The sequence below is a fragment of the Lygodium microphyllum genome, chromosome 5 (assembly GCF_053477565.2).
Source record: "Lygodium microphyllum isolate KBCC chromosome 5, Lygodium_microphyllum_v1.1.10, whole genome shotgun sequence".
Classification (NCBI taxonomy): Eukaryota; Viridiplantae; Streptophyta; class Polypodiopsida; order Schizaeales; family Lygodiaceae; genus Lygodium; species Lygodium microphyllum.
The window spans coordinates 101,901,653-102,045,831 of record NC_141139.1 but is presented as its reverse complement, the minus strand read 5'-3'; the positions used below and the strand labels follow the sequence as shown (position 1 = coordinate 102,045,831).

At 40.1% G+C, this 144,179-nt stretch overlaps 1 protein-coding gene across 1 annotated transcript; it reads right to left on the bottom strand.

Annotated features, from left to right (window-relative positions):
- Window positions 1–51,723: 51,723 nt before the first annotated feature.
- On the bottom strand, window positions 51,724–53,784 carry LOC148036211 (expansin-A10-like). Its single transcript, XM_087678209.1, has 3 exons — window positions 53,161–53,784; window positions 52,659–52,983; window positions 51,724–52,500 (listed from the first exon to the last, which is right to left on the bottom strand). Exons 1-3 carry the CDS (start codon window positions 53,333–53,335, stop codon window positions 52,197–52,199), a joined length of 804 nt encoding a protein of 267 aa, XP_087534335.1. The 5' UTR covers window positions 53,336–53,784; the 3' UTR covers window positions 51,724–52,196.
- Between the last annotated feature and the right edge of the window lie 90,395 nt (window positions 53,785–144,179).

The window sequence follows — 144,179 nt, the reverse complement described above, 5'->3', positions numbered from 1 at the left end:
TGCGAATTTGAACCCTCGGCTCGATTTGCCAATGCAGAGGTCCCGATTTCACGCATGTGGGTTACGGATTAAACTACCGGCAATTTCCATACGGAAGATAACCTTGCATAGGGTTTATGCAGTGTGTGGGAAGTCAAGTTCGCGAGCGGGAATATTATCCAACAAAAATGTGTGCATTACCTCCATCTTCTATTGATTCTTCAACCTACTCTTCTCTTTTACTAAAGCCACTTGTGCTTTCTTCTTGCATGTTCTTCTATCTAACATCTTCTTGCCACATCTAGCATAGCCACATCATGTTTTGACATGGAGAAAAGTAATAGTAAGAAATGATGAATTGTCAGTAAGGGAAGAAGATACTCGAGAAGGAGCTAACTACCAAAAGTAGAGTCAATGTAGGAGTATTAGCAAGCCATTTGATAGTAGTAGGTAAAAACTTGTTAACGGTTTATGCTTTGTTGTTAATTTGAACTATTGCAAGAGGGGATGGAGAGAGAGGATTGAATGGAAAGTGGGCAATCGACTCCTATTTGGAAGTGGTTTTTTTACTTCTTTTACATCTTTGATTGAATTGATTAAGGCTATTGGATAGTGTTGTGCATAAAATTATTTTGGCTATCTATGGGATTACTTCAATGTTTTGTACACACTACAACTGCATATGCACACTAATCTAGACACACACATGGGTCTACGTTACTTTGGCTGCACGTGGGTTCACTTCCTTGTATTTTACAGAGTTAACTACATGTTAACCGTCAGACGAACAAGGTGGAAAATCTAGAAAAGCTAAAGCAGAAGACAAAGGCCAAGGCAAAGTGAAACGGAAGATGAAGGCGCGCCAAGAAAAATAGAGAAACACAAGAAGCACAGAAAAGTCCTAAATAAGGGGAAAAGGTGCACAAGGAAAAGTGCAAGTCAATACTTTTGTAAAAGAGCGCAAGTGCATCATGATTTAATTTAAGGAGCACTAGGCTCTCACCCGTGCAATTTGTAAATGTAGACGGGCGGTGGAAAGGAAGCTAGGAAAATAGAAGGACAATGGAAAAAAGGGCCTAGGCCACGTCCGACCATGTAAAAAATGGGATAAGGGGATGACCGCCCAAAAGGGATTTAGGGTCTTGTATATAAAGTTGAAAAGTGAATGAGAAGCTCATTCTTGTGTGTGGCCAAAAGTGGCTCTCCTCTTCTTCTTCTTCTTCTTCTTCTTATTGCTTGCTTGAGCTTGTGCTTGAGAGAGGGAGTGTGAGAGTGTGAGGGAGTGAGTGTGTGAGGGTGAGGGACCAGGGAGGAGAAGCTCTCCATCTTCTCTTCTCTTCTCTTCTCTTCTCTTCTCTTCTCTTCTCTTCTCTTGCTCGCGGCTATGGAGCTTGGAGCGTGGAGCTTGAGGATAGAGCTTGCTTGAAGCTTGCACTTGGATCGTGGAGCTACCAGAGTGTGCAGGTCCTCCTCTCACCACACATTTAGAAGTCATGTGACCATTCCCGCCTCCAGGTGGAGGGCATGCAACCCTCATTACCGCCATAGAAAGCCCTGACCAACATCTCCGAAGGTGTAGACGGGGCACCATCCCTTTCTATGCACCTTTTCCCTTTCCGGTCTATCCTTTCGAGGATGAGCCCTACCCCACTCCATGACAACCAGTCCATGCAACTTACCATAAGCCAAGATCTGCTAATGGCTTGAGGCAAAATGAACATCATCATGGGGGCCATCCCTCTACAACAAACACTGCATGTCTCACCTCTCCCCTCCTCGTCATATGTGCTTGATAACCCACTGTATAATCCCTTCCATGTGAATAGTTTTATCCTACCTCAGGGCCTAATCCTTGGTTTCCATTTTCCAGGTCCCCCTATGGTAGCAACCATGGACCACATAGTGCAACTGGCATGCAAGGAAGCTCTCCGCCCTCCGAAAGAGCATAAGGCACTAGTGCCCCACCAAAACTCTATATGTCTACTCTAAAGAGGTATGCACCAAAAAGAGGCCCTAAACGATCGCCCAGGATATAGGTTGAAAACCCCCCAAGCCAAGAGGACGAGGGCTCGAGCACACGGGGTTTGGCAACACCAGCCATGCAGGCTCCCACCAAATGCTTGGGCACCAGGTGCTCGAAAGAGGAGAGGGCATCTCAAGACAAGCAAGAATTTGACACATTGTTTAAAAGCATTCTAGAAATAGTTGCGGCCAGGGACTACACCATCCGGGTCCATCTCAACAACTCCTTCTCTAACAACGAGGCTAGGACACAATCATCACTGTAATATCCATTTTCTGAGCCCTCAAAGCTTGAAAATTCCCAACCCATTGAAAGGTTGATAGCCTCAATATATTGCAATGGTTGTACTTAGGCAAGTCCCAAAAAAAAAAGAGGGAGAAAAGAGAAGAGAAAGAAAGAAAGAAAGAAAAAAGCACAAGAAAAAGAAATGAAAAAGGAAACGGAAGAGGGGAAAAAAAAAGAAAAGAATGAAAAGATACGAAGCACCCACGATCACAGCACAGCACCTAGGGGTTCTCAAATTAGGTATTGTTGGAAACCAGAGTTGCAGCATTGGAATGTGTGCACAAGAGGGAGAAGAGAGCTCAAAGTACAAGAATGAAATCTTGCTTACTAAGTTGCTTAGAGTACAACTTGGGTACACTCTCTCTCACTTGATAGTGACCCATAGGCTGTCTATATAGCCTTTGCCAAGCTAGGGTTAGGGTTTCCCCTGCCCCTAGGGCTATTCACACTCATCTTCCCTTATACTCCCTTGCTTACAGTGGGTTCCTATGCCTGCCTTCTAACACCCCCCCTCAATGCCAAGGTGGCATTGGATTACAAAGCATGTAAGAGGTTCCCCCTCCTTTTTGGGATGCCTTTATAAATCAGGCTTACAAGGTTGTTTTAGGTAGATGATTTAAATAGTCAAAATAGTCGATCTTCAGATGGATTGGAGGCATAGTTGGCCACCAATTCTTTGGGTATTTCAGGAGTGTTGGGGCATTTACTAGTGATATGCCCTGTCTTCTTGCACTCATTAGGGGAGTTTTGAGGTCTCAAAAATGCCCTGTAAGAGATCCTAGAGAGAGAAAACAATTTACGAAATAAAATCATTTTATAGAATTTTTAAAAGGTTTATATTTTGGTAAGTTAAAATATCAAAATTCGTTAATAAGTCATTGTCGTGATATTCTCGTGGTCACATTAAACCTAGAAATCTAGGTCGCCATAAAGTTGGCAAGGTTGTCATAATGAAGATCTTACCTCTCCTCATTAAAGTGAAAAGTAATATTCAATTTGAATTTTGGTGGATACTCGATTGCCTCCCTCCATCGTTTCTCCATCGTTTCTCTCTTCTTTTTTTCTCCTCCTTATTAGTCTCTTCTTTGTTTTCGTTCTTACTTCTAATCATATCCTTAGCTATGGATCAATCACCCAATGATCTCTGTAACTTAGCTATGGATCAATCATCTAATGATCTCTGTAGCTCTCATAAAAGACCTCTCTATCATCTTCATATTGAGTTGGACAGTGAGTATGAACTGATAAGAAAGAGAACAAAATCTATCACGGTTACAGAGTCTATGAAACATATACTGAGGTTTGAAGGAAAGAAGAATATTGATCTTTGGTTAGATGGAAAGCTATATCCCAAAGATCCTAGCAGAAATAGCACTCCTCCTTTCTATAATAGCTCGTCATTAATGAGGTTTATTGGTGATGGATACAATGGATTTTTAGGTTATACACTTAATCTTGTTGCAAAAAAGGATATCCTTGGACTAGAGAATCATCTTTTGATGAAACACAATATAGAGTTGTTGCAGAAGCTAGAGGATTGTCAACAAAAAATTCATTCATTGGAAAAGCGTATCAAAGCTTATCAACAAAAGCAAACTTTATTAGGCCTTCGAAATTGACAAAGAGCTCTTAAAAATATTGAGAATCTCAAAGGAGGAGGAGGAGGCTGTGGTAAAAGAATCCAAGCAGCAAGGTATATTTTTTTTCACTTGAAAAATCTTAAATATGGCTTTATTTAAACTACTTGCATTGATTTGTGATGTTAATTTTTCTTAGATCTCTTCTACAACCAAATGCAAGTGAAAGAGATTCTTTAAAAGCAGCTCAGTTTTATTATCATCTTCTTCCTTCAGTGGTTTCAAAGGATATTTTGGAGAAGAAGAAATTTAAAAAGGCAAAGAAACAATGCTTGGAGTCATTTGTGAAGGATCATTCTTTGGATTCTAAGTTGGTACAGAAGACACTGGATAGTATTGGTATCAGTCGAGATGCTTATATGCAACTTTTCCAACTTTTACAATCAAATATGAAGCAAGGACAGGTACACAATTGCATACTTCCGAAACCATTTGTGGTTAGGACTATCAGACAGGGAGTTAATAACAAAATGATGGAGATTCTAGGTGAGCCTTTTCATATCAAGGCTAGCTTCAAGGGCAAGAAAAATGAGGTTACATTCAATGAATTTAACAATATTTTCCTTGACTTGCCCACCCTACAATGCTTAATGATCAAATTGCACAGGGAGTGGCTAGATTTGTGATTAAACTTGATGAAAGTGAGATTCTGAAATGTAAAAAATTGGAGAGAATCTCTATCACCTTGATGAATAGAGCACTTTCGTCAAGTCATTGCAATCACTCAACATCATTTAGTGTTCAATCTGAATATAACATCTGGTGGCTAGGAGCATTTGAGGTAGATACTGAGAATTTTGATATACTATATTGGGTTTTTCATCAAACATCAATACCTAATGTTATTCAAAGGCAACAAGCAGGAGAAGAGCTATTTGTTGAAGGATTAGGGAACTGCAGGATTGAGTGGCGCATAGCTGGTGACCTAAAGACACTCAAATGTATGTATAATGTATCAAAGGGAGCTAACTCGAGATCTCCTTGCTTATACTGCATGTCACCAGCTGTAGAGTTAAACTCAAGAAATTGGAATAGAGCTCCCTCTAGGCACAATAAAGATCCACAGTTTAAACCAGTCTTGGACATTTCTTTAGCGAATGCCCATATTTTAACACTTCATGCACTTTGCAGGATAATCGAAAAGCTTGTTCATCTCTATATAGGATTTGCATGGAAGTTGAAGCCATTATCAACTAGAACAGATGCTATAACAAAGGTTGAAAAAGTTCTCTCTGCAATTGGTTTGCATGGTGGCAATGTTGTTATTGAACCAGATCTTCAAAAGTCTAAGGATGGTAATTGTGTCCCAAAAAAACCATCTATTGGTGGAGTGAAGGCTAGAAGGTTTTTAGGCTTTCATGGGAGACTTGGCAAGATAAACTCGAGAAATGGTGGCTCAACTATTAAATTTAATCAGTGGAAATCCCTACATAATGCAGTTAAGGATCACACTGATAATGGACAAGCTCGAAATAGAAAAGCTAAAGTTTGGGAAACACTAGACAAAGTGTTTTTTTATTGTGATAAGACTGAATGGAATGATGATGATCTCAAAGACTTTAAAAACCAATTGAACCTTTTCAAAAAGGCGATGACAGAAGCTTGGGGTGATCAACACTTTACTCACTATATAGTAAGAAGTTTGTATATGTTTGTTTCTTCATTGTCGAACTCATATAATGTTTTTTAATAACTTTCCTTATTTGTTGACTATGCAGCATATTCTATACAACCATGCTCCATACTTTATTAAACAATATGGATCTCTATCTATCTGGTCAACCCAAGGTATGGAAAAATCACATTATCAAGCAAGAACAAAATATTTCAGACATACAAGACATGGAGGTGGAAGACACAAAGCCAACAGTTTATTAGAGGTCTTGCAATGGTTCTATCGACAAATTTGGCATAAATTCAAGCTTAAAGATACAATCACATCAAGCAATACATCATCTTTAGCAAGGACTATACAAATTGTTACCCAAAGAAGAAAAGATAGATATTTAAATTCTTGCGCAAAGCAAAGATTTACAGAATGGTTACAAACCAAACAAGAGTTGGGAAAAGATGGGTTTCAAGAAACCCTTAATCTTTGGTATCTTCTAGTCTGATTGTGTTGCAGAAGAGTCCTTAGTTTCAGGCACCTCAACAGGGCCTTCAGAGGAGTCCTTGGTTTCAGGTAGCTCGACAGGGCCTCTAGAGGAATCTTTTGTTTCATCCCACTCAATAAGACCTCTGTATTTCAAAAACTCTTGTTTCCGATAGCCTGGAAGAAGCTTCAAATTCTTACTATCTCCTACATAAGAGAGCAAATAGGAGCCAAGAACTCCAAAATATCCAGCTCTAGATCCACTGTATCCAGGCATAAAGCCAAAAACTCTTATGGCTTCTTCCTTCTCCACCAAAATGATCTTGTCCAAACCTCTGCTGAAAACTTGAGATCCAATTACCTTTGAGATAGCTCTCAAAGCCATCATTGGTAGACTTGGAGAGCTTGACAATCTACTATGATATATTACAATTGTTTGATTGTTTAAGTTTCCAATATAATGGCCAAGGCTTTGATTTTTTCCAAGCTTCATTGGCCTAGAGTCCTTGGCCCTTCCAAGAAAGTTGTCCAGATCTTCAATCTCAATCTATAGAACAAACCACAACAGTACAAGATATAATATATTTATCTATAATGCATAATAAAGTCTAACATAAACTCAATGGGTAACTTCGAATTATATTTCATACCTTAGGGTGTTCATCTTCTTCAAGAAGACTATCATCATAAAGATTTATTGAACTCTTGGGCTTCTCATCTGATGGAGACTTCAATCTCTCTTCATATCCTACATCATCAATATGAAGTTTCTTCTGGACTTGCAAGAACTCTTCTTCTGTAGGTAGCCCCCCCTTTTCGTATTCTATGATCTGATTAATACATGTATAGAGCTATCTTGGAAATTCTCTCCCTCAACATCAAGACTTGCTAGTGGTTCTTGTTCATAACCTATAAAATTCATGTCATTTTTGCCCCAACCTGCAAGGATTGCTAAGCAATAATCTTCTCTAAGATCAAAAAGATGTTGAATATCATTTAGCAACACATATCTCTTCTTGTTGATAAGATAAGTGGGAAATGTTGGAACACAGGCAAGAGGACCTTCTTCATCAACCTGTGCACTTGGCTCAATCTCCTTTTCTTCCACCATTGTGATATTGTCACTCTTGAATAAACCTACATCAAAACCTTGGACAAGTTGATTCTCAACATCTTCTTGGAACATCTCCTCCTTCTCTTCGACCTCCTTATCCATACTTGCAATATCCTCTAGCTTTCTCTGTTGGTCTATATCTGGAGAAGAATTTTCCATGTACTGAAGATACACAATAAATCCAATGTCCTTGTGGATCAGAAGGCATTGGTGTTGGTACCTATGGAAAGGGCAACATGTTTCTTTCTTTTTGAATTCCTCATCAATGAGGTTGAACCTACCGAGCAAAGTTGACCTGGATGTATTGATGGCTCCAATGACATCACTATAATGAACAAATCCATTGACTTCCGAACCTTGCACATGTCTATCATAAAAACATCTGTACTCCTTAAGTTTATCATCAAGATCCTCCAATAACTCCTTTAAATCAAAAGGAACATTGAAAATTTCCCTGATATAGCAAAACTTGGAAGAATTTCCAGTGGTGTGTAAAAAATCAAAGAGCCTATCATCAGATGTCTCAATTATCTCCTCCTCATTCATTCCTTCCAGAGATAGCTTCCTCTTTGCCATATTGACCAGAAAAATATTTATTCCTGAAAAACAAAAGCACAATAGAACAATATCCAATAAAACAAGATGATATCATGGAAAGAGGCCCCAACATTGATTTTCCAAGACAAAAAAATCAAAACAGGAGAATTTTTTAGTTGACCGGTGAAACGCGAAAATTTAAGTGTGTAAGGCAAATGCCTATGAAGAAATCGCATTTCATCGGACACTAGCTTGAAGACAAAAATTATTCTAATATGTAGCGGTGAAACGCGATACTAAGCAAAATATCATCAACAGAGACATTGTCTCGCGTTTCGATGGTCAAAAATTGCAAATGAAGAAAAAAAACATGAACAATAAATAAATTCTATGGAAACACACAAATTGATGATATAATCATTTTTGGAAAATCTATGCTGCTTTTGAAAGATAGAAAGCACATAACATCTTTAATTGTTCAAGTGTTATAAAACATTCTTTCTATATTAATCAAATTTATTTTGTTAAAATGCTTGCAATAAAAAATTTTGTTACCTATCAAAGATTGTTGAACTGCTCTCCACACAGGATGCAGGGACCTTGAAGGGAAGTCGAGACGAAATTTTGGCAGAGAAGAAGACAATGTCGGAGAAATGGGTTTGAAATGCTTTTATATCAACCGTTAAGCATGTGGTGATAGTTCCAACGAAAAAGTTTGTGTAATAATGGAAAAATACGTGTATACGTGTCTGACTTAACACAACGTAATAAGCTCCTCAGAAGACGTGCGCATTCTCTTTTTCCAAAAATACGTCACACGTGTGTTAAATAACCCTTTTCCAAGTAAATAAAAAATTCCGGTAAGCGAGAGTACGTCACATGTGTGTTATTAACACTTTGCGAAGAACGTTGAGTCCATGTAAATTCACCGCCTTCACCTTTCATCGCATTTCATCGCTACTCCATCTTTGTTTTTGGTGTTCCTTCCAGTCTCCAAGCATTTCCTTCCAATCTCCAACCATTTCACTGCTTCCCCAACAAAGCAAACCTTCAAGCATATTGTCATCTTTAGGCTGAGATTGTGAAGAACAAGCTAAAAAGAAGGTATGATTTTTGCATCTTGCTTTTCAATAACAAGCTCTATTCAATGCATTGTTTTGATATTTTTCCTTAATCCTTTATGTTATTATTAGCTCTAGACCACTACAAAAGAATTTTTTCCACAGTGAAAGCATTCCTTAATATTATGGATATTTAAGGAAATCTTCAAATTTCCTCCCTAATTCTGTGGATATTTTAAGTAATCTTAAAAGCTTTCCTTGGATCAAAGCTCTTTTTTTTTTGTTTTTTCAATTTTTATGCTATTCATGAGCTATCCGGTGAAACGCGAAAATAAGGTACTTCAAGCAGGTTTTCTGGCTTAAATTCGTGTTTCACTGGACACAATGGACAACAAGTCCGGTGAAACACGAAAAGAAGCAGCTGCAAGGAGGCGCCTTGCTTGACACTCGCGTTTCACTAGACAGCTCAAGAAAAATTGAGCTGATACGAGAAAACGCCATGCAGCATAGATAACTCTTGTCTAGGACTCGCGTTTTGCTTTACATGCTGGAGAAGAAGGAACATATGTTTTTTTGGCAGATGGCTAGGACTAAGGCAACAGCAAGAAAAGAGAAGATTGATCCTAGGGATTTAGCATCAAAGATTCATCAGTCTTCAAAGCCTCAGAAGCTCTCTAGAAAATCAAAGCCAAGGAGAAGGTTTTCTCAAAATGTCAGGTGTCTAAGGGAGATTAGGAAGGCAGTAAATGCTCTTGACAATGCAATTCCAAAGTTATCTTTTCAGAGGCTTGTCAGGGAAATTTGTGACAGATATAGTTTGGATAGTTTCAGATGGACAAGAACAGCTCTTAATTGTATACAAGAAGCCACAGAGGATTTTCTAATTGAGTTTTTCCAAGATGCCTACATTTGTGCTGCTCATGCTCATAGGCTCACACTCATGGACAAGGACATGGTAATTCTTAGGAGGCTAAGATATAGATTTTCAAAGGTCCTTGAGCCAATTCCCCTCACTGATATGAAGACATTTAATATCCTTAATGTGCCCCCAGCTAGAAGAAAGAAAGATGATTCTGGTGTCAGGGTTGAGGATGTCACCCATGAGAAGGATACAAGGCAACATGAAAAAGAGGAGAAGGCTAAAGAGGAACAAGCAGATAAATGGAGAGAGTATAGGAGGCAAAGGGTTGAAGAAAGGGAAATAGAGCAACTAGAGTCCTTTGAAAATGAGCTAGCCACCCTTCTTGAAGCAGCTAATCCAAAAGGATTCAGTGTGTTTTGTTTCTTACCTGGTGACTTAGGCAAAAGAACTGAGGTTATCTCCTTTGATGATGCATGTGTTCAGATTCTTTAGGATAAAAGAAGAGAAGTAAATGACAGTCTTATTCTTGCTGGCCTAAGGTATGTCCATCCATAATTACTTATACTTTTTGATATTTTTTTAGCAATAAGATTTTTCTTGTTTATACTCACTATTTCTATGCCTTTTCTAGGTGTATAATGCATGAGTTTCCTTTGGATATACAACAAAAAATTGAGGTTTTTGATCCATCTATCTCATTCTTTATGAGGAATGAGCTTGATGCAAGTTTTATTGAGCACTAGCTCAATTTGATTGACTTCGATACTTTGGAGCTGCTTATAATTCCATATAATGAAAAGTAAGTGATTCAATATTCTATTAGAGTTTTTGAGATTTTATCCTACTAATTTGTTGATATATGATTGCTTTTAGTTCTCATTGGAGCTTGATTGCAATAGACCTTGTGGATAAGCAATGCTTTTTAATCAACTCTATGAAAGGAAGCCATGGAAATGCTAAATTGTAAGTTATATTATCCAAGGGCTCCTTGATATTTCAATTCTTTTTTTTGTAAGTACTCTAAATTTCAACATATTTTATATATAGAGGTGCCAAAAGATTAATTGAAGAGCTAGAGAAAAGACCCCCTATGCCATCTGATTTGCTTGCAACAATGCAATATAGACAAGTTGCGGTAAGTTATTCATTAAAATAATTGAAACATGAGTTTATTCTATGAACTACCATTCGTCCTCTTTATAGTTTTACTTTGTGTTGGTGGTTCCAGTGTCCCCATCAGGATGATAGCCATTCTTGTGGCTGGAGGGTGATTGCAAATGCTAGAAGAATGGTTAACTTTGTTTATCTTAATGATGATAAACATGTAAAGGTAATATGAAAGATGCTAAACTTTAAGATAGATATTAATTGCAAATAGTCCATTGATGATAAAAATATAGTCTATTGTAAGAACAATAATGAACTAAAACTCTTTTTTCTATAAATGTGTGACAGTTTTTGAAGGATTGCTATACATCTGAGCATATTTGGTACATCAGAGCAAAGCTCTTGAAGTATATGATGGTCAATTGTATACAACCAACAACAGAGATTGGTGGGGATTTGCACCATGAAGGAGATGCGGTGCCTATAACCATGGAAGGCAAATCCACACCTTCTATACCCAAGACATCAAAGAAAGGTAAAAGGACTCCTAGAAAGGATAGTTCTCCAAAAAAGAAATAGCTTTTCCATATCGCCTTGTAGGCCTTCATATATAGAAATTTGCCCTTCAGCCCTTGTATATCTCATAGAGATGGCAGATAGACATCTGCTACAAAATTTGTACATGTATTTTATATTGATAGTAAATATATCTTTTCTTGAATGTCATTGCAGTGTATTTTATTTTCTCTCCTTTTCGATATCTGCAAAAAATAAATTACAAATGTTTGTTAGTTAGAAAGTGAGATCTTGATATACATCTAAGTACATATAATATGATGTGAAAACTTACTCGTTTCTTGTCAAGTTGGAATACAAAGGAGCATGGTAGTTCAATGTCTTGATTTTGTAAATCCATCCTCACTTGATGTAGCGTATATGATTTTCTGATCTTTAAGATTGCAATAATATCCTCATTGAACCAAATATCAAGATCCACAATAGGATTCTTGCTGAAATCATTAAGATTCTGGTCTAAAGCAACTAGACTACTACCAACAAAATGCCATCGACTATAGTAAAAGCTAAGGATAAAATTTTGAGTAGCAATCATATATTTACAAGCTATAGAGTCTTGATCTATCTTACATATAATTTTTCCTTCTGTCCTTGTATCCCATCCTTCATCAACAAATTGTATGATATGATCATATGTTAGTCTCTTCACTGAAAGCATGGTTTTTGTTATTCTTATCTCCATATTAGAGAAGAAATTAATAAATATATTAATAGGCATAAATAAAGTAACTTTGCTTAGCCTACTTGAGATATTAGATTTTAGTGCTTTCTGGATCTCAGAAAATATCTTACATCTATAGCCCTCACTAGTAGCTGGACTTGGCAAAGGCCACTCAAAGCTTGAAAAATCTGGCAAAGGAAGGAGTTTTATTGATCCCCATTGGCAACGCCGCATAGGAATAACATAAGAATGGTCATAAAAGAATATTCCATTCTCTGCAAGCTCTGTCTTCTTTCTACCTCTATACATTTCTTCTCCAATTGAACCATGTATAACATCAATAACATCAATAATAGATTCCACTGGTTGCCATTCCTCAAGATTAGAGGGATAGACATCTACAAGACAAACAAATATTATAATGGAAAAACCTAAACCATGTTTAAGAAAGGAAAAACTTTAAGAATCAAATTCTTACAATTTGGTCTATGCATTGGAAGCTTTGAAGATCCAGGTTTCAAACACAGCTCTCTATGCATGAACACATGTTGCACTAGTACCTCTTTGATACTATTCTTATTTGCTCCAAGCTTAAAATCTCGGATTCTGCCCTTCCAAGCAGAGATAAACGAGCTCTCATGTCTTTGCCTTTTTCCACGTTTTGCTTGTTGCATGGTGATCCAACTACCTTCGCTAATGATAGTAGGAATCCATCTTCCATCAGTTTGGAATGAGTTAAACACTGATATGGATGTGATTTGGGAGCTTGGACGCCTTGTTGAGGGTCAAATTTCTGTATCCATGGTAGAAGAGAGAGATACATGCACAGAGAGAGAGAGAGAGAGAGAGAGAGAGAGAGAGAGGACTAGGCTATCATAACGGAGGGAAAAACAATAGAGGAATAAAAGAAAGGAGGGAAAAAACTGAGCGCCATGCTTTTCACCAATTTGAATTTCGATTACATCAGTCATTATCATTAATCTAGAAACATCATTAAATAAAAGTAGCCGAAACTCTATGCCATTAATGCAAAAGATGTCATAATCACGAATATAAGAGACTAAAAATACATAATAAAAATACAAATTCGTAATATTATCATATTTATATATTTTTGTAAAATGATTTTTTAATTTTTTTAAATAGAAGTTCCGTTACGGAGGCTTTGCTCTTATTGGTCTAGAGCACTCTCTCTCCACATCCTAAAAGGCATTTTCGAGACCTCAAAACTCCCCTAATGTGTTACATTTCATCTTCTCGGGGTACTTCTTCCAGCAGTTTTTTACAAGATGTCTTTTTTTCTTACAAAAAGAACATCTAGTGAGAACTGTATGAACCGATACTTGATCACGGGAATTTAAAGTTGCCTAACTGTTGCTGCTTTCTTTGTGGTTCCTCTTTTCTTCATCCAAACAGGATTGAATGGTACTTGCCAAAGTAGGATCTGGAATGTTGGTGAGAGTGGTTACAAGAGTAGGAAACAGCCAACTTCTGGGATGAAGCACTGTTACTACACATCTGTTTTACATCTTTTAGGAGAATAGCAGTGAAGTGCTTGAGTGGAACCCGATTGGAAGTCAGCTTCCCTATGCTTAGTGATGTCCATTAAGCATGCCCAAGAGCTTTAGAATCTAGAATAGGCTTCAGAGACTCTGGTTCAGTGATTAGAATCACTGTTAATGAAGCTCAGAGTGAAAAAATGACAAAATGTCAAGCTTGGAGCTTGTTGGCTATGGCTGCCCAAAAAAACACAGTTAGGGTTTGGCAGAGATCTCTCTTTGTGAGAGGAATTTCCAAGAACCCTTTTAGCTGAGGATAGCCCACTTGGGGGGCTATCAAAGCCCCAAGATAGCTGCAAGGATTGCGTCGCTTGCTGCGTGTACAGTAGCCTGAATTCTGCACTCTCGGAAACTACGCCTATTTTTGAGAATCACGCAATGCTGCCCATGCCGTAGACTAATCCTGAGGTCTATCATGCCAGGCTGATTCGCCCTGAGATAGGCAAGAAGTCCCTAGAAGAAATCAGAGGGAGATATGGCCTCCTTTGTCCTCCCCAAGTCCTCCAATGAAGGTAGGTTGTAGGCAGCTATGGAGGAAAGAAGGATAAGATGAAGGAGATAGAGGCTCATGTGCACTTAGTGATAGCTGAGGTTGAGAGAAGCTGAGGAGATCAGAGATGGCTCTGATACCATGTTGGAAACCAGAGTTGCAGCATTGGAATGTGTGCACAAGAGGGAGAAGAGAGCGCAAAGTACAAGAATGAAATCGTGCTTACTAAGTTGCTTAGAGTACAACTTGGGTACACTCTCTCTCACTTGATAGTGGCCCATAGGCTATTTATATAGCTTTTTCCAAGCTAGGGTTAGGGTTTCCCCTGCCCCTAGGGCTATTCACACTCATCTATCCTGTTAGAATATCAAGCTCATACATGTGTGTTTGACCGACATGAGCTAGACACAGCTAGTCTGGCTAGATCAGTTAGGTACATTAAATAAGTCGGTTCTACTTCTAGTGTGAATGGTCTTTATGACCTTAGGTTGTATATGCACTAAGAGTGTGCTAAATGAATAATGAGAAGAATAGAGAGAGGAAGCATGTTGCTTCACTCCGTGTTGCTCTCTTTCCTGGATCCATGAAATCTAACATGGTATCAGAGCCATGAATGGGCTCACTGGTGGAATGCACTCAAGAAGAAGACTTGAAGATTGACCTGAAGAGTTGGGAAAGGAAGAGGACTGACAGTCATTTTTCATCAATGGTCTCACAGAGGTATGTATTGTGGAGCATTGGAGTCTCATTGCTTGAAGCAGGAGCTGTGGCTTGCTGAGGAGTCTTCCAAGGACTGATTGAGCACCAGTGAGTGCATTATCATTATAATAATAAGCAAAATGTGCAGCAATAGAGATCACACCAGTCTGCGTGTTTACGCCTGGCTAAAGGCATATTCACCTGCAACACAAGGCATTTGCAACTCCTCAGGTAATCTACAGCTTGCCTATACACCTTGGAAGGTGGTTGAAGGTCTTGGCATGCTATCACTTGGATGTATGCTCAGTTATGAGCTACAGATCTGATCTACAGATCTGAAATAACAACAGTTCAGTTGTAAACAGTGATAGGGCAGCTTGTATTTGAACTTGATTGGAGCTTGAAGCTCTCTGATATGATTTATGGACCTCATTGGAGCCAAGGAGCACTCAGGAAGACATATGTATCAGTTCTCATGCCTTTGAGCTGAGATTTCTTGAAGAAAGTACTCAAATCTGGAAGTGTAAACAGGCTAGAAACCTGTCTCAAAACAGTGGGCAGCAAGCATTAGCTTCCATTGAAGCATTACATAACACTTGGCTGGGATTTATCATATGTATGACATGGGATATGTATGCTGGAGGTTTATGGATTGGGTTGAGCATCAAGGGATCATGGAAGTTGAAGTCTAAGGTTGGTGATTACTGCATTGACATTATCTCAGTGGTTGCAAGCAGTAAATGCAATCTATGAATTGGATTCATGAAGACAGGATGCCTATAGTTACCCAAATGCTCATGCATTGAACCTAACACTTCAAAGTGAATGTCTGACATGATTTGAGGCTGTTTTGGAGCTAGATTGACTTTGGTTTACTGAGAAGTTGCTAATTGCAATTTGTAAGCAGAAGGCTTGATACTTACACCTACTATCTATGCACTGATTTGTGCCCCATTGGTTATGCTCGGATTGCTACATGTACTAGCAGATGTCTATGAAGGTTCGGGACATGTATGACATGTATATCACTCAGTTTTGGGCTTGAAATCACTGCTGGTCACTCACAGAATTACAGTTTTCAGATTGCATATATGTACCCTGGCAGTGAGGTTGCAGGAGTTCAAACCGAAGTGAATACATAGTATTTGCACTGACTGCTTTACTCACAGGTTAAGCCACTTGGTATGAGCTGCTTTGGACTATCAGTGGGCTGAAACACCCTCGTTTTTTTACTGCAATTAATTGCACAAAACTGGCATAAACAGTTCCGGGCTGAAGTTGAACTGTTAAGAAGATCTTGGTTTGCACGTAGTCATGCAAGGTCTACAACATGGCAAATGCTGATAGAACTGATAATGTAACCTAGATTGTGGGAGAAAAGCTTGATAGCAACAATTATGCAATATGGAAGTTCCGCATGGAGAACTTTCTGATAGGCAAAGGATATTGGGACTTAGTGACAGGTGTTGAGGCTGAACCTGAAGTTCCAGAAAGGAATCCTACAGCTGATCAAAGACGAGCGCATCGAACTTGGATGGAAAGAGCTCGTAGGGTTTTACATTGGTTGTCATTATGTATCTCGGATGCTATGGTGATGAGATCATGAACTGTAAATCCCCAGCAGATGCATGGAATATATTGGTCAAATACTATGGCACAACTACAAGTGCAAGGAAGATACAACTGAAGCAGAAATTCAATAACATGGAGAGGAAGAACAGATCCATACAAGATTATGTCACAGAGGTTAAGACCATAGCAGATCAGCTAGCATCTGTTGGTTCACAGGTTGAAGATGAGGATATGGTTGCAGTGACCTTAAATGGCTTGGGTCCTGAGTACAAGTCTCTTGACACTTCAGTGTCTGTGCGGGCTGAGATGCCTGACTTTAATGAGCTGGTTGCATTATTGATTCATGAAGAAGTGAAGCTTGGCTTAGCTACAGGGTCAAGCAGTTCAACGAATAAGGATGCAATTTTTTACTCGAATCAGCGTGGTCATGGTAGCCGTGGTAGAGGCTATGGATCTGGCAGAGGAGGCCAGTAGAATGCATCCTACAATAATAGCAATCAGCAGTCACATCAAATGCAAGAGGTGGTGGAAACTTTCGAGGCAGGGGGAGATCTAACTCCCGTGGCAGAGGCTCATGGCAGCAGTAGCGTCAGTCAGACAATCCAAATAAAGATAAGGATTGTCACTACTGTGGAAAGTATGGGCATATTGTAAAGGACTGCTGGAAGAAGCAGGGAAACCAGAAGGGCAAGCAGCATGGACATATTTATGCTACATCCAATCAGGCAGATGACTCTGGTGATAGAATGTTTGCCATGCAGTATGTCAAAGATAAGGCTACTGAAAAATCATCTGATGATGCACTGTGGTACATTGACTCGGGGGCGTCGAATCACATGACCCCTCACGGTGATTGGTTCACGGATATGGTGGCTGAAAAGCATGGCTATGTATCCATAGGTGATGACACGCAGCATAGCATTGAGCATAAAGGCTAAGTGCCTCTTGTGGTCCATAATGGCAGAAAGAAAAATTTGCATGATGTATTGCATGTCCCTTCAATTACGAAGAACTTGTTATCTGTTGGTCAGATGACGGAGCAGAACTTGCAGGTTAGATTCAATAAGCATGGCTGCTTTATTGAAGAGTTTGGCAATGGCTACAAGTTGATAGCTCGTGGTCACAGGAATGGCAGAATGTTTACTCTTGATGCTTCTTTGCCAGAGCTGAATTCAGCTATGTTTGCCCATGGTTCTGGAACTGTTAGGGATTTGGAAATATGGCACAAGAGAGTGGGGCATGTCAATGTGCAAAGGCTGCAAATTATGCAAAAGAAACAGTTGGTTACAGGTTTACCAAAGTTCCAATATTCAGATATTGGTCATGTATGCGAGGCTTGCCAGTTCGGTAAGCAGTCACGATTGCCATTTGTCAGGCATGTACGACAGAGTACACATCCATTGCAGTTAGTGCACTCTGATGTTTGGGGGCCAGCTCATAATGTATCTATGGGAGGTTCCAGATATTATGTATCCTTCATTGACGACTACAGTCGCTATACCTGGCTTTACATATTGAAAACAAAAGATGAGGTCTTTGCTATTTTTCAGCAATTTAAAGCACAGGTTGAGAAGGAGTTTGAATGCTACATCTCTTGTTTGAGATTTGATAGTGGTGGGGAGTATGTATCAAATGAATTTGATGATTTCTTGGCTGAAAATGGCATTCATAGGCAGCTCACCTACAGCTACACTCCGCAGCAAAATGGAGTAGCTGAAAGGAAGAATAGGGTTCTGATGGAAGCTGCTAGGGCTATGATGAATGAAAAGCATATGCCGCTTTACTATTGGGCAGAGGCTATTATGACAGCCGTATACATTTTGAACAAGACTCCCACTGCATGTATTCATGAGATGACACCATTTGAGAAGTTGTATGGCTATAAGCCGGATGTAAGTCACATGAAAGTCTTTGGCTGTCTTGCTTATGTGCATATTCCAGATGAGAAAAGGAAGAAGTTGGATCCCAAAGCACATAAGTGTGTTTTCATTGGATATTCGCAGGAGAAGAAGGCATACAAATGCTATGATCCCTCTACCATGGAGACTTTGGTAAGTAGGGATGTTATCTTTGATGAGATGGGTTCTTGGTATGTATCACCAGTTGCAGTGCCAGTGGATATGCCTTCCACTCATGCCTCTACAATTGATTTACAGTAGAGCACTGCTATGACAGGACCTCGTAGTCAGACAGTATCCCCATGGACAGGGAGATTGAGGAGCTCGCCGTCCACTGACACGAGTATGTCAGTGAGGGGGAGACATGATGTCTTGGACAGCAAAGGAAAAGAGAAAGTTATTGAGGATGCATCTACTATGATGACACCTGGCAGAATGACTTCTGGCTATGAGTCTGGTGATACTTTAGACAGCGAACTTGGTATTCCGACTGTCTATACGCTTGGCACAAGGCAAAGCAGGTATATTCTACCTCATGAGAGAGGGGAATCGAGTAGTGCACCACAACTTAGATGCTCGCAGAGGGTCAGATTCCCTGTTGACAGGTTGACATACAGTGGCTACTCTACAAAGCATTATGCGTACATGACAAAAGTGATGGAGGTCAAAGAACCAAGTATATATGCTGAAGCAGTGAAAGATGAGAATTGGTGTGTAGCCATGGATGAAGAAATGAATGCCTTGGCTGAAAATAAAACATGGGATTTAGTACCACTGCCTGAAGGGAAAAAGACCATTGGCTGCAAATGGGTCTACAAAATCAAATGCAAGTCAGATGGTAGTGTGGAGAGATACAAAGCCAGGCTGGTCACAAACGGGTATGCCCAACAGTATGGACTTGATTATGAGGAAACATTCAGCCATGTTGCTAAGATGGCAACCATATGCACTGTGATTGCCTTGGCTACTGCCAAAGGCTGGAAATTGCAGCAGATGGACGTTAAGAATGCATTTCTTAACGGTGACCTAGCAAAGGATGTCTATATGGTTCAGCCGGAAGGATATGTTCACCCTGATTTTCAGCATTATGTATGCAGGCTAAAAAAGGCATTGTACAGGCTGAAGCAGGCTCCAAGAGCTTGGCATGCTAGGATCAGTAACTACTTGCAGAGATTGGGTTTTGCTGTTGGCAGGGCTGATCATAACCTATTTACAAAGAAGACTGACAGTGGTTTAGTAGTGCTGGTCATATATGTTGATGATTTGATAATCACAGGTGATGATGACTTGGGCATATAGCATGTAATGAAGATGCTGAAATTTGAATTTGACATGAAAGACCTGTGAGAACTGAAGTATTTCTTAGGCATTGAGGTAGTTCCATCTTACAATGGGTTATGGCTGATGCAGAAGCACTATGCCATAGAGATGCTAAAGAAGTATGGCATGGCTGAATGCAAACCACTGGATACACCTCTTGATCAAAATGTCAAGCTAGACATGAACACTGGGGCTGAAGTAGAGGATGTGACTATGTATAGGCAGATGGTTGGCAGCTTGATTTACTTGACCATCACTAGGCCTGACTTGAGCTATGCTGTAGGGCTTACAAGCCGGTTTATACAGAAGCCTAGAAAGCCGCACTTGGATGCAGTTAGATGCATTATGAGATATGTTAAGTCCATTGTAGAGTATGGGCTGTTCTATGTCAGAGATAAGCCCTTGATATTGACTGGATACACGGATGCAGATTGGGCAGGTTGCTCATATGATCGTAGATCTATGAGTGGATATGCATTTGGATTTGGTAGCAGCATGATTAGCTGGAGCAGCAAGAAGCAGCCTACGGTTGCTTTGTCGAGTACTGAGGTAGAGTACAGGGGTGTTGCATTGGCAGCATGCAAGATTCCATGGCTGCTCAAGCTTATGGTTGATTTGGACATACAAGTAGATGCTCCAGTGAAGTTACTATATGATAATCTGAGTAGTGCACTCCTGGCTATGAATCCAGTCTATCATGCCAGGACGAAACACATAGAGGTACACTACCATTTCATCAAAGAGATGGTTCTTGCAGGACGAGTTGATCTTATGCATGTGAAGACTGATGAACAGGTAGCGGATATCTTTACCAAGTCCTTGGGTAAAGATAAGTTCTGTGTTTTTAGACAGCTGCTTGGAGTACATATGCTATCTTGAGCTTGAGGGGGAGTGTTAGAATATCAATCTTGTACATGTGTGTTTAACTGGCATGAGCTGGACACAGCTAGTCTGGCTAGATCAGTTAGGTACATTAAATAAGTCGATTCTACTTCTAGTGTGAATGGTCTTTATGACCTTAGGTTGTATATCCACTAAGAGTGTGCTAAATGAATAATGAGAATAATAGAGAGAGGAAGCATGTTGCTTCACTCCGTGTTGCTCTCTTTCCTGCATCCATGAAATCTAACATATCCTTATACTCCCTTTCTTACAGTGGGTTCCTATGCCTACCTTCTAACAGGTACGTCCAGTGACCTTGGTCAGCTAGCTCTGTCCCTAGTCCCCTAGCCCTTTAGTATCCCCCACAATTGTTTAGGGCACATCAAGGGTAGGACATACCTAGGGAGCTTGTCTTGTCTATGGTTAGACCTGTCACCCTGACCCATTCGCACGATTCTCTCTTGCACTCTGCCTTAATACCATTGCAATCAATTGTAGTAAGCACTGCATGAATGGCCATGAAAAGTACACCGTCCTCACCAAACAAGTTAATAGCTCCCAGCTACCAAAAGTGTAGTGTCCCTGTATTCAATTATGCTACGTCGTGCAGTCACAATGCAAAGGATGTCTCATACACCTTCACGTGAACTTCTTCTCAACATGGACAACTTTGCTTCATCTACACATTGTTACGAGAAACCAGCCTGTGGCCTTCTAACTACATAATATTTGAGTATGTACAAGCACTGATATAATACCTGCACAGAAATATATACACAATTTGGGTCCTCAAGTGCAAACAATTTCGTTGGAGTTTGACTTGTCTCCCAAACTAATTGAACTATGTCTTGTGCACGATAGAGAAGACTAGCACTACCCCTAGGGAGAGACCACCTATGAGAGATTTTCAATTGCAGGTATTGAAGACTCCAACGAAAGTGTCGTTTGCTCTTCATCGACACCCAACTCTGAATTCTTATCCTTTATCATCCTGCAAGCCCACCAAGAATCGTCATGTGCAGAATCCCCAACAAACCAACACTTGTGCTGGCCATCAATGCAATCCCCAACAAAGAACAGCCCTACCACCAACTTCAACAACCCTACCACCAGTCACCTAGGCCACCAACATGCCCCCAATGACCTTCCTCAACACCACCACCAACACTCCTCCACGGCAACCATTGATGTCCCTTCCACCCACATCTTCAGTGCATGCCAAAGCCTACTACCTATGACGATGAGTGCCATGGAACCAGCACTCGTCTAGAAGGGGGGTAATGTTAATTGTCAGCCGAACAAGGTGAAAAATCTGGAAAAGCTAAAGTAGAAGACAAAGGTCAAGGCAAAGTAAAACGGAAGTTGAAGGCGTGCCAAGAAAAATCTAGAAACACAAGAAGCACAGAAAAGTCCTAAATAAGAGAAAAAGGCGCACAAGGAAAAGCGCAAGTTAATACTTTTGTAAAAGAGCGCAAGCTCATCATGATTTAATTTAAGGAGTGACGGGCTCTCACCCATGCAATTTGTAAATGTAGATGGGCAGTGGAAAGGAAGATAGAAAGATAGAAGGACAATGGGAAAAGGGCCTAGACCATGCCCGATCATGTAAAAAACGGGATAAGGGGATGACCACCCAAAAGGGATTTAGGGTTTTGTATATAAAGTTGAAAAGTGAATGAGAAGCTCATTCTTGTGTGTGGCCAAAAGTGGCTCTCTTCTTCTTCTTCTTCTTCTTCTTTTTCTTCTTCTTCTTGCTTGCTTGAGCTTGTGCTTGAGAGATAGAGTGTGAGGGAGTGAGTGTGTGAGGGTGAGGGACCAGGGAGGAGAAGCTCTCCATCTTCTCCTCTTCTCTTCTCTTCTCGTCTCTTCTCTTGCTCGTGGCTATGGAGCTTGGAGCGTGGAGCTTGAGGATGGAGCTTTCTTGAAGCTTGCACTTGGATTGTGGAGCTACCGGAGTGCGTGGGAGAGGAGATAACTCGATCGGCATGGAGGTAAGCTCACTACCTCGTAGATATGAATGGTGCGTTGGCTATGTGAGAGGTAGCCATTAGTGCTCGACTTGGAACGCTTGAAACAATAAGTAGTCCATGGGTCTTAGAGGTTGAGCAAGAGCTCCCACACTGCAGGTGCACACTAATGTAGACACACACATGTATAGTGCATGCCATCCATTGTATATGTAGGTATGCACACAAGATACATTTTTCCATCTTACTTCTTTTCTTGAGATATATCCTCCATTTACATGCTTAAACATCTTGGGTGATCTTGGTAAATATAAGGATATGTGTCTTCATTGTTCATAATTTTAGCAACAAAAAGTGATTGTCTCTCAAGGATGGATTGTTTCTCACCCTCTTCCTCATCCTAACATTCATAATAGGTATATGCCTATAATCCATCACAATAATAGGGTGATCCTATTTTTCATAGAAAACAAAGGAGTTGGTGTTCTCCTCAGTCTCTATCAATTCCTTGATATAATGGATGGATGCACCACTTGGATGGTGACTAATGTTGGCAATGGGGATCTAGGAATCCCCAATTGATTATACCTTGTTGTTTAGTTTGTTTTTGCTCTAGGAGAGCTTGAGCAATTAAATCCATGGTTCTATTGAGGATAGAAAAAGTGGTGTTGGGACTAGAGAGTCTCCATCAAGCTCCGCAATAGGCTACTTCATGCCCAAAGCATCCATAATAAGTGCATGTGCTTGTTGGCCATAAGCACTCCAAAGGTGGCGGTCTCCTCCACAATGGATGTACAATGCATTTTAACAGTAAGTTCGGAGGTTCTCTAACATTTTCAAGAGCTCTTATTGCTACTTCTTCATGTTAGCCATGAGGCCTTGTGGGTCATTTACTCTAGCCTTGCCATGTCTTAGTTGAGATTACTCATGGATTTTTTGTATTTACTTCTCTCTCATTATAGGTCATCAACATAGGATTCCCTCATCAAGCACATTGTTAATGCTAGAGAGATTCAAGCCCAAGTTTTGGTTTCATAAATCTTCTCATCATGGATTTCCATAGTAAAATCTTTGATGACAGCACTACAATAAAAAGGCCTCTTAGATGCGCTCTTAGATGCGATTTTTGAATTGAGAGAAAATCTTACGGGCGCGTCTATAAGCCCATCTAAGTGCATGCGTATAATTTCACGTCTATAGTCACGTGTATATGGAAATCTACATGCACTAATAGACATGCATATACACGCTTAAATAAATGCGCATATACGCCCGAATATAGATGCTCATATAGACGCACTTATAGATGCGCATATACATGCGCACATAGATGCGATTTCACCTGCAACTTAGACGCATATATAGACGCGTAAAACAATGTATGAAAAAAAAACCAGAGAGCATGTGGTTGCCATGCAACCACATGCTCTCTGGCTTTTTTCCCCCCCATCAAATTTTGTGTGTTTGGGGAAAACACAAGAACATTACTCAAGAATATTAGCCATACTTCTCATGCAATAACAAAACATACCTTATCTATGATGAGCCCCTTCTCATAAAAGTCCATTGCAAAGATTGTGTAGTATCAATGTGAGAGATAAGTAATTTTACAAGGTAGCTAATACAACAAAAAAAAAGTGATTTTATAAGCTAGGATCTGTTGCAAGGATAATGTAGTCCCAATGTAAGCATGCTATATAGCTTATGATAGCACACATGTAGGGATTCCTCAACAAAACTCAAAAAACCTTAGAGGAGGTGTGGTTGTTTAACGCGAGCGGGTCTACAAACACATCTACTTTGTGGATCAGACGCGTTCTTACATGCGCGAGCTCCACAAAACTAAAAAAAACCTAGGAGGTTGCATGGATCTTCCACACTTGCTCATCTACGAGCGCGTCTACTCTGTATATCAGATGCGCTTGTAGACGCGAATTAGCAGTGAAGCACAAAATAAAACTAGGAAAAGCAAGCAACAACTAACATACCCAAAGCTAAGAAGGAACCAAAATACAACTCAGAGTAAAGAGAGAGAGAGAGAGAGAGAGAGAGAGGGAGAGAGAGAGAGAGAGAGAGAGAAGAGAAGAAGGACTCACCTTGAATATTTGTTGTGATAGGGAGCGGCAGAACTACAAACTCCTTCTTCTCCTCCATCTCCTTGCTCTTTGGTTGTTCTCCTTGTTGCAACAAACATACCAAAAGTTAAGAAGGTAGCAAAATACAACTCAAAGCAAAGATAGAGAGAGAAAGAGAGAGAGAGAGAGGGAGGGAGGGAGGGAGGGAGGGAGGGAGGAAGAGGGGGAGAGAGAGAGAGAGAGAGAGACAGAGAGAGAGAGAGAGAGAGAGAAGAAGAAGAAGGACTCACCTTGAATGGGTGTTGTGATGGGTGGCGACAGGGCTACAAACTCCTTCTTCTCCTCCCTCTCCTTTCTCTTTGCCTCTTGCTTCCTCCTCTCTTTTACCTTTCTTCTTTGCCTCTTCCTTTCTCCTCTCTTTGTGTCATGCACCTGTCAGAAAAAACCCAAAAGAAACACAAGACGGGACTACTTTGAAAAGAATGACACAGCAACAATATTTTTAAATTTTTAAAAAAAAATTAGTGCGCTTCTGTGCGCGCATCTGAAAGCGCATCTATAAGCGCGTGTATAACGAATTGTGTATATATACACGCGCTTATAGACACGCTTATATATGCACAGTTAAACGCGCCTGACTATGCACGTGTACCAAGCACGTCTATAACTGCTGCTTGTTGTAGTGAGCCTTAGGAGTGGGTCTTTTAGCACTTGCTATATATGTAAAGAGGTTTCTTACATTGGAGATATAGTCTCGCATGCTCTTCTCTTCTTGATACTAAATGTTCATTAGGCGGACAATGAGCTTGTCACTGTAGATGAATCATTGTATTAGGTCTGATAATGAATTTGGTTTGAGCTGTATGATTTTTATGCCTTCATATGACCTTCTAAGTGTTCTATAGAGCTTCTATGTCTATTCTTTAAGCTTCTTTTTGTTTCTATATCTATTATGATGGATGGATGTTTGGCTTGGGTAATGTTTTGAAAACTTGGAAAAGGAAGAATACACACTTGAAATAGCTCTAAAAAGCAGAAGAAGTAGCTAAAAAAGACTTGAAGTGAGGACTGCAGTGATAGTGACAGTAGTGAGCCTCCAAGGGATACTGTAGTGGCTCTGGTGATGCTTCATATCAAGCATACCTCTCTTAGGAGGATTATTGACAACCTAGAGAAGATTATTGAGAGTAATTCATTGTAATTATAATGTACTATTGAGAGAGAGCACGAGAGAGAGAGAGAGAGAGAGAGAGAGTATGAGAGAGAGAGAGAGTATGAGAGTTTTCTATGAGAAACATTGTATCTACATGCGAAAGACTATAAATACTATGAAGATGATGGAATATGAATACTATGTGATGAGTTTCATTCAAAGTTCATATTCCTTTGTGTTACTGTGGTTCTTTGAAGGTTTATATGAGAAATATGAAGAATATGTTGAAGATTTGTTTTGATAAATCTGTGGGAGATTTACTATATGATGCTGTGTGAAGATTTGTTAAGATTGGTATTGTTTTTCTTATTATGGTTTATTTAAATATGAAAAAAATGCTTGTTGATGAGACAATATATATTTTTTTGTATTATATTTTTCATTTTTCTTGGTGTTCCTCTTGGGGGGGCTCCATGTTTTTTGTGCACAGCTGAGAAAGACTGCCATCAATAAGCACCAACAGAGGTTGAAAATAGAAGAAGTTGCACTGCTGAAGAGGAAGAAAAGCAATGGAAGATTGTAGAATTTCTACTAATCTTGAAGAATTGGAGATCTTCATTTCCAAAAAAACTTTCTACAAGAAGTGCATCCCTTAATGGCAAAAACATGTCACTATCTTGATGCGGGCTCTATGTGACAAACTGATCCCACTGCCTTTTGAAGCTACAGAAAGTTGTAACATTATAGCCAACTCTTTTCCACAAAACTAAAGAGAAAATAAAAATAGAGAGAAGGACCATCCATGGAGATTTGACCTTCATTGAATAATTTCTAGACATTATCAAGTGGGATATTGTGAAGAAGCTTCAGGAGTCGTGGTCAACTGAGGCTCATATAAGAATAAGAAGAAAACCGATTGGAATTTGTTCATGGAAAGCAAGATACATGGGATGCTTGGTACATTTATAACATTCTATTTGTTCAATTGGCAACCCACTAGAAGCTTGTAGATAGAGTGTTCTTCACAATCAATGCTATTGAAACCCTCTAAAGTTTGTATTATCAAGATAATGGCACTATGGAGATCCTCAAAAGAATGAATTTTGATACCTTCAAAACTAAATATCTTCCTCTCTACGATGGAATGAAAGCTAAATTCAGAGACATTGAAAGGAAGGAAGCAAAAAAATGTTAGCAAGAGAGTCCTCTAGAGACTGAAGCCCTTCTAATTCTGTTTTGTTGACTATAGACAAACTGGGTAGAGCTAACTCCCTCATAAATAATGCAATCAAGAGGCAAGCACTAGAATGAATCTAGAGGTACGTGAGAAAAGAAAATGCAAAAATCAAAACTGAGAGTAAGCTAGTAGCAGAAGCCTCATTTGATGCCCTTGTAGCACTCTTTAAAGAAGTCCCCATGGAAAATCAAGGTCCCCTTCCTAGCTAGATCCATCCTGAAAATATTGATGACAAGCCAACAAATGTAGTCCTATTACCAATATTTAAGAAGAGTACAATGAAAATCGTGATCTTCATGTAGCCGATATTATGGTAGCATATGTAGCCAACAATGCCAAAACCCTTGAGCATTGATTGCAAATATTCCTTGCTACTTTCAAAGGCACAATATTTCAATGTTATGAGAGACAAGTAGAATGAACTTTTGACACATGGGATGACTTGAAGGTGGCCTTTGCCACCAAATTTAGATGTGAAGGTTTTGAAGAGTGGATGCGAGAGGGATTCATGAACCTAAGCCAGTCCTTTAGAGAATGGGTGGAAGCATATATCTCTAGAATGGAATTAATAATAGAGAGATGGACCAACTATCACTTGGATGAAAGCATCCAAAATGGATTTTTTCTTACAAGTTTACAATTAGAAGTTTCTAAGCTTGTGGAGCTGAGAAGACCAATTTACCTACAAGTTGTAGTGGAAGGTGTGAGACTATGTGATGAAGTTGAAGCAAGGCTATCGATGACCTAAGGAAGAGGACTCTTATCTCCTTCCCTACCAAGAATGGCATACTCAAGAAATGCAATCCTAAGGACTATTTTCTACCTCTACCCTCCATATGCAAACAATATCGTAGTACAATGTACCAAATCCATAGTGGCCATATACCCTTTACTCTTGTGATCTTCTACATTTGAGATTCAAATTTTCTCTTTTACCTCAATACTTTTATTATCTCAACTTCAGCAATTGCCTCATCTTTATGATGTTGAGATGGCAAGCTCAACATGTGTGGACATTGATGATAGACCACGTAGTTAGATAAGTCTATACATCAACACCTAGCACATCAGTGATCATTATAATTCTAACATGGCCATTAACTTATCACTTATTTTATTTAGTTTGTTACACCTACCTACAATTGGCATAATTATAGTGCTAGTTAATTAGGATAGTTAGTTATGTACTCTTTGACTTAGTAGACCACTTTCCTTTATGTTGTATCTTATCTATACTTTGTGTATATTGTATTGTATGTGAAAGAAGAAGAAGAAACCAACAAGAAAAGTTTTTGGTCTCCATCTCTCTTCGTGTGTTCTTGAGTGAGCTTCCTCTTGTGACTATAATGTGTGACATGTTATCAAAGTGATGCCATTGAGAGAGATTGGTTTTGACAGCAAAATAGAAGGAAAAAAAGAAAGGATTTGAGTAAGAAAGCAACGGGTAAGAAGCTCTCCATTTTTCCACTCTTTCTCTTCGATAGTGCTTGTGGAGACATGAGAAACAGGGCGCATAGCAAAAATCTCAGATTGCTGTGATATTTGGTGTGCAAGCAAAGCAATGTATATTTTACAGATAAGTCATTTATGGCTTATCTACTACTTGTTTAGCCATCATAGGCTCTTTCGGGCCCTATTCTAGATTGGTAAGGTTGGAGACAGTACTTTCAAGATATACTAACATTTTGATTGTGTTGATTGAAAGTGGGTACATATATTACAAATTTCAAATTTGTAAGTTAATTAAAAGAATTTTCTAATAAATAAACATAATTTGTATATGTAAATAGATCGCACATTACATGTACTATTGAGTAGTCAATGAAAAATACTACTTATTATATTGCTTTTCACTTGTTATGAAAGGTTACAAGAGGCTTGTTTTTTATTTTGTATCAATTTTATGTTAATAACAAAGAAGAGTGAAAATCACATCATTAAGAAGCTAGATAAGAACAACTATCTATCATAGAGGTTTTGTGTGACGAACTTCCTTATTTGAAAATTCATGTTCAAGTTTATTTTAGGTGAAGAAAAGGAGCCATAATTCAGTGACCCTACGATGACTATAGATGAATTAAAGGTGTGGAAAGAATATAATACAAAAGATAAAAAGGTGATACATTGGCTATCTGTTTTCATTTACAACACTATGTTGGGGCATATTAGAAATGTAAAAACTTTAGATATATCTTGGAAACCTTTGAGAATAAGTTTTTAGTAAATACAAAGGCACAAAATGTTAAGATGGAAAGCTCAACACGTGCGAATATTGATGATGGTTTGCTTTGTTAGATGGGTTCGCATGTCTACATTAGCATATCATGGTCATTATGATCCTCACATTGCCATTGGCTTATTACTCATTATATTTACTTTTTTGCACCTACGTACAACTGGCATAGTTATAGTGTTAGTTGATATTAGTATAGTTAGTTATGTATTATTTGACTTAATAGGCCACTTTTCTTCATGTTGTACCTTATCCATACTTTTTGTACATTGTATTATGTGAGAAATAAGAAGAAGAAACTAGCAAGAAAATGTTTTGGCCTCCATCTCTCTTCTTATGTTCTTGAGTGAGCTTCCTCTTATGTGTATGGTATTGTTTGGTATAGTAGCTCAAACAAACCTCCCTACTACACGATTGATAATATGGTATCAAAGTGGCACCACTAAGAGGGGATGCTTTTGAAGGTTGAAGTAAAGGAGAAGAAGCAAGGATTTAAGAAAAGAAATGAGTGAGAAACTCTTTCATTCTTTCACTTTTTCTCTTGGGTAGAGCCTACATAGACACCGGAAGCAGGGCAAAGCAAAAATCTCAAATCTTTGTGAGTTTTGATGTGCAAGCAGAGCACTGTATATTCTACTAGATAACAGGGCAAGAAATGTGTATCATGGGAACACTAGAATAATTAGGAAGGGTATGACATATGTGGAGATGGAAAAATAGCTCATAGAGGGTCTCATTGACAATAATGCAAATCAAATGCCACACAAGTTAAGAATGTCTATGTATGGGAGTCATGAAATGCAACACGTGCTACCATGAATGTATAAAAATGTTGATATTTTTCATGAATTAAGTGACACTTTGGCCACAGTGAACTACAAGATGCTATCAGAGCCAACATTCTCAAAGTTGTAGAAAAGGGCCTCCAAGATAGTCTCTTTATCAAAAAAATAGTACATTTAGTAAATGTGACAATTGTATGGCAATAAAGGTCAAGGTGGAGTCACTAGGAATCAAGAGCTCAAGCTCCATCTTAAAGCACGTGAGCAGACTATGAATCTATCATATCAAGCTCCTCCCCAAGAAAGAGTGATGGACCTAAAAACGGGCCGGCACTGGCTCATGCACTAGCCGGGCCTCGTCACTACGCACAAGACAACCCCTCGGCCTCGCGGCCAGGAGCGTCTATCACAATCTCTGCCTTCCTAAACATTGCGTTTGTAATACGTTGTAGTCCAACTGATCCTAACCCAATATTCCTCCTCAGAGGAAGTCCCTTTCACATAGCCAAAAGGCTCGAATCACATACACATGGGGTTCCTCCTACGGCTGAATGCCGTCAACCCTCTGCGACTCTCCTACACCTTGGGGATTGGCCCCTCAGTGCGTCGCTCAACATTTAGACATTTCGCACAAACGTCGCTCAAGGTACCCAATAAGCGTGTCCAGGAATGTACCATTGTCCTTACTTAATTTCCCCTTTAGGATCCCACGACTAGCCTACAGCATGGGTATCTCACTGCCTCTCATCGTAGGTCGTGTTCCAAAAACAATTGCAATGCATGTCCAGGAGCTGATCACCGATACTCTTGAATTCTTTTCATGCTCTATGCATTTGGTGGATGCCTAGTGCTCAAACATTTAGCAAAACGGTATCGTGCACAAGTGCAAATCATTCTTTTAATGGTTTCCAACTACCGTTTGTGCTTCGTTGCATGGGCCTAGCACCGAGGTGATCCTCGTGCTACTAAGCTCTTAATTTTAATTATCATCCGTCCTAAATGCTATGAATAGAAATCAGCAACTTTCCCATCATTTCACACGGCATTCAGACATATTTCAACTTCTCTACCCTTCCCCGTTTAAATATTGCATCATTGGATAGATTTATAGGGTATTTCTCCATCATTTTATGTGGAAAAAAACAGAAAAAGACACACTAGAACAAGAACGTGGGGTTGAACTGAGGCAAAACCTCATGCTTCAGTCCCCACAAACATTCACAAACATTGCTCTTATTTATCCTTATTTTTTCGGAACCCAAAATGTATTTTTCCCCTATTTCTAGGGTTTTCCCACCATTTTCTTGTATTTTCCCTTATTTTTATGCATTATTTAATTGCTGGAAATTCAAAACAGGTTATGGGCTGTGGCCCTTAGTTCCTTCTTGCAGAAAAATGAAAGTTTAGTTGATGTTCCTATTTACCTCCCCCTTTTTATGCCAAAAACCCTCATTTTCCCTTGTTTTTTCATGTTTTACGTGTTTTAGCATATTATTTTGAACCACAAAATGCATATTTTTCTAATTTTTTGATTATGACCAGCAAGAACTCATAGAAAATAGCAACATGAACAATTATTATCCCACATGAACAACATTTCATCAAACAAAAGCCATAAAAGCTCAAATTTCCTTTGAAAATTTTAAATTACCGCTTATTTGCGTGTTTCGGGTTTTATGTCCATGGCTGTAGATTTGGAAAACAGCAGCACTTCATGTCTAGCAACATCACAAATCACCATTTCCAGCCCATGGAGCAATCCGATCCATGCCAGACAAGCTTCCACCATTCTTTCTTCTTCCTTCTTCTCCCCACATGAACTTGCCTTTAGAAGAGAGAGAGGGAGGAGAGATAAAGACTGAAATCAGAATTCTCCAAAGAGGGCATCATTCGACGGGCGAAGGGCGGCGATAGAGTCTGCATACAGAGGGGAATGAGGGCCAATGATGATTGGGGGGGTTGTTTGCAGGCTGGAGATGGCATGATCAACATTGGAGCGAAAAAAACGGCGCCTGCCTGCGTGCTCCTCTCCACGATTTCTTCATCTTCAAAAAAATGAAAAGTTTCATGCTACATTAAAATTTGGGCTCCCAAGGGTCACTTGCCCATTTTGGCCAAATTTTGTCCACCCCTTCGTATCTTGACCGGTTTCTTGGCCATTTCCCCGTCCGGACTCGGAATCGAGCTCTAAAAAATCCTGGGCGTCCGGCTTAGCATCCCGGATTGGCCAGTAGCTCGTGTCAACCCGCACGACTTTCTGAAAATTTATGAAAAATCAACAAGTGTCGCTCGGGCGCCTTTAAAGCACTTTGGCTCTTAAAATCGTCCTAGATCGAGCCGCCGCCTTTGACAGTGAATATTTTTCCCTTGATATTCATAATTTTTAGCTATTTTTAAGCACTTCCCGGCACCAAAATTCCGCTCTCATTGGCGACCACGGGATAGGGCGACACAGCCCGTCGAATCCACAAACATATCTGCACATAAACAACCAAAGAAGCATCAAACTGATACAAAACAATTATCATCATAAAACTCAGCACAATGCTCCCCCTACCCCTGGCAGAACCAAGGCATAACATCCACAAGGAGTAGGCCTAGCATCATTTAATAGAAGATCCGAAGCGAGTCACTAACCAGCTGCTCCAACACAGCCAAACTAAAAAACCTATCAAAGAGGTTGCCCTAAGTGGTAGTCTGAACTACTTACCAACTAAAGACAACACAACTAGGAGCTCCAACAAGGCGAGGACTCCTATAGCCTGATCAAGGAGTATTTTCTTTCAGTACAGTTCTTCTTTGAGGATTTTTATTGGATGAACATACTTGGGCATGTAAAAAGGAGGGAGCTGAGCGTAGTGACCCAAGGAGAACAGGGCATCGGTCTCAGGACCTGTCGCGGCACCCAAGAACCTACCAAGCCCTCGCAAGGCGACACTTAATCCTTTTCTAACGCTCACTTTTATTTTCACTCCAACCTTCCTTGTTTTGATATTATTTTTCCAGCAAGAAGCCACCCCTAGGAAGACAAGGTATCGGCCCCGGGTCTGATTCGTCCCTAGGAACCTACCAGGCCTTCGCAAGGCAATGAGCAACGACTTATATATTTTCATTTCTTTTCTTTTCATTGATAGGGGTTAGAACCCCTTTTTACACACCTTCGTATTGATATTCATCTTTTAGGATATTCAGGATTTCTTGGCATCATTATTATTATCTTTTGGCAGGCTTCTCTAACTGCCTCACTACTAACAAGAACTCCTAGAACGGCTGCCTAACAGGTTAGCAGAACAGGGCCACTAAGACTTCCTTCTAAAACAGGTCTTTTGATGCCTGACAATGTCTTTATAGGAGGCAATGACTACTTCGACCTCCCTCAAACATACTTAGCTTAAACCTGGGACTTCATGCCTTGGTTGCCGATCCCTAACAAAAATAGATCCCCTCGACAAGTACAAATACACATATAACAGGAAAGCAAGGTAGTCGTAAAGGAGAAATATCACCTGGATTGACCACAAGAAGCTTCCATCGCAGCAAAGGCTCCTCCAGGCTCCACCAAATTCCACTAACCATGAAATCTGTCCAGCACAACACTGAAAACAAAAACCCGATTAAACGCACCCGCACTAGACAGGGAAATGCACAACTGCATCGGCCCTCTTGGCCTAATGAAATAAAACAATACTATGTAGAACATCCACCTAGGAACAGCCATGATAGACATCAAAGCATACTATTCCCAGGGGAATAGAGGCTCGTAGCCCTATACTAAGTGCATTAAATTATGACCTATCCCTCCTGCATATATCGCAAGAGGTGTTCGCATCACATGCCGTCTAACCAGTCTGTGGGTCCAAGATAATAAAGGCAGATGAGTCTCGCTTACCCTCTGCATCACCCAAATCAACCATCGTCTGCCAAAGAGGGCATGTTCAGAAAGCATACCCCACAAACGACCAGGTCCTGTCTCACCATCAATAGATATATCAGGACAAGGCCCACAATTAAAGAAGAGGTCCTCTTCATACGCAAGATTAGCCAAAGAATCGGCAAACTGATTCCAATTCCGTGGAATCAGCTGAAAAGACACTCTATCGAATTCGTCTAGCAGGGCTATGGCAGTATGATGGTACATACAAAGGATGGGATTCCGTACCATGTATGTCCCATTGAGTTGATTTAAAACCAACTGAGAATCCCCTTTCACCAATAACTGGCGGATACCACCCTTCGTCGCAATATTCAAACCCATAATCAGGGCTTTGTATTCTGCCATATTATTGGTAAAATTCACCCCGAGGTAAGCAGCTAACTTCATGACAATGCGTCGTCGGGGGTCTCGGATGACAACTCCCACACTTCCTTTTTTGCATGCACCCCTGGACGCCCCATCAAAGTACAAGGTGTACGTCCATAAAGGGTTTACATATCCCGCCATCCCGGACTCTACTCGTAATTATGGTAATCAAAATTCAGCATATTCAACGGGTGGACTGTAGGCTCCATCCCTCCATCATCATTGAATTCAACAGGGATGCTCGTCAAAATTTGTAGGCAGTGATGGCAGAAGACCTTGATCTCCCAAATAAATGTCCCGCCTTCTTGCTCAATCACCTTGTATCCTTTGCTCCACCAAATGAGCTTTCCCTGATGATACCTCTGTTCTAAATATGGGTGTTCTAAATAAGGGATCAGACGACCCATCAACCTCTATCACGATTTCCTTGCAGATGTTTGATCGATCTCGCCTAGACCTGCAAGGCAGTCATAGCATTAGTACAATCAGAAGTAATAAGGTTTAATCTTATTAAGATTAACCTTATTTTTAAATTCTATCCCCTCAAGGTCAGCTAACAACACTGTAGATTTATTCTTTCCTATCCTAACGATCCTATAGGGCCCATCTCATTTGGGTTCTAGCTTGCCTGGGAATAATTCACGTCGTGCGTCATAATACAGAACGAGCTGTTCTTTCTTGAAGGTGTATTTCTTGGCTTTAAGGTCGTGTAGCTTCTTCATTCGGCGCTTCGCCACTTCTTGGTGCAATAAGCTCTGCAACTTAAGCTCATCTAAATGTGCCAGTGTCGTCAAGCGCTCAAAAAGTGCATCTTCATCGCTTAAAGAATGATTGATGGCAAACCGAATAGTCGGCAGCTCAATCTCTAAAGGCAAGACACACTCCTCCCCATATACTAACTTGAACGGGGTATGCCCAGTGGCTCGTTTGAAGGTCGTATTATAAGCCCACACTGCCACGGATAACTTTTTATCCCAATCTCGTTTCTTTTCCGACACGATTTTGGACAAGATGCCCACAAGCTGCTTGTTGGTGCTTTCGACTTGCCCATTGGCTTGCGGATTATACGGGGTTGTCTTGTTATGCTTGATGTTCCACAACTCTGTCAAACCTTTGATCACCTTATTCAGGAAATGGGTTCCCCGGTCCGACACCAATTCTTTCGGCGGACCAAACCGACATATTATCTGCTCTAGAAGGAAACTAGCAGTTTCTTTAGCATCATCTTTCCTTGTTGCACGTGCTTCTGACCACTTTGTGAAGTAGTCAGTTGCTACAATGATGTACCGCTTTTGCGTAGTCGATGATGGAGTAATAGGACCCACAAAGTCTATTCCCCACTTCTCAAATGGAAGTATCGCCATAATAGGGGTGAGTGGTCGTTTCCTATTCTCTCGACTATCATGTCGTTGGCAAATATCGCATCTCTTAACATACGCAAACGCATCCTGGAAGATGGCAGGCCACCAATAACCTGCTCTTAAAGCCTTTTGTGCTGTGAGTCGTCCAGCAAAATGGCCACCGCAAGCAGAATCATGGCACTCTTCCAAAATGAATGGCACCTCGTCAGGCATCACACATCGGCTATAGATGTCATCAACCCCTTGCCGATATAATGTACCTGCGATCAAGGCAAACTTTAACGCTTGCTGCTTAATTTTCCTTTTCTCAGCCTTAGATAGTTCGGATCCCGCCTCTCCCGTTGATAAATAATGCGTTATTGCAGCATACCAGGAGGGAATAGAGGCCGTATCTATCTTAAATAACAACTCCATGTCACTACCTTCAGCCACAGATTCTTTCGGCTCCCCAAAGTCCACAAGACATTCCACGATGCCTTGCAACCTTGGTGGCTTACTCTTGATTTCATAATCAAATTCCTGCAAAGTGATTAACCACTTCGCTAAACGATCAGGCGGCTGTAACTTATTCATCAATAGTCGAAGTCCCTCCGCCTTCGTATACAGCACGACTTTCTCATAGAGAATGTAATGCCTGAATTTCTTGGTCCCAAAGACCATCGCTAGACACAGCTTCTTCATGTAGGTGTAATTGATTTCGGATACCCCTAGCTTCCGACTAGCAAAAGCAATCGGGTGGTACCACTTCTCTTCCCAAATTTGGGCTAAACAGCAGCTGATACTATACATGGTGGCTGCTGAGAATATATAGAACACCTCACCTCTTTTAGGTGCTTTTAAAACGGGCGCTCTTGCTAGCTCTTGTTTCACATCCTCGAATGCTACCTTACAAGGGTCACCCCATACAAACGAACAACTAAAGGACAATAAATTTGTAAGCGGCAACGTTCTTTCTACTAAGGCGTTGATGAATCTACGATAGTAACCAACCGAAGACAGAAAGCTATGAACCTCTTTCGGAGTGCGTGGTGGACCCATGGCAACTATAACTTTGACCTTCTCGGGGTCTGTCGCAATTCCTACCGAACTGACCACATGACCCAACAATAGCCCATAAGGTACTCCAAAAACACACTTCCGTGGGTTTAGGGCGATGCAAAATTGTCTACAGCGCTCAAAGCATTTTCTTAGAATGCTCAACTGCCTTTCTCTCAAGGTGGCAGCCCCTAAGTCATCAATAAACACCTTCAACTCTTCAGGGGATATGTCACCGAATGTCTTATCTGCTGTTCGTTGCCACGAACCAGGCGCATTGCATAAACCAAAGGCCATCACATGGTACGCAAAAGTACCAAATACAGTAATGAAAGTTGTTTTCAACTTATCCTTTTCTGCAATTGCCATTTGGTTATATCCTGCAAAGCAATCCATAAACGAATATATCTCCCTACCCGCTAATTGATCCAAAATCTGGTCAATAAATGGCAACGGGTAATAGTCCTTAACTGTCTGCTTATTCAGCTCCCTAAAGTCTACACATAAACGGATCTGATTATTCTTCTTCTTTCTAATCACAACTGGCGAACACCATTCCGTGTGTTGCACAGGAAAAATCAAACCCGCTTTTTGAAGCTTCTGTAACTCTTCAAACAGGCCATCCCTCAATTCGAAAGGCATACGCCTTACTTTCTGCCGTACAGGACGACTGCCCTCTTTCAACGGAATTGTATGAACAGCAAGACTAGGAGGGATGCCTCTCAACTCATCATAACTCCAGGCAAAGATATCACAGAATTCCTGGATCAAGGCCACATAGTCCTCCCTTTCTGCTGAGCTGAGCATAGAACCTAACTTGATTGGCCGCGAATCATCAGGCGTACCAAGGTCTAGCTCGATAACATCTGCATCTCTTATACGATCTTGGCCCTCTATCAGCTCATTCAAAGTGATCTGATAGATGTCCTCCGTGGTGGATCCCTCTTTGGACTCATCGCTCGATGATGTCTCACTGGCAGATAAATCTTCTAATGTCTCCAATTCTGTAGAAGATAGAGGATCTCTCTCACTCTGCGGGGACTCAGGATAAGCATCAACCACCTCTCGCTGGGCACCTCTGCCGAATATCAGTCGACTGGTAGGTATATCTACTTGGCAGTCCGCTTGCAAGATCCAAGGTCGTCCAAGTAATACTTGGTAACTTGGCCGCCCTGCAAAACGAATCACCCTAAAGTCCAACATGCATTCTACATTTGCAACAGTGACATGGACCTTAGTAATGCAGCCTTCCGGCTGCCTCAAACTGTCATCTGCCATTCTGAGAATTGTGGAGGTGTCTTTCTAAATCGCAAGACCCAACCTTTCCATCAGTTCAGAACTCATAATGTTAACAGATGATCCCGTGTCGACAATGGCATAATCTACTAATATCCCATCGACATAGGCTGCAACCCTTGGGCAATGCTTCTCAGCATGCTCAAACCAGTCATCACCAACTCGCGCAATACCCAAAGGTTCTACAATATACCCGGTACGTAGGATCTTTCTAAATTCCTTACGTACTCCTGGGGAAAGCTTAATAAGCTGTAAGAGATTCACATCCGGCTTGACTTCGCAAAGAGAGCTCGCTAAATCGAATTCATGATAGTTCGATAGAGCTCGCTTTTCACGCCAAACCATCCGCTCTTTAGGTCGCTGAACCGGCTTTATTGCCTCTTTCATAACTTTCACCTTCTTCTTTGGTGGTTCCTTATCGGCTTTACTTTCCACGGGCTTCAAAGGTCCCCCTTCCATGGCAGGATCCAAAACTTGCGTTCCTTTGTCCCCTTGTTTAGGGTTTCCGTCGACAGGCTTATCCTTGTCGGCTCCTCTGCCCTTTTGACCTCTTGTAAGAACAGCTCGCAGATTAGAGGTTTCAGCATCATTAACGCGTACAGCCTCAATCAAACTAACCCACTACCACTAGGTAGCTCCTCCACTGTAGTCTTGGGTCGTTGTAGTATTTGTTTAGGCCCGTCCTCTCGCTGGGAATCATTTCCTTGGACACGATGATTAACAGGCCCTGGTTGCCGACTTCCTCACTGGAGGGAACTGATCTTACTCCAGCAAGTAGCTGCTAAATGGCCGGATTTTCCACAAATGTCGCACTTAACATTTGGGCAATTTCTTGGATAGTGCTGCCCGCCACACCATTTGCAACTAAACCTCGACGGTGCACCCTCCTCCGGGTATCTACTTCCTATCAAATTTTGTTGTTTTTTAAGGAAGTTGACATCAACAGCTATTTGTCGATACTGCTCCGTAATCATGTCGGTATAATGCTTCATCATGTCCTTAACCTCGCCAAGGACATTAGAAGAACTCGACTCATAGCCTTGGTCATTACCATGTCGTTCCATCGGCTTAACAATTCGATTAGGCACTGGTTGTTGAGCCACAGGCATGGTATTAGGATTGACCGCCTGGCCTCCACCACTTGAAGCCATTTGACTACCCGTAGGCATCGACATGCTAGGGGGAGCTGGTAATAAAGGGACATTCGGCATCATGTTCCCTCTCCCATTAGGGTTAGCCATCGCTATCCCTTGACCACTACTGCCATTGGCTATTGCCATATTGTTTCCCAATACTAAACCCATATTCGAATTGCCTCGAGAAGCATAGGCTGCTTGTAGTCGGGATTCCACCTCTTGTGCTCGTGTAATGGCAGTATCTATATCCCCCAAGGGGACACTACTCAACTGCAATTGGATATTAAAGTCCAAACCATGTAGGAAATATTGCAATTGGGCAGCTGCGGGGATAGGAATAGAGGTGTCCAACTTACGGAAGACCTCTTTTATCTTCTTCGCATAAGCACGAATATCCTCGTGTGGATCTTGGCGGGTCACGTTGAGTACACGCAACCAATATTGCCCACCCCTTTCAGGGGCAAACTCCCTTCAAAAAGCTCCGTAAAATGCATCAATGTTCAATATAGTTCCGGCTTCTAAACCATGATACCATATAGCGGCTCTTCCTTTGAGAGTCATATTGAAGAACATCATCAAATGTCCTTCCTCTTGAATGCGACAGTTAAACATCAGCTTTTGAAACTCCCTAATGTGGAGTTCTGCATCTTCCTCAACTAGCCCATTAAAAATGGGTAGCGGGTAACCTAGAGCCGGCAAATCCGTCGTTCTTGCTGGAATTGCAATAGGCTGCGCCATGACGAGGATTGGATTTGCACTAGGAATAGGGGACGGTGGGGTTACACCTCCCACAATTAATATGGATTGGCTTATGGCAGAAAGGGGAGCACTAGAGCTTCCACCTTCTCCTAACTTACTGCTTGTGGTCCTAAGACCACTAGATCCACTCCCTCGTAAGGGTTCAGCACCGCTACGCTTAGGGGAATATCTCCTAAAAATTTCAGCACGTCGCCTAGCTCTTTCGTCTCTTTCTTGCTTTTGGATTTCTGCTAGACGATGCTTATCAATAAATAACGGATCAATCTCAGTATCCTTTGGCATAAACTGCTAGTTGGTCCCTAAACAACCAGGATTCGAGGACTGCCACTTTCAAGCGGCTCCCGGAAGACGCACCACTGATGGACCTAAAAACGGGCCGGCACTGGCTCATGCACTAGCCGGGCCTCGTCACTACGCACAAGACAACCCCTCGGCCTCGCGGCCAGGAGCGTCTATCACAATCTCTGCCTTCCTAAACATTGCGTTTGTAATACGTTGTAGTCCAACTGATCCTAACCCAATATTACTCCTCAGAGGGAGTCCCTTTCACATAGCCAAAAGGCTCGAATCACATACACATGGGGTTCCTCCTACGGCTGAATGCCGTCAACCCTCTACGACTCTCCTACACCTTGGGGATTGGCCCCTCAGTGCGTCGCTCAACATTTAGACATTTCGCACAAACGTCGCTCAAGGTACCCAATAAGCGTGTCCAGGAATGTACCTTTGTCCTTACTTAATTTCCCCTTTAGGATCCCACGACTAGCCTACAGCATGGGTATCTCACTGCCTCTCATCGTAGGTCGTGTTCCAAAAACAATTGCAATGCATGTCCAGGAGCTGATCACCGATACTCTTAAATTCTTTTCATGCTCTATGCATTTGGTGGATGCCTAGTGCTCAAACATTTAGCAAAACGGTATCGTGCACAAGTGCAAATCATTCTTTTAATGGTTTCCAACTACCGTTCGTGCTTCGTTGCATGGGCCTAGCACCGAGGTGATCCTCGTGCTACTAAGCTCTTAATTTTAATTATCATCCGTCCTAAATGCTATGCATAGAAATCAGCAACTTTCCCATCATTTCACACGGCATTCAGACATATTTCAACTTCTCTACCCTTCCCCGTTTAAATATTGCATCATTGGATAGATTTATAGGGTATTTCTCCATCATTTTATGTGGAAAAAAACAGAAAAAGACACACTAGAACAAGAACGTGGGGTTGAACTGAGGCAAAACCTCATGCTTCAGTCCCCACAAACATTCACAAACATTGCTCTTATTTATCCTTATTTTTTCGGAACCCAAAATGTATTTTTCCCCTATTTCTAGGGTTTTCCCACCATTTTCTTGTATTTTCCCTTATTTTTATGCATTATTTAATTGCTGGAAATTCAAAACAGGTTATGGGCTGTGGCCCTTAGTTCCTTCTTGCAGAAAAATGAAAGTTTAGTTGATGTTCCTATTTACCTCCCCCTTTTTATGCCAAAAACCCTCATTTTCCCTTGTTTTTTCATGTTTTACGTGTTTTAGCATATTATTTTGAACCACAAAATGCATATTTTTCTGATTTTTTGATTATGACCAGCAAGAACTCATAGAAAATAGCAACATGAACAATTATTATCCCACATGAACAACATTTCATCAAACAAAAGCCATAAAAGCTCAAATTTCCTTTGAAAATTTTAAATTACCGCTTATTTGCGTGTTTCGGGTTTTATGTCCATGGCTGTAGATTTGGAAAACAGCAGCACTTCATGTCCAGCAACATCACAAATCACCATTTCCAGCCCATGGAGCAATCCGATCCATGCCGGACAAGCTTCCACCATTCTTTCTTCTTCCTTCTTCTCCCCACATGAACTTGCCTTTAGAAGAGAGAGAGGGAGGAGAGAGAAAGACTGAAATCAGAATTCTCCAAAGAGGGCATCATTCGACGGGCGAAGGGCGGCGATAGAGTCTGCATACAGAGGGGAATGAGGGCCAATGATGATTGGGGGGGGTTGTTTGCAGGCTGGAGATGGCATGATCAACATTGGAGCGAAAAAAACGGCGCTTGTCTGCGTGCTCCTCTCCACGATTTCTTCATCTTCAAAAAAATGAAAAGTTTCATGCTACATTAAAATTTGGGCTCCCAAGGGTCACTTGCCCATTTTGGCCAAATTTTGTCCACCCCTTCGTATCTTGACCGGTTTCTTGGCCATTTCCCCGTCCGGACTCGGAATCGAGCTCTGAAAAATCCTGGGCGTCCGGCTTAGCATCCCGCATTGGCCAGTAGCTCGTGTCAACCCGCACGACTGTCTGAAAAATTATGAAAAATCAACAAGTGTCGCTCGGGCGCCTTTAAAGCACTTTGGCGCTTAAAATCGTCCTAGATCGAGCCGCCGCCTTTGACAGTGAATATTTTTCCCTTGATATTCATAATTTTTAGCTATTTTTAAGCACTTCCCGGCACCAAAATTCCGCTCTCAAAGAGAAGGTTGATACAAGCTTGAGAATTCTCTCAAGCTATGTCAAAAAGATATTTCAAATAGCCATATCAAATAGAGATTGTTGATGTAAACTTGAGAATATGCTTAAGCTCTATCTCATAGAGATCTCAATGGGGAATGAGAAACTACCTTGTCATGGTCTCGATGAATGCAGAGGAAACAATCATACTGTTTTCCTCACCTAGAAAGAAAGGATTGAGACAAGCTTGATCAAGCACATGCTTAAGCTCTTTTCCAAAGCTACCTCAAAGTCTTTTCAAAGAGAGATAGTTGATACAAGCTTGAGCACACTCTGTTCTCTTAAGACACCTAAAACTCAAATCAAAATATAAGAGGGTTGTTACAAACCTGACCATGTGCTCAATAGAGAGTGTTGATACAAGCTTGATAATGTGCTTAAGCTCTATCTCATAGAAATCTCAGTGGGGGAGGAGAAACTACCTTGACAAGGTCTCACTGAAATTCCTCACCTCGAAAGAAAGGGTTGAGACAAGCTTGAGAACATGTTCAAGCTTTGTCCCAAGAGATCTCAAACTCATATAAAGAGAGAGAGATAGAAGGTTGATACAAGCTTGAAAGCATGTGCTCTATCCTATATCAATCCTCGAAAGACTTGGCTAAAAGTGAACTCAATGACACATAAAGGTGGAGAGGTTCTAGATAGGCTAGAGCACCTACTCACATTGTGTCCCTCTATCTTACTAAATGTTCTCCCCCTCCCCCTTTCCTAGAAAATAATGAGAGGGTTCATACAAAGTGGACCACATGCTCCAACTCTTTTCCAAATTCATCAAAAAGATCTTGCCAAAAAGAGATAGTTGATAAAAGTTGCTTATATGCTCAATCTCTATCTCAAGATAATCTCAAAGAAAATGGAGAAACCATGGATATTTATTGCCAAGGTCCTCCCCTATAAAGAGATATTTTGATACATTCTTGATACATTCTTGAGCATGTGCTTAAGCTCTAACTTAGAATTTTTGAAACCTGTTTGTTGCTTGCCGCTTAAAATCGACCCAATTGCCTCTATTGCCTTCGACTGAGTTTAATTTTCCCTTGAAATTTGGATTTTTTGGAGAATTTTGAGCACTTTTTTGGGGAAAAAATCCACTGCCCATTGGCGACCACAAGATAGGGCAACTTAGCCCGTCGAATCCTACGAGCAGATCCGCACATCAACGCAATCACAAAGAGCATCAAGTTGATAAATAAAATACACAACAAAACACATCACAGCTCTCACTCTACCCCCTGTCAAAACCAAGGCATGAAATCCATGAGGAGTAGGCCTAGCATAATTTGACAGAAAGCCCAAAGCTAGTCACTAACCGACTGCTCCAACATGGCCAAGCTAAAAAGAACTATCAAAGAGGTCGTCCTAAATGGTGGCCTGAACTACCTTCCTAACTGAGGACAACTCAACCAAGAGCTCCTGCTAGGTGAGGACTCCTATAGCCTGATCAAGAAATATTACCATTTAGCACATTTGTCCTTTTAAGCTTTTATTTCTGCCATACTCAGGTATGTAAAAAGGAGGGAGCTGAGTGTAATGAACCAAGGAGAATAGGCCATCAGCCTTAGGTCCTGTCTCGATACCCAAAAACCTACCAAGCCCTCGCAAGGTGACACTTAATTACTTTCTAACACTCAATTTTATTTTTGCTCCAACCTTCTCTTATTCTTGTTTTTTCAGCTAGATACCACCCCTAGGAAGACAAGGCATCGGCCCCGGGTCTTGCATCATCCCCAGGAACCTACCAAGCCCTTGCAAGGTGATGAACAACTGCTCACGGATTTTTCTTTCTTTCCTTTTCTATTTTTATAGGAGTTAGAACCCCTTTTTACACACCTTTGTATATTGTTATTCTTCAACTATTCAAGGCTTTACTTGTTTGCATATATTTATTCTAGCAAGCTTCTTTAACTTCCTCACAACTAATAGAAACTCCTAGAATGGCTGCCTAGAAGGTTAGCAGAATAAGATCACTAGAACTACCTTCTAAAACAGGTCTTTAGTGCCTGACAATGCATTTGCAGGAGGCAATAACTGCTCACACGTCCCGCAGACATACCTAACCTAAACCTCGGACTTCATGCATTGATTGCTGGTCCCCAACAAATGAAAAGAGAGTAACCCTGACATGCACATATATCATTATCTACTTAAGGGGAAAAGACTCAGAAAGGGGATGAAACCACCTGGAATGGCCACAAGAAGCTCCTCCGCAGCAAAGGCTCCCTCCAATGACTTCGTCGACCTCTATGATGCAATCACTAAAATAGAAAACCATTAAACGTACCTACACCAAATAGACATATGGCCCTCTTGGCCTAATGAAATAGCACATTTCACTGCAAACTAACTGGAACTCTTGGCCTAAACAAGGAAAACATTCAGACTTGGCAAAACCAACCCTCCTAGCCTAATGGAAATCAAGAAAACCAGCTCATATACATCCCGCCTTGGAAAATCTTATTAATAGACAACATGATGCTCCATCCTGAGGACATAGGGTTCCTGCCCTAAACTAAATGCATCAAATTATGACCCATACCTCTTGCATAAATAGCAAGACGTACGCATAACCTGTCAGCTAACCAACCTATGGTTCTATGATAACAAAGGAAAATGCGTATCGGCTACCCTTTGCATTACCTATACTAACCATTGCCTGCCATATAGGGCATGTTCTGATAGAAGGCCCCACAATCGACTGGGTCTTATCTCATCATCCATAGAGATATCCAAACTAGGACCACAGCTAAATAAAAGGTCTTCTTCATAAGAAAAGTTTTCTAATGAGTCTGCAAATTGATTCTAATGACATGGAACCACCTGAAGAGAACTCTCTCAAACTTGTTGAGGAAGGTCATAGCAGTGCGATAATACATAGAGAGAATAGGATTCCAAACTGTGTATGTCCCACTTAGTTGGTTCAATATCAACTGGGAATCCCCCTTGACTAACAACTAGCGGATACCACCTTTCTTAGCAATATTTAACCCCATGATTAAGGCTTTGTATTCCCCCATGTTATTGGTAAATCCAACCCCAAGATAAACTACTAACTTCATTACTACTCTACGTTGGGGGTCTTTAATAACTATCCCTATACTCCCTTTCTTGTTGGGACCCATGGACACTCCATCAAAGTACATTGTGTACGTTCACAATGGATTCACACAGCCAGTCATTGTCAATTCTACTCGTAATTATGATAATCAAAATTGATCATGTTCAGAGGCTGTACTGAAGGCTCCATCCCACCCTCTTCATTAAATGTAACAGGGATCCTTGTCAAGACTCGTAAGAAGTGATGATAGAAGACTTTGATTTCCCAAATGAATGATCTATCCTCTTGCTTAATCACCTTATATCCTTTACTCAACTAGATAAGCTTCCCTTGATGATATCTCTGCTCCAATTATGGGGTGTTCCAAATAAGGAATCAACTGCCCCATCAACCTCTTCTGTCTCTTGCATGTTCTTGATCAACCTAATATTGACTTGCAAGGCATTTATTTCATTAGTACATTTAGAAATAATAATGTTTAATCTTATTAAGATTAAACTTATTTTTGAATTCCACTCCCTCAAGATCAGCCAGTAATGTCATGGATTGATTCTTCCCTATTCTTACAATCTTGTAGGGACCGTCCCATTTGGGCTCAAGTTTTCCTGGAAATAGTTCTCTCTGTGCATCATAATAAAGAACTAGCTTCCCCTTCTTAAAGGTATATTTCTTCGCTTTTAGATCATATAGCTGCTTCATCCAATGCTTAGCCACTTTTTAATGCAAGAAACTCTGCAATTTGAGCTCATCTAAGTGGGCCAGAGTCGTAAAACGTTCGAAGAGGGCATCCTCATCACCCAAAGAATGATTGATTGCAAATCTTATGGTTGGCAACTCCATCTCTAAGGGCAAGACACACTTCTCCCCACAAACCAATTTGAACGGTGTCATGTTGCTGCGCATCTGAGCCGTAAACACCTCTATTTTTGTTGTGCATCTATGTTATCTTTTCACGTGTGTTTCATTGTGTTTGATTGCTGCATTATCTTTCCGTCCTTTTCAGTACCCGCATCCAATGTACATACTCCACTTGTGTGTTTCTGTTTGTGTGCCTGTTGTGTGTGTGTCAGAAAAATATGAAAAACTGATGCCAAAGAATATTATCAAGTTGTTCCAAGAAAAGTGCAGGATATCGTGGAATCAAAGGAAGCTTTGTAGAAGCCGATATTTAAGCTATGAAGACAAAGGTGTAAAGGGCGTCCGAACGCTATTCTCGTTTATTGCATATCGTGCCGTATCAGCACTTTCGTCTCACCAATACGGACCCTGCAGGCCAATACGAAGCAAGGGCGTCCATCCGCTGGGTTCGTTTGCTCCATATTGCGCCGTATCAGCATTTCCGTCTCACCCTTGTGGCATTGCCAATACGGAGCGAGGGCGTCCATACGCAGTCTTGGTTTCCTCCATATCGCGCCGTATTGGCATTCTGGTGTCCAATACGGAGCGAGGGCGCTGTTCCGTTGTGCTCGTTTTGTTCATATCGCGCCGTATCAAAATTGCTCATTTCGTCCCTTTTCGCGCCAATTAGCCTATTTGATTTACTATTTCTGGAATTGTCCTTCTGGTTGTTATTTTTGCATTTCTGGATGGCAAAGACAAAGCAAACTGCAAGAAGAGTGTATCTGGATGGGAAGGACAGTGGGGGAAAAAGAAAGTTAAAATTTGATGAATCTGACGAGGAGCCCTCTGCCAAGTTTACTGTAGCTGGTCCATCACAGGCCCCAGAGCATTTTACAACAGAAATCCCCCCTACACCTGGTGTTGGCCTTACATCTTCTATAAATGTTTCTTCTCCTAAAGTTGAGGAAGCAAAGGGTGATTCTTGCCCTGTGAAAGACTCATTCCCTACAATGGCACCTGAGGCTACATCTGCTGAAGCCACTGAACCTCCCAAGCCACAAAAGAGAAAGAGGAAGTCCAGGTTCTTCTATATGCAGAGATGTTTCAGTGAGATAAGGAAAGCCCAGAGGGCTACACAGCATGTCATTCCAAAAGCTGCTTTTATAAGGGTCGTTAAAGAGATCTCTGATAGATTGTCTCAAGTGGCAACTGTCTCTGGTCTAAATAAGAAGTGGCAACTCTCAGCCATTCTTGCCCTGCAAGAGGCCGCAGAAGATTTTGTTATTGATTTCATGAACGACGCTTACATTGGTGCCGCCCATGCTCATAGGATCACCCTTATGAATAAAGATTTCAGCATCATCAGCAGAGTTAGGTATAGGTTTGACAAAGTGCTGAGGCCCTTGCCTTCCAATGATCAAAAAGCCTTTGAAATCCTTAACATTCCCCCAAAATTGTCCAGGAAAGAGAAAAAGCTAAATGTTGAGGATGTTACTCACCTTTACCCTACAAGGGGTGTCACCCAGCAGGAGGCTTTCTTGAGTGAAAAAAATCAGGAGGTGCTTGAAACTGAAGACGATGTTTACAAGAGGAAAGCCGCATTACTTGCTCCTGTCAACAGCGAGAGGATGGGCAAAGTGTATGGGTAGATTCTTGTGAATGTCTCTGCGGAACCTGAGGAGGAATATCTTAGTATATCTCCCGAGGACAAGCCCATGTTGGAAAAAAGGGATGTCCAACTATCTGACTCCGTGGTTTTTTGTTGCATAAGGTAAGGTTTATATTTTTTTTTTTGCGTAAGTTAAGTCTTTTAGGTTCAAGTATATTTTGGATGAAATTTGTATTGAATAGCTTTTGCTATTGTCTACAGGCATTGGTCTCCTCGCTCACTCTCGATATCCGAAGAACCATATACATTGTTGATCCACTTCTCTCTGTGGAACTTTTTGCAAAATCTGGTTCTAATATTTCACCATTTTTTCGTAGCTTCGATAGTGTGACAAATTACCACATCTTTTTCCCTTATGTAGAAAGGTATTTTTCTTTTTCTATAGAGGATTCTATAGAGGAAAATTTATATTCATTTGCTTTCACCCTTCTACTCACCTCTTTTATGAATTTGCAGAGGGCATTGGAGTCTCATCTACATTAATTGTCTTTCAAGGGAAATTATCTTTATGAATTCTCTCAGCGGTGTTCATGGTCAAGCACGAATGTATGTTGAAAGAAAATTACTTACTTTGATTTTATTTATAAAGAATATTTTGAACTTACAAAGCTTCCTTTTGCAATGCTAAAACATACACATCTGCATACAAAACCATAGTGACTAATGTACTAAATAGTGACCCCACAGCAAAAATATTATCAATAAACAGCATTCCCACGATTTTACGTTTTGGACAGTAAGCTCAATCTTACTTAACCAAAACAACAAAGTTACCTAAGCTTCAGTAAGTCAGGTCACACAAACAGATTCAGCAAGTCTCTCAAGTCTAAATCCTGCAAGTCAGATAAATCGACTAAGTCCTGCAAGTCTGCAACTCTGCAAGTCACATTAATCTGCTACTCTGCAAGTCAGACAAGTCAGCTGGGGTCAAAACTGACTTGTGCTCAAAACTCCTAGAAGGGCTGTTCCTGCGCAGAAACTCCGAACTACAAAGTTGTTCATTGGAAGGTACTCTACCCATACGCAGGTTTGCTGAAGCATTTTCAGCATACGAAGAAGGATTAAACGTAGATTTTTCGAAGATTATGAAAGCCATACCCAAAAATACATAAGCCTTGTATTCCCGAACTTGAGCTATGCTCGTCCCGCTAACTAGATTTTGAGTGAGAAATGTCTTTTGAGTTTTGCAGGATGACGAAACCACATATGGATGATCTTATGGCTGAAGGCAACCTATCTGAACCTACGATGGAGCAAAAGCTGGATTTAATCATGATGCAATTGGAAGAAGAACGAAGGGCTAGGCAAGCATTGCAAGTTCAACTGGCAAATTTACAAAGAGCGTCTACTGACAAAGAAGAACCTCAATCTGAAGATCTTATCCGACGTACCATCGACGCAACTCTCGAAGCTCAAACCATCCGCAAGGAATCAAAGATAAGTAAAAGAAGTTTCAAATTCCGTACTTTCAATGGCATACGAGAAGGAAAAACTGTTCTAGCATTCATTAGTCAGTTTTTACAAGATGAGATGAGGGATGAGGAAAATGGTCTATGTGTTTATGACCTACACATAGCCTTAGAATGACAGTTAGGCACTTAATGAATATGCTTAAGATAGATAGAGACTAATCTACTCAAGATTGAGATCTAGGGTAAAACATCTTCCACATGCTGATGAGAAATAGGATCATGACTACGAGATGTAGCATTAGTTCTTACTAGCACTCATCTCATAGTATGTGTCTACAAGTTGGCTTTCTCACAAGCTTAATGATGTTCACCAAGTGTCTTTAAACTTGAGATAGAGCTTCTAGACCTGCAAGATACTCCACATGACTTGAATCAGTGATTAGAATCACTATTAGTGTCAAATAAGGTGATTAATGTTAAAGGGAGAAAGCTTGAAGCTTTCTGGCTATGGCTGCTAGACAACCCACAACTAGGGTTTTGCTATATGTGGGAGCAGTAGGGAGGAAGAAATTATGCCAAACCCTCTTAGGTGGAGATAGCCCACTTGGAGGGCTAACAAAGACCTATGGTAGTTCAAGGGATTGTGCCCTCTATTGCACGTGCTATAGCGTGATAGTTCACATTGTTAAAATTACACTAAATCTGCAAAAACACGTAATGTCACCTTCTTGGTTGCTCAATGTCAGTGTTCAATGCAACATGCTGAAGCAATCTGAGCTGGAGAAGAAGTTTCTAAAAGGAATCAAGAATTGATATGGCTTCCTTTGCTCACACTAGCTCCTCGAATGGAGGAAGGTCTGAATTGGCTATGGTGGAAAGAAGGATAAGTTGAAGAAATGGAAGTCTCTTATGAGCTTAAGCCAAGATGTGATTGTGGGAAGCTCAGTGGATTAGAGATTTCTCTAATACCATATTGAAAAATCAGAGTGAGAGTAAGAGAGTGTGCACAAGAGGGAGAGAGAGAGCTCAGGTACAAGAAGAAGATCTTGCTTAATGAGTTGTTCAGAAGTACAACTGGTACACTCTCCTCTACATTGAGAGCGACCTCTAGGCTGTTTAAATAGCCACTGGATGGCTAGGGTTAGGGTTTTCCCTTGCCCTCCAATTTATTCACACCCAGTTACCCTTATCCACCCTTGCATACATGGGGTTCACATGCCTATCTTTCAACAAATAAAACGATACAACTCCTAGAAATCACACCCTATTATGCACTAGTGATAGGTTGTAGCTTTGAATTTCATTGAGAATGTGTTTATGTTAACATACCATGATGATGTGGTGATGAGCTAGCAATTTCCCTTTCTTTGGGAGGGGGGACAATGGAATATGCTTTCAAGGTTTGACATTGTGAGTAAACTAACACTACAAAAAGAGGAGATATATATACCATTAGGAGAGCATGACATGAGTGCTCTACCTGATGGGAAACTAGTTTATATACCCCTTGAGGAGGAAGTGACAAGAGTGCTACAAGTGGTGGGAAACTAGTTTGAAGAAGATTGGTACCCGTGTACATAAACATCAACATGGAAAGCACATGGATTAGCAACCCTTTGGGTTGCGCTTTGACATGGGCTAGCCGTGGGAATGGTCACAATGTTTCCATCCATGTATGTATAGATCAAGCCCGAATAAGTGGCTAATGGATTGAAGGCCCAAGGTGTGGAGCAAATAGGTGGCTGATGGCCCAAGATATGGAACAAGAGTATGTAATTTTCCTATTGTAGACATGGAAAAATGTAGAGTAGAATGAGGGATATTATCCACCACATGCATGCGCAATCAAATGGCAACAATCACCGAGTACTAGTGAAAGTCAAGAGGGCCACCACTTGTGGGGTTACATGTGGAAGAATTAGATTAAACAAAAGTTTGTAGATGTACATCAAGGATCATGAACTGCTACTGGCAATCCAAATTGAGGTGGAGGTTCGGTGCTAGGGTTATGGTGCTCCCATTTTGGTATCTTTATGTGCAATCTGAAACAACAAACACAACAAAAAAATGGTATGTCTCTTGATGTACTGATTGTTGAGGGTGTTCAAAAACTCCTTGCAAGTCTTACTTCAAGTAAGGTTCTCTCTCTTTCCTCTTTCTCCCCATCTCTCTTTGATTAGTGCAAGAGTCGCTAAAATTTCAAGCTTGCTACCAGTAGGATTCAATTCTAATATTTGTGGGATGCATGTTAGTAAGGCAGCATTGCTAGGCTTGCTCAATCCATTTGAAGGGTTTGATACCGATTTGGGATTGGGGATTGGGGAATTTGTGTGTATGTGCATACGTGCGAGCGTTGGGCACGCAAGTGCTGCTTAGAAAATTAACTGCAATTGGTATCTCACTTTCACTAAGAAGCAACATAGCACAACAATGGGTCGGCCCGAAAAATTTGCGGTGCTTTTCAAATGAGGAAAGAACGTGGAAATTGTGAGACGTTTTTCAGATGAGGAAAGTGTTGTAGTTAAGTCGAAAAGTAAGTTTGAAGAAGAATGATAAACGTGTTTAACTGATGTAATTGGTGGAAAAGTAGTTTTGAAGCAGAAGGGCACTCGTGTATATTATTTACATCTACATGGAAAGCACATGGATGAACAACCCTTCGGGATGCGCATCATGAGGATCCAGCTTGCACATGAGGTAGCCGAGGGAACATTCATTGTGTAGAGAAGCCCAAAGAGCTGATGGGTTGAAAGCCCAAGGCATGGAACAAGAGCGTGCGGCTCTAGCACTGTAGACATGGGAGAATACAGAATAGGATGAGGAATCCTACCCACCACACGGCGTGCGTAAGCATCAGCGGGTGGCCTCGATTCACCGACTGGAGAGGGCCACCACTTCTGCAGGCTATAGGCCGGCGCGGGCGAAGACTAAATTATAGCTGTATGTAGATGTGCATAAAGGGAATCCGCTGATCCTGGCGACCCAACTTGAGGAGGCGCGTCGTATCAAGCGGCCTCAGAACTGCTCGCCGGCGAAGGTCTGGCCGAATTGCCAGATGGCGGGCGCTACGTCGTAGGAGGTGAGGGTGCGGCCGTCGCTGGTGGTGACCTGGAAGGACAGGCTCTGGCCGTCCAGGTTGGCGTTGCTTTGCCAGTTCTGGCCCCAGTTGCGGGTCATGGGCTGCCAGCCGGTGCGGGAGCCCTTGATGGACACGGCTCTCACGTCGCCGGCGCCTCCCACGTTGGTAACGAGGACGAGGTTGAAGTAGGAGTGGCCGTTAAGCGTGAAGTGGATGCCACCGGTCTTCGCGCAGGGCACCCTGAAGAATTGAAGACGGACATACATTATTATGACGTTTCAGGAGTAGCTTGACATGTATACTAGTAAGTAGCCAATGCTTGCCATGCTGCGCCGGTGCCCTGCAATTAAACATAGCTGACGCCGAGAGCAGCTGGCCTGATTAGTTGTAATAATTACCTCCTGTAGAGCACCGGCACGATGCCTCCCTTGTAGACCCCGATCTTCTCGAAGGCCGGCTGGGCCATGTCAAAGTGCTGGAGAGGGGGATTGCACCATCCGCCGTCGGTGTTAGACAGTGCTGGGTTGGGCGGGCAGAAATTGGTGGCCGTGACCACCACAGACGATGCTCCGCCAAGGCACCATTTGGGGTCCGCCTGGGCATCGCACCTGATCTCGAAGCAGGCACCGCAGCTCAGCCCGCCGTTGAAGAGCGCCGTGCTCAGGGCCGCCGTGTTGGTGCCATAGCCGGAGGAGTAGAGGTCGCCGTAGCCGCAAGCGCCGCCTGTCGTCAACATGTCATGTGTGTCCGATTATAATATAGCCTTTACTACGTCGCAATCCATGTCGATCGACATGGAGTAATCAAATAGATCACAGAATATTTATTCAATCAATCCACTGGCGTCTCAATTTATAAATTGTGCACAGGTATGTCGAGATTAATTTAGTAGCCACCTACCCATTGTGCCCGAGGCGTCGCTTCCGCCGTAGAACGTGGCGTGGGCGCTGCTCCAGCCGCTCTCTTGGGAGCTCCCTCCCCTGTAGTAGGACGCACGCACGGCCACCAAGAGATAGATGTAGTAACTAGACACTAGCCATATAACAGGCCGGACCGCATGCGCAGTGGCAGCCATGATCTGTTTAGAACAAGGATGTTCTTGCTACTCTCAGCAGCTATCGCAAGACACCCAGCTCCTATAGGCCTGCACTAGATTGGAGGATGCTGCGCCAGGTGCAGTGGCAAGTTCTGAACCTGAGCTGATGTTATATAGCTGTAGCGACGTCGTCACTGGCAGAGAGATAATGTAATCAGGGCCCCTCAACGTAGGTAGTAGCTCAGGGACCTTGATGATGAAATTGGGATGAGAAATGCAGGTGCTGCGAGGCTGCATGTGGCCGCAAGAGGTCGCTTTGTCGAGCTGATTAGATGACATAGTTACGCCTGCTACCCCATCGTGGTCGCGCGTTGGAGACACTGCATGTTCACAGTGCCAGTACTGTCGCTGCTCCCCGGGCCGCGCCCCTTTCTCTCTCCCTCCTCCCTACCACGTAAAAATCGTCCTTCCTGTTGTCTCTCTCCCCAAACCAACGACCGCCACAACTTCCCCACATCCAAACTCATGTTATAACTTATCCCTATTAGGCCTACGCCTCCGCTAGAGCCACAGCATACGGGTAGGCTGTTATAACTAGACCTTCTTTACATCGCCTCTCGCCAGTCACAATCGAGGGAGTTCATGACCGAATGTGTATTCGACGTCTTAACACGAGTTACCTACTCCATCCTTAAGGATCAAAGGGGTTTTCTATAATGCGATTTCATTAATAGCGGTAAAGAGTGCACACTAGATTTTGCCCATCTACTCTGGCCAAAGAGTGTCTAGCTGTTCTTAGAGTCCCCTCCCCCCCCCCAAACTCCCCAAGAAGACAAGACAGCTTCTCATTTTCCCTCCTAATTGTGTGTGATTGTTCTTTCATCCTCTTTTTACATCCATTGCCAACATTGACAGACATGAGATGGAAATGCTACTCAAAAGGGTTGCAAACAAGTGGTTAGCCTATAGTACACATCTCCCTACATAGCACACCTGAATTAAATACTATGAAACCTATTTCCTTTAGGCCTACCATCTATTGTACTCGTGCCAACCCACAATCATTGTGCACATGCATGAGAGAAACATTTTATTATCTTCAAGATTTCATAGAGGAACCCCTTAATAACAACCCCTCTAGTTCTCATGGAAATGAGTGCATAACACTAGAAATTGCAAACTCTCATATATCCATCATTTCTCTCACTCCAGAAAAGGGAAAAGTGCTTACTATCTTGTTGAATGTACAAAGCCTAATGTTGGTTGTACTTACTATCCTATTGGTTGTTAGTAAAATCCCATAAGAGTCTCCATTCTTACCTTAAAAGTACACACTTTATGGAACCAAAATCCTTATTTCCTTTATGTCCATGTACCATCCAACAAAACAACCAATCATTTCTAAGGGACAAGGGTAGCATCTATACGTCACCTAGCCTCTCCTACCCTTTGTCCCTCAAAATAGTGCATATTTTGGATGTTGTTGACCAAGAGCACCACACATTGCACCATTATCATGAATCATGATCCATCGCATTCCTTAGGGTGGAATTCAATAGAGAAAGCACTATTCATTTTCCACTAAGAGGCATAGTGTGAATATCACAAAAGTTGTTAGTTCTAATACCTTTGATAAATAAGCAAGGCCTAGTTTTCATGCCGAGTTCCTACTATCAAAGATGCTTTTGTCCACTATGAGCTTTCTAGATACTGCTATATTTGGATTTAGCAATCAAAATCTTGCTCCATGGTGTGTCACATAATTGCCCTCTCTACAAGTCATTACCAGTAAATCTTATTTTCTTAAGCAAATGTCTCCATGTCTTGGGGTACTTTTTATTTGAGCTTTCCTCTTGCAAACTAATTGACATACCTAAGTTAATAATACTTATGTTTGTAGTACTAACTAACATTGCTAGAAGCCCCACATATTCCTAAGCCTTGCACCCTAGAAGCCACTAATGTATATACTTATAGTTGCTAATACTCCTTTGGTATCACAAACATATAATCATATATGGGCAAGTTTGAATTAGTATTAAGAGGTTTGGTGGGATTTTTGGTACAATTGCAAAGTTGAGGAGAATGGTGTGGTAACTACATATTTCTTCTATTTGAAGAGACATATTGGCTCCTCTTTGATTTAGTGTGAGCTAAAATTCATTCTTGAGACTCTTTCCTTTTTCTCTATTTGTCTTTTGGAGCTTTTCCTTTTACCTTGGCATGGTAGTATTCCATAGATGTATATATGATATATGCTCCTCAGGTAAGTTACTCATGAATATATGTGTGCATCACGTGGGTTCAAAATAATACCATTTGTATATATCTTTTACATACACAAGGGTGTAATATAAAAGGATTATTTATAGATTGAATAGACAAGCGTTATGTTTTATTCAAAAAAATTCACAGATAAGGATATTTATAAATAGGCCTTGAACGCACATGATGTAGAGGATATATGTATAGTAACTTCCCTGAGATATGCTCACCTGACTTAACAAATGACCCATTGTTATGTTGGCATAGAGGTATACTTTGAAGAGATTTTACTATGTTTTGAAAGTATATTCCAATGAGGTCTATCTCACAATTGATCATATTAATACTAAGTCGTTTACTAACAAGTAGGGGGGAAATTAGACGAGCACCTTTATGAATTTTGACCTCTAGGCATTCAATTTTATATGATGCCTTGATGGTTTGAAACTCATGTAGTGTTAATGTCCCCTAAAGTATTGCAAAATATTCAATCATTTATGGCATTCTTGAATCCAATAATAAGCTCAACTTCTATAGAGATAACACATTGAGTATCTAACATCAAATATATGTAACTTTTATATGACAACAATTTTGCATTCGAATATAGAGGTTTGTCATGATTTTGACTAGATTTCAAGAGTCTAGTAGTGTGGCCTTGATTGCATGTTTCCATCTTGTAATAAGGCATGGCCTCATTAAACATGTTGAACCTTTTTTTTTTTGGTTTAATTGTGAGTTAAAACTCCTCGTCCTTGAAGTTCTTATCTTTCAACCACTTTCTATTCTTAGTTTTTCTTTTTAGCATGGGATGGAAAATTTTCATAAGTTTTTGCTAATGTATTCACTAACTTGAGTAAACCAACAAAATATTGTATTGAGTTGATCCTTTCAAATTTTAATATGAAACCAAGCTTGCTTTAGAGTTTAGAGCTTTTCCATTATATTGATTATATTTGGAAAGCCTATAAGTGGCATGCCCTCAATTGCACATTTCTATCTTGACTACTTTAGACATTGGGATAATCAAAGGTAGAACAAGCATTCAGTTTAACTAGGAGCTAAACATCCTTAGTTTGGAAGCTCTCACCATTAAACTACCTTTTCTTCTTAAGTTCCCTTGAATAACCCTTTATTTGGTCTAATTGAGAGCTAAGCATCCTTATTATTTGAAGCTCTTACCTTTAATTAAACTATATTTAATTCTCAAGTTCCCCTTTCTAGCTTTGGGTGATGCTACATGCCTAAATCCAATAATGAAATACTAAAGTTCATCATAGAAAAATAGTAAGAAAGTTGTTATGAGACTACATTAAACTCAAACAAATACTACACAAACAATAAAATAAGGCACATGGAGCAAGGGACATCAAAGAGTTTTTGTTCCATATTAATTTCCATATATCTTGATCAAGAATAACAATTGTGTGTTAGCCCACCTTGTTAATAGCCACCAACTTTCCAATCTGGCTCATGATATCTTAAGAACATTCACATATATTAAGAGACAATAATAAAATAATACCGTTATTTCAAGCACTAACAACAACACAACCCATTAGTACTCAAATCTCCAACCTTACTATTACAAGATGAAATGTCTTATCTAAAAACAAAATGATCTAAATAAACACCATATTGAGGAATATGGGAATTTCCCATAAGTTTGGGACACGTTGTCAAATCTTTGGATTTTTCATAACTGGAACATTATAACTCCAAATCAAGCACTCTATAGCTCAATAGATTCCATTTTTCAATTGCTTTCTAATGATAGGTCATATCATATGGTTTTGAGAAACTTATGGGCATGTTATCCAAGTGCCACCTTTTTAGTATTCAAAAAATGGGAATTGGGAGATTCCTAACTCACTAATATTGTGTTAATAACACTATTATACCCCATCAGAAGCCTTTTACCTATGATGAGCCATACTAGGCAATTGTGGTTAGAGTCCCTCGACTATATCCATAATCCTTGATGTAGTTTGCATAATAACTTCTAAACGCTAGTTATGGAAAGATAATACGCATATGCCAAATGATGAGGATTAGGAAAAGAAAAACATATATGATGTAAAAACAAATTCATGAGTTATTCAACTCATGAATCATAGTTAGCCTCTCCAAAAACTAGAAACCACACCCATAATGGGATTGCCTAGCTGGACAACATACTCCTCCTTGATAAACACATGTTTTCTAGAGATGAGACTACAGAATATCCACTATCAACCTGCTCCTCCCTCATAGAAACATGCTGTATACAAGTGAGACTACAAAACCTACATCCATCTTGAGGGTTTTTTTTCACTATCAACTCACAAGTCTTGGCCTGCTTGTCAATGTCAAATAAAATATCAAGGACTTTTTTCACTATCAACTCATAAATCTTAGTGTGCTTGTCAATATTAGATAAAATATCAACAATATTTGAATGATTAGCATCCATACACTTCTTCATTGTAGTCCCAATATCCATAGACTTCGGTATTAATATGGGCTCAACATTTCCCTTTGTCTCTTTCAAGGTAGACATCAATTGCACCAACCAATCATAATCAAACAGCATAATGTCAACTCTTTCCAATAACTTTGCCTTCCCTTCAATGATATTCGCCAAATTTTCAAGCATAAATACTTGCTTCAATACACTGTATGGTTGTGCAACAACCTAATATGTCCTTCCTATAATTGACTATCCCCATAGATTATCCATATTCTTTGTTAGTGAACTTCTCATAACTTGCAAGTCTTCTTGAAGGAACACTAATCCCTCAAGATGCTCCTCCAAATCATCCATCAACTACTTTTCCATTGCCACCGATAATGGCTAGAATTTGGCATCTTTTCAACCCTTAGCTTGGCATTGTCTCCCATAGATACCCAAATTTCAACGTCTAGATTTTAGTGTTTGTTAGTAGTCCATTGTTTGAACATATATAATCTCCTCAAGACCTGTGTCAATAGGAGAAGGCATCATACATTGAATTTAGCACTTGAAATTTGTATGATTGTTAATCTAAATGCCAACCCATTCATTGTAAATTGGGGGCAGATTGTGGCCACTTGGTGGTTCCATTTGTGCACATCTTGGGTGAAAATCAAGGGGCAACTGGTCTAAATTGCTAGCTAATTGTTATTACACCAAGAGGCTTTTGGAACAACAAAGGAGATTGTGGAACCTCAGCTTGTACTCATTCCATTAGCAATTAAAGTTAAAGAAATGCCAAAAGAAGAGGTGCCATGTTTAGGGGCCAACAGGGTATCAAATGTCCAAGATTATTAATGTGAATTGTGCATTTTAATTTATGTTTATTTGCTTAAATAGTAGGGATAGTAGCGATTTAATGGGGGGTGAAAACCTAATTTGAAGGATGGAATGATCTGGGTGGTCATCAACTTGGGGGAGGTGCTGATTGGAAGTATTATCGTAGGGTGGCGACAATACTTTCAGGCAAACGGAAGCTGACAAACTGATGATATATATCTATATTTGTATAGGGGCTGAAGTGATATATTTGAGGGAATGATATGCATGAAGGTTTTCATTAAGATGGAATTTCAGAGTGTGGGGTGGTAGTATTCGACAAGGATCCATGTGTTGCATAGATTAATTCAAAGCTTTATCTTAGAGCAATAATTATTTTGATATTGAAACTTGGTGCTTTGTTCATAGCCTTGAGGATTATTCGTCATCAATTTTAGAGTCTGGGGGAGTTGATTTTTTATATGTCATTAAATCAAAGATTGATGGCGAAGTGTAACACCAGAGCATTTCAAACTAAAACCAATTGTTTTGAGGGGGTGGGGGGGATTATTCTGCATTATTGGAAGCTGATTATCACCAACAATTATTATTTTGGGGGTTCATATAGTCATATTACTAAGTATGCTAATGGAAAACTTGGCGGATATCGATTAAAGAACAACTTATATTGACATTCCAAAATATTTCTAGGAACTTTTGAAAGTATTTACAGGAAAGACCTAAAAGTTGTACCATATGTTTAAAGAGGACTAAAGTTGGATAGGAGTTTGAAACTAATCCAAGAAGAAAATCAAGAATTGAGAAGTGCTTGCAGCCCTAGATTCAACAAAAATTGCAGGATTTGAGTAGCTGAACAATTTATGGAAGGAATTATAGTGACACTATAAGGTTTTTGATAAAATGTCAAATTCGAATGACTTCTATCATTGATCAACTTTTTGGCTTATTCTACTACAAATTTTCGGAAGTTAAAGAGGATGGCGGGCATATATTATGTTTTTGCATTCTTTCAGCTTTGGGGGAAAGACATCAAGTGCTTGTTATCTTAGAAGTATTCTAAAGGTATAAAAACCCTTAGAATGTGGATTCGCTAAATATTTTTTACAAAACACATAGTTTGTATTTTAGGGAAGTTCTTCTGGTATTAGTGGTTGGCAAAGGTTTTCATTGAGATTTGTAGTATCGCTTATAGAAAAACAAAAACCTTCCTTGATTGTGTTGATGCTCTTTGTGAGCTACAAGAGGCATAGTTTTGAAGTTTTTCTCATGTGTTGGGGTTGGGGAAAGATTATCGAATTGTTGAGTTGTTTCGTATTTTGGAGATAGACTCTCATATTGTTCTAAGCAAAATTGAAGTTTTGTGAGATCTTGCAGCAGGCCACAACCTATATTGGCACTCCTTTTTCTCGTGTGTCTTGGGTTGTTTGTATGAGGGATTTATTCCAATCACTGCTCACGATACATTGTGATATTTTGAGAATGTTTATGGTAAAATAATTTAAAAATTTTCTCAAAAACTAAAAAGAGTATTTAAAGATGTAAAAAATAAATATTAAATGAAAATAAATTAATAATATTATTAATATATCATTACTAAAAATTTTAGAAAGTTAAAAATTACTAAGATAAATTAAAATATTTTAAATAAATCACTATAATTAAATAAAAATTAAAGTTAATTCAAAAATATAAATAAAATTATGATAAATAAAAATAAATATTTATTTTGAAATTTTTTAAATTAATAATAATAATAAATTTTAAACTAATTAAATATAAAATAAATAATTGTGAATTTATACAAGGATATATAATGAAGACTCAAGGTCATGCATATGACAAGGTAAGGATAGGTGTGGTCACATGCCATTTTCCTAGAAAAATTTGGATATATCACATTCTCTTCTCCTTAGAGAAATTGAGATGTTCTCATCTTGAGAGAAACTCTAAGGGATCTTTTTGGAGAATGGATTTCTCTATCAAGATCACATCTTCTTTTGGGAAATCCTTCCACAAGATTAAATATTCTCATAAGGAATACTACTTCTTTAAGTCTTTTTCCTAATTTCCAAGATTCTATTTGATTGGACCTCAGGGATTCCTTGAGTTGACATTACAATTTTTTCATCATTGAGGACATGCTCGAGATTGGGGGCATAGGATTTCAATAGGCTTATATGAAATACATCATGAATCTTTGGATAAGGAGGTAGGGCTAGCTTATGGGCATGTGTCCCCCAAGGCATTTTATAATTTTGTATAGCTCGCAATATCTGGAACTAAGTTTCTTGAATTTCCCAAGAGGTAAGGAACTCTTCTTGGATTAAAACCTCAGAAAGACCATGCCACCTTCCTTAAAGATTCAATCTATTCTCTTAGATCCATGTAGGCCTTTTGCCGATGGTCTTAAGTTGCCTTTGTGTCTTGACATATTGCTTTGACTTGCTCATGCATATAATCCAACATCATTTTGGATACTTCAGCCTTTATGATAGTGTTAGAGAAATTTAGAGGAGATAAGCACTCTTGCATGTATAATGCTTGGAATGGTGTATTCCACCAATGGAAGATATTCAATCCACCTCTTTGGTTCTTTGCTACAATAGACTCTCAAAATATCCTCCAAGACTTGATTGACTCTTTCAATTTATCCATCAGTTTGGGAGTGATAGACCATGCTAAAATATAGGTGAGTTCTAATGGTTTGAAAGAGACTAGTCCAATTTTTTAGACAAAGAGGATATCATGATCACTAATGATCCTTTTCGGGAGCCCATGTATAAGTCGAGATATCTCATTGATAAATAATGATCTTCCATAGTAAGCATATCCACAATCACCAAGATGGAATCATATCCTCCTTACATAGTCAGTAGGACCACTATAAAATTTATGCTAACATATTTTCATTTCATTTGAGAAATATCTAGAGGGTGTAGCTTGCTAGGTAGTTTGATCCTTTGAGTCTTAACCCTTTGAGAGCTTAAGCATTGGGTCACATACCTAAAGTTATATGCTTTCATTTCTAACTAGTGAAAGCTTCTTCTGATAGTATTCAAGATCTTAGTATAGCCTGCATTTCAAAGCACACGGCTTTCATGAGGTTTCCACAAGCTTTATTCTTCAATTCTCAAATTTAGGGTACATAAAACCTTTACTGGTAGTATAATAGTTCACATTAAAGAAAGTTCTTGAACTTGGTCTTATGCATTAGGGCTTTCTTTTCTAGAGCCATAATCTTCTTGATCTCTAGGTATTGTGGATCATTGGGGGCTACAATATAATAGCCCACAACATCAAGAATGGGCTGCAATGCTTAAGGTAAGACTTACAATTTTTTTAATCTTGAAGGATCTTCAATTATTAGGGCATTTCAAAAGGCTTTTCAATAAGGGCATCACCCACACACTACATGTTTCTTTTCAAGATGGTACTTGATCTTGAAGTTGGACTCTTGCAAGACTTCGATCCATCTTCTTTTCCTCATGTTGAGATTCGACTGAGTGAGAAATCACTTAAGGCTCTTATGTTCGGTGAGATAGGAGTGAATCTATGACCAAGTAGGTAGTGGCACTAGAGTTTGAGAACTTGAATGACTACTAGTAGCTCCAATTCATGAGTAGCATAATACTTCTCATATGGTTTGATTTGTTTAGAAGAGTAGGCTACGGATCCACCTTCTTGTATAAAGTACACAACCCATTGCTATAATGCTGGCATCTATGGATGACTTCAAATTCCTAAGAGAAGTCAACAAGCTTTAATAATGGAGTGATGTGGTGACACATGGCTTAAGCTTGTGGAAGCTCTCTTACTCCATGGAAATCCATACTATGTTCTCAAGGGATGCAACTTATAGAACATGTAAGATACCACATGAGTTTAAAAGAAATGGTATTTTATTTAGTAAAATTTTGTTGTGGCCCGACATTGGCTCTAAGGCTCTAGTTAGGCCTCTATGCTCAATCAAACCACCCCACGGCCTCAAGGTCGAGAGCATCTGAAGGCTACACACTGATCTAACTAAAGAAGCATTTGTATAGCTCATAGTGCAACAGATAGACCTTCCCAAAATCCTCACAGGGAGCACCTACACATATTGGTGTTATACACCTCGTAAAGCAGACACAGGGAGTACCCCTTGACTAATTGCCACGGCCCCACTACGGCTGTCCTACACCTCAAGGATTGGCTTCAGATGCGCCATGAATACGTAAAGCACGTATGATGCATAGTCCTCTCTTTTAAACAATCAATCTAGGAGATAAAAGATAATCCTCATTGAGTAAGTCCCCTAAAGAAAATGAACCGTTAAACCTATAGTTTGGGATATCTCACTGTTAGCGTGGGTCAATATTTATGAATGCAATTGCCATGCATCCAAGATGACACCATGTATTGAATGTAATTCAACTATGAATGATTCATAGTTCTCAACCATTTTTATTTATTTAAAACAACATTGTGATAGTGCAAAACCATTTTCTTTCATGCTTTCATCCTAAATGTAATTGGTGCATTGGATAGGGTCTGCACCGAGCATGCTCGTGTTACTGAACCCTTTAATTCTCATAACACACATATCCTATATAAAAAATGCATCAGAAAAAATTAGATTCAACATATGATCAGTACTTCTTACCCCCTCCTCTCCATACTGTTTAGGATTGTCCATTCGGTGGTAGGATTAGAGAGTGACGGTTTAATGTATTTTTCTTCATGAAGAGCAATAAATACTCACTTTAGCATAATGATAGGGTTAAGCTGAGGTTAAACCTCATGATTTAGCCATACCATATATTCACCGATACATATATTATTTTTTTCTATTTTTCAAGCGAGCGAAAACTCTATTTTTTTATTTTTATATTTTTTTTTCCTATTTATTTATCAGTAAATATTTATATATATATATTTTAAATGTGACTTGATTGGACTTGCTAAAAATTATTTTCATCTCTCATTTCATCCCATGTGAACACCATTGACAAATCAAAACCCCCAAAATTCATGATTTATCTTAAAACTGCAATTTTACGGGTTTTGCGTGTTCATAGAAAAATTAATAGATGATTGATTCCTCACTGATTCTTGCTAATTTTCTTAGTTTTTCTCATAAATAAGATCATTGACAATCAAGAACAACCATTTCCAACCATTTGTAACCAAGATTTATCATAAAACGATGAAATTTATCACTTACTCATAAAATCATGCTTTATCCCACACGTGTCTGGTATTTGTAAGACTGTTGATGCTCATTAGTAGTCGGTAACGCTCCTCCCAACATCGATCTATGCTCCATCCTGTCTTAGCATCATCTCCCAAAATCGAAATCTCTCAAATCAGCCCACCCCCTTCTCTCATAAACTAAGACATAGAAACATGCATCAAGAGGAGAGAGAGGGAGGAGAGAGAAATACTAGATTCTAAGATTTTGAACTGGGTAGCCATTTCATGTGCGGTGGTGAATCAACCACTACAATGGTCCAAATTTGCATTCTCATCTTCCACGGTCACTTAAAATCATCGAATCCGCGTCTTTTGCTTCTATCGGGCTTTAAATTCTGTGTAAATTTTGCATTATTCTACACCTTTTGGCATGTCCTAGGAATATAAATTTTTCTCTCAAATGTAGAGGATTATATGTACAAAATGGGCTTTGTAATTATAATTTCTTATAGGTGCACTAGTCTAGACTATCTTGGTTTGTTTCTTGAGAATTTCAATTAAGGGAGTAGTGATGAGAGCATAGTCTTTGACAAAAATATGGTACCATCTTGTGAGCCCCAAGAATCCCTTGATTCCTTGGATAGTTTTCCCATTGGCTCCAATAATGATCTTCTCACCATCCATTCCAGCAACATAATTCAAGGTGGCTCCCTGGACAAATTAAAAGATAGTTATATGAACTAGAAGTACAACTTGCACCCCTTCTCCAAGCAAGTCAAGGGAGAGTACTACTGTAGATGCTAAAAGGATGGTGATCACACATGAAAAACCAAACAAAGAACCCCTAAGGTACATTGGATCTAAGGATCCTAAACATTCATACCTCTACTATTATGAAGCCCTATACAAGAATTTGAAGATATGCTAAAAGAATTGGAGGATCAAAGAGATCACCTAGATGAGGAAAGAAAGACTGCCTTACCCACCCTTGAGAAATAAAATTAAACCCTTGCAGGATACCTAAAGAGAATAAAAATGAGTCTTTTAACTACAGGGTATTACCATACTTGGAAATAGGTAAGGTACATGAAAGAGGTATGAAGAGATTTAGGAACAATGTGAAGTGCAGAGAGAGATTCAATTGCAACTAGAGAGAAGATTTGCAACTACCAACAAGGAAAAGGTGGGCTGAAAGTAGATCCAAATATAATGACACAACTACAATAGCAATTAAAAGTGGAACTAGACACAAAATAAGAATATATGCTATGGCTAAGAGAAGTGGGACACTAGAGGATCTAAGCATGATTGGCCTCCTAGTAGTTGACGAGCCATTCCTAGCCATGAAAGAATATCCACCTTTCCTTCCAATATTTGAGACAAGAGAATGAAATCCAATAGAGGTTCAGGGGGTTGATGCTACAAGAGCAATGCATAGAAGCACCCAACTCCTTTGAAGTGATGACACATCCAAGCAAAGATGAAAATTAGAAGGAAGTTTTCTGCATCACCCCAGCAAGTGCCAAATATACCCTTTCCACAAAGTCTTAAGACCATTCCCACCAATTGGGATAGCAATATTTGTGCAAAAGAATAATGGGGCTCCTAGGAGTCACCGATGCAGCTTGCTTTCTATCCCCAAAAGTGATTCCACAAAGTACTTCCTATCACACAGTACATGAAATCATTAGAGAGGGACCACATCTAGAGAAAAGGTGGTTGGAGAACAAGGAACAAGATCTTGGGTTATGGCAACAAGAGCCATTAGATTACTAGCATGATAAAGTATTTTGAGGTGTCCAAAATAGTGCAATGCTATGAAATCAAACTAGAGAAGAAACCTTGTGAATATAAACATGGAGACTTGGGTCACGTTTTGTAGTGCATTATCCATTAATAGAGGAGATCCCACCTACATACCCCACCCACAAAGGCATGGAGTCCATTATAACCCTAGAAAACATGGGTGGTATAACTTTCCTCTTATCTTCAACATTAATGCCCAAAAGGAAAAAGACAAGCTCAAGTTCAAAGAAAGAGATTTTGTGCCCTCCTTCAAATAGTAGGCTTTTTACGTTTTTTGAATCGAGTCTGTATTACTACTTTCAATTACTTAAACATTCTCTACAACATCATTAGAGTCTTTTTAGATTTTTTGAATCCAGTCTTTATTGCTTCTTTCAATTACTTAAAAATTCTCTACAACATCATCAAAGGCAAGGTTATTCAAAGAGAGGGAAGAGATAGAAAAGAATGCAAACCATGAATAGAGAGTTGTGTACTCTCTCTTCTTCTATTATTCATTCATTGTGTAACACACAAAAGATTCTAAGTCTAAGTCACACATATAGTGTATGCAAGTAGGTCACTAACTAACGATACATCTCTAACTTGATCGAATCATTATTATACCACACATGATTAGTAAAAACTAGCTACAATGGTACTAAATAGAGTCGATGTCAATAGGATTTATGAGATTGATTTTCAACACTCCCCCTCAAGCTCAAGTCAACTGTTGTACTCCAAGTAGCTCCCTAAAGTAATCAAACTTATCTCTACCTAGTGATTTGGTAAAGATGTCAGGTACTTGGTCTTCAATCTTTACATGAAGCAAATCTATCTTTTGTGCAAGTACCATTTCCTTGATGAAGTGATAATAAACTTCTATGTGCTTTGATCTAGCATGGTAAACTGGGTTGCTAGCAAACAACACACTACTCCTGTGGTCTTCCTATCCATATGTATACTAAATTCATATAATAGTTTCAAGAGCCAAATTGCTTCACATGTAGCTAAGACTATACCTCTATATTCTACCTCAATGCTAGAGATAGCAATTGTAGGCTGCTTTTTACTCCTCTAGTTGGCCATACTACTTCCAAGACTGAAAGCATAATCACTAGTTGATTATTTGTCATATGCGCATCTAGTCTAATCGACATCTGTATATCCTATCAAATCAAGTGGCTTTCGAAACTCATAAAATAGCCCATAATTAGAAGCACCCTTCACATATTACATAATCCTCCTAACTACATCCAAGTGAGGTTTGCATGGCTCTTGCAAAATTGGACTAATCTTTCTGATTGAATAATTGAGATTAGGATGAATAATGGCAAGATAGATTAGGCTACCCACCATCTGCATGTATATTATAACATTCTCTATCTTACTACCAACATCAACTCCAAGCTTTACATTTTGATCTAGGGGTATTTTGTGGTTTTACAATCCATCATTTCATGCTTGATTAACATATCCTATGCATACTATTTATATAGTAGTCAAATTTCTTGACGTGTAGTCACTACCTCAATGCCAAGAAAACATTTCAGATCTCCAACATCTTTCAATTTAAACTCCTCTTATAACATGGATTTAATTTCAACAATACCATGTTCATCATCTCTAATAATGATCAAGTCATCTACGTAAATAACCAAGATCACATACCATGTCTCTATCTACTTATTAGTGAACAAAATATGATCTACATTTTCCATTTGAAATCCAAGTTGATGTAATTATGAGCTAATCTGAGCATTCTATACTCTCGATGCCTATTTTAATCCATATTAAGGTGTTTTTTTCACTATACACATATGATTTGGATAATCAAGGTGTACAAAATGCTTAGGATGCTTCATATGCACTTCCTCAATCAAATCTCCATTGAGAAATGCATTTTTGACATCTATCTAACAAAGCTTCCATCGTTAGATGCTACTAAAGCAATGACAGTTCTCTAGTTACCATTTTTGCAATTGGGCTGAAAGTCTCCTCGTAATCAAGACCATATTATTACACATACATTTTAGCAACCAATCATGCTGTGTACTTCTCTAGAGATCCATATGCTTTGTATTTCACTTTGTAAACCCATTTATAGCTAATGGGTGTTTTTCCTTCAGGCAACTTGACCAAATCCCAAGTGTTGTTTTCAGCCATTACAACATACTCTTCATCCATAGCTACACATATGTTCTCATCACCAATTGCTTCATTGAACTTCGTAGGCTCTTTGTGACTCATCAGTTTAGTCATGTAAGAAAAGTTTTGAATTGAATACCCATTGTAAGTCAGCCTATCAATAGGATTTTTGACTCTCTCTAACCTTCTTAACTATAGTGCACTATGTGACTCCCTCTCATGAGGTGGTACATACCTGGAGGCGTGTCATTATCAAGATTGTCACTGTTGCCAAGTGACTCATAACTAGATGTAAGTGGCCCAAAAATATCTTCAAACGTCTTCCCTTTTCCTTTATATATCTCCCCCCTCACTGACATATCTGTGTGAGTGGACATAGAACCAAGAAACTTGTCCATGGACTAATAGTAGAGGATGTGTCTCATGTAGGTCCACTAATAATGGTACTATCCATAGTATGAATTTCAGCATTAGTATGATTTGCTCGTCCATAAAAAAAAACCACATTTGGATCACTATACCATGAAGCCCACTCATCAAACACTACATCCTTGCTAACCAATGTCTCATAGGTAGTCAAATTGTAACATTTGTAGGATTCTTTGTCCTATGCATAGCCAACAAAGGCACACTTTAGCAGCCTTTGGATGTAAATTGTTCATCTTCTCATTTTTAGGGGCTATCCCTACATTGATCGCATTAGCCATTGGCTTCTAATACTCCTCTTACTCCTTGCCTAGCCTTTGGGGACTCATTATGGCCTCTTAGACTCCATTTTGGGTTGAGATAATCAGCCATTGATTCACTAATGTGGATAGACCTACTATTTGGGGTAGCAAACTTTGGAAGCCTTATGCTTCTTTGATGCTTATGCAATGAAGGTTCAAATGCTAGTATGATGTATTAATACTTGGGAAGGCTCGATGCATCGATTAGAGCTTGCTTTGTTCAGCCATTGGAAGATTTATTATTGTCATAAATAATGGAAATCAAGCTTGCCTATAGAATATTAGTGAAATTCATGCCTTTATGCTACTCAGGAATGCTCTTGGATTATGTGTGTGTTTACCCCGCCACTAGTTATGCTAGATATGCTCTTGCTTGAGCTTTCAGATTTGATTTCAAGATCCTTTACATTCATACTTGAGAGAGGTCACATTGTTTAGTGCTTTGCCGCTTATGGAATTGGATATTTATGTTGTTTGCATAGTTTCAGATATTACTTAGCATTATTGGGCTTATAGATATTATGATGTATATGCATTAAGTTTGCCTTGCTCTTGGTTATTTTGACTTGCTTCCAGTGAGAGTAGTTTTTAGTTTTACATTGTAAAGCTTGGCCTTTGGAGCCCTAGGATCTCCCTTTATGCTCTTTTGTTTATGCAAAGCTTGTCCTTGTAGTCATTGATCACTATGGGCTGATCCCTATTTGGCATTTGGTTCTCTAGTATTTCCTTTTACTAGATAGATTTTCAATCTCATGGATATGTACTTCATTATGTATTGAGCTTCACTATTCAACATGAGCAGTGCGTTGGTTGTAGTGTGGTAGATCTCGCATGTGTTTAGAGATCTATTATGTATAGTTGTCTTATGTACATGGCTACTTTGTGGTTGGGATACATCTATATTTGACACTTTTGGATTCTCCAAAAGTATTGGGTACTTGGAGTTCCATACACTTTGTTGGACACTACTAGTTGCATTGTAAGCCATGTTGCTATGTATACTTCCTTGGCAGTGGAAACACTCTATTTTGGATGTTTCATCTAAAATAGCCTCATTGTTTACTACATTTTTATGGAAAACATTGCTAAAATCAAGTTTTGAGCCACTTTATTGAGAGAAGTTACTTGTATTAGACCCTCTACTACTTTTATTTTGTGGACAGCAATACATTGGGTTGTTCTAGCCTATTTTATTCATTATTGGCTTAATTTTGGGACTAATATACTATTATTGTACCAGCCCATCAATTCTTTACTTTGCAGTCAATAATGGTAGGAGCTACTAATGCCTCTACGGATAGTGCCATCTTTAACATTGATAAGTTGGATATCAATAACTTTAACTATTGGAAGACTTAAACATAGCAAGGTTTGGTGTAAAAGAAGTAGATTAGACCATTGAAATGTAAAGGCATAAAGCCCAAATATATGGATGTTAACACTTGGGATGACCTTGATGAGCTATACAAGTCCACTATGATTTTGTCTTTGCCTAAGCAAGTATACTTTAATGTTATTGAGACTAGGGGTGGTGCATCGTAGTTATGGGAGAAAATATGCAATCTTTATGATAAGAAAAACCATACCTCATAGTAGCTCAAGAAACATGTGGACCTTCATTCTGAAGGAAGGCACTCTGATGTCTGCTCATTTGGATGAGTTTCACTCAATTTGCAACCAACTTACTTCACAAAAGATCATCTTTGGTAAAAATATAAACCTATCTTTTTGTTTGTTGCTCTTCTAAGGTCTTGCGATACCTTTTGTACTACTATTAGCACTAATGCTCTTGAGGATGGTTTTACATGTTGAGATGTAGAGAGGGAGCCTTGCTACTGATACTACCTAGACATATGCCAAAAATTGCAAAAAATTTCAAGAGTTTCTATACATTTGACACATTATTACCATATTCTTACATTAATTTAATGTAGATGTGGTGTTTGTTGTTGGTATCTTTGGAGGATGGTCTTCGCAATCCAGCAAAATAGGAAAAAGAAAAATGTTACATTGAGCCTAATGTTATAGGATTTGTAGTAGGAAAAAAAGGGTAATTTCCAATCTCTATGGAAATGATAATTTTCAAGGCAAGTTAAGGGAAGAGGGAAGGATCAAAGATTTTTCAGGAATGATAAGGTCAAGACATTCAAATGTTCTTACACAGATTGCTAGGGGCATAGCAAACTTTACAAAGTGTGAATCTCGTGGAGTAGCACAAGGACAAAGAAAAGGGAGATCCCTACTTATAAATGATGGCACATTACCATGTGAGGTATTACCAATTCAACAATACATAGAGCTTGCTCTTTGTCATCTTGTTTAGCATGAAGTAAATGCTAAAAATTTGGATGCAATTGGTACATTTTGAGAGTTGCTAATAGACATCCAAAGATTGTTTTCGAGAGGACACCTTAAATGGTTATGAGAAGGGAAATAAAATGAAATGGAAAAGACAAAAAAACCCATGATGAGGGGCTGTCATTGTTGAGAGACAAAAGTATGTAAAGGGGTTGCCATCTTCTTTGGAGAAGGGTGGAGCTTTAAACTAGAAAAAAATTGAAAGGTAAAAAAAGAAAATTAGGGAAAATTTAAAAAAAAAGAAAAAAAAAGGCCATTGCAATGCGAAAGAGAGAGGGCATGAGATTCTTAGAGAGAGGCACCATATCCTACACATCGATGGGAGGAGGAGGGAAGGATAATGCAAGACCTGATGTGCTTGAAAAAGGGAGAGAGAGAGAGTGAGATTAGGAGACACACCTAGGGGTGATTGATGTCTCACAAGGAGGAAGGAAGCCATTTGGAACCAACATGCCTGATGGAGAGAGAAAGTTGCAGAATCATGATTGCCATGAACACACCAATCATCATCACTACCATTGCCCCACTTATTTCCATCCTCCTTCTCATCAATTATAAGCTCTCTCCTTTCCATGATGATTCTTCCATATGATTCAAACCTAGATGTCCATGTTTCATATTCCATATGAGTTCTAAATCATGTTAGATAATTTAGAAAAAAAAAACAATGATAAAAGCTCATTAAATTGGTAAAAAATAGACATTTAAAAAATCATTGATAGTTACAAAAAGCATACTAGTACAAAATGATATTTTTAAATAAAGTTTTATACTATGATAATTCTAATAGTTTTTTGGATATTTTTTAATAAGGTTTGCTATAATTTAAAATTAAAAAGTTAATCATTTTGGATAAAATAAAGGGTTTTATTAATGAAAAATGATGTGTACCCATCCAAAAATTATGATAACTGGTAAAAAAGTTAAAATATTATTCTCAAAGCTTTCTTAAATTTTTGAGATTTTAGATAAAAAGTAACTAATTTAGATGTATTTTTAAAGAAACTATTTATATAAATACTTATTTTTTATAATGAAAGTATATGTGTACTTTGATTTGTGACACACAAGGGTATTAGGGCTGAGTGATAATTTTGAATGAACATTTTAAGTCGATATGAGTTTATCTTTTTCATGCAAAGGAAACAATCTCGAAAACAACAAACTAAAGTCCGAGACCAATGTACAAGGGAACGAGTAGCTCGACAGGAGGCTTGGTTGTGCTGGAGAGGCTAGAAAGGGTGAATGATTTACTAAATTTGGGAATAGATGCTGCGTTCTCAAGTGTTTTTTCAAAAACTAAAAAACCCCTAGAAAAATTGTAGATAGGTTGGATTTTTTAAAGCTTAATTGTTTGTGTGACTATTTGTTTTGTCATTTTGTAGTTGGATTTTCTGTGTTTGTCAGGCTTAGAAATTATTTTTATCACTTTTTAGATTTTTGAGTGTGGAAACTTGATAGCTTTGGTTGAGATTTGAGTTTTTCTCGACAGGTTGGAGCTAGAGTTTGCTAGTAGCTCTTTAACATCTTGGAACATGTATGATTTCTCACCAATACTTTTGCACATCACGGGGATTATGGATTCACAAGCACTTCATATTGCACTTGTCTAATGCACAACACTCGGGGGTTGTCTCCTGATTTTATCAATCACTTCCATGCCATGGGTTGGGTTAAGGTACGTTTTGCACCATCGTAGAGCACTAGCATGGCATGAGGTCCGTTACAACTATTTGCACTAAATCTTAGTTGCACATGCACTTGAGAGAGTACCTTTCATTGTGCATGCACAGTTCTTACACGCACAAGAGTTAGGATTTTCATCACTGAGTTAGGAAACCTGTGGTTTAGTGGGAAAGGTGATTGGGTGAGTTTGAGGATCATGAAAGATACCACTAGTTGTGAGCTGGGTTATTGTTCTTGGTCAACATCTTGAGGGCCATTATTTTTCTCGAGAGATTTTGGGTGGGAGGAGTAGAGTATAACTTTTTTTTTTTGCTGAGTGGCGAGAGGTGAGGTTAAGGATTTAATTTAATCAAGGAATTGTGTTTGCATTTTACATGACGCACGACCACATGTAGATAGGCTAGGCACTATCTTTCCAGTGCATTCATATTTTCGAGTGTAGCATTGCTTGTTTTATTGCATAGCATGGCAAGGATTTGACTTTGCATTTCTTCTCGATGGCATGAATGATTGGGCACGAAGCTTCATTTCAAAGCATATCATCCAATAGGACACTTTGCATGAAATCAAAAGCAGCATGACAAAAGGAGATTATCATCAAGAGAGTATCTATAGGTGCTATGAAGGAAACAAAACATTGGAGAATATATCAATGACAAGTTTTCATACACAGGGCTTAAAAATTGAAAGGTGTTATTTGATGGAGTGGAAATTGAGTATGAAAGTAATTCACACACTCAAGAATGATCCCTATCTCGATGTGAAGAATCAGGTGAAGACACCCCTAGATTAGTTCAAGGGCTTTGTCAATGTATGATTGACAATCTTAATCAAGCTCGTGCAAGAAATTTGAAAGCAAGATCTTCTCTAGTGTGCAGAAGAATGGGTGTACTTGTATAGAATCTCACAGCATGGAGCTTATGCCAGTTAGATTATCCATATTTGGTGCCATATGAACTTTAAAGGCTGTGGAGCATCTGAGGATACTGAGGAGATGGTCCAAAAGCAAGCTCAAAAGCAAGCTTTTGGCTAAATTTGTTCGGAATCTTGTCTATGGAAATGTGGACTTAGGGCAACAAGTGTTTACTAAAGTTAGTGCAATTTTAATCGCTGAAAAAACCAACTTTGTATTGCCACACAACTTGAAATATGCACTCAGGGAGTCTATGTCTTAAGAAACATTGCTATGGGTAACAAGTTTCACAAGGAAGCTCTTGTTATGAGATTTTTTGCAGGACATAATCAGTCCACAGCTTCGGGTTGCAGCTATCTGGTCCGTTATGAATTTGAGCTACCCAAAGAGTTCAGGTGTGCATACCCGAGTTGTAAGATTTGAAGATGCTGGTATTCACAACAATTGCTAAAAATAGAGGGGATGATCTTTGTGCACACAGTTTACCTATGAGGTTCAAAATCTGCTTGCGAAGCATGCGGCTATGGCGAACCAAGTCCTGTAGAAAATATCAAGCAGTGAATTGGATTCGATTAAGTTAGGAACCTGCAAGAATATTAACTGGTCAGAGAGGATACTGAATAAAAGCTTTTACTGATTATTTTAGAGGGCATGTGGAGGCGGCCATAAAAACTACAAGCAAGCTTAACATTTCAGATCAAAGAAGCAACTTGAAATTGGGAACAGTTTCTCCGAAAGCAGTATGTTGCGAATTGAAGATGCAAACTAGGCAAGGGAGAGTATCTGTGATGAAGAGAAGGTCTGTGAGAAGACTTGCACCATTCAGAATAAAGCTCGCAGGCTAATCATGAATGGAAGAGTGTAAGGAGGGAGGAACGTCTTGCAGAGGCGTATGTGTGTTCTTCTCTTTGTAAAGAAGGTGTAGAGAAGCAAATACGTGAAGGAAAAACAGAGAAATGTGAAGCTTTCCCAAAAGCTTACGAAGTTTTAAGCTTTCAAGTTTTCAAGGGATAACAGCCTTTAAAGCAAGCTAAAATGTTTGTAAAGCGTAATGCTTTATAACAGCAAAAGCTCAATGTGTGTTATGTGAGGAGCAAAACTATAGAAGGGGGCGATTAGAAGACTAGAGGACCCTGGCCCTTGCCCTTCCCTTGCTGTAAAAATTTGTATCTTGTGAGAGGTGAGTGGAGGGTCACACGCAAGTAAGTGAAGACTTCTCGTGTAATTCAAAGAGTTCATGGACACAAATAATTTCAAGTGTTGTAACTTCTTTGGAACAAGGTATGTGGAATTCTTTAGCAATTGTTTTTTTCTCGAAATTTGTGTTCGATGCTCTACCCAAAGTGTTTCTTATATTTTTTCAAAAAGAGATACAAGAGGCATTGTTGGTCATTTGGGTTCATATGTTGGTTGAATCTTGTTCGTGAAACATTAAAAATTTTCATTTTGTATAAAGCATTGTCAAAGTCAATTCCCTAACCAACACTCCTTATCGTCTTGTTTTCGAGTTGTGAGAGAGGCTTGTCTTTGATCACCGCTCGTTTAATAGCATCAAGCTCAAATGTGGAGCCGCTTGATCCTAACATACCATTTGACAGAACCCCATTACAAGAAGGCGAGGAAGATTCATATCAATGGAACCAAGCAGTCTCAAGTACTAGTAGCCCCACTGGTGTGAGGAGTAGACAAAGTAGTGAAAGTATAGAAAGTGAAGCTAATGCTACAGTAGAAAGTAACAAATTATCCATTGATTGGGACTTAGAGTCAAATTTTGAATTTCACTAATTATTTAGAGAGCCCGTGGAGGTCTTGTGGATACAGCGAGTAGTAGATCTAGGATTATGGTTCTTATTTAGGATTCCCTGCCAATAAGGAGAGTAATTGCAAGGCATAACTGATCTAGGATTGAGATCCCTAATCATGAAGACAAAGGAGCCCATGTGGATTGATTCTAGTTAAGATTTCGAGCTAGGGGTGTTATTTAGAGAAACAATGGCTCATAGTCCCATAATAAGGAACCTCGAGTGGAATATCCCACTAGAACTTCAAGTGGGTTACCTACTAATGGTGCAGAGAGATCGGATGCTGTATGCGCGCGTAGTGAGCGTCGGAAGGTCCCCAAGAACATACTTTTGCACAAAAAACAAGAGAGAAAGCTTACACGACATGAAGCAAGGGACTAATTGGGTACAATCTCCCCCCATGCCTTGTGTGAGCGTTCCACAAAGCATGTATTTGATATATTATTCATCTCCAAGCTAAAAAAAATAGCCCAATTTATAATTAGCACGCTTTAGCTTTTGTGTTTGCTTTTGTCCTACTAAAGAATTAAAGCTATTGGGTGCCCAAGGAGTCGGGCAGTACCCAAATACAATATCCAATACAAATATTTAAATCGTATGCCCATGCGCATACAAAAATAATAAATAAATATCAAGCGCTTCAATAAATAAGCGCGTCAAAATAAATATTGGTGCCACGCCTAAGATGTGCGCCCATCAAAAATCATAATAATTTGAATACACACTATCGCCCAGTGCTTCCCAACGCCACCGTTGCCTGCTCTACACATCAACCGAAGCATTCACAATTATTAGAAAATAATAAAATTAAACCGACAAAAGTGAATACCTAGCAATCTTTAGCTACAAAATAAATAAATTGGTTAGAACTCAGTCCACTCTAAATTCATAAACGCCTATTAATTTAAATATGTATTTTGTAGAATTACCCGCTATGGAATCACCCACTTGCACATTAAATTAAAAAGACGCCCAAAAAGGACAAGCGTCCCCATCAACTTTTCGCACAAGGAATCCACCTTGTGTATGAGCCGCGACAATAAATAAAATTTTACGGAATCCACCGTGGAATATGCCTCCTTTTTTGTATGCACATGGATGCACGATTTAAATATTTGTATTGGAAATTGTATTTGGGTACTGCCCGACTCCTTGGGCGTCCAATAGCTTTAATTCTTTAGTGGGACAAAAGCAAACACAAAAGCTAAAGCGTGCTAATTGTAAATTGAGCTATTTTTTTAAGCTTGGAGATGAATAATATATCAAATACATGCTTTGTGGAGCGCTCACACAAGGCATGGGGGGAGATTGTACCCAATTAGTCTCTTACTTTATGTCGTGCAAGCTTTCTCTCTTGTTTTTTGTGCAAAAGTAGAGTTCTTTTGTTCTTGGGGACATTCCAGCGCTCACTACGCGCGCATACAACATCCGATCTGTGCACCAGTGGTATTAGAGCGAAGTTGAGATCGAGAGCTTCCAATCACTTACAATCTCTCATGAAGTCGAAGCTCCTAGAATGAACGGGCTCTAGAGTCAGCCTCGCAAAAATCCGTCAATACCAGTGTGTTCTTGGCGATGAAAAACCCCCTACTGCACTGTTGGATCGCGAAGGACCAGTCTCTGCTGACGAAGGACCACCCGGGAAGTTCATTTGGAAGACGTTTTCTTCTCAGAGATATAGTAAGCAAAATATTTATTAATAAAATCTTTAAGCTTTACAAAGCCTAAGCTTTGCTTAAGCTCTTCAGAATTTGACGATTTGCTGCGTGAGGATGTACTCGATGATGACGCTGTCGATGAAAAGCTGCCACCGTCCTGGTCATCATCAAAACGTTTAGTCAAGCTTTTTAATTAAAGCTTAAGTCTCTTTTAAGTCTTACTAAGGCTTAAAATCCAATTCTTAATCTCTTTCCTAGCCTGCATTCATACAGAAGTACACCCGAACTGGTTCTATAACTCCCTGCAAGCCCTTGTTCATGCCTGCATTCAAACAGAGCCAGATTCCAGCAAAGAGTTTACAACACGCAGTCTACACACAAGATTATCTTCTTGGAAGACGACCGTGATATCAAATTCCACATCCGCAAAGGAGAAATACTACAAAAAGCCATAAAAGAAAAAAGAAAAAGAAATAAGCCTTGTAAACCCGACTTTGAGCTACGCTCATCCCGCTAATGAGATTTCGAGTGTGTGAGGTCTTTTGGAATTTTGCAGGATGTCTGATCAAACCATAGAAGATTTTATGGCTGAAGGTGACCTACCCGAACCAACGATGGAGCAAAAACTGGATTTGATTATGATGCAGCTTCAAGAGGAACGAAGAGCGTGTCAAATCTTGCAAGCTCAATTAGCCAATCTGCAATGATTTACCGCCGAGTCCCGACCAAGATGGACCGCAATCTGAAGATCTCATACGATGTGCGATCGATGTAACACTTGAAGCACAATCTATTCGGAAAGAAATAAAGATAACTAAAAGAAATTTCAAATTTCGTACTTTCAATGGGTCACGCGATGGAAAGACTGTACTTGCTTTTATCAGTCAATTTGATGATTATTTCCATAAAGAACAGTATGCTGAGAAAGACAAAATTAAGTGTGTCACTAATCATCTAGTTGACCAAGCATCCCTATGGTGGACTGTTGTCCGCAAGAGCATTGATTGTCCTACTACTTGGGAGACTTTCCAAAAGAAATTCTTGCAGAATTTCCTTCCACCCCAATTCCATGAAAAAGCAATCAAACAATGGGATCTTCTACAACAAAGGAATCGTGAGCCTATTTCACAATATACCGAGCGTTTTTGGAATGCTTTATTGCAACTACGAATGCTTGAAGATGTACCTGAGGCAACCCATAAACGCAAGTTTATGTCTGGCTTCCTTGGACATTTTTATGCGGAGGTCAACATGTTCAAGTCAACGACTGTTGAAGATGCAATTTCCTTAGTCCATGACACTGAAGACAAAATTCAAGGACGAGAGAAGTGACCACAATAATTTCAAACTAATGGTAAATTTGGTTCAAATAATTCAATTCAAATTTTCGAAGACTCAATCAAAGTCGTTTCCTTCCATCTTCATTCCGTAAATCTTGGACACGACCACTTGCTTTACCATCAAACACAAATCTTAACCCTAAGCCATCTCTCTAGCCAAATCCCAACATTCCTAAACTTTCTGCTATTACCAATAATGTATCCAAAGCCAAACCCATAGTCTATTACAAATGTCATCAACTTGGACATCTAGTGGCCAATTGTCAATCCAAAAATCCAACTGTTCATATTAATTATTTGGGAGCGATAGAAGATGAAGAACATGAAGAAATACCGAATTTCACGGAAGACGATGACGACATTGGTACTACTTCAGATACTTTACCAAGTATGCCAAATCTCCATTCTTTATTAACGATGAAATGTCTTGTGCATGGTAAAGAAAAGACTGTTTTACATGATGATGGGAGCACACACGACTTTATTTCTGCAAAATTGGTTAGAGAATTGAATTTACATACTATTTCTACACATTATCGCATTAAGGCTACATTCTTAGGCACTAGATACAATGGAACACAAGAGGTGCATGACTTAGAAATTAAAATTAGTGATTATGTGGAACGAATAATTTTCTTAGTTGTGCTTTTGCAGTCTATTATCTTAGGAATGCCTTGGCGTCATCAGTACAATCCTCATATAGATTATTCCACGTATTCAATGAAGATTCATTCTAATGGAAAACAAATCACATTGCATGGTATGCACACTTTCGATAATTTTCCATTGCTTAGTCATACACAAGCTAAACGTGCATTAGGGAAAGGTAGCAAATCCTATTTAATATGGGTGAATAAAATCGAAGCTAAAGAAAATCAGATGCTTCCTAGGCACGCACAATTTCTTTCACAATTTCAAGATTGTTTTGCTGCTGACTTACCACCTGAATTACCGCCTGTACGTCCCGAATATCACAAGATAGACCTAATTCCTGGATCACAACCACCATGTAAAGCACCATATAGACATAACCAAATTGAACATAAAGAAATTCAAGCTCAAATTGAAGAATTGTTAAGCCGAGGACTCATTAGACCTAGTAATTCTCCATTTGGTGCACCTGTCCTATTAGTGAAGAAGAAAAGCAATACCTATTGCATGTGCATTGATTATTGTGTCCTAAATAAAATCATTGTTAAGAATAGATATCCGATTCCTAGGGTAGATGATCTTATGGACAAGCTACAAGGATCTACAATATTTAGCAAGATAGATCTTAAATTTGGATACCATCAAGTAAGATTGGACACATCTGATGTATTCAAAACTGCATTTAGAACACAATTTGGACACTATGAATTCCTGGTTATGCCTTCTGTTTTAACCAATGCATCAGCCACATTCAGTCATATGATGCATCGCATATTTTTGAAGCATCAGTATTGTGTCATTGTTTTCTTTGACGACATATTGGTTTTCAGTAAGAATGTGAACGAGCATTATGAACATTTATATTTGGTTTTTAGATTATTAAAAGAGAATCAATTATATGCCAATCCAAAAAAGAGTGAATTTTTCCAAACACAATTTGAATATCTAGGACATATTGTTTCATCTAAAGGTATTAAAGTTGACCCTAAAAATATAGAAGCAATTTTGAAGTGGCCGATACCTAAAAATGTGCACGAATTACGTTCTTTCTTAGGTCTTGCTAGCTTTTACAGAAAATTGTGAGAAATTTTTCATTGCTTGCATTACCTTTGACAAAACTATTAAAGAAAGGCATTGTGTATCATTGGTCTCACAATCAACAAAAGTCCTTTGATTTACTGAAACATGCTTTAACTCATGCTCCTGTATTGCAATTACCTGACTTTAATAGACCATTTTTCTTAGTAGTTACTAATGCTAGTGGATCTGGAATAGGAGCAGTCCTTATGCAAGATTCTCATCCCATAGCCTACTCTAGCTGTAAACTTAAACCCTCTGAACTTAAGTATTCTACCTATGATAAGGAATCGCTAGCTGTAGTGCAAGCTTTACGTCAATGGAAACACTATTTAATGGGATCTGAATTCATGATCAAAATTGACCAACAAAGCATTAAACATCTCCTTAGTCAACCACAAATATCTGACCAATATATTAAATGGGCTGCTTTTATTCAAAGTTTTCATCCACTCATACAATATCAACCTGGAAAAGAGAATGCTGTTGCCGATGCTTTAAGTAGAAGACCGACTATTCATAATATTTCTGTGATATCCTTTGACTCTCTTCTCCCTATGAAAGATACTTATGACCAAGACCCTACTTTTCAAGCTGATTGGAATAAACTAGTTGCAAATAATTGGATTCCCATTGATTCATTGTCTTACACTGATGTATTTATGTTTTATGAAAAAAGATTATGTGTAACTGTTCCATTTTGATCATTTGTTTTACATGAAATTCATTGTCCCCCATACTAAGGCCATAGAATAATTATTTCTACTTTGCATACACTAATTGAAGTTTTTTATTGGCCACACATGGAATCTGATGTATCTAACTTTGTATCTGAAGGCTTAATTTGTTAAAGAGTTAAAAGACGCCATGGTAAACAATATGGTTTATTAATGCCTTTGCCAATTCCAAAATGACCATGGGAACATATTTCAATGGATTTTATCACTGGTTTGCCTAACACTAAAGCTAATCATGACATGATTTGGACTATTGTTGATAGGTTTAGCAAACAAGCATATTTCATTCCATGCAAGACAATATTAACTGCATCTCAAGTTGCTCAATTGTTCTTGAAAATTGTTTTCACTAATCATGGTTTGCCAAAAGTTATTATTTCTGATCGTGATTTTAGATTCTGCAATAATTTTTGGATTACTTTGTTTGCTAACTTAGGAACAAAGATTGATTTTTCATCTGCATTTCATCTTGAAACAAATGGGCAAACAGAAGCTACTAACAGTACCATTTTAGATCTTTTGCATGTATACACAATTTCAAAACCACAAAACATGGGATACACATTTACATTTACTTCAGTTTGCATAAAATAACACACCACATACAGCTACACAGAAAGTACCATTTTGAAATTATTCATGGATATAGATTACCTACACTTGTTACATCATTGTCAAACAAAGTTCAAGCTATTGATGATACTGCTAACATGCATGCTACTATTTTTGATGAAGTTAAAGATACGATTGCCAAAACCTAGCAATCATACACAAAACAAGCCAATAAGAAAAGAAAAGCTACGAGTTTCAAAGTTGATAATTATTTTTGGTTACGAATTGAAAAGCGAAGATTATAAAGTGTTGACAAACATTGTAAAGTTAGCCCCTAGATTTTATGGACCTTTCAAGATCATTTACAAAATCAATGACAATGCATTTAAACTAGAATTACCACAACACTGGAAAATCCACAACACTTTTCATATCAGTTTATTACGACCTTTTAGGGGACAATTACCTGTATACCCTGTCTATGAAAACCTTCCTTTGCTAGAAGAAGAAATTGAAATCCTTGAACCTGAAACTATTGTAGATACTGACTTTATAACCACTAGAACTAGTCGTAGATATTCTAGCCATATGCATTTTAAAATTCCACTTTGAAAATGCATGACAAGGCAATTTGCAACTAATTTCATAGGGCGAGTAAGTGATTTACATTTCAGACCTAAGTTCTTACCCCCTCACTGCTAGCTCCACATTGAGCTAATAGAAATTGAGGACAATCGCTATCCCACCCTGGGGGTATGATGCTAGAATGCATATTCCATGGTGGATTTCGTGAGGTTTTGCGGTGAATTCTGTAAAATTTTATTTATTACCGAGGCTCATACACAAGGTGGATTCTTTGTGCGAAAAGTCGATGGGGATGCTTGTCTTTTTCGGGTGTCTTGTCAATTTAATGTACAAGTGGATGATTCCATAGTGGGTGATTCCGCAAAATACATATTTAAATTAATAGATGTTTATGAGTTTAGAATGCGCGCTCATAATAAATTAAGATTAGGATTGATTTCTAATCAATTTATTTATTTTGTAGCTGAAGACTGCTAGGTATTCACTTTTGTCGGTTTAATTTTATTATTTTCTAACAATTGTGAATGCTTCAGTTGATGTGTAGAGCAGGCAGCGGTGGCGTTGGGAAGCACTGGGTGATAGCGTGTATTCAAATTATTATAATTTTTGATGGGCGTGCATCTTAGGCGCGGCGCCAATATTTATTTTGACGCGCTTATTTATTGAATATATGCGCATGGGCGCATGATTTAAATATTTGTATTGGACATTGTATTTGGGTACTGCCCGACTCCTTGGGTGCCCAATAGCTTTAATTCTTTAGTGGGGCAAAAGCAAACACAAAAGCTAAAGCATGCTAATTGTAAATTGGGCTATTTTTTTGAGCTTGGAGATGATTAATGTATCAAATACATGCTTTGTGGAGCATTCACACAAGGCATGGGGGGAGATTGTACCTAATTAATCTCTTGTTTCATGTCATGCAAGCTTTCTCTCTTGTTTTTTGTGCAAAAGTAGAGTTCTTTTGTTCTTGGGGACCTTCTGGCACTCACTACGCGCGCATATAGCATCCGATCTGTGCACCAGTATGCAAAGTGAAGTAAATGTAAATGTGTATCCCATGTTTGTGGTTTTGAAATTGTGTATGCATGCAAAAGATCTAAAATGGTACTGTTAGTAGCTTGTGTTTGCCCATTTGTTTCAGATGAAAAATCAATCTTTGTCCCTAAGTTAGCAAACAAAGTAATCCAAAAATTATTGCACAATCTAGAATCATGATCAGAAATAATAACTTTTGGCAAACCATGATTAGTGAAAACAGTTTTCAAGAACAATTGACCAGCTTGAGATGCAGTTAATATTTTCTTGCATGGAATGAAATATGCTTGTTTGCTAAACCTATCAACAATAGTCCAAATCATGTCATGATTAGCTTTAGTGTTAGGCAAACTAGTGATAAAATCCATTGAAATCTATTCCCATGGTCGTTCTAGAATTGGTAAAGGCATTAATAAACCACATTGTTTACCATGGTGTCTTTTAACTCTTTGACAAATAAAAATCTTCAATCAGTGTGTGCAAAGTAGAAATAATTCCTCTATGGCCTCGGTATGGGGGACAATGAATTTCATGTAAAATAAATGATCGAAATGGAACAGTTACACATAATCTTTTTTCATAAAACATAAATCCATCAGTGTAAGATAATGAATCAATGGGAATCCAGTTATTTGCAACTAGTTTATTCCAACCAGCTTGAAAAGTAGGGTCTTGGTCATAGATATCTTTCATAGGGAGAAGAAAGTCAAAAGATATCACATAAATATTATGAATAGTCGGTCTTCTACTTAAACCATCGGCGATAACATTCTCTTTTCTGGGTTGATATTGTATGAGCGGATGAAAACTTTGAATAAAAGTAACCCATTTAATATGTTAGTCAGATATTTGTGGTTAACTAAGGAGATGTTTAATGCTTTGTTGGTCAGTTTTGATCATGAATTCAGATCCCATTAGATAATGTTTCCATTGATGTAAAGCTTGCACTACAACTAGCAATCCCTTATCATAGATAGAATACTTAAGTTCAGAGGGTTTAAGTTTGCATCTAGAGTAGGCTATGGGATGAGAATCTTGCATAAGGACTGCTCCTATTCTAGATCCACTAGCATCAGTGACTACTAAGAAAAATGGTCTATTGAAGTCAGGTAATTGCAATACAGGAGCATGAGTTAAAGCATGTTTCAGTAAATCAAAGGACTTTTTTGGATTGTCAGACCAATGATACACAATGCATTTCTTTAATAGTTTTGTCAAAGGTAATGCAAGCAATGGAAAATTTCTCACAAATTTTCTGTAAAAGCTAGCAAGACCTAAGAAAGAATGTAATTCGTGCACATTTTTAGGTATCAGCCACTTCAAAATTGCTTCTATATTTTTAGGGTCAACTTTAATACCTTCAGATGAAACAATATGTCCTAGATATTCAATTTGTGTTTGGAAAAATTCACTCTTTTCTGGATTGGCATATAATTGATTCTCTTTTAATAATTTAAAAACCAAAGATAAATGTTCATAATGCTCATTCTCATTCTTACTGAAAACCAATATGTCGTCAAAGAAAACAATGACACAATGCTGATGCTTCAAAAATATGTGATTCATCATACGATTGAATGTGGCTGGTGCATTAGTTAAACCAAAGGGCATAACCAGGAATCCATAGTGTCCAAATTGTGTTCTAAATGCAGTTTTGAATACCTCAAATGTGTCCAATCTTGATGGTATCCAGATTTAAGATCTATCTTGCTAAGTATTGCAGTTCCTTGTAGCTTGTCTATAAGATCATCTACCCTAGGAATCGGATATCTAATCTTAACAGTGATTTTATTTAGGGCATGATAATCAATGCACATGCGATATATATTGTTTTTCTTCTTCACTAATAAGACAGGTGCACCAAATGGAGAACTACTAGGTCTAATGAGTCCTCGGGTTAACAATTCTTCAATTTGGGCTTGAATTTCTTTCTGTTCAGTTTGGTTATGTTTATATGGTGCTTTACATGGTGGTTGTGATCCAGGAATTAGGTTTATCTTGTGATCTTCGGGACGTACATGTGGTAATCTAGGTGGTAAGTTAGTAGCAAAACAATCTTGAAATTGTGAAAGAAATTGTGTGTGTCTAGTATGTATCTGATTTTCTTTAGCTTCGATTTCATTCACCCATATTAAATAGGATTTGCTACCTTTCCATAATGCACGTTTAGCTTGTGTATGGCTAAACAATCGAAAATTATCGAAAGTGTGCATACCATGCAATGTGATTTGTTTCCCATTAGAATGAATCTTCATTGAATGTGTGGAATAATCTATATGAGGATTGTATTGATGACGCCAAGGCATTCCTAAGATAATAGACTGCAAAGGCACAACTAAGAAATTTCTTTGTTCAACATAATCACCAATTTTAATTTCTAAGTCATGCACCTCTTGTGTTCCATTGTATCTAGTGCCTAAGAATGTAGCCTTAATGCGATAATGTGTAGAAACAATATGTAAATTCAATTCTTTAACCAATTTTGTAGAAATAAAGTCGTATGTGCTCTCATCATCATGTAAAATAGTCTTTTCTTTACCATGCACAAGACATTTCATCGCTAATAAAGAATGGGGATTTGGCATACCTGGTAAAGTATCTGAAGTAGTACCAATGTTGTCATCGTCTTTCGTGAAATCCAGCATTTCTTCATGTTCTTCATCTTCTGTCGCTCCCAAATAATTGATATGAACAGTTGGATTTTTGGATTGACAATTGGCCGCTAGATGTCGAGGTTGATGATATTTGTAACAAACTATGGGTTTGGCTTTGGATACATTATTGGTAATAGCAAGAAGTTTAGGAATGTTGGGATTTGGCTGGAGAGATAGCTTAGGGTTTGGATTTGTGTTTGATGGTAAAGCAGGCGGTCGTGTCCAAGATTTATGGAATGAAGATGGAAGGAAATGACTTTGATTGAATCGTCCAAAATTTGAATTGAATTGTTTTGAACCAAAGTTACCATTAGTTTGAAATTGTTGTGGTCGCTTCTCTCGTCCTCGAATTTTATCTTCAGTGTCATGGGCCAAGGAAGTTGCATCTTCGAGAGTCATTGGCTTGAACGTGTTGACCTCCGCATAAAAATATCCAAGTAAGCCAAATATAAACTTGCGTTTATGGGTTCCCTCAGGTACATCTTCAAGCATTCGTAGTTGCAATAAAGCATTCCAAAAATGCTCGGTATATTGTGAAATAGGCTTACGATCCCTTTGTTGCAGAAGATCCCATTGTTTGATTGCTTTTTCGTGGAATTGGGGTGGAAGGAAATTCTGTAAGAATTTCTTTTGGAAAGTCTCACAAGTAGTAGGACAATCAATGCTCTTGCAGACAATAGTCCACCATAGGGATGCTCGGTCAACTAGATGATTAGTGACACACTTAATTTTATCTTTCGTAGCATACTGTTCTTCATGGAAATAATCATCAAATTGACTGATAAAAGCAAGTACAGTCTTTCCATCCCATGACCCATTGAAAGTACGAAATTTGAAATTTCTTTTACTTATCTTTGTTTCTTTTCGAATAGATTGTGCTTCAAGTGTTGCATCGATCGTACGTCGTATAAGATCTTCAGATTGCGGTCCATCTTGGTTGGCAGTAGATCGTTGCAGATTGGCCAATTGAGCTTGCAAGGTTTGACATGCTCTTCGTTCCTCTTGAAGCTGCATCATAATCAAATCCAGTTTTTGCTCCATCGTTGGTTTGGGTAGGTCACCTTCAGCCGTAGCTCAAAGTCGAGTTTACAAGGCTTATTTCTTTTTTTTTCTTTTATGGCTTTTTGTAGTATTTCTCCTTTGTGGATGCTGAATTTGATATCATGGTCGTCTTCCAAGAAGATAATCTTGCGTGTAGACTGCGTGTTGTAAATTGTTTGCTGGAATTCGGCTCTGTCAGAATGCAAGCGTGAACAGGGGCTTGCAAGGAGTTACAGAACCAATTCAGGTGTACTTCTGTATGAACACATGCTATGGAAAAGATTAAAAATTGGATTTTAAGCCTTAGTAGGACTTAAAAGAGACTTAAGCTTTAATTAAAAAGCTTGACTAAACGTTTTGATGACGACCAGGACGACGTCGGCTTTTTATCTCGATAATATCATCATCGAGCACATCCTCACGCAGCAAATCATCAAATTCTGAAGAGCTTAAGAAAAGCTTAAGCTTTGAAGCTTAAAGCTTTTATTAATGAAGATTTTGCTTATTGTAGAAGAAAACGTCTTCCAGAAGAACTTCCCGGGTAGTCCTTCGTTAGCAGAGACTGGTCCTTTGCGATCCAACATCACAACAGGGGGTTCTTCATTGCCAGGAACACGCTAGTATTGACGGATTTTCGCGAGGGGACCAATTCCCCTAAATCCATCTGCAATTACAAGTTCTAATGTATCAAGTGTACCTTGAAATTTGTACACTTCAATTTCAACTTACATGATGCAGACATGCATGCCATCTATGCCGCCTCAAACTTAGTCTACTCTAGATGAAGCTAAAGTAGTGGACATTATTGCAAAGTCCCTAAGAAACCTGAAAGACGAAATAATGGGTGTGGTCCAAGCACCCTTAAAAGAAATTTATTCAATAATAACACAAGCTGCTAATGTACAGCTGCCTTAGAGTAGCTCGACTTCAAACCCACCTAGATTAAATATTTGGTACAGTGTGTCATGAGAATGGTCATGTGGCTATTGAATGCCCAATGCCTTCAAGATTAATGCCTGATCATCCTCCATTTTGTACATTTTGTCTTAAAATAGGGCATGTGGACATAAATTGTTGGCATAAACTAGGCCAAGAACAACAAGAGACTAGTGCGATGCAAACCAACTATAATTACATGGATCACAATAACACTACTTATGAGATTGGGCTGCCCAATCAACCTTTTTGGCCCTGTGGATAGCCGAGGAAGAAATTCTCCTTTTAGGAGAAATAATGATAATTTTCATAATCCAATGGGGCAAAGTGGACAACAGAGGCCTAGAGGACCGGTAATTTGTTATCGATGCTTGCCAATAGGAATATCATGTAGCTACATATTGTCCAAACACTCATAAGAATCAAGACTATACCTCTCTGTGTAGCAGGCGTAGTGGCGAAGGGCATTATGAAGAAAATCCTCCTCAACTGGAGAATAACAAAACTAATGACAAATGTAAACAAGTCTCCAATGAACCTTCAACATCCACTACAAATTTGGTTGAAATAGAAACCACAAGGCAAGATATTGGGGTTAAGTCCAAATTCATACCCCACACAGTGACCTTTAAGGATGACCCCATGATTGGTGTTGTTACTAGAGTGCAAGGTAGAAACAAGAGGAGCAAGGTCTAGAGAAAGAGATTCTACATTCAAAAGGAGTTGTGAAGTTTGAATCTAAGGACATAAATCCTAACATAGAGCTACCCGAGTTAGACTCTTCTCAACACTCTTCTTATCATTCATTATCGCCCATGCCCCTAGAAAATCCTAAGATTCAAGTAGGGGTAGCTTCTTTTCCTGAAAGACTCATAACTCCAAAAGAAAGGAACAAAGAGCAAGCGAAAGTAGTGAACAAGGCCTATGATCTTTTGATAGCATTGGAGGAAATAAACTTAACAAATTGAATGAGAAATCAGAGGGACAGGATAAGGATAAAAGAGGATAGTTTTTCTTATAAAGTCTTAGCTTTATTAAGAAAAGATACAATGCTTTTTTGGACTGTGTGTGGGAAAAGCCTTGCAGGTTGGGGGGAACGATCGTGCTATCTTGGGAGGACACAACCTACTATAGAAGAAATGGGAGGAATAATCTTTTGATGGATCGCGAGAGGGAGAGGAAATGTGCCATCAAAGGTAGAAGAACCAAAAATTTGAGTGGGAGCTCACAGGAAGGGGGACAAAAGAGTAGTCTTTGATCAAGTTTTAAGGGTTGGTTGCAAATATCAATGTGGGGAAAGAAGGCAATCATTCTACCTTAGCGATATCGATGTGAAAGTGGGTGTAAATCTCCCCCATGATTTTCTTGTATAGATGGTGTAGCAACAGTTCTCAAGAGTCCTAAAATTCAAAGATTAGTATCCAGTCATGGCACCCCTTCATAGCAATCTCTGACCTGGTGCAAAGCGTTTGTAGGGTGGTGGCTTGACAAAGTGACATGTTTGAAAGGAATTGAGAGGAAGAGAAGTACAACACATGATCGGGAATCAAAAGGGGGGTGAAGATCAACACTGAAGGCTCACTGATCACGAGGAGAGTTCAACCAAAAGTGTCGCCTGCCATCCACAATACAATAATGGGAACTGGCCCAATCGATCAATGTCACCTGCCTTCCATGATACAACAGGGGAACTGGCCATAGCCATATATGCAACAGAAGAAAAGTTGGCCCTACGAAAGTCAACGATGCTGGTGATGATGCATTTTTGCAAAATTCAAGCTATTGTTTGTTACTATTATTACTACAAGGCATGTACCATGAGGACGGTAATGCAAACGTGGTGACCCCTTTGGATCCTCCGTCATCAGAACGCCTTCGACAATCAGTATTTTCTGAACCTATAGGGCATCCAAGGGTAGTTTCAATTGGAATAAGAGCTATTTTCCACCACGGGTCAGAAGCTATGACATCAGGTTTGCCATTATTATCTTCAAAGTGATTTCCAACAGTTGAAAGGAGCTTGGAAGCCTTTAGGGTGGGAACATAGGCATTGATTTCAACAAACAGAAGTTTCACAATGTTATTTTGAAGCCTAAGTCAAGCTTGTATTCTATTGTCAAACTTTCACTTCTGGAATTCAAAAGGAGCACAAAAATGAGACTGATATCTTATTCCATATGACATATTTCAAGGTTACATCGTGAGCCTTATCTTAAAGGTATTCAAAAGAAACTCCTCCTTTGGAACCTTATCAGAAGTTCCATCACTTCATTGGCCTGATTTTCATGTTTGTCTATGACAAATTATTCTCTCATGTAAACACGATTCTTTGAATATCTTTTATGAAAGATGATCGCAAAAAGTAACTTGTAAGAAGGGAAAGTGATCTCTCTGCCTTCACTTGCTTCTAATCATTATAAAAAACAATTGAATATCTTCTTAATTATGATCGTCGACACATACAGCAAGTATACATCCATGGATTTGTCTTCAGTTCTCTTCATCTCGCTTAGCGTCCCTATGACGAGTGACATTCACGAACCCCGCGCATATTCATTCGTGCGACAACCTATCATTATTCTAAAGAGCAGTTAGAAGGATATCATAGAAGCCAATTGAAATCAATCAAGGCTCTCCTATGAAATATGTGTAAGGTAGTGTTACCCCATTCCAAAGAAAGAGTAATGGATTGATGACCGACAAATCAGTGCAAATAAAGGCACCAAAATGTGCTCACATGGAAACAACTTTTTGTAAAATGACTCATTGCAATTGTATCCCTTTGTCAAAATGTCAAATATGAAGCAATGTAACAATGTGGGTACTTAGGCTCATATCTTAAAATATGGAAAGGAAAAGCAAGGTCAAATACCTTGGTCCTATTCTCAAAATAAAGGGTCTTTAGACCTTAGCCAAGATGTATGCAAATTTAATTTTTATAATATCAAGAAAGGAAAAGGAGGAGGCTTGTCGGATGATTTGAGGAGGTGGGAGGTTGAGGTGGTTACACCCTCTCTCTTCCTTTATCTTCTCCTCTCACATTTCATTTCTTTCTCTCCCATTTTGGCACAACACTTGCCTTCTTGTTCTTGCTTCTTTCTCTTATGCTTCATGCTCATTTTAATGGAGAGTAAGGAAGAAGAAGAGGGTGAGGATGATTTGGATCTATCTCTTTCTTGTGTTGTGGGAGCTTTCGCTCAACCGCCAAGACCCACGGACCGCTTATTGTTTCAAGCGTTCCAAGCGAGCTCTAATGGCTATCTCTCACCTAGCCGACGTGCCGTCGATCCTACAAATGCAGTGAACTTACCTTGATGCTCGATCGAGTACCCTCCTCTCTCTTGCACTCCGGTAGCTCCACGATTCTAGATGCTAGCTCAAGCATCCTCAAGCCTCCTCCATCTCCAAGCTCCATCCTCCATAGCCGCGCGCACAAGAGAAGAGAAGAGAAGAGAAGAGAAGTAGAGAAGAGGAGATGGTGAAGAGCTTCACCCTCTTGATCCCTCACTCTCACACACACTCACTCCCTCACACTCTCACACTCCCTCTCTCAAGAGCACACACAAGCAAGAAGGGGAGAAGAAGAGAGGAAGAAGAAGACTAGTTTTGCCACACACCAAAGAATGAGCTCCTCATTCACTTTTCAACTTTATATACAAAACCCTACTTCCCTTTTGGGCGATCATCCCATTTTCCCTTTTTTACATATCCGGTCATAGCCTAGGCCCTGTTTTCCATTGTCCCTTTATCTTCCTAGCTTCCTTTTCACCGCCCTTCTACATTTACAAATTGCACGGGTGAGAGCCCGGTGCTCTTTTACAAGATTTTAGGGTGCACCTTTTTATTCAAAAATGCGCCTTTCCCTTTTTGTGTTTGCCTTGGACTTTTAAGGTTGTCCTTGCGCTTTTGGCCTTTTCTCATTTTCTTTCTTCAGTCGGGCTACCTTTTTTCCGCCTTTGCCATGCGTCTTTTTCACTTCTTTTGCTTTCTTCGTGCTTTCTTCGTGTTGGGGTTAACATTACCCCCCTCCTAGACGAGTGCCAGTCCCATGGCACTCATTGTCGTAGGTAGCAGGTGGTAGCATGCACCGAAGACTTGGGTGACAGGGACGCTTGGGGCGTGGACTGGTGACCGGCACACGTGGGGGTTTGTTGGGGATGCTGCCTAGGACGATTCTTTCCGGGCTTGTCGGATGTTGAGGGGGCAATTAGGGTTGGACGTTGATGAAGAACGAATGACACTTTCGTTGTGGTATTCAAAACCTGCAATTGAAAACCTCTCAGGTGGTCTCTCCCTAAGGGTAGTGCTAGTCTTCTGTATTGTGCACAAGACATATTTGATTAGTTTGGGAGACAGGTCGAACTCTAAGCAAGCTGAGAGTATTGTCCTGCACTTGAGGACCCAAACTATGAATATAGTTCAGTGTAGGCATTATGTGAGTGCGGTGCTTATGCATACTTAGATATTACTTAGTTAGAAGACTTGTCGGCGTGGTGCCTTGTAGAGCAAGGAGCTAAGTTGGTGAAAAAGTGTGTTAATGAAGAGATGGAGTACTCTTTTGAAGATTGCTGGAGACGTCATTATGGGCTTTCCATTGTCATCGAAGCCTTTTTTTTTTCTTTTTTTTTCTTTGTTTTGCCATGATGAGGCATGTACATGGAGGCAGCGGTACAAGGCATAACAGGAGTTTTACTCCTCGTCATCCGAATAGTGGGTAAGGGTTGGTGGGGGGCGGGGGGCCTTGTTAAGGAATTTTCGACTTAACAAGTAGCCCTTGATGTGGAGGCGGGTTTTGAGGGTGGTGGTAGAAAGAAAGGGGTGGTTGCACTGGGTGAATTTGCTGTCGTTCATGTCTTCGAGCAGTGCACCACAGAAGGATGGCAAAAGAGCAGCACGCATCATGAGGCGAGTCATGGTGTTGCTGTCTATGGCGTTGGGGTCAAAATAGAGGGGTGGAAGGTGGCATTCTTGAGGTGCGGGTTCTTGGTGTACTAGGATCCTAATTAACCTAAGATAATTACAGGTGGTGATGAATGCGGGGTCGGGGCAAGAGGTGAATTCGCTAAGGAATTTATCTATAGAGCTGTACAAGTCGGGAAGGGTGAAGAGGAGAGCGTTCCTATGGGAGGTGGTATTGACATTATAAATGATGGGGAAGTCGAACCTGCCGTGGATGGACAGGTTGAAGTCCACTCCTACCCTTCGAGGGTACGGCATAAAGGTGGGGCCGTTCCTCTCTGAAGAAAGGGTGTTGCAAAATGCCATCCATGCTTCCAGGTTGACGTCAAAAATGCGCCTCCTCCAGGTGGGTTGGCAATTATAGCCTTCCACTGTTCGAGGTACCTGGAGGACTTTGTCTTGCCAAAACTCGTGGTCCTCGGCTCCCCAAGCAGTTGGGTGGGCCTCACGCTCTGGTAACCATTTGGCTTTGAGCCTGGCCCCCATGGCAATGACATCCTCCACCAGCTGAATGGGTAGCACCCTATTCAAGGCAGTGGGAAACTCGAAGCGCAGGTCGAAGGGGTCGCAGTTATACTCCTGCTGTTCCCAGATAATCATTTCGGTGCGGTATTCAACACGGGAGACTTGGATGCGTAGTGGAAGAGGGGCAGGCTGTTTCTGGACAGGTCTGGCCTTCAGCTTTCTTCTTGCCTTCTCCACCATCTCCTTTCTACGGTTGGTTTGGGCCGCTCTTCGCTCCACAGATGTGTCAGGGGGTTGCACTTCGGCTTGTTGTGGTTGAGGGGGTTGTGGGACATAATCCTCTTCCTGAGGCCCCAGGTCGAGCTCCGGCTCACCCCCTTCTGCTTGCTCATCTTCTTGTGTTTTCTCCTCCGTGAAACCAAGGTCGTCCATCTCCTGTGCCGTCAGGCCTACTTGTGCCAGATGTCTTCTATGCTCTTCTAGGCTCTGCGGCGGGCCTCCTAGCTGCAGCGGCACGTGCAAGCCCGTTGTGAGAGCTCTGCACGCAATGGTTAGCTTCCTTTGTAGCTGATCATTGGCTTCATCTCCTTCTGGTCAGGTGGCGTGGAGTAGCGTGTTGAGAAAAGTGCACTGCTGAGCTATCATAGAGAGCTGGGCTGCTTCTGTCTGATTCTCAGCCAGCACCCTGTCTCCTTCGGCCTTGGCTAGCCGGTGTGCTAAGTCCCGTACTCTCTGCTCGTTATGATTGGACCATTCTTTTGCCCTTCTCTCCATATCTTCCAGGCTTTCCCCCTGATGGAGGGTCATTGCCATGAGTTGTTGTTGCTGGGCTTCGAGCTCATGGTGCAGGCGGGACTGCTCTTGGTGTTCCTCTGCGATCTGCGCATTGAGCTGGTCCAGCTTTACCTGCATCCTGTGCACCTGTTCTGCCCTTAACTGATCAAACTCTACAGCCTCCTGTCTAATTTTCTCAAGCTGACTTTGCGCTTCCAGGTTGGCTGCAGATAACTGGTCATTCTTGCGTTGAAGGTAGGCAGTTGTTTCCCTCTCCCTGTTGAGACGCTCCATTAGGATTTTCCTTCTTCCCTCCCAGGTAGCGTCACGCTCCTTCAGGGCTCTTAGTTCTTCTGCCTCCTTAGTGCTGGCCTCCTCCCTAAGCACAACGATTTCCTTTTGATATTCTGTTATCTGCTTCACTCTGTCCAGCTGGAGGGCGGCTTGTGATTCGCGTTCCGCTGCCAGCTCCTCCACAGCTATCCTTCTTTCTTGCCTGGCCTTTTGCAATTGTGCGAGCAGTTCCTTCACGTAGTCATCGTAGTGGCCTGCCGGAGGTAGGGGTGGGACATGGTTGTAGTGGTGGCAATCTCTTCCAATTTTTGTCTTTTCACTTCCGGCCCTGGCTCCAGTTCGGCCGTTGCTGCCCTTTTGGCACCTGAAGCTGGGGTGGCCCCGACCGCTTTCCTCGCTAGCTCCCTTTCCACCAAAAACTGCAACCAGGTGACCACGTTGCTTCCATCGATTTTTGGGGTGTGCCCCTAGGTAGCGGTGGTAGGGGGTGTCACCATGATGGGGGTGGCTTGCATGGGTGGCACGAGGAGAGGGGAGACTGGCCTGATTGGGTCTTTTCCTTTTCCTTCTACAGGAGGCAGGTGCACAGTTTCCGGCACACCAGTGCTTGGACCGGGTGCTTCAGGTTGGTATGGACCCCCTGCTCCTTCCATGTCTCTTCTCCGCTGTTCCTCGATGGAGCGACGGGTCGCCAGCTCCAAATCTTCTTCTTCCCTCCTTCTCAGCTCCTCCTCAACCCTCTTTCTTCTTTCCTCCTCTTCCTTTACCGACTCCCTTTGGGCCCATTCGAGCTCTTCCTTCTCTTTTCTCCTTCGCTCCTCCTCTCTTTTTCCGTGTAGGGCTTTAGTCCATTGCTCCGCCTTCCTTTTTTGTGTAGCCTCGGGTTCTCCCTCCTCGTCGGTGTCTGTTTCCATTTCATCAGACTGCTCTTCCGCATGAGGCTGGGGCTGCGACGGCGATTCGCCACTTTTCTCATCATCTCCCTGTTGAGATATCGAGCTCCACTCGTGATACGCCAGGGTGACCATTGTGTATTTATGTCACCGACTTGTCAGTTGCAGACGCGGTTGGTACACCGCCCATGAATAATAGCTACATGACAGCTATCCTTATCTACTCTAGTTCATGGCTCAGTTAGTATGCCACCTTAGTTAGTTGAGTTTAGTTTGAGACCCATATATAGGGTTCTTCTATTTATTTGTAAGTGAGTTCTTTTGGCTTACACAACTAAGAAGAGGAAAACAGTTTTCAGCCTCCACCCTTGTGTGTATTCCCCCATTGTGCAAGCAAGAAAGCTTCAAGTGAGACTCCTTCCTTCTCTCCCACAATCTTGACATGGTATCAGAGCCTTGTTCGTGGTAAGGAGCTCAAGAAAGCAAGCCAAGCTCGCGGTGTTCTGGTAAGAGGAGCAGTGGTGCTTTCATTTTCTGTTTTGGGAGCAGATCTCTGCAGGCAGCACAGTCGGAAATTGCAAGAGTGCATTGTCTCAGGTTGAGACGCCCTTCGTGGTGAAGCAAGAGAGCAGTATATGCTGCGGGTGAGGGCTTAAGCCCTTGGCGACCTTGTTTTTTTGATTTGAGGCCATTTCGGGGCCTGTTTTGGAGGCGGAAGTTTTCTGCACGCACTCAGGAAAAGGCCCAGTTTTATGCTGTGCAGCCACTGCTCTACAGGTCGGTGAAAAGTTACTGTAGAAATTGCATCGTATGCTTGTGCGCAGAGACATTGGGAGTTACAGAATCATCCCTGTTGCCTGTTGATGCAAAATCGTCACTAGGAAGTGATTGTGTGGTCAAATACCACTTTCGCCAGTTTTGCAGATTTTCCCTTGTGAGGGTGAAGCTGTGTTTTTTGCAGTGACAGAATTTTTTGCAGTGTTCTGTAATGGCATCTGATTCTCTTTCACAGATTGTCACTGAAAAGCTTGACAAGAACAACTTCCAAGCATGGAAGTTTAGAATGATGAATTTCCTTATGGAAGAAGGATACTAGGAATTTGTTGCAGGAAATGAAGAAGAACCAGTTCTTCCTGATGTTCCCAATCAACAGCAAATGCAGGCATTTAAAGCATGGCATGAGAGAGCCAGGAAAGTTATGTACTGGCTGTCTATCAGCATTTCAGACTCTATGATTGTGCATATTCAAGATGCAAGTACGCCAAAGGAGGCATGGGATACTTTGTCAAAAATGTATAGCACAAATACGGAAGCCATGAAAATGCAGCTCAAGCAAGAGTTGCACAATGTGCAAAGAGAAAGTATGAGCATCAATGACTACCACATGAAGGTGAAGAAGATTGCAGATGCACTTGCTTCCATTGGGTCGCCAGTGGAAGATGATGATTTAGTCTCAGTGACCTTGAATGGTCTAGGAAAGGATTATGCACAGTTCCGAATATCCATTTCCGTCCGTGAAAGATTTCCTGATTTTGAGGAGTTGATTGCTCTTCTAATTTTTGAGGAGCAGAGAAATGGTGGTGCATCTTCTTCAGGAGGAACTTCAAAAGAAGCTGTCTTCTACTCAAATGCTGGAAGAGGTAGAGGCAGAGGTAGAGGAGGCCGATTTGGAGGCCGTGGCAGAAATCAGAATATGCAGCAAACTCAAGAAAACCAGTCCTATGGAGGAGGACGTGGTAACTCTAGAGGCAGGGGGAGCCAAAGAGGTCGTGGTGGATGGCAAAGAGGCCAAAATGCAAACAGTAATGTTGAATGCTAGTACTGTGGTAAAATGGGTCATATGGCTAAAGACTGCTATAAAAAGCAGAATGACATCATGAATGGAAAACTGCAACAATGGAATTATGCATCTTCTAGTAGACAGGGTGATGACAGAAATGAGCATTTGTTTATGGTGCAGCACATGAACAATTCTGTGACAAGTGCAGAAGAAAGCAATGATGTATGGTATGTTGACTCAGGTGCATCAAACCACATGACAGGTCATGCAGAATGGATGGAGGATGCAAGGAAAATGGAAAAACCAGGATTTGTGGAGACGGGTGATGATACTACACATCCTATTGTGTAGATTGGAAAAATTCCTTTGTCTATGCAGGATGGGAAAAAGAAATACCTGTCCGATGTATTTCATGTCCCAAATATCACCAAGAATCTGGTTTCTGTTGGTCAAATGGTTGAGCAGGGCTTGCAGGTCAGATTTAATCCTCATGGATGCTTTGTTGAGGATATGAAAAATAAAGGTCGCTTGATAGCAAAAGGAAAGAAGAAGGGCAGAATGTTTACATTGGATGCAGACATGTCTGAATTGAGTGCAGCAATGTTTGCACATGGGACCAGTGTAGTTGCAGACATTGATATCTGGCATAAACGCATTGGTCATGTTAATGTACAGCGACTTAAATCAATGCAGGCCCAAAATATTGTTGCAGGATTGCCCAAATTCAAGGTTGCAGAAATGCATAAGGTATGTGAAGCCTATCAGTTTGGAAAACAGGCAAGGAAACCATTTCCTAGACATGTTCAAGAGAGTGAGAAGCCATTGGAATTAATCCACTCTGATGTGTGGACTACTAAAGCTGCATCTCTTGGAGGCTGTCATTATTTTGTCAGTTTTATTGATGATTATAGCAGAAAAGTTTGGGTGTATTTTATGAAAAAGAAAAGTGAAGTTTTTGGGCATTTCAAAACTCTTAAAGCTATGGTTGAAAAAGAAACAGGCCTGCAAATAAAATGCCTAAGGTCAGATGGAGGGGGAGAGTACCTCTCAAATGAGTTTGCAAGGTTCCTGCAGGAGCATGGCATAAAGCAGCAATATTCATGCAGTCATACCCCACAACAAAATGGAATTGCTGAAAGGAAAAACAGGCATATTGGAGAGGTATCTCGTGCCATGCTCAATGAAAAAGACTTGCCAGATTTTTACTGGGCTGAGGCAGTTGCTACAGCAGTCTACATTATGAACAGGACTCCCACTGCAGCAATACATGGCATGACTCCAGAGGAGAGGTATACTGGTAGGAAACCAGATATTTCTCATTTGAAAATTTTTGGTTGCATTGCCTATGTACATGTGCCAGATGAGTTGAGATCCAAGTTGGATCCAAAAGCTGAGAAGTGCATCTTTATTGGTTACTCTCTACAGCAGAAAGGGTATAGATGCTATAACCCTTCTACTCGTAAGTTTACAGTGAGCAGAGATGTTGTTTTTGATGAGATGAGTAGCTGGTATAAACTAGTAAATGTGATTGATGATGTAGATGCACAAAGTGGTAATGCTGCACAAAATTTACAGCAGCAGTCACAAAATATTAGTGGACCTGGAGCATCCTCTAGCAGTGGTTCACATTCTTCGCCATGGACAGGCAAATTGAGATCAGGAGAATCTTCTCAAAGCAATGCAGATACTGGTATGCAGGTATCACGAAAAGGAAAAGAGAAGGTTGATCAGCCCATGTTTGATGTGAATGCAGGTCACTCTTATGTGGATGGTGAATCCAGTGGCTCAGAAAGCATAAATCATAAAGAAATTTAAAAAGTATCGGACAATATCTCCTAGATGCATGGCAATTGCTTTTTAGAGGGACATGACCAATGTTGAGTGAGTAAGGTTATCCAAGCTGTAGGCTAGGCGTTGGGTCTAAGGGAAAGTAAAGTGAGAAAGCATGGTATATCTCCTAGGAATACGCGAATCATAAAAGAGAGAAGTTTGTGTGCGTATGTTATATATGTTTAGCGACGCATCGAGGGGCCAATCCCCAAGGTGTAGGAGAGTCGCAGTGAAGTAGCGGCAGTCAGCCGTGGGAGGACCTCCTATGTTTGTGCTTCATGCTATTTGGCAATGTACTTTGAGATCTCCCTCTGAGGAGTGTTAATTGGGTTAGAGTTGGACTATAAGACGTGATACAAACGCAATATGTTTAGGAAGATGATGTATGTGTCATCCACGCTCCTAGCCGCGAGGCCGTGGGGTTGTTGAGCGTATGATAGAGGTCCGGCTAGTGCATGAGCTAGTGCCGGTCTGTTTTAGGTCCCGTCAGAGACTCCTTGACTAATGTACCCAACCTTTCAGTGATTGCCTCTGCTAAGGCCTTGCCAAGGAAAAAAGCTTCTAATACCTCCTTTCTCCACTAACAGTTGTCAGTCCACTTCCTTCCAGTCGCATCATCAGCATTGCCTTCCATGTTAATGCTTAAGGAGGTCCAGGGGATATTAAGAGCAAGATGTACAGGTCGACATTCAGGTCCCCCCCTCTAATTTGATCACGAAAACATCCCCTCGTCGATCGCTCCCATCAATCGGATACAAAGAGGGTCCAAAGCCTCCACTCTGGAAATAGCCGTCCATCCCCATTCTTTCTACTTTATCTCGAACTTCACGTTGCTTTTCTTCCAGGCTGTATTCAGTACTGTTTCGCTCTTTTCGATCAAGGTTAACCCTCATGAGTCTTGACCCATCAAGGCAGAAACAAACTTGTTTCCCAAAAATCTCAGCTGGGTGATCCAAATCCTCTAGAATGGCTTCATCTACATGGGTATCTTGAAAATCATCCTGGTCTTGTGTCCCATAGTCAAAATGTTCATCTGCTTCAGATTCCTCTGGATGACGCTCCCAACCTTCAACTTTATGACTTAAAGAAATAACTTGCTTCTCCAATTTTTCCTCTGGCAAGTTACTGGTCTTCGGATGGTTTGACTGCTCATGTATTTCACAATCACCAGCATCATCAACTTCAAGGTCCTCCAGTAATTGCTCAAGACCTTCAGATTTTGTTACTGGATAAGGATGTTGGTCAAACTCCGTGTCATGCATCTGAACATCTACAGATTCAGGTTGTTCTTCCACTTCAAACTTTTCAATAGCTTCTTCATCAGACTCATCCTTGTTGCAAGTGGCTTGAAGAGCTATCTCCTTGTTGTCTTTTGAAGACTTGGCTTCAAGAAGACACAGTCTCTTCTGCAGCCCTGTCTCATCCTCTGACCTCATCATAAATCTCTATTCTGCAGTTTCTTGCTCAGAATTTTCCTTCACAATTTGAACCTCAATATCATCATTGCAACAGTTATTGATCTGCTTTGTCTGTTTTTTTGCAAGTATATGATGGGATCCCAATGCAGCAGGAGATTCCTTAATTTCACCAACCTCACCTGCACCTTGTTCTATAAGTGTATCCCATGATTCCATATCCATATTTAAGTCCCAATGCAATCCATCATCCCGGTTGCAAGTGTGGGGCTCCTCAGCCTTGGCAGGCCTGTCCATAGCATCCTTGCTCAAAGAACACAGTGTACTCAGCTCACTGGGGCCTTCTAGTAGAACCACTTACCAGCTCTGCTGCCATGTCAGAATCTTCTGCAGCAAGGGACTCCTTTCCAGCTATGTGTACAGGTTCATCTTCACCTTTCAAACTTATGAGAGGAGGTGCCAATGACTGGCACACAACAGCAGTCTGCGTGATTTCACCGGCTTCCTGCTCCTCTGTAAGACACGTCGTTGTGGTTGATGCTATCTCGACACTTTGTTCAGCAGCAAGAAGAGCTTCCACAGACTCAGATGACTCTAGCTTGGGTGATAGAGTTGGCAGCGCAGGGCAAAGCACAACGTCTAAGTATGCACAAAGCAACAAATGTCACACACACAACTTTTTGGTGGATTTCACACCTCAGATGCGCAGCAGCATGACACCGTGCTACTAGTCACCTATATTTAATTATGGAATGATCCCTAAATGCTATGCACAAAGAGGGAAACCAGAATTTGTATCTTTTCAGCAATTAGATCGTCGCACAAACTTCTTCCCCCCCTTATCGTTTAGGTGTTGCTGCATTGCATAGGTGTAAATGGTTGTTTTGTATCATTTTTGTATGTAAAAAGCAATAAACACATATAATAACACAAAGGACGAGACCAAACTGAGGCTTGACCTCTTGATTTAACCTTGCTAAACATTCACACACATAAATCTTATTTATCCATATTTTTTGAGCTCGAAAACCCTAATTTTCTCTATTTTTTACTTTTTTTCCTATTTATTATTCATGAAAAATAGGTATTTTCTGATTTATTTATGTTGGCTTATTATTTTGATTGAAACTTAACATTTTCTCTGATTTTGTTACATTTTCATTCCTTTTTTCTAACTCAAAATTGAAAAAAACCATTAATTTCTATTAAAAATGATATTTTGCGGGTTTTAAAGAATTAATAACGACTCTAAATCATTATGGGGTCTGTATTTCTATATTTACAGCCCTCAAACATGATGCAAACAAGGTTCAAACAAAAATTCATTGCATATGAATAACATTTGGACCATGAAACAACAAAAACAAACAAATTTCTTCATAAAATTGGCATATAACGTGTCTTGCTTGTTGCAGATTTTTTAATAATTATTTTGAGCAGCCCACGGAACGACCAGTAACCATTCTTCAGTGCTGAACCTCTTTCCTCAGCCTCCTCTTCATCTTGAAGCAATCCGATCACAGTCGGACAAGCATTCTTCAGCCCCTCTTCTTCTTGATTTCTTGCACATGAATTGCCTCTATGCAGGAGAGAGAGGGAGGAGAGAGAAAGATTAAAAATCAGAATTTCATTCCCTTCATCATATTGCATGTGATTACCATCAAAATCTTGCCCTCTCTGCATGGATTAGGGATCTTCCCTTCTCTCTCTACATGATATCCAACAGACACATACATCCCCAAAAAATGTGGCGTCAATCAAAAAATGCCCCTCTCGGCATCACAACATGTTTTTGCATGTTTTCTTCATTTAGACTTTCATTTCATTTCATTTATAAAATGTCCAATTTAAAAAAAATCACTTTCACACTACTATGGAAGGGTTTTCAGCCTGTTTGGGGGTGCAAACAGACTCCGATTCGCGATCCGATTGGACGGCTGGCTCCGTGGCATTGAAGTCTACCAAGCTGGGCTTTGTCACGCTCTTCTCGACTTCTAGATCTAGTAGTCACTTCACAACCCCGAACCTTGCAAGGATTAAATGGGGGATCAAACGACCTCGGAATTGAGATCTAAGACTTGCGTTGGATTCTTGATGTCGTTTTGCATCTTGAAAAACTCCAGCTTGGCCATCTGCCATCATTTGATTTTCCATGAAAATTAGCACTAGCACTTTTAGGGACTTGCCGCTTAAAATCGTCCTGATTGCCACTGCCACCTTCGACGAAGTCTATTTTTCCCTTGATATTCGTAATTTTTGGCTATGTTTAAGCATTTCTCAGCATAAAAAATCATCTGTCATTGGCGATCATGGGATAGGGCGACTCAGCCCGTCGAATCCCATGAATAGATCTGCACAGAAACAACAAAAAGGAGCATCAAGCTGATACAAAAAATACACAACACAACACATCACAGCTCATACCCTACCCCCTGACAAAACCAAGGCATGAAATCCACGAGGAGTAGGCCTAGCATAATCTGATAGAAGGCCCGAAGCCAGTCACTAACCAACTGCTCCAACACGACCAAACTAAAAAGAACTATCAAAGATGTCATCCTAAGTGGTGGTCTGAACTACCTACCTAACTAAGGACAACTCAATCAGGAGCTCCTCACAGGCGAGGACTCCTATTATAGCCTGATCAAGAAATAGTTTCTTTTAGTACAATTTTTCTTTTTTTAGGCTTTTATTTTTCCATACTTGGGCGTGTAAAAAGGAGGGAGCTAAGCGTAGTGACCCAAGGAGAACAGTGCATCGGCTTCAGGTCCTGTCTCGAATACCCAAGAACCTACCAAGCCCTCGCAAGGCGACACTTAATCCTTTTCTAATGCTCACTTTTATTTTCGCTCCAACCTTCTTATATTTTCCTTTTTTTATGGCAAGATGTCACCCCAAGGAAGGCAAGGCATCGGCCCCGGATCTTACTCGTCCCCAGGAACCTACCAAGCCCTTGCAAGGTGATGAACAATAGCTCAAGGATTTTTCTTTCTTTCCTTTTCTATTTTTATAGGGGTTAAAACCCTTTTTTACACACCTTTGTATATATATACTTGCTTGGAGAGATTTAGGGTTTTGTCTTTTTCCATCATTATTTTAGTAGGCTTCTCTAACTGCCTCACAACTAGCAGGAACTCCTAGAATAGCTGCCTAGCAGGCTGGCAAAACAGGGTCACTAGAACTTCCATCTAAAACAGGTCTTTCAATGCCTGACAATGCCTGGCAGGAGGCAAGGGCTACTCAAACCTCCCCCAAACATACCTAACCTAAACCCAGGACTTCATGCCTTAAGTGCCAGTCCTCAACAAAAAAGAAAACCCTCACCCGCACATATATCATGAATTTCTTGAGGGAAAAACTAGAAAAGGGGACGAAACCACCTGGAATGGCCACAAGAAGCTTCTTTGCAGCAAAGGCTCCCTCTAGTGACTTCATCAACCTGTATGATGCAATCACTAAAACAACAAAGCATTAAACGAACTTGCACCAAATAGAGATAGGGCCCTCTTGGCCTAAAGAAATAGCACATTTCACTGCAAACTAACTGGCCCTCCTGGCCTAAAGAAATAGATTATTAAAACCTGAAAACAACTAGCCCTCTTAGCCTAAAGAGATCAGACATTAACTACTTAAAGCAAATGGCCCTCGTGGCCTAATGGAATCAAACAAAACAGCTCATAGAGATCCCTCCTTGGAAGAAGGTAGATATATGCAAATACACTCCATTCCAAGGGGAAAAAATAGGGCTCTCAACCCTAAACTAAATGCATCAAATTATGGCCCATACCTCCTATATATATAGCAAGAGGCGTATGCATAACATGTCTTCTGATCAACCTATGGGTCCAAGATAATAGTGGTAGATGGGTCTCGGCTACTCTTTGCATTACCCATATCAACCATCGCTTGCCATATAACGCATGGTCTAATAATATCCCCCACAAGTGACCAGGTCCCATCTCATTATCAATAACGACGTCTAGACTAGGACCACAATTGAAGAAGAGGTCCTCTTCATAAGCAAAATTAGCTAAGGAATCCACAAATTGATTCCAATAATGTGGAATGAGCTGAAGAGATATGCTCTCAAATTCATTAAGTAGGGTTATAGCAATTCGATGATACATATGAAGGAGAGGATTCCGGACTGTATATGTCCCATTGAGTTGATTTAAGATCAGCCTGGGAATCCCCTTTTATTAACAACCACCTAATACCACCTTTCTTGGCAATATTCAGTCCCATAATCAGGGCTTTATACTCTGCCATGTTGTTAGTAAATCCTACCTCGAGATAAGCAGCTAATTTGATTGTAACTCTACATCGGCGATCTCGGATAACTACTCCAACACTTCCTTTTCTATTAAGGCCCCTGGACACTCCATCAAAGTATAATATATATGTCCATAATAGGTTTACGCAGCCAGCCATCAAGAACTCCCCTATTTGTAATTATGATAGTCAAAGTTTGACATATTTAGAGGATGAGCTGACGGCTCCATCGCACCTTCTTCATCAAACTCAACAGGGATGCTTGTCAAGATTTGTAAGCAATGATGGTAGAAAACTTTAATTTTCCACACAAAGGTATCATCTTCTTGCTCAATCACTTTATATCCCTTGCTCCACCAGATAAGCCTCCCTTGATGATATCTTTGCTCGAGATATAAGTGCTGCAAATAAGAAATTAACCACCCCATCAACCAATTTAAGCTCTCCTGCAGGTCTCCAATCAGCCCCAACATGGACTTGCAATGCATTTTTTTGTGTTATCATATTTAGAAATAATAAGGTTTAATCTTATTAAGATTAACCTTATTCTTAAATTCCACCCCTTGTAGATCAGCTAATAGAACTGTGGACTTATTTTTACCTATCCGAACTATCTTGTAAGGGCCATCCCATCGAGGTTCCAACTTTCCTAGAAATACCTCCCTATGCACATCATAATATAGAACTAACTACCCCTTTTTAAAAGCATATTTCTTCGCTTTCAGATCATGCAACCATTTCATCCAACATTTAGCTACCTCCTGGTGTAACAAACTCTGCAATTTGAGCTCGTCTAAGTGGGCTATAGTCGTAAACCGCTCAAATAGGGCATCTTCATCGATTGCGAATCTAATGGTCGGCAACTCAATTTGTAAGGGCAAGACACACTCCTCCCTGTAAACTAATTTAAATGGAGTGTGGCCAGTGGCTTGTTTAAACATCGTATTATATGTCCAAACCGCCACATATAATTTTGTATCCCAATCCCACTTCTTTTCGAAGACTATCTTGGATAGAATACCCACAAGTTGCTTATTGGTACTTTCAACTTGTCCATTTGCTTGCGGATTATAGGGGGTCATCTTGTTATGCTAGATTTTCCATACTTCAGTCAGTAAATTCCACAGTTCGATACTATTTTCTTTGGTAGACCAAATCGGCAGATGATTTGCTCAAGAAGGAAACTGGCAGTCTCTTTTACATTGTCCTGCCTCATCACTGATGCTTCTGACCATTTTGTAAAATAATCAATTGCTACTATAATATATCTCTTCTGAGTAGTAGACAACGGGGTGATAGGACCCACAAAGTCAATGCCCCACTTCTCAAATGGAAGGATAGCCATGATAGGCGTAAGTGGACGTTTCCTATTCTCTCAGCTATCATGTCTTTGATAGGTATGACATCTCTTAACGTACTCAAAGGAATCTTGGAAGATGGACGGCCACCAATTTCCAGCTCTTAAAGCCTTCTGTGCCGTTAACCGCCCAGCGAAGTGCCCTCCACAAGCAGAGTCATGGCAATCTTCCAAAATAAAGGGAACCTTGTCAGGCATCACACATCGACGATAGATATCATCAACACCCTATTGATATAATGTGCCTGCGATCAAGGAAAATTTCAATGCATGCTGTTTAATCTTCCTCTTCTCCGATTTCAATAAAGTAGCTCCAGTCTCTCCCGTAGAAAGATAGTACGTTACAACAGCATACCAAGAAGGAATAGATGTTGTATCAATCTTGAACAAAGTCTCCATGTCACTTCCTTCAGCCACGACCTCTTTTGGTTCTCCGAAATCCACAAGACACTCTACAATGCCCTGAAGCTTCGGCGGCTTGCTCTTAATCTCATAATCAAATTCCTGCAAAGTGATTAACCACTTTGATAAACGGTCAAGCGGCTGTAACTTATTCAACAACAATCGAAGCCCTTCCACCTTCGTATAAAAAACCACCCTCTCATAAAGAATGTAGTACCTGAAATTTTTGGTTGCAAATACCATCGCAAGGCACAACTTCTCCATATAGGTGTAGTTAATTTCCGATATGCCCAACTTCCGACTAGCAAAAGCTATCGGATGATACCACTTTTCCTCCCAAATTTGAGCTAAATAGCAGTGATACTATACATGGTTGCTACTGAAAATGTATAGAACATTTCACCTCTTTTTTGTGCTTTTAAAATAGGTGCTTTGGCAGCCTCCTAGTTCACATCGTCAAAAGATACTTTGCAAGTATCACTCCATGAAAATTGACAGTTAAAGGACAATAGGTTTGTCAGCGGCAACGTTCTTTCTGTCAAGGCATTAATAAACCTCTGATAATACCCTACTGATGAATAAAGCCATGCACTTCCTTTGGAGTACGTTGACGGACTCATGGCGACTATGACCTTGATCTTTTCAGGATCAGTTGCAATCCCTAAGGAACTAACCACATGGCCTAATAAGAGCCCATAAGGGACTCCAAAGACGCACTTCCGTGGGTTAAAAGCTATGCAAAATTGTCTACAATGCTCAAAACACTTCCGCAAAATGATTAACTATCTATCCCTTACGGTGGCTGCCCCCAGATCGTCAATGAATATTTTCAACTCCTCTGGGGAGATGTCACCAAAGGTCTTGTTAGTTGTTCTTTGCCATGAACTAGGTGCATTACACAACCCAAATACCATCACATGGTATGCAAAGATACCAAAGACTGTAATAAATGTTGGTTTTAGCTTGTCTTGCTCAATGATCGCCATTTGGTTATACCCTGCAAAGCAGTCCATAAACGAATAGATTTCCCTACCCGCTAGTTGATCCCGAATTTGGTCAATAAACGACAATGGGTAGTAATCTTTAACAGTCTGCTTATTCAACTCTTTAAAATCTACACAAAGACGGATTTGATTATTCTTCTTCTTCTTGATCACAACTGGTGAGCACCATTCAGTATGCTGAACAAGGAAGATCAAACCTACTTTCTGCAACTTCTTCAGTTCCTCGTACAAACCATCCCTTAATTCAAAAGGCATATGCATAGCTAGACTGGGAGGAATACCCCGAAGTTTTTCATAGCTACAAGCAAAGATATCGCGGAACTCTTGAATTAAGGACATATAATCCTCTCTTTCTTCCAAACTGAGCATGGACCCTAATTTAATTGGCCGCAAATCATTTAGCGTATTAAGATCTGGCTCAATAATGTTCACATCTCTTATTCGATCATGAGGCTCTAATCGGCTCATTCAAGGTTATCTACTGATAAATATCCTCTGTAGTGGACCCTTCCTTAGATCCATCGCTCGATGACGTCTCACTACCAGATGGATCATCTACTGTTTCTAGTTCAATGGAGGATAGTGGAGCTCTCTCACTCTGAGGAGACTCAGGGTAAGCATCCACTATTACACGATGGGTACCTCGACCTAGAATCACTCAACTAGCACGTATGTCAACTTGACAATTTGTCCATAGAATCCATGGCCTGCCTAGTAAAACTTGATAGCTAGGATGTCCTGCAAACCTTATCATCCTAAAGTCCAGATAGCATTCCACGCTCGCAAATATAACGTGGACCTTAGTAATGCAACCTTCTGGTTGTCTTAGACTATCATCAGCCATCCTAAGAAGTGTGGAGCTGTCTTTTTGGATCTCTAGACCTAACCTCTCCATCAAGTCTAAAATTATAATATTGATGGAGGATCCAGTGTCCATGAGAGTGTGCTCCACTAATATCCCATCCACATATGCTGAAACCCTAGGGCAATGCTTTTCAGCATGATCGAACCAATCTTCCCCCGCTCTAGCTATGCCCAAAGGTTCTACTATATACCCTATATGCAAGATTTTTTTGAATTCCTTGCATACTCCTAGAGATTAATTGCAGGAGATTCACGCCTGGTTTGACTTCTCAAAGGAAACTTGCTAGATCAAAGTCGTGGTAGTTTGCCAAAGTTCTCTTCTCGCACCAAACCATTCTATCCTTTGGTCTTTCCATCGGCTTTGGTGCCTCTTTTTTAGCCTTTACCTTCTTTCTTGGCAATCCTTTATTCTCCCTTGGGATCGACTTTACTACCAACAGGTCTTAACGGTCCACCTTCCTTATCAGGATTCAGGACTCACTTTTCCCTAGCATCTTGCTTAGGGCTTCCCTCGAAAGGTTTTACAATTCCTTTGTCACCCTCTTTAATCCTTTGACCTCTTGTTTTGGCTCGTAGATTAGAAGTTTCAGTATCATTGACATGTACAGCCTCAATAAGGCTGACTCCACTGCCATGAGGTAACTCCTCTACAACCAGTATTTGCCTTGGTCCATTGTCTTGCTGGAGATTATTCCCTTGTGCAGATGGTTAATTGGACCTGGTTGTTTACTCCCTTGTTGGAGAGAACTGATCTTACTCCAACAGGTAGTAGCTAAGTGGCTAGACTTCCTGCAAATATCACATTTGACATTCGGGCAATTCCTAGGGAAATATTGGCTCCCACACCACTTACAGCTGAATCTTGAGGGGCCACCCTCTTCAGGGCATCGGCTCCCTATCAAATTCTGCTGCTTCTTAAGGAAATTGACATCCACATCTATTTGTCGATACTGTTTTGAGATCATATCGGTGTAGTGCTCCATCATATCCTTAACTTCACCAAGGATGTTAGAAGCACTCGACTCATAGCCGTGATCGTTAGTCTGTCGTCCCATGGGCCTAACCACTTGATTAGGAATTAGCCGCTGACTAACTGGGACAACATTAGGATTCATTGTTTGGTTTTCACCACTATTTAATGAGGCCGCCTGACTAGCCATAGGCATAGTCATGCTAGGAGGAGCTGGTAACATAGGCAAATTTGACATAATACTCCCTCTACCACTCGTATTTAACATGGGGTCCCCTTGACTCCCATTGGTCAAGGCCAAATTATTACCATTCCAATTTATCATTGCTGCATAAGTCGCTTCCAAGCGCGACTCTACTCCTTTTGCTTGGGTAATGGAAGTGTCAATATCGGCCAAAGCGACACTACTCATCTGCACCTGGATATTAAAATCCAATCCATGTAGGAAATATTGCAACTATGTAGCCACTGGAATGGGAATATAAGTGTTAAGTTTGCGAAGAAATTGCTTTAGTTTCTTGGCATATGCATGGACATTCTCATTTGGCTCTTGGCATATTACGTTCAGAACATGCAACCAATATTGTCCACCCTTCTCAGGGGCAAACTCTCTATGGAAAGCCATAAATAATTGGGCACTGCTAGCTATGGTTTCGGCTTCTAGACGGTAATACCACACTGTTGCTCTTCCTTTTAATGTCATGTTGAAGAACATCATTAGGTGTCCTTTACCTTGGATTCGATAGTTGAACATGAGCGTTTGAAACTCCTTAATGTGGAGTTCTCCATCTTCTTCTGCTAACCCATGGAAAATGGGTAACGGTGCTCCTAATGCCTTAAATCTAGTGTACCTGCTGGAATTGCGATAGGTTGTGCCATGGCTACAACCGAATTGACAATAGGAGGTTGTGTAGGCAACACTACACCCCCACTTGTTGTGGGTTGATTAACTGGAAATAGGAAAGTACCAAGACTTCCACTTGCACTCAAAGAGCTAGTCATAACACCTAGGTTACTAGAACCACCGCCACTTATGCATAACGAGCTGCTACTTTGAGGAGAATAGCGTCTTACAATCTTCAACCACCATCTAGCCCTCTCAGCACGTTCTGCTTTTTGTATTTTGGCTTGACGGTCCTTGTCAGAGGACATAAACCAACTAAAACCCTCGATTTGAGAACCACCACTTGTTGGCGGCTCCCGGCAGACGCACCACTGATGGGACCTAAAATGGATCGGCACTAGCTATGGCACTAGCTGGACCTCATGCATACGACACACAACCCCACCACACGGCCTCGCGGGCCAAGAGTGTCTAAGACTCACTTTGCACTAAATGCTTATGACGATTTTGCATTTGTATCCAATATGTAGTCCAACGTTCACTTTCCCTTCTCCTCAGAGGGAGATCCATAACATATAGACACAATGCCTCCTAATACACACATAGGGAAGCACCTCTCGGCTAATTTCCGCGGCTCCACTGCGACTCTCCTACACCTCGAGGATTAGCCCCAAGATGCGTTGCTAACACATATAACATTTGCACAAACTCCACTCTTTCATAATTCAACTTTCCAGGAGATTTTGATTTACCTCACAAAACTTTCCCCAATGGAAATGCTGATCTAAACCTACAGATTAGGTTTCCTGTCCTCTCAACGTTAGTCAAAGTTTATCAATCAATTGCAATGCATTCCAAGAGATACCACGTGGCATGCTTGATGCAAAGTGTATGACAATTGTACACAACCATTTGATGATTAAAAAACCAGCATGTGGGGTGTGAAAAATAGCCCTTTCATGAATTTTAACTAAGCGTTACGTACGGTGCTGCTTTAGGGACTAGCACACCGAAACTTTCGTGCTACTAGTCGCCTGTATTTAATTATGGAACGATCCATAAATGCTATGCACAAAGAGGGAAATCAGAATTTGTATCTTTTTAGCAATTAGATCGTCGCACAAACTTCTTCCCCCTCTTACCGTTTAGGAGTTGCTGCGTTGCATAGGTGTAAATGGTTGTTTTGTATCATTTTTGTATGTAAAAAGCAATAAACACGTACTATAACACAAAGGACGAGACCAAACTGAGGTTTGACCTCATGCTTTAACCTCACCAAAGATTCACGCACATAAATCTTATTTTTTCATATTTTTTAGCTCGAAAACTCTAATTTTCTCTATTTTTGCTATTTTTTACTATTTATTATTAATGAAAAATAGGTATTTTCTGATTTATTTCTGTTGGCTTATTATTTTGACTGAAACTTAACATTTTCTCTGATTTTGTTCCATTTCCATTCCTTTTTCCCAACTCAAAATCCATACAAAGTAGTGTGGCATTTTAGAAGCAATATTTGTAGTAGGAAAGTAGTGTGGCATTTTGTTGCCTTGAGAGTTTATTGTTGCTTAATGGCTCTAGCACATTTCCTAGTTAGTATACTCCATGTATTGGATGCTGTTATGTTATGCACTCTAGTAGGGAGAGTAAGTAAGGGGAATGCTAGGTTGCACAAGTTTTTATCCACCTTCATTGAAACATTTATTTTGTTGATTTATAATAAGATACAAGTTATTCTTTTTACACCTTTTCAGTATCCACTAGTCTTCTATGTGTGGTTTGTAGATCTTGTAGTTGTGCTTGTGAGGACACTTCACAATTAAGTGCGAGAGAATATATTTTTCTTTTTGAAGCTGTGTAGTAGTACTCTTGATAGCCCTATTCCTAATGCTGAATATTCATGATGCTTATGATATCGTTGTGCTTGAGAGGACACTTTGCAATTAAGTGGGGGAGAGATGATAACACCTAGACATATGATGAATATTGCAAAATTTTTCTAGATTGTGTGTACATTTAACAAATTATTACCATATTTTTACATTAATTTAATGCAAATGTGATATTTGTAGTTGGTGTCTTTGGAGGATGGACTTCGTAGTCCAGCAAGGGGAAAAAGAAGTAAGTATTGGTTTATATATATAGGATACTACTAATCAGTGGTGGACATCATGTGGAAAAGAGAAGAAAGTGTCTGAAAATGCATTTTCTTGTAGCAATATGCATGGTAGAGTAAGGCAGATGCAATAATATGGGAAAGAGACTCTAGGATTTATTCCTCAGAGTTAGTACACAAGAAATCAGTAGGCAAGAGCTACCACCACTGAAATAGTAGTGAAAATAGAGGAGTGTGAAACTCCTTATGTTGCTTTAGTTGATCACGAGTCCAAGATTAATGTCATTGTGTGTGGATTGTATGAGAATGGTACATGGCCTGTGGACGTTGATCATGGTTGGCATATGAGGGCTGCAAATAATTCTTTGGGAGAGCTCTATGCTACATGTCCTAATGTAAAAGTGACAATTGGTGATGTACAAGAAGAGCATCACTTTTTTGTGCAAGATAGTTCCTCATATGCAATGATTTTGGGACAACCCTATATTACAAGAGTGCGTATGGAAAAAAAAGTACTTGATAATGGTTTTGCTTATACAAGAGTTAGAAGCAAGGATGGGAGAAAAGCAGGGAGAAAAGGAGTCCAATTTCTTACAATTTGTGTTAATGATCCTAGGAATTGGAATACGCTTTGAGAGCCTCCTTTGCCTCCAAATGCAAGGGAATTCAAAGACCTAAATTTTCATTGAGCTATTGTAATGTGGGGCTATAGTAGTGCTATTTAGAGGATGCACTCACCTCATGATGGAATGAAGCATGTACTTACTACTGGTTATTCTCAAGCATTAAATAATTCATGTTGGTTTAAGCCTATGGAAGCTATGTGCCAGGCTAAACTCCTATCTATGAAATCAGCTACTAAGGAATTGAGAGCATTGGGATTGTTAGTTGAAAATGAAGGCATTTCATGCCTCTTTTATGGACTCAACATTACTGACACTATGGCTGAAATTTTAGCAATAATACATGTAAAAAATGAGGATGAAAATAGAGTATTATTAGTATGTTCTTTGGACATGTATGATATTATAGCATTGTTTTCTTAGCAGGAAGGATTACAATGGAATGAAGCAGTTGTGGAGACAAATTGTAAGACAGTTGACAAAAAGGTAAAACTAGTTGTTTTGTTGCTTCTGCCAGATAGTGAGGGTCTATATATGAGAAAGTGTTATGGAAGCCAAGCTTACGGGATCCTAAAGATATAGGCCATGACTTTGCATTGAAACATTATAGGAATCGAAAGTCGGTGTAGAAGGGTTTCTTTTGCCTATTGAAAGAGACTGTTTTATGCAGATATTGGCTAGGCATGAGAAAGCATTTTCATTTCAACCAACTGAAATAGGTTATGTGGATCCAAATGTTGTCTCTCCTATGGTAATATTTAGTGGGCCACATGTACCATGGAACTTGAGGCCTATTCCAGTGCCTAAAGTTTACTTGCCAAAGCGAATGTATTTGCTAAATGAAAAGATTCCCATGAAGATCTTGGAGCCCTCTTCAACCCCGTACCCATATCGTTGGCTTACTGTGCCCAAAAAGAATAGGGTTTTGAGATTTATTCAAGATATGCTTTCCAAAAATGATGAGTTGTCATACCAAGACCTCCTAATAAGCAGCATAATCCTTCCTTTCATGCTGCAAACTATCACATCACATACATGTTTTCCTTGGTTTAGGGTGCTTGTCCCCTTTCCTCTTGTCCTTTCTCATCCATTTATGTGACCTTCAACTAAAAATTTCGCATTCCTTTAACTAATTCATCTAGTACATATTTCCTAACAGTGGGAACAATAGGTGCAACCATAGGGTTAGCCACAAAAGTGGGTGGCTTACTAGATACATCAAGTGTTTTGCCATAACAATGGGCAAGCTAGATACATGCAATCTTTTTCTTCTTCTATGCTTTTTCACCACTGCAGTAACAACTTCCTTAACATGCCTCCACTCTTTTTTCAGTCATGCCTCTATAGTCTAATCCTCGAACAAATCATCAAGATTCTCATTCTCTTGAAGCTCATGATCTAGCGCTTGTAGAAACAATTAAATTTTTTGACTTGCAAGAGCTTGTTGTTCTGCACAATCTAACTACTCAAACCAACTTTCAAATTCTCTTAATAACTTTGTAGCCCCAAGACCCTTATTGGGTTGTAGAACTGACTCCTAGAAAGTCTTGTGTGGGTAATCACTATTTGAGCAGAAGCCTACATCACTTGTTGTTGTTGTTGTTGTACCTGCATAAGCATGTTCATATTATGCACTAACTACTACAAAACATCACTAGAAATTGTGCTTGAAGGTTCTTCCATCCTTTTGACAACCTTTTGATTGGGTTCACCAATGTCGGAGGGGTTCTAGTCGAAAGGTCGTATCTACCAAGGATCAGAGAGAGAAGGAAGTAGAGAATAGGAGATAGAAGAGAAGAAAAAGAATAGACAAGAGGTACACAAGATAAAGATAAAGCTGGATGAATCAAAGCACTATGTATTGATAGAACTTGAGAAGATAAACAAAATCCTTTTTTAGGACTACTCGGAAGCAATCTCCAAGCATTAGATGTAATATTTCCGCGTAACCGTACCGTAAATATTAACCTTGCGCACGCCGTGTAAACCCTGTACAAAGGGTATCTCTTGCCTTGAAATTATTGACCGCGTAATGTGTGACCCGCGCGCATGAAATAGGGTCCTCTGCAATGGTAAATCGAAACCGGGAGTTCAAAACCGCAAGCCGCACGAAAACACCCTCTTGGGAGGGACAATTTTAATTAAATTAGTGCAAATTTTTTTTACTATTATCCCTTCCCCCAGCCGATGCATGGCTGGAGGAGAGGGAGTGTGGAGGGGGGGGGATGGCCAAGTGAGGTTTGCATGGGGAAGCTCTCCACGTGGGTGGAGACCCTCTTCCCCACCCCCAAGGCCTATAAAAACACCCCCTAGCTAAGGGGGGTGTAGGGAGGAGGCTGTGAGAGGAGAGGGAGGAGAGGCCGTGAAGAAGGAGACTCTGTGAGAAAAGAAAGGCCGTGAAGGAAGAGGCTGGGGAGGAGGATCGTGGAGGTCGCCTTGCTACCGACGTGAAGGAGGTACCGCCGCCAGTCCAGCCGCCAGTCGCTGCTGCTGCCCCCAGTCCGCCAAGCTGCCGTCGCTGCCGCCATCCCCGCCACAGTCGCCAGACTGTTCCACCCGCCGCCACGCAGATCACGACACCCCCCTGCCCACGTGGAACTGAAGAAGCAGAAGCTTCTTTAGAAGCTTCCAAGGGGGGCCTCCTTAACCCCCTTTCCCACCACCTGTCCCGAAATCCCTTTCCCACCACAATTTCGAATAGGCCATTGATACCCCTTTCCCGGGATTTGAAGAGGGGCCATAAGGACCCCACTAGACCGTCGGAAAAAGGCTTCCCGCGATAAGTCTTTTAAGCCCTTCACCGCAAGCGACATTCCGTAAAAGAACCTTCCACTTACGAGGAAAGGCAAAGGCCGGAAGGTTGCATGTCAAGGCAAAACAATCCGTAGACGACGAAAGCGAATTCAGAAACCGAACCTATGTGTACGATGGCCCCGAAAAGATCCCAAGAGGCGACCGCGGGAGGCTCGTCTCCGAATGTGCAAGTGGACATCTCCCCGACTCCACAAGTCCAGGTTCTTCCGTGTTAATTCCGCATAAGGAAATGATTAGGCGCACTTAGCCCATAAAAGGAAATTGCATTTTTCGCTTAAATTTCAAAGCATATGGAAATTGGAAAGATATACATCTCTTGAACATTAGGTAAGATTGAAATTGTCATGAATTTGAACGATTAGAAGGTTAGATGCATGTAGTTGGTACCGTTTCAAGGTAATGAGACTTAGGCAAAGAAATGGAATTTATAAGTGCATTATCTTCGTCCTAGACATGGTAGAAATAAGCGTGTGCCGCACATTAGGCAACATACTTCTCGCAATGATTTCATAGGAAAAGGTTAGCACCATAAGGTATCATCCAGAAAGAAATAATAAAGAACGAAGATGATCTTATGAACTTGTAAATAGCATGTAAGATGGAATAAGTTAGCACTAGCTTTGGATGAGTTCATTGACTACTTCGTAGCTAGGAGAATGTTGTGAAATGCGTAGTCGTCATGTGAAAAATGTCATTCATTAAGAGCCGCAATTAGGAGTCAAAGCATAAGATGCCAAAGTGTAGACAACAAGGTTGTAGGTACGACTATTGATGTAAGACCTAGTAGGTCCTAGGAAAAGTTAGTAGCCAGATTATCGTGCACCAAAGAAAGATAAAGTTATCATGGGCCATGTGATGCGTAAAGGCAATAAATCACATGTTTACGCGTATTGGTGTAGTTGTAAGTATTGTTACCCGTTAGATTTAGATTATTACCCTTGAGAAGGATCATCCTTGTCGCAAGACAAGCATAATTGAATTGACTAAGTAATCTAAACCACAAGGATTCGTATGGACATGATTGAGTTGATATGATAGGAATCCTAAGTGTTAACTAGGGTTTAGTGCAATTTGACCTAGCTTTAGACAAAAACCGTGACTCTAAAGATCCTACACACGTTCACAAAATGTCGAAACAATGGAATGTTCATGTATGAAATGATCTAAGGTTTTATCCTAAGGATCATGACGAAACTCCGACGGAGTTGCTTATTCCTAGAACCATGGGTCAACCTAATTAGGAATGATTTGGAGGATACCCTAAAACCCTGCTACTCGGCTGGAGGTAAATCCCATGACCGGAAAACGCTAAGCAAATGGGTAGAATGATCCCGTGGAATAGATGCAATACATGTGCAAAAAGCTGCAACATTGTATAGACTTGAGACTTGTCCACAAGAGAGTTGTCATCTCTCGAAATAAGGTTGGCAAGTTAATTTACAAGAGGATGAGTAATCATCCTGTTACTCACTTTTCTTGGGGAATAATTGCCAAGGAAAAAGAAAGTTAGGTATTTGCAAATGACCCGTCAATAAACTAAAGCGACATGGTCGCTGGATCCTGCCACAACAGAACCTTAAGCATTGGTAGGGTATAACCCTAAACCAAGAATGATAGGAATCTTGCCAAGTTGCAATTGATTCCGGATCGAATGCGGGTTGCATTCGGAGAAAAGGAGACACTCCTTAACAGTTTGCCAGCTAAAAGACCACTGAAATTGATTGTGCTTGTAACAGTTTAGAAAGGACTGTTTGCATTGTTTGCTCAATGAACTAAAGGATGAAAATATATCTAAAGCTTCAGGTTGGTGCCTGAGAGGCAGCTTCAGTTACCCCCGACTGCCTGCCTGACCCTAACCAAGGGGGTTGTTAACCGCGCCGGGAACGTGGACCGAACCCGCCGTGAGAGGTCTCTCCGTTGAGTTCTACTTGGAGCAGGAGGACGCTTGGGTGCCAGAGGGGGCTCTGGCTGTAAATCCCTCGCCTTCCCGGCCCTGCACAAGAGACTAACGTGACTCGGGATTGGATCTCGAGGCCCGCATACTAGTCTACGGGCGGAAACTTGGATTAGTGATCCCTGGTGGATTACTGAATAGCCTTCGGGCGGATTATGAATACGCCTACGGACGGGAACTCCTTGTATTTCAAAGATAAAAGGATAAAATGATAATAAAGGAGTTGTTTGACATTGTTTTCTTTATGTCCTGTGATAAGATTACGTGAAGGAACCAGTGCTTAACAGGGCTAATTAAGGAAGCTGGTTGTTATATGTCAAACTAATGTGGTAGGTAATTACATAACTAAAACAAACCGAGGAAAGTGCGGAGGATGGACCATGGGTCTGTCCTATGGATGGGTGGTCCCGGTTAGCCGGGAACTTTTCTCAAAGTCTTCGACGAACAAAAGGATGATCAACATCACCGAAACAAGTAATGAGAACGATGACTTGGAATTACCGATTACCCGATTCACGCTGTTTTAGGGGAACGGAATGGGACTAGGCCTTTTGGCAGAGAGGTCGAGCCTTGCTTCCCTCTCGTTTCCCATTCTCCTTGAACCAAGTGCAGCATGAATCCGCTTCAGACCAGGCGCTTCTGCGTAAAGTAGTTCGCTCGGGCCTGACGCTAGTTGTTGCTAGCTAATGACCAAACAGGAAAACCCAACTTCAGGTCGATCCTAAGTGGGAACGGCCAGGATACTTCCGCTACGTGGCAGACGCGGGAAGACCTAGATCGCAAGTCCCGTAACATTCCATGGGAGTGCCGGGCGGAGCTTTCTAGACATCCTTCCCGATGGACTGCTAAGACGTGTCCGGGATGGTTCTAGTGGACACGTTACAGTTGGTATCAGAGCAAACCAACAAAGGATTTGTTTTTAGGAAATTTTAATAAGAAGAAGTAAAGCAAATGTTGTGTCCCAAACATTTCCTTACTTTGAATACTGTCTTGCAGAATTATGAAGCATGGAACAGGTTCTTAGTGTTCCGAGTCATGTTTATGACCGCGATGCATTCCACGAATTATCGACAAAGGGTTGAGATGATGAACATCCTAGACCGCATTTACAATCCATCACCTGTGTACGTGGAATGGAGATGGATGGGTGTTATAGGGATCTATTACATAACTGCCTATCAACCTGCGTACCTTCAAATTAACTTGAAGAGAATCAAGTGGATGGAGGATTTGAAGATCGTAAAGCTGTTCGTCTTTATTGAGGCTCACGCAAACGCGACCTTACAGGTTGGAGGTCGAAGGGTTAACCAGAATAAGCATGTGTACGGGGAAGTGATTCAAAGAATCCCTGCCGACCGAATCAAGGTTTTGGGGCGTCGTGAGAAGAATGGATATCGAAGGAAGAGATACCCTAACCTTCCAATGAACTATCGATTCCTGAAAATCAATGACCCCAATCCGTACTACTACTCAGTTCCTGTAGCTGAATGCAATAATATCTTATTCTCCTCGAATTAATGTATTAACTTGTTCCATCGGCCCAAGAAATAATTGTGCCCCGAAAGGGCTATGCTGATATGAATGGAATAAAACTTTTTCCCGATTGTCTTGACTATGAATATTGATTAAGAAGTAAAGTGAATTGGTCACTTGGCTGAAGGAATACGTGGACGTAGTTTCTGAAGGGTTAACAAAAACGCCCACTTCAAAGAGAAGTAGATCATGAGATCAAGCCAGTAATAGGAGCTGTGCCAATTGTGAAGAGAACCTATAGAATGTCTATATCGGAAGCAATTGAGTTGAAGGAACAACTCAAGCAACTGTTAAACCATGGCTACATCCGGCCTAGCAATTCACCATGGGGAGCTCCAGTCCTATTCCAGAAAAAGAAAGATGGGACACTTCGACTATGTATTGATTACCGTGGGTTGAATCAATCAACAGTCAAGAACAAATATCATATTCCTAGAATAGATGAGCTTTTTGATCGCCTTCAAGATGCAAAGATCTTTTCCAAAATTGATCTCAGGTCAAGTTACTATCAAATCAGGATCAAGGATGAGGATATTCCTAAAACGGCTTTCAATACAAGATATGGGCACTTTGAATTCTTGGCTATGTCATTCGGCCTTACAAATGCACCTACCACCTTCAATAGATTAATGCAGGATATTTTTAGACCATATCTTGATGATTTCGTGCTTGTCTTCTTCGACAACATTTTAGTCTATTCTAAACAGGAAGAAGATCGTGAACCTCAACTACGGATTGTTTTGGAGACAATAAGGTTCCATAAGCTGTATGCAAAAATGAAGAAGTGCGCATTCTTCAAACGTCAGATTGAATATCTAGGATTCATAGTATCATCAAAAGGAATATCAATAGATCCAGCCAAAGTCAGAGATATGCTTGAATGGCCAATACCAGTATCTGTCAAAGAGATACGTAGTTTCTTGGCTTGACAGGATGGTATAGGATCTTTATCAAAAACGATGCTTTGATTGCAGCACCTTTGACAAAATTATTAAAGAAGCAGACTTCTATTGCATGGTCAACTGCCAAACAAACTAGCTTCGATAGGTTGAAGCAAAGTTTGGTATCAGCACCGATCCTAAAACTTCTAGACCACAGTAAGGAGTAGAGGTAGTAACTGATACTAGCATGCTTGCCTTAAGATATGTGCTCATGTAGGAAAATCATCCAGTAGCATATTCTTCAAGGAAATTGAAGAATCACGAAAAGAATTATGCCACTCATGATCTGGAGTTATTAGCTGTCATCCATGCTCTAAAGCTTTGGAGACACTATCTGTTGGGAAATAAGTTCACTCTAGTAACCGATCATAAGAGTCTCAAATGGATTTTTACCCAGAACGAGCTCAACATGAGGCAACGTCGACGGATTGAAGTATTGGAGGAATATGATTTTAAGATCAAGTACCGACCTGGAAAGAAGAATGTAGTTGTTGATGCATTCAATCGCAAGGCATTCCTTAATTCATTAATCTTGCAAAATCTATCAATAGCTAGATCTCTAGCTACAGAGGTGTCCATGCCAAACGACCTAATACTTGAGCTAGCTAGAGAGGAAGGATGCCATGATCTAGCCTATCAAAGGATGCTAAGGGAAGTCTCTATCAAGGACCAGGAACAAAAGCTAGAGGCTAAGTATCGTGAATTCTCTGTCAATAATGGACATGTCTACTATAGAATGAGAGCATGTATATGAGCAAGCTAGTTATTTAATAGAAGATATTGTGCAAAGCTCATGATTTCACTTTATCGGGACATCAAAGCTGCGAAGGATAGACAGAAGGCATACACGAAATTGAAGTGTCAAGATAGAATATTTGAGGAAGGAGACATGGTCTTCATTCATGTATGCCCAAAGAAGAGTTCTCTATCCTTAGGAGATTGCAGGAAGCTAAGTCCAAGGTATTGTGGACCATACAAGATCCTCAAGTGCTTAAGACCCAATGTTTATAGACTGCAACTCCCTGAAAACCTAAAGGTTCATAATGTATTCCATAACAGTCTATTGAAGAATGAAGTATGTACCTAGCCCTAATCATGTACTTGATGACCAACATATTGCAATGCCTAGTCAAGGAATCCTTGAACTAAGGCCGGACAAGATTTTAGATGCTAGGGTGAGACAACTGAGAGAATGGCTCGTCCAGTGGAAAGATTATCCTAAGGAGGATGCTACCTGGATGGATGAAAGCTCTCTCAATCTTCGATATCCCCAGTTTATCTCGAGATGAGGACATCTCGATTCTTCTAAGGGGGAGAGAATGTAATATTTCCGTGTAACCGTACCGTAAATATTAACCTTGTGCACGCCGTGTAAACCCTGTACAAAGGGTATCTCTTGCCTTGAAATTATTGACCGCGTAATGTGTGACCCGCGCGCATGAAATAGGGTCCTCTGCAATGGTAAATCGAAACCGGGAGTTCAAAACCGCAAGCCGCACGAAAACACCCTCTTGGGAGGGACAATTTTAATTAAATTAGTGCAATTTTTTTTTACTATTATCCCTTCCCCCAGCGGATGCATGGCTGGAGGAGAGGGAGTGTGGAGGGGGGGGATGGCCAAGTGAGGTTTGCATGGGGAAGCTCTCCACGTGGGTGGAGACCCTCTTCCCCACCCCCAAGGCCTATAAAAACACCCCCTAGCTAAGGGGGGTGTAGGGAGGAGGCTGTGAGAGGAGAGGGAGGAGAGGCCGTGAAGAAGGAGACTCTGTGAGAAAAGAAAGGCCGTGAAGGAAGAGGCTGGGGAGGAGGATCGTGGAGGTCGCCTTGCTGCCGACGTGAAGGAGGTACCGCCACCAGTCCAGCCGCCAGTCGCTGCTGCTGTCCCCAGTCCGCCAAGCTGCCGTCGCTGCCGCCATCCCCGCCACAGTCGCCAGACTGTTCCACCCGCCGCCACGCAGATCACGACACCCCCCTGCCCACGTGGAACTGAAGAAGCAGAAGCTTCTTTAGAAGCTTCCAAGGGGGGCCTCCTTAACCCCCTTTCCCACCACCTGTCCCGAAATCCCTTTCCCACCACAATTTCGAATAGGCCATTGATACCCCTTTCCCGAGATTTGAAGAGGGGCCATAAGGACCCCACTAGACCGTCGGAAAAAGGCTTCCCGCGATAAGTCTTTTAAGCCCTTCACCGCAAGCGACATTCCGTAAAAGAATCTTCCACTTACGAGGAAAGGCAAAGGCCGGAAGGTTGCATGTCAAGGCAAAACAATCCGTAGACGACGAAAGCGAATTCAGAAACCGAACCTACGTGTACGATGGCCCCGAAAAGATCCCAAGAGGCGACCGCGGGAGGCTCGTCTCCGAATGTGCAAGTGGACATCTCCCCGACTCCACAAGTCCAGGTTCTTCCGTGTTAATTCCGCATAAGGAAATGATTAGGCGCACTTAGCCCATAAAAGGAAATTGCATTTTTCGCTTAAATTTCAAAGCATATGGAAATTGGAAAGATATACATCTCTTGAACATTAGGTAAGATTGAAATTGTCATGAATTTGAACGATTAGAAGGTTAGATGCATGTAGTTGGTACCGTTTCAAGGTAATGAGACTTAGGCAAAGAAATGGAATTTATAAGTGCATTATCTTCGTCCTAGACATGGTAGAAATAAGCGTGTGCCGCACATTAGGCAACATACTTCTCACAATGATTTCATAGGAAAAGGTTAGCACCATAAGGTATCATCCGGAAAGAAATAATAAAGAACGAAGATGATCTTATGAACTTGTAAATAGCATGTAAGATGGAATAAGTTAGCACTAGCTTTGGATGAGTTCATTGACTACTTCGTAGCTAGGAGAATGTTGTGAAATGCGTAGTCGTCATGTGAAAAATGTCATTCATTAAGAGCCGCAATTAGGAGTCAAAGCATAAGATGCCAAAGTGTAGACAACAAGGTTGTAGGTACGACTATTGATGTAAGACCTAGTAGGTCCTAGGAAAAGTTAGTAGCCAGATTATCGTGCACCAAAGAAAGATAAAGTTATCATGGGCCATGTGATGCGTAAAGGCAATAAATCGCATGTTTACGCGTATTGGTGTAGTTGTAAGTATTGTTACCCGTTAGATTTAGATTATTACCCTTGAGAAGGATCATCCTTGTCGCAAGACAAGCATAATTGAATTGACTAAGTAATCTAAACCACAAGGATTCGTATGGACATGATTGAGTCGATATGATAGGAATCCTAAGTGTTAACTAGGGTTTAGTGCAATTTGACCTAGCTTTAGACAAAAACCGTGACTCTAAAGATCCTACACACGTTCACAAAATGTCGAAACAGTGGAATGTTCATGTATGAAATGATCTAAGGTTTTATCCTAAGGATCATGACAAAACTCTGACGGAGTTGCTTATTCCTAGAACCATGGGTCAACCTAATTAGGAATGATTTGGAGGATACCCTAAAACCCTGCTACTCGGCTGGAGGTAAATCCCGTGACCGGAAAACGCTAAGCAAATGGGTAGAATGATCCCGTGGAATAGATGCAATACATGTGCAAAAAGCTGCAACATTGTATAGACTTGAGACTTGTCCACAAGAGAGTTGTCATCTCTCGAAATAAGGTTGGCAAGTTAATTTACAAGAGGATGAGTAATCATCCTGTTACTCACTTTTCTTGGGGAATAATTGCCAAGGAAAAAGAAAGTTAGGTATTTGCAAATGACCCGTCAATAAACTAAAGCGACATGGTCGCTGGATCCTGCCACAACAGAACCTTAAGCATTGGTAGGGTATAACCCTAAACCAAGAATGATAGGAATCTTGCCAAGTTGCAATTGATTCCGGATCGAATGCGGGTTGCATTCGGAGAAAAGGAGACACTCCTTAACAGTTTGCCAGCTAAAAGACCACTGAAATTGATTGTGCTTGTAACAGTTTAGAAAGGACTGTTTGCATTGTTTGCTCAATGAACTAAAGGATGAAAATATATCTAAAGCTTCAGGTTGGTGCCTGAGAGGAAGCTTCAGTTACCCCCGACTGCCTGCCTGACCCTAACCAAGGGGGTTGTTAACCGCGCCGGGAACGTGGACCGAACCCGCCGTGAGAGGTCTCTCCGTTGAGTTCTACTTGGAGCAGGAGGACGCTTGGGTGCCAGAGGGGGCTCTGGCTGTAAATCCCTCGCCTTCCCGGCCCTGCACAAGAGACTAACGTGACTCGGGATTGGATCTCGAGGCCCGCATACTAGTCTACGGGCGGAAACTTGGATTAGTGATCCCTGGTGGATTACTGGATAGCCTTCGGGCGGATTATGAATACGCCTACGGACGGGAACTCCTTGTATTTCAAAGATAAAAGGATAAAATGATAATAAAGGAGTTGTTTGACATTGTTTTCTTTATGTCCTGTGATAAGATTACGTGAAGGAACCAGTGCTTAACAGGGCTAATTAAGGAAGCTGGTTGTTATATGTCAAACTAATGTGGTAGGTAATTACATAACTAAAACAAACCGAGGAAAGTGCGGAGGATGGACCATGGGTCTGTCCTATGGATGGGTGGTCCCGGTTAGCCGGGAACTTTTCTCAAAGTCTTCGACGAACAGAAGGATGATCAACATCACCGAAACAAGTAATGAGAACGATGACTTGGAATTACCGATTACCCGATTCACGCTGTTTTAGGGGAACGGAATGGGACTAGGCCTTTTGGCAGAGAGGTCGAGCCTTGCTTCCCTCTCGTTTCCCATTCTCCTTGAACCAAGTGCAGCATGAATCCGCTTCAGACCAGGCGCTTCTGCGTAAAGTAGTTCGCTCGGGTCTGACGCTAGTTGTTGCTAGCTAATGACCAAACAGGAAAACCCAACTTCAGGTCGATCCTAAGTGGGAACGGCTAGGATACTTCCGCTACGTGGCAGATGCGGGAAGACCTAGATTGCAAGTCCCGTAACATTCCATGGGAGTGCCGGGCGGAGCTTTCTAGACATCCTTCCCGATGGACTGCTAAGACGTGTCCGGGATGGTTCTAGTGGACACGTTACATTAGATTTCCCGGAGCTCCATGGTAGACCAAAAACACACACAAAAAACTAGCTTCTTCTCTGTTGCTTAGATGGAAAATCTGATGGTTTTGTTGGCTCTGAAAGGGGGGGAGGTAAAACCCTAAGATGCCTAATCAGAAATCTTCGAGATCATTCCTTCTCCCATTCGAAGTGCTATTTGCTACTTGTAAATTGCAATCACGCACTACCTGAATTTGGAAGGCCCTTCTTTTTACATAAGATCTCCCAAAATTGACTGAGTAGCAACTTGCTTTTTGCATATCACTCTATTCTAGAAGTTTTATACACCTTTTTACGATATTTACAAGAAATAATATCCAAAATATAGGCTAACCCTATTCAAAAATTCCATATTCTGGAACTAACCATACTATGGATACTAGCACTGATGACTAAGATGAGGTTAACTCTCTAGATTCATAAGAAAGCGAAATCATCATGCACTCCAGGTTTTTTCACACTATGTCCATGTAGGGACATGACAACATAGCCTTAAACGACCTCACATATCCAAAAGCACAATAGAAAATCTATAAAGGGCCTATTTATCAAATATATACAATTTTAAATGCATATCAAATCTCAAAGCAATTTGAGATCTTTGCACCACCATACTTTTGGTACCTCTAAAGATACTATCCAAGGAAGATAGAGAGAGAATGGAAGAGCTTCTTACTAATTTCTTGCTTGCTTGAATCCTTGCTCCTCCTTCACGTTAGCTTTCAAAACTAGTCTCCCTTAGTGGCACTACTTTGATACCATGTCACGAATTGTATGGTGGGAGGATTTGCTTGAGTTACTACATTGCACACACACGATACACTTAAGAGAAAGCTCACTCAAGAATAAAAGAACAGAGATAGAGACTAAAATATTTTCTTGTTGTTTTTTCTTCCTTTTTTCTCACAAAATGGAATAACAAAAACTATAAATAAGATACAACATAAAGAAAAGTGATGTATTCAGTCAAACATTGCATAACTGACTATACTTGCCAACTAGTACTATAACTATGCTACCTGGAGATAGGTGTAACTAACCAAATATAATAAGTGATAAGCTAGTGGTTGGCCATGTGAGGATCATAATGACAATGGAAATGATAAGTGGTAGATGTGTAAACACATCTAACCAGAAAGTCCATTATCAATGCCTGCACATATTGAGCTTGCTATATCAATATTCTTTATGTAAGATTCTTCATCATTCCCAACGATCGTAGGACAACCATTTATTACCCAAAATTCTTGGAGACTAAAGTTGTAGATGATGATTTTGCCTATGCAAGAATCAAGAGAAAATATAACAAAAGATCTATCCAAGTTATGCCAATCATGTGAAAAATAAGGATACATTGAGGGATTTCCATTCCCTCCTAATGCAAGAGGAGCTAGGTTTTTAGTAAATACTATTCTAATATGAATCTAGGCTGTTATTGATAGGATAAGATCTTGCCTATTGTTATAGGTGAATATGTTTTCACTTTAGGCTTAATAATATTCTCAACATAGCAAGATCCATGAAATTGTGGAAATGTGTGGGATCTAGGACATGGTAGTGAGCTATGTTAGATGGAAGAAGAAGAATGAACTCATGATGACAAAGACGCTAGACTTGACTATTACACAAGTGAATTAGGTTCCAAGATGGAAGATTGGACTCATAAACACAATCTTGTGTATAAATTGACAATGACGAGATACTAACTGAAAAAAGAAAGCATCATGCTATTGCATTCATCATGTATCAAAAAGTGGTAGTCAAGCACAATGCTTTATAGTTGTTGGATGGGTAGCAATTTCCCTTTCTGTGCATATGGGATTCAGTCTGCCTGCATGTCCTAAGCCTAGAATTGCCTCATACAAAGAGGCCACAGTGGGTGTGATTGCAAATATCTCAACACCCCTTCTCAATCATAACCAAAAAGTACAAAGTGTGTAGAGGCTTTAGTGAGAGCAACACCTGCAAAGTGTGGGCACATCATTAATATGGCAAAACACCAGAGGCTCTCATACAAAAGGCTAAGTGTGGGTACCACAAACATGATGGACATCCAGAGGCTGTAACAGGGGCCTCACAAAGTGTACAGAGGCTGTAGTACAAGGCTACACAAGGAGTTTACATGCTTATGTCAGAAGCATTAGGGCTAGGCAATACAAGGCTAAAAACATCTAGTAAAGAATTGGGTCAAGGACCGGCAGGCCCTTGCAGTTTTCAGCATTTCTTTTGACATAGATCTTCAATTCATTGTAGGTCTTCTTGTCGATGTAGTTCAGCTTGCTCTTTTTGACCTTGTACTTGTTCTTCACTTTGCTTGAAGCCACTTCTTTGCTTGCATTGATCATCTGGTTCTTTTCTTTATGGTCCCCTTTAAGCAAAGGTATAATCTCTGAGCTTTGCATGGTCCTCAAGATAGAAGAAATGTCTTCAAAAACTTACACTATCTCTAAGGCAGTAGGCATGTCTTCAAGTTCTTCAAATGGAAACATGGATGGCATCTTCATGGAAAAATTCATGTTTGTCATTGAAAAATAGCTCCAAATCTCTAATTTTCTGACCAATAAAAGAGTTGAAACTTAATGTGTCAAAATACACAAGAGATACTAGTGCCAAAAAGCACTATGTAAGTATCAAGAGATACTAGCAAATTTAAACTTTTGATGTTTGACATTGATGTTGATGTTGATTTTGATGAATTTTTTGCTTGAGTCCCCTCCTTGCTAGTAAAATCTTGCTAAACATTGAGTAAATACTCAGATCAGAGTGACAATACTTGCCTTGCCTAATGGAGGAAGAATGAAGCAAAGAAAGAAGCTTTGGTGTTTATGCTATTGCTTGAGGTCTTCCAAATTTTGCAAGCCTTCAAGATTTCCCCTCCTTATTGATTTGATGGGAAAGTGTTTGCTTAGATCAAAGTGGTAGAAGCTTTGTTTGAGTGGAAGGAGAGAGAAAATGATGAAAATTGAAGATTTTTAGAAGTTGGCTATGGAGATTCTGAGTTTAGGGTTTCTAGCGCCTAGTTTTTCAGCTCATGCAGCTTGTGGGCATAGCCATTGTGCACAATACTTGATGGGAAGGAAGCTTGGTTAATGAGCTTCAGTTGCCCTATGGACCATATCACATGATGCAGAGGCAACATGAACTGTAGGACCAGAATATAGTGCAAAACAGGCAGTGACCACAAATTTTGACAATGCCGATCTCAAGGCGCACCAATGTTGGGGTCTATGATAATAGGCACAGGCGCCATGGGTTAGATACTCAACCTAAGCTTGGACTAAGCTGGAGAGGGACTAAGAGAGAAAACAAGAAATGCGCCATGCCCAACTAGGCTCGAATACCATGTGGAAATGTACGAGATCTAGGACATGGCAGGGAGCTATGGTGGATGGAAGAAGAAGAATGAACTCATGATGACAGAGACACTAGACTTGACTATTACACAAGTGAATTAGGTTCCAAGATGGAATCTTGGACTCATTAACACAATCTTGTGTACAGAATGACAATGACAAGACACTAACTAAAAAAAGAAAGCATCATGCTATTGCATTCATCATATATCAAAAAGTGGTAGTCAAGTACAATGCTTTATAGTTGTTGGATGGGTAGCAATTTCCCTTTCTGTGCATATGGGATTCAATCTGCAGGCATGTCCTAAGCCCAGAATTGCATCATACAAAGAGGCCACAGTGGGTGTGAAGGCAAATATCTCAACAAAAATTCCACATGATTGAGAGATAAACATAACTTCTAGAGATAGTATGTTTGCAGAATATAAATAAGTAGAAAAAAAGAAGGTTTTATTATAGGATGATGAGAGGATTATAGGATTATATGATTGTAAAAACATGGATCTAGAACATGGCTTGAGGCGGAAGCTATGGAGGTTGGAAGATAAAGAGTGAGTCCATGAAGACACTGACATGACTGATTGTTACACAAGTGAATTAGGTTCCAAGATGGAAGCTTGGACTCCTAAACACAATCTTGTGTATAGATTGACAATGACACAAAGAATTTATTAAAGGACAAAAGTACTATGACATTGCATTAGAAAAGAGAGAAAACACAATGCTTTATAGGAAACTAGATGGTAGCGCTTCTCCTACTGTACTCATGGGATTCTAGTCCTAAGCCCTCATTGCTCATTCCAAAGAGACTGAAGTAGGTGTGATTTCAAACATCTCAACAATGATGCGGTATCTTTTGCAAGCATAGATGATGAGATTTCATTGATTCTAAAAATAGAGTAGAGTATTGGGCTTATCATCATACATATAAATCCTTGGGATATGTTTCAAGTCATTAAATTTATGATGCATGAAGAGTCATATAGGAAAAATAGGGCTAAAGCTAGGTTGAGACTCCAGCTATTGAAGATGGTGATTGGAAGTTGGTATATGACAATAGTCTATATAATGAGCATAGTACATTAGGAAGGTATCTAAGAGGTGGTTTGGGCCAAACATTGTGATGCAAGTTTTTGATAATGGTACATGTGCCTTATGTGAACTAGATGGGATAAAGCTTAGCATTCTACTTGTAGGTAAAAGAATCAAGATATTCAAGAAAACAGGAATATGAAGACCCAAAGCTTGAAGATGAAAAGACAAAGCATGATATTGCAGAAAAGGAGGATTTAAAGCTTATGGAAGATGAAAAACATCAAACCTGTAGAAGAGTAAGTGGCACATGCTGGAGGATGCGCAAGTTTAGAGAGGGTGAATGGTGAGATGCTCCATGTCTATAGTGTGAGAACAAATAGGTTCTTCAATATTTTACGATTTCACTATGTGCCTATGGGATGAGTTATTCAGTGGTTTATATGATTTTTCAAGAGTAAGTTAGTGGATAGCATAGTATAAAGTACTAGTTCATATGCCAAATATGTATTAATCAAAATTAAGTGTTAGAGACCATCACCAATGTGTCAGGACTTATTTAGGGTGGTATAAGTTTTCCAAGCCAAAAAATATCAAAAAGTAATGTATTTCCAAAAAGTGACATTTTTGGCTATTCTAAGAGGATTTTCATAGTTCTGATTATGTTATCTTGTCAATGAGGTATTTTTCTTTGACTTGAGTACCTGATAACTCTATTTTAAGTTCATGTGCAAAAGGTATGATCAAAACAAGTTGTAGCCAAGCATAGAATAAAACATAAATAAGAAAAGTAAATAACAAGAGTTTGGATAGAAAAAGTATGAAAAAAAATAGTAAAAAGTAATCTTTAACTACTACAAATGGTTATAAATAGAGATTTGAGTCAGTATAGCATGTCTAGGTGAATAAAAAAGTGATTTACTATTATGATTAATAGGGCTGAAGTAAAAGAAAAGTGATTCTATCTCTTTAAGAGTACCCTTAGCCCACAAAGGTCTGCTTGTAAGAGGTTATTTTACCTACTACTATAGGTGAGGATAGAGATTGAAGATATTTTTCCTACTACTATAGGTGAGGATGGAGAGCACTTATGTGGCTCTAATTGAAAACATCTAACAAGGTATTGACAAAGGAGGAGGGCTAAAGTTGTTCTCTATTGTTTTGTGCATATATGGGCTATTTCTACAATGTATTTTATAGCACTTCTAAGTGTTTTCTTTGTATTTTTTATGGTCATTTCTTCTAGGCATAAAGAGTGGTGGTGAGCTATCATCTCATATAGAGTTTAGTCAAGCTATCATCTTAGGCATAGTGTATTCAACTTGAAGGCATTTATTGCAACTGTACAGAAGAGTAATAAAGTTTCTTATTGGGTTTATCTATATATTATGTTGCACAAACTATAGTATATTCATGATTTCTTGTTCTAGTAGCTCTTCTTTCCATCAGTCTTCTCGTTCCTTTAATCCCTAGTAAATTTAGATGTAGACCTTTTCAACCCCCAATAATGCCTTGGTTACAACCTTGGGAGTGGCTCTATTAGATCGTACTTGGAATATTCTTGAATAGATTTCTTACTTTTGAGACAATATAGTAGTTCCAAATATACTCTTTTTCTCTTACTACTCAATATTTATGAGCTAAATGATGAGGTTATCCTGATAGTTGGCCTCTATGATATGTTTTATAAATAGATTATTGAGTAGTATAAATGAGGCTTTATTAGTGGCATTAGGTCCATTGAAGTAGGTTTACCCATTCTTTATAAGGCATAGTATAAAATACTTTTCCTTTCTTGGCATCATCGGTAAGGCCTTTTGCCTCACTAACTTATTCAAACTGTTCCATAAAGTTGTAAGGGCTATCTCCAGCATGGTACTTGTCTAGTTGCTTGGCAATTAATGGGATTCTACCCTAATCCTTGTTTCCTAGGGTATTCCCCATTCATATTAAGTGAGTCTAAGCTATATGCATACCTATTTATAACATATCAATGTGATCAAATAGGCGTTGTTGCACATAAGATCTAATAACGCATCTTGTAATGATCTTATAACTTCACATTCAATAGTATCCTTCAATTACTATCCATCTCCACTTGCATGATCACAAGCTCTTATTTTATGTATTTGGTCATGTCAAAAAATAGATTAAGAATGTCTATCTATTGCCACACTATAGTTCCATATGCATTTGTCCCATAGCTTTAAGGGTCATGGTTGAGATGTCAAAGTCAACAACCTTCTAGAAGTTGTTTTGATGGTAGCTTGAAATTCATTTGAGGATCCTCCCAAAGTTTTAGCTCTCTCCATTGTACTTGATATAGTCCCAATAGTCTCTTGGTTAACTAATTGTATTGTGTGGTTGATCATGTCAATGATAGGTGTGTTTTCAATATCAAGGAATCAACTAGGACTAGGTATCAAGATTGATTGTGGGAGTTAAGAGATCATATCCATTTGTAGGTGCATGCACCTACATTGTGATTGCAATTCCTAGGCTTCCTAGTGTTATATTAGTCTTATGATTGTGTCGATGTACTACAAATTTTTGGTAGTTTGTCCTAAGTATATATGTATATCTAGAAAGAAATGATTTCTTACTTAGATCTTCATGAGTTTTTAGTATACGAACCACAAATAGCCGTTTCAATCAATTTTTGATAGCTTCCTTTAGCTCACAACTATCACTTTGATTAATTTTTTTGTCCTTCAGTTTGGGTTTTGAAGTTTCAATTGATTTTCCAAGTGAGTTTTCTTGTTTGTGTCACCTCATCCTTCTCAGTTGTTCTTAGGTTTTGTTTAGTTTCTCTTTCAATTTTTGTTGTTCACTTGTTCTATTTAATTGACTTCTTGGCTAAACATGTTTGTGCATGTGGTGTGATTTGTATCCTCTTCACGAAGTGCATACCTATTGTGAAGTGCATGGGTATATGTGAATAGAGATATAAAAGATTAGTATATGTTTGTATGCATGGACTATGCATGTGCCACATGACTCCTTCATAATCATAAAAAATCACATAACCAATCAAACCCCATAAAGATACATATGGAGAAAATAGAGAAGAAGAGAAATCGATATAATATCTAATTATGTCTATCGAGTAGGAATAATGAAACATCACAACATGCACTCCAATATGGAGCTTGAACCTCTCAAACATCCCTGAGCTTATATCATGTACAGGATAAGGAATTCCAATCTCACTCTCGCTCTCAATCTCATTCACAATCACAAATTATCTTGATTTTCTAGATGAAGAAGAAGAAGGATTGCCTCAATCATGCGTCTTCTATATGAATCTGTGAATTGCCTGAGAACCATAGTATCGACCATACATGTCTTCTTGAATTATGTATTCCTCAAGAAAAGCTTGTTCCAAACTGTGTCATATCAAATTAGATGTGTATAAATAAATCTTAATACTACATTCAATCTCAATTTTAATAAAAAAACTCAATAATCATAGGAGAAATAATCACACATAACTAAAAAAGAAATGAAGTAAGGATAGGAACTCCCTCTATCTATATAGTCTAAATTGTCCTAATGTAGTCTCAACTTATTTCTATCATTACTTATTGCTACGAACTCAAAACATAGACATATGGATACTCAAATCGACCGAAACGTATCTAATTGACAATGAATTATGGGAAAATCACGAAATTAGGCTTTTAGTAAGAGAAAATGAGGATTTTAGATCGAGTATTATAAAAAGCATATTTTTCATTTTTTTATGATGTATGTATACTATTCTAGGTTCTTTTATAAAATTCATTATTAAAAATATAATATTATCTATTAAAAATATCAAAAATATCATTTACAACCAATATAACTATGTTTAATCTCTATAGACTATAGAGTTTGAACAATACTGCCTATCAACAAGTTCATGGATATTTATTTTGATTATAGAAATATTTATTTATTATATTAAATTATATTAGATAATATAATATGCATAAATTTTCACATGAAAAGATCATAAAATTAATAGGTTTGATAGTTTTATGGAGAATATCATTACATTCGATCCCTTTTTAAAAGCTTTGTCCTCAAAGCTTAGTTACCTAACATGTATTAGGAAAGATAAATGACATCTAATTCCTTTTCAAAAACTTTGTTTCCAAATCTTTTTTATTATTTTAAAATAAAATTTAGACTCACTAAGCTAGAATATCAATGAAAAATAACTTTAAAAAACTTATATTTTGTATTGTCTCCATATTTGTTGTCGTATCATGAATGTGATTATAGATCTTGAGCCTCACTTGCATAGATATTCATATTCAAATCTATACATATCTTCATAAGAGTAGAGTCTTCAAATCAAGAGTCTTTATTATAAAATATCCAGAAAGAGTTTTTTTGGTAGTTAGACATCTTCTTCATGGTCATTCACATTTAATCTCTATAAAGTGATCATTAAAATCTTCAGGTCAATCCTTTTTGTTTCTTAAAGAAACTTCTTCATAGTAGAGTTAAGTCCAACCATATTTAGTTTAAATTATTCTCACTCTCACTAGGCGATTATATCTAAGTATGTCTAATTAGAAATAATAATGACCATATTTTTTTCCCATTCAGATTCTCATTCTCATTCTCATTTAAAGTTGTGTCTTTTGCAAGACACTTATATAATCTCCCCTCCAAAGAGGCTCAATCATCTTAATATCTCTCAAAAGAAGTATTCAATCACTATCAATAATATAATATCACAAATATATCCTCTATTATAGGATGAAGATTCTCCTCTTCTGTCTTCAGAGTATTCATCATAATGTTTACATATAAGAGGATATCATATAATATGAATCAACACATTCAAATTACTAATATTTCACATATCTCCATCACAATATGTATTATATTTGTAGCTATAAAATGAAATATCTCATAGTAAGAGAATAAAAATCTTTGTAAAATGCATTACTAGTAAACTCAAAATCATAAGATGACTCTAGTTTTCACAATATATGCAACAATAATTTTTAAACAAAAGCTAATAAAGGACATTTATGAAAAATAATTAAATACACCTCATAATGTAGATTTTATACTATCTAATTACAAAATAAAGCTCATGAATCAATCACTTTACTCAAATAATTTAATCATAATACCTAGCAGTCCGAGCTTGTTGCAATGGAAACAATATGGGTTGCGATCATTGCTTTGTGTTGGAACAAAGTTGTTGATAGCATTGGCCCTAGCTTTCTTTCTTTGGCCCTGGTTCTGACCCCGTGCTCTCTTAGTCTGAGCCTTAGACATGCCCTTATTCTGATCTTTGTAAGGCCAAATCCTATTCTTCCTTGGTTTGTTATGCATCTCCTATATTATTGGAGAAGCTTGAATGGGTGCATCTTGTAGGTCTGTTGGGCGTATTGATTCAAATCGAGTGTTTATGGGTGGATTCAACCTAACACAAAATTTTGATACCTGTTGTGTCATATCCATTGGGGGTGCATACTTTAGGAGTGAAACGAACTTCGAATAATATGCTTCCAGGGATAATCATCCTAGCTGCTTCAAGTCATAGAATTCATTCATCTTTTGTGTGTGGTAGGTAGGTGGCAGATACCTCCCTTGCACAGCTTCCTTAAGCTTACCCCAAGTGACTATCCCCTCCGAGATCGCTTGGTCTCTGCACCACTGTTTCCACCAAAGTCTCACTTTGCCTATTAGCTTAAGTTTGGCGAGCATGGCTTGGTTAGCAGGTGCAGTTCCTGCTGCCTCAAAATAGTCCTCCATGGACTCAATCTGGATCTCGGCGTCGGCTTGAACAGCCCTTCCCTTGCCATCAAACTCGGGTGTCTTAATTTGTTTGAGAAGGAAATTCTTCTCTTGAGCCACAATTGGACTTAGTGCAGGAGTCAGATTTGGAACCTGCACTTGGGGTTGCGTCTAAACAATAAGATTCTTTATGTTTACATCTTATCATACATTCCCATATTATGTTAATATGACTAGCACAACTTTTTAGCTAAGTGGTTTAATCACTTAACACCTCAGTTAACATTTATGATCAAGATAGAAAATTGTAAAAAGTCTTATTTATTCACGAGGGCATAACCCTTTGAGTACATTTATTTCGATAAGTAGGACAGGCTGATTGATACATCAGTTTGGGAAAAATAGGATTGTGTTACAATCGGCTACAGGGATGGAATAATAATATGGAGTGGGGTCATGGATTTTCAGGAAATGGTAAGTCATAGGAAGCTTGGGGTATCCCTTCCTTTGATACCCATTCTTCTCATAGCACCCTAACACTTTGATTCTGTCATTAGCAGAGATTACCCCGATCACTTCTTCATAGACATAGTTGTTCTGCTTGACTCGCCGACCGCTAACGTGCAAAGTTGCGTTTACGTGAGCTTTGATAAAGATGAATAGCTTCACGATCTTTAAATCCTCCATCCACTTGATTCTCTTCAAGTTGGTCTGAAGGTACGTGAGTCAGTGGGTTGCTATGTAGTATATTCCAGAGTCTCTCATCCATCTTTGTTCTGCATACAAGGGCGAATCATTATAGATGCAGTCCAGAATATCCATCATGCCAAGCCTTTGATGATAATTCGAAGCATGCATTGTAATCATGAACATGACCTAGAACACCATAAACTTGCTCCATGCTTCGTGGCTCTGCAACCCAGCATCCATAAGTGAGTAAAGAAATGTTTTCAACAGAAAACACTGCTCTATTCCACTCACCTTCCCCTGTTTATCCCCTTATTCCCTTTATTTTCCTCTATTAAATTTTCTTATAATCTTTGGATCTCATTGGTTTGCTCTGATACCAATTTTAACGTGTCCGCTCGTCCACTTGTGAGACACATCTTAGCAGCCCATCGGAAAGAGAGTCTAGAAAGTGCCGCCTGGCACCTGCAAGGAATGTCATAGAGTTTGCAATCTAGGGCTTCCGGAGTCTGCCCTGAGCGGAATTATCTGGCCATTCCCACTTAGGACCGACCTAAAGTCAGGGTTTCTTTCCTATCAGCAAAGTCTCTAGGAAGTAGCTAGCTTCGAGCTCCAGGTGAATCGCTTTGCGTAGGAACAACAAAGTCGAAGCAAATTTATGCTGCACTTGGTTCATGGAGAATGGAAAACGAGAGGGATGTGAAGCTCAAACTCTCTGCCCATAAGGCATAGTCCCATTCCGCTCCCCTTAAACAGCATAAATTGAGATTCTAACCCTACCGGCTCTAGGCCTTCACAGTTTTGTTATCACGTCTTTTAAGAAAAGTTCCCAGCTAACCGAGACCACCCTTCCATAGGACGGACCCAAGTCACATCCACTGCACTTTCCTCGAGTTGCTTAGTTATCTAATTACCTACCACATTATGTTTGACATGCAAAAGCAGCTTCCTTAATTAGTCAATTAACACAGGTTCCTTCACGTAACTTAGGCATTGACACAAAAACAATGTCAAGCAAGTTCCTTTTTCAAATATATGATCTTTATTTATCATAGTCTCGAAATACATCAAGTATCATGCCGGAAGGCTATCCTAGCAATCAACAAGATTGCTGCTACAAGTTTCACACGTAGACTAGTACACGGGCCTCAAGATCCCATCTCGAGTCACGTTGGCCTCTTGTGCGGGATCTAAAGGCAAGGAATTTATAGCCATAGCCTCCCTTGGCACCTAAGCGTCCTCCCGCTCCAAGCAGCATCCATGGAGAAACCTCTCGTGGTGGGTTCAGTCCATGTACTCGGTGCGGCTAATCAACCCCCTTGGATAGGGCTAGGCAGGTAGTCGGAGGTAACTGAACCTGCCTCTCCCTCCAAGCTTTTAAACTGAAGCATTAAGTGTTCTTCCTTGAATTATTTCCTTGAGCAAAGAAGTTCAAACAATGTAGCTAAGTGTACAATCACGATCATTTCAGTGGTCATTCGTATGACCAACTGCTAAGGTGTGATTCCTTCTTCCTGAATGCTCCCAACATTCGATCCTGGATCCTTCGCGACTTGGCGAGATTCAAAGGACTTGGCAAGCTAGGTTTCTTGTTTCCCTTTTTCTTTGGGTTAGTGTAACGATCTAATTCTATTTTCCTCCTTTCACGTGTGAATAGGGCATAGGGATAATTTTTTTATATATAAAAGAACGTTTTTTAAATTTTCCCTCTCCTCCAGCCAACTATCGAGCTGGAGGAAGAGGGTATTAATAAGTAGGCAAGCTCCTTGCTGGAGCTTGCCAAGGCATTGTGGCATGCCTGCTCACACGCAGGCAGGGGAGGATCCTATCCCCTCCCCCTATATAAACCATGGGAGGCTAGCCTACTAGAGTAGCTTGGGGAGGTGGACGAGATGGAGCCTGAGACGCCGTGAAGAAGGGAGAGGTTAAGGCGCTGCTCTCGCTGTCTGAGGGAGAGGAGGAGTTGAGGGGAGACCCTGCAAATTGCCGCCTGTGCCAAGGAGGCTGCCACTTTGCACTGACAAGAGATGCCAAGTTACCCATCATCGCCGGTACCCAGGGAGGAGCCGCCTTGCATTCACTGTTGTCACCCTCGAACGAGTATACCCCTCCCTACCTCGACGTGGAGAATCTGAATCTCCTCCTCCACGTGGCCAAAGCTTCGGGAAGCTTAGAAGCTTCCAAGGGGGGCCTCCCTAAGCCCCCTTCCAGTGGGCTTGGGATTACTTTCCCCCCCCTATTTTCCCCCTTGAACCCCATTAGACCCCATTTCTATAGCCTTTAAGGCTATTTTTTTTCTTCCTGGAGTTTCCCTTTGAAGGTTTATAAAGCCCCCTTTTCCCCCAATAAAAGTTAACCTCTTAAAGGTCTTAATTTACCCCCCCGTGTTTAAATCTCCCTTAAGTCCCCTTCCTTTGGGCTTTGGGACCACCCCCCCGCAAAAAAAAAAAAAAACTCTCTAAGGCTCCCTTAGGACCTTTTCCCCCATAAAAGGGTTTTTACCTAAAGGTTTTTTTTCTCCCCGTGTCCTTAAAATCCCTCTAAAGGGCTCCGCAAGGCCTTTTTTCTTTCCCCTCCTCGAAATTCCCCCCTTGAACCCCCATGAGGCCCCTTTTTTCGTGTAAAACTGAGCCCTACTCGCGAAGGGTTTTCACAACACCCCCTTTTCGGATTTTAGATCCCTTTCCGTGGTTCTTCCCTCCTCCACACACCCATCCCTTCAAAGAGTCTCCACGAAGGGAAGCAAAGAAACTTGTAAAGGATGGTGGAACTTAAGAAGGAAAATCGCAAAGGAAGCCACGGTGGAATTTCAAAAAGGAGTCGTAAAGCTGCTTCCACGACGGAAAGACTACAATTGCGATGCCTCCTAAGAAAGTCCAAGGCGTAGCCACGGGAGGGTCATCTCCTAGCATCCACATGGATATCTCACCCAAAATCCAGGTTTTCTTTCCTAAGTTTTATTTGGTATTGTTGTAATTCAATCATGTAAGGTAAATTGTTGGAAATAGAATATATTTTTGTCCTAAATGCTCACAACAGAGGAACTTAGTCATTAATACTTTCAATAAAACAAGCAAAAATAAACGAAGCATAAATGCATTTCTAGCAAATAGCTTTATGCATTGAAATGAATTAAAAATTAGATTAATGCCCATTAAAATAGTATACTTCGTTAAGCCTGGAAGTATAAACTGCATATCACACTACTGACCCATATCCTCTTTGCAAGGAATCATCATGGAAAGTGCAAGGCATGAAATGATTCTTACAATGCATAACTCTAGGAAATTATCATTTGTCAACTGCATAAATTATCAAGAAAAAGGTTGCTTTTTTAGCATGACTTTTGTTCGCAAAGTTATAGGAAGATTAGTTGGAATTAACCTAACCTATGCCTGACCTTAATCGATAAGTTAAGGTTGAAAAATCAATTTACGCGTAGACAACGAGTCATGTGTTTATGAAATGTTAACATAACTATCTCCAAGAGATAAACAAATTGGCACAAACCTAAACACCTAAACCCTGGAGTACTAATTTAGAATGAGTTAAATTCCAAGGAAATTCACTAGGAATTAATACGTAACCTAATCGTTATGTATTGCTAAAACTGAAACTCCTATATCCTAAATACTTGCCCACTTTCACCGAAATGTAGGGACAATGAAATATAATTGGAAAGTGAACTAGGGTTTGTCCCTAAGAATATTATGAGATGGAACTTGGAACTCTAGATTGACGACGTTAGCCTAACGTAATCAGGAATAGATTGTTTCGTGACACCGTTCAATGAGTAGAATAAGTCTGATAGTTCAATGCGACACTTGCGCAGCAAGTGTGGAGTCCTATGATCTTGTGATTGGATCACAAGGGAATGGCCAAATTCTCACAACAAGGTTGGCAAGTCCTTACGCAAGTTATCTTGCAAGAGGATGAATAATCATCCTAATTTAGTATCCTTCTTGAGTAAAGAAGATTGATTGGAAGCAATAGACCAGCCGATAAACTAAAATAACCGATGAACTTAAGACCAAGTCGGGTTAATAGGGTACGCCCTAACCCAGGATATAGGGGGTCTTGTCAAGTTGCAAGTCATCGCGGATGGAGTGTTGGACGCATTCAAAAGGAAGGATTCATTCCTTAGCAGTTTGCCAACAAAAACGATCAATGGAAATGTTTGTGCTTGCTACAGATTTTAGAGCACTGTTTGGCTTTGTTTGATCAATGAATTAAAAGATAAATGGATATCTATACTTCAGGTTGATGGCCTGAAGGGAGAGGCAACGTCAGTTATCCCGACTGTCTACCTGACCCTAACCAAGGGGGTTGTTAACTGTGCCGGGAAAGTGGACCAAACGCGCCGCGAGAGGTCTCTCATTGAGCGCTACTTGGAGTAGGAGGACACTTGGTGCCAGAGGGGGCTCTGGACATAAATCCCTCACCTTCCGAGCCCTGCACAAGAGGCTAACGTGACTCAGGATTGGATCTCAAAGCCCACATACTAGTCTATGGGTGGAAACTTGGATTAGTGATCCCTGTGGATTGCTGGATAGCCTTTGGGCGGATTGTGGATAAGTCTACGGGCTGGACTTTTTGTATTTCAAAGATAAATAGGATAACCTATTAATAAGGAACTTGTTTGACATTTTTTTTCTATGTCAAGTGATATGATTACGTGAAAGAACCAGTGCCTAACGGGCTAATTAAAGAAGTTGATTGATACATGTCCAACTAATGTGTTAGGTAATTAAATAATTAGAACAACCCGAGGAAAGTGCGGATGATGGGCCGTCCTACAGATGGGTGGTCCCGGTTGGCTGGGAACTTTTCTCAAATCACGATGGACAGCAGGAAGATCGTCAAAGAACACGAACAACAAAAGCGTTGACCTAGAGTTATGATTGATCCCGATTTACGCTGTTTTAGGGGAACGGAATGGGACTATGCCTTATGGCAGAGAGGTTGAGCTTTGCATCCCTCTCATTTTCCATTCTTCTTGAACCAAGTGTAGCATGAATCCACTTCGGACCTAGCGTTTCTGCATAAAGTAGTTCGCTTTCTTCCGACGCTAGTTGCCGTTAGGAAATGAAGAATAAGGAAAACCCTAATTTAGGTTGATCCTAAGAGGGAACAGCCGGAATACTTCCGCTACGTGGTAGACGCAAAAAGCCCTGGATCACAAATCCGATAACATTCCATGGGAGTACCGGGCGGAGCTTTCTAGACATCCTTCCCGATGGACTGCTAAGACGTGTCCAAAAGATACAAGTAGACACGTTACAGTTGGTATCAGAGCCAACCAACAACGGAATTGTTTTTATGAAATCTTAATAAGAAGAAGTAAAGCAAATGTTGATGTTCTAAACATTTCCTTACCTTCAATGTTGTCTTGCAGAATTACGAAGCATGGAACAAGTTCTTAGTATTTCGAATCATGTTTATGACTGCAATGCATTCTCCGCATTATCGACAAAGGGTTGAGATGATGAACATCTTGGAGCAAATCTATAATCCATCACCTTTGTATATGGAACGAAGATAGACGGGTGCATCAGGAATCTACTATATAGCTGCCCACCTGTTTGCTTATCTACAAACCAACCTAAAGAGGATCAAGTGGTTGGAAGAGCTGAAAGTCGTAAAGCTGTTCATTTTTGTGGAAGCTCACGTAAACTCAACTTTACATATTCAAGGTTGGAGGGTTGAGATGAACTCATATATATATGAGGAAGTAACCCGCGTAATCCCTGCCGACAGGATTAAAGTGTTGGGGTGCCACGAGAAGAATGGATTCCAAAGGAAAGGATACCCTGAACTTCCAATGACCTACCGATTCCTGAAGATCCATGACTCGAAACCATACTATTATACAATTCCTGTAGATAAATGTAATACAACGTTGTTCTCCCCAAACTAAATGTAATAGTTGGCTTATCATCGCAAGAAATGTTGTATTCTGAAAAGGCTATGCCTATATAAATACAAATAAGACTTCCTTTTATCAATGTCTGATTGTGCATAAGAATTGATAAAAAGTTAAGTAGTTACATTGCTTGCGTGATAGCAGAAATGGAGATGTAATATAAATCAATAACGATTATCGTGTAATAACATTAAGAAACCTTTATCTAGGCATAACCCCAGGTACAAGTTCCCAATTCGCCTCCTACATCAAGTACTGCTGTAATCCAGGAGAAGAAGTTTCTTCTCAAGCAGATTAAGCCGCCTGAGTTTGATGGGAGAGGCAGGTCCGTCCAAGCGGATGCTAAAATTTGGATTGAATCCATGGAGGATTACTTCGAAGCAGCTGGTATTGCACCCGCCAATCAGGTTATGCTCGCCAAGCTGAAGCTCACCAACGAAGCCAGGCTTTGGTGGAAGTAATGGTGCGAGATCAAGGGATCGTAGAGGGATCCGTTACCTGGGAGAAGCTAAAGAAAGCCGTGCAAGGAAGATACTTACCACCTACATATCGCATGCAAAAAATGAATGAGTTCTATGAGCTAAAACAGCTGGGACTCACTCTTGATGCATACTATTCTAAATTCATCTCACTTTTAAAGTATGCGCCACAGATGGACATGACACAAGTGTCCAAATTTTTTGCTGGTTTAAATCCACCAATAAAAACCCGTCTCGAATCTATGCATCCATCAAATCTTCAAGACGCACTCATTCGAGCTGCCCTATAATTCAGGAGGTGCAGTCTAGACCAAGGGGTAACAAAGCTTGGCCTTATAATGACCCGAACAGAGGAGCATTCGGACCTCAAATGAAGAGAGTTCAAGGTCATAATCAGGGACAAAGAAAGAAAGCAAGGACTAACAATGTCAACAACTTTGTTCCTACTCAAAGCAATGGCCAAAACCTCCGTTGTTTCCACTGCAACAAACCCGGTCACTTCAAGAGGCAATGTCCCAAGCTTGGTGGAGGACATCGCCAAGCACCTTTCCAAGGAACGGGCTATGGTCAAGGAGCCGCTACCCGAGGCAAAGGAAGAACCGCCTCCATTGCCAATAGGCAAATGTGCAAAGAAGAAGAAGAAGAAGATCCGACCATGGAAGCAGAATTTGAAAGGGCGACAGTCCATGCCGCTCTACACAAGAAAGGGCAGAATCGCCAATTCTCAGTGATTCAGACACCGTCGGACTATCAAGGTAAAAGTTTCAAGACCTTGATTAATTGTGGCAGTACACATTCCTTTATCTCACCAGCATGTGCAAAAAGATTAGGAATAGCCATAGTAGAAGCACCTACCTTGCTTGTGGAATTGGCAAATGGTCGTGAGGTTACTTGTATCAAGCAAACTGCTAAGGTGGAATTCTTCCTGGGATGAAAGAAGACTTCGGTTAAATTCAAAGTCATGAATCTAGGTATCCATGAGTGTCAACTCAGAGTGGATTGGCTTAAGCCTAAGGACGGCCACATTCATTATGGAAAGGGTCAAGTTTCCTTTTGGAACTCTAAAAGGGAATTAGTCACAACCTAATGTGAGGCTAGCGTGCCAAAAATTCAATTGGCCAAAGCATCTCAGATCATAAAAGGAGTCAGAAAAGGATTACCTATCTATTGATCAAACTCAATAAGTTAGATCAGAAGCAAGAGTCTAGTGAAGGACCTTCTTGGCTAAAGGAATACGCGAACGTATTCCCTGAAGAGTTGACAGAACTGCCACCTCAAAGAGAAGTGGATCATGAGATGAAGTTAGTACCAGGAGCTGCGCCAATTGCAAAGAGACCTTACAGAATGTTCATACCAGAAGCAATTGAGCTGAAGGAACAACTCAAGCAACTGCTAGATCAGGGCTACATCTGGCCTAGCAGTTCACCATGGGGAGCTCGAGTACTATTCCAAAAAAAGAAAGATGGGACACTTCGACTATGTATTGATTACCGAGGATTGAATCAATCAACAGTCAAGAATAAGTATCCTATTCCTAGAATAGATGAGCTTCTTGATCGTCTTCAGGGTGCAAAGATCTTCTCCAAGATTGATCTCAGGTCAAGTTATTATCAAATAAGGATCAAGGAAGAGGATATCCCAAAGACAGCCTTCAACACAAGATATGGGCATTTTGAATTCCTAGTTATGTCATTCGGGCTTACGAATGCATCTACCACTTTCAATAGGTTAATGCAGGATATCTTTAGGCCATATCCTGATGACTTCATGCTCATCTTCTTTGATGAAACTTTAGTCTATTCTAAACATGAAGAAGATCATGAACCCCAACTTTGGATTGTCCTTGAGACAATGAGGGCGCATAAGCTGTATGCTAAGATGAAGAAGTGTGCATTCTTCAAACGTCAGATTGAATATCTGGGATTCATAGTATCAGCAGAAGGAATCTCAGTGGACCCAGTCAAGGTCAGAGATGTGCTAGAATGGCCAATACCAACATCTGTCAAAGAGATACGCAGCTTTCTTGGATTGACAGGATGGTATAGGGTCTTCATAAAAATCTATAAAATGGGCTAATTAAAGAAGCTGATTGATATATGTCCAACT

Bases quoted from the DNA above. Each gene is read 5' to 3' on its own strand.
- LOC148036211 (XM_087678209.1), bottom strand. From the start codon at position 53,335: ATGGCTGCCACTGCGCATGCGGTCCGGCCTGTTATATGGCTAGTGTCT. The intron at 52,984-53,160 runs GTAGGTGGCTAC...TGTTGACGACAG, and splicing joins CGACGCCTCGGGCACAATGG to GCGGCGCTTGCGGCTACGGC. The intron at 52,501-52,658 runs GTAATTATTACA...TCAATTCTTCAG, and splicing joins GTGCCGGTGCTCTACAGGAG to GGTGCCCTGCGCGAAGACCG.